The sequence below is a fragment of the Euphorbia lathyris genome, chromosome 2, assembly GCF_963576675.1.
Source record: "Euphorbia lathyris chromosome 2, ddEupLath1.1, whole genome shotgun sequence".
Lineage (NCBI taxonomy): Eukaryota > Viridiplantae > Streptophyta > Magnoliopsida > Malpighiales > Euphorbiaceae > Euphorbia > Euphorbia lathyris.
This window is the reverse complement of record NC_088911.1, coordinates 137,645,253-137,789,431: the sequence shown is the minus strand read 5'-3', so window position 1 is coordinate 137,789,431 and position 144,179 is coordinate 137,645,253. Positions and strand designations below refer to the sequence as shown.

Sequence of the window (144,179 nt, the reverse complement as noted above, 5' to 3'; positions counted from 1 at the left end):
ATTCAACAATTTATCATTATTTATTATAATGATAATTATTTATTTATTATTGTTATTAGAACCCTTATTATTATTATAAGTTTATTTATTTTAATTATTGTTATTTTTAAAGTCTTATATTATCATTTCAGTTTATTTAATTTCAGTAAAAAAAAACAGAACTTTAGTTATCTTCAACTGTATAAAATCATTATGTATTGTTATTTTTTACAAATAGTAAGGAACACACAATTAATAAAGAATTAAAAAAACAAATGAAGCTGGCAAAATCATAAGAAACAGACACCCAAACTTGAAATAAAGTAGGCAGAATCAAAATCAAACAAAAACCAAATTCTCATTATTCACTAAAAGCCACACAAAATGAAATCATTCATTTATCATTTATATAAGGGTTATGACGTAAAAAATACCCCTAATGTTTTGGATCACGAGAAATTTTACCTATAAAATCTAAAATTGTGCAATTTTATCCGTAACATTGGTAGCCAAGAGCAATTTTACCCGCAATCAGGGGCGGATGCAGGGTCAAAGGGGCTTCATCCCATTAAAAAAAAAATTTAAATCCAAAAATAAGGGTTAAAGTGCAAAAATACCCCTAATGTTTTGGAGCAAGAGCAATTTTATCCCTAACGTCTAAAATGGTATAATTTTATCCCTAATGTTGGAAGCCAAGAGCAATTTTACCCCTAACGTTGATAAATTGGGCCAATTTGAGAAATAATTCATCAAACTGTCTTCTCAGTCATGAATAATAGTGTCTGAAATTGATCCAATTTTATCAACGTTAGAGGTAAAATTGGTGCAAAATTACAAAATTGATATGCAATTGGTGCAAAATAAAGAAAAAATGACTGTATTTTATAATAGTGTCTGAAATTGATCCAATTTATCAACGTTAGGGATAAAATTGCTCTTGGCTACAAACATTAGGGGTAAAATTGCACCATTTTAGATGTTAGGGGTAAAATTGCACCTGATCCTGTCGGAAACGTTATAATTTACGTTTTTTATAAAAAAAAATCATGAAAATAATGCATGACAATTGAACAATTTTGCATTTTTCGTCACCAAAAATTGAACAATTTTGCATTTTTTGTCATAAAAAATTATACAATTTTACCTTTTTTGTCTAAATTTTTTTTACGTAGAATTTTTCCCCCCACTCCCTCAAATCCTGGATTCGCCACTGCCCGCAATGTTGATAATTTGGGTCAATTTTACCCCTATTATAAAACACAAATATTTTTGTTTCTTATTTTGCACTAATTACATATCAATTCGTTCTAAAAAAATGATTTAATAATAGAATTGATTTCATGTTTTTAAAAAAATGATTTCATGTTTTTTATAATTTAATAATAGAATTAAAGATTAATATGTATAAATTCGATGAATTTCTATGTCTAATTTATACAAAAGATAGTATATTTTTATTTATATTTATAATTTTTTTCACATCCCAACATATATTTGTGATTTGTTACTGATAAAATGACGCACGTGTGAAGTATAAATGACAAGATTCATGACCGAGAAAACAGTTTGATGAATTATTTCTCAAATTGATCCAACTTATCAACGTTATGGGTAAAATTGCTCTTGGCTTCCAATATTAGGGGTAAAATTGCATAATTTTAAACGTTAAAAGTAAAATTGCTCCTTACTCAAATCGTTAGGGGTATTTTTACACTTAAACCTTTAGTGAAATTAAAAATCACAACCCCTCTCCGCTGTTGCCTTCCACAATAGGATTTCAAAATCAAGATTCAAGGAACAAAATCCTAAGCAAATCAGTTAGATGTTTCTAATACTTTCTTGCACAGTAACCTATTTAAACCCCAAAGTTTTCTTGATTACGACAAACCTGGCCGTGTGTGTTTACTTAAAAAAGTCTCTATGGACACAAGTAAGCTCACTCACATCTGTGAGTGGTTCATTAGACTTCGAAATTTTTTGATTCATCTTTTCTATAACTACACACATTTGTTAAGCCCAAAATATACCTAAAATATCATACATAAATACGTTAAAATTACATTAAAATCATGTTAATTATGTTCATTTGGAATACTTTTACTTCTTTGATGCAAGGTACTTAATTATTTGGTTAAATCCAAATAGGAGCGAAAACGGAGCTAAAATTGAGGAAAAACCTAAAAAAACGTACCGAGAACGCATAGCGGCCAGAAGAACGCTCAAGAAGGACGAAAAGCAGTCGAGAGACAGGGAAAATTCTCTCTGTCGCGACTGAGATTTTGAGAATCTCAGTCGCGACCTACGGAAGCCAGCTCGGGAGAAAAACGAAGTTTGTCAGAAATCGAGGTTGGAAAAAGTTAGAGAAATTAGAGAAGAAAATTATTATGTTGAGTTTCTGATTCAGAAAAGAATCAGAAAGTTAGATTTCATTTCTGTGTAAACAATCGTGCTGTACACGAATTGTTATTAGATTAGTTATAAAAACAGTATTAGTTTAGTTTTCATTCTGGTAGTAGACGAAATCAGTCTCTATTCCGAAGATCCAGCGAGAAGAATTGACGGCTGAAACGCATGAGGTTTGACGCACCTACGGAGTTTGAGAGAAAGATTGACAACCCGGATCTCAAAGTTTTCGTTGCAATGCTATCCAAGTTTCTACTTCTCTGTTAACTTGTGAAAATTCACATTTCATTAATGATATACTTATTTATTCAATAAATTCTTACTGTTGTTATTTTGATATTGTTCTGACAAAATGATTTTCAAAATGATAAATTGGTGTTTTTATTAAAACGTTCTATTCCATCTTATTCATATAAGAACTTTGTTGAACACTTGACAAATTTAGTTTTTATGGATGATACGATCGCTGATCGCGGCTTATCAGACATAAAATACTAGTTTGATTAAGGTAGAAATCAACTCAACATCAGGGGGATTTCTACGGTTCAAAGCCATTTAATTGAATAAATCGCTATATTGTTACATGTCCATAATCTTTACAAAGTTAAAGTTGCTTTCTTTGCTTTATGAAAATAAGTTTTATACCTTCTATTTATTCCAATTACGGAAGTATCTGTTTTGTAATCAAAATTCCAAAACAGAACTGTTCTCTAAACTCAATATAATATTCTTATCTAATCCTAATTTACCCAAACCAATTCCATCAATTAAACGCATTTCTTTTATTAAACCTAAACACGTGAATAAAACTGAATTAAATAAAGTTTTAGTTAAAAAGTGTTCCCTGTGGGTTCGATATCTTTTATTACTACAAGCGTATACCGTGCACTTGCGGAAATCGCTCAACAAGTTTTTGGCGCCGTTGCCGGGGAACGCCAAAATTTTTGACAAAATTTTAAATTTTTCGTGTTTTATTTCGAATCTAGGTTTAAACATACTTATTTTAACTTTTATAATTTAATAATTTTCATTTACTAATTTATTTATTTTTCAAATTCTGTTTTGTAGGTAGTTTCGGTTCGTGCAAGATTTCAGGTTCATGCGCAGTTCTCGAAGTTCAGGCATTGTACCAGACCTTATAGACCCAGAAATTGAGAAAATCATTAGGAAGAACAAGAAAAATAAGAAAAACAAAAATAAGACCCCAGTAAAAACATATACCGAGCCAGAAAAAATGGCAGACCCACCAACACTTATGGATTACGCTAGGCCAGGTGTGGCCGGTGTGACCAATAGTATCGTTAGATCCAGAATCACCGCAAATCAATTTGAAATTAAGCCAGCTTTGCTTAATATGTTGCAAAATAATGTAACATTTTACGGGTTACCTAACGAAAATCCTAACACCCACTTAACAAATTTCCTTGAAATTTGTGATACTTTTAAAATTCCAGATGTGACTGCAGAAGCAATCAAACTTCGCCTCTTTCCTTTCACTTTGAAGGATAGAGCCAAAGAATGGTTAACTTCTATGTCAGCCGCAACTTTTGCCACTTGGGAACAATTAGCCCAAGCGTCTTTATCTAAATATTTTCCTTTAGCAAAAACCACAAGAGTCATAAAGGAGTTAACATCTTTTTCTCAAAATGACAATGAGACTCTTTATGAAACTTGGGAACGTTTTAAAGAACTTCAACGTTTATGCCCACACCACCAATTACCCGCTGAACTTTTAATACAAACATTTTATAATGGACTAAATCCTACAACTAGGGGTTCATTAGATGCTATGTCGGGAGGGCTATTTATGAAGAAAACATCAGCCCAAGCGAGAGAACTTTTGGAGGAAATGGCAATCAACAGCAGTATGTGGCCCGCGGAACATGGACATATGCCGGTGGCAAAACCATCATCCTCAACCACACCATCAGTTAAAGGTATAGTTGAACTTGATCCAGTCGCGATGCTACAAGCCCAATTTTCTGCTTTATCGCACAAAATTGATAAATTTATGGCACCACGCGATACCAATGGTAATCTATTCCAAACGGATGTGGACTACAAAAATATGAGTGAGATCGAACAGGTAAATTTTGTCTAAGGGCAAAACCAAACTAATAATCCTTATTCTAATACCTATAATGCTGGATGGAGGAATCATCCTAACTTTAACTGGAAAGATAACAGTAACAATAATACAAGTGCTAATCAAAATCGTATCACTAATTATCAAAATCAGTCAAGAGATACGATTAGCACTTTATCTTCTAAAATCGACAAGTTTATAGATGCTATCAGTGGAAAAATAAGTAATCACGACGATGGTTTTAAACGGATCGAAAGTAAATTCGATCAGCTTATTAAAAACCACTCATCTAGCATCCATAATTTGGAGGTTCAAATTGGTCAACTTGCTAAATCAATTCCATCCCGAAAAGAGGTAAGTCTTCCCAGCCATACGGAAGAAAATCCGAAAGAGCAGGTGAAGGCTATTACTCTTCGTTTAGGGAAAAATTATCAAGGGCCTGAAATACCCAAAGATGCAACATTACCAGGAACTGATTTACCAAAGTCCAAAGAAGATATCTTAAACACAAATAGTTCACCATTTGACGCAGGTACCAAAGCTTTTGTACCCAAGCCACCTTTTCCGCACAAAGTCCGAAATAAGGACTATGATAAACAACTTCTAACGTTTTTGGATAAACTCAAAAATTTGCACATCAATTTGACATTTATGGATGCAATCACACAAATTCCTAACTATGGTAAGTTTTTAAAGGATTTGATTTCGAAGAAAATCAGTTGGGAAGGAATTTCATCCATTTCGTTAACTGAAGACTGTAGTTCAATAGTATCAAGTAATTTGCCCACAAAACTCAAGGATCCCGGATGTTTTACCATTCCGTGTAAATTGGGAGATATTGAATTCCCAAGTTGTCTTTGTGATTTAGGAGCAAGTATAAACTTAATGCCGTTGTCTATCTTTAACAAGTTAGGTTTAGAAGAAGATATCAAACGTACCAATATGGTTTTGCAATTAGCGGATCAAACCACTAAAAGGCCATATGGTATAATTGAAGATGTTTTAGTCAAAGTCGATAAATTTATTTTTCCTACCGATTTTGTTATATTAGACTTTGCATATGATGTAAACTGCCCTTTAATTTTTGGTAGACCGTTTATGAACACGGGACGCGCTCTAGTAGATGTGTCGGAAGGGAAAGTAGTTTTAAGGATAGGAGAAGATAAGGTCGAGTTTAATATGAACAAAGCGATGAAATACCCTATGGAGGAATTCGCTTGTATGAAACTTGATTTAGTCGAGGAATGTGTCAATGATGTAATTCAAAGTGAAGAAATAATTGAACCTATAATAGGCGAGGAATTAGATGATAAGGACCCAGAGCCTTTGATTAGAGAAGATGGACCAGTTCCGCCTTCAATTGTAACACCCCCTAAATTAGAACTTAAAGAGTTACCCAGTCATTTGAGGTACGCTTTCTTAGGCGAAGGCGATTCTCTACCTATAATTATTTCTAACAAATTAACAAACGATCAAGAAGAAAAATTGAAAGAAGTTGTTAGAAATAGGATAGGAAGTATGGGATGGCAAATTTCAGACTTAAAAGGAATTAATCCTAGTATAGTAATGCACAGAATTCACTTAGAAGAGGATAAGCCACCTAAAGCGGATAGGCAGAGACGCTTAAATCCGAACATGAAAGAAGTAGTCAAAAATGAGATTACTAAACTTTTAGACAATGGAATCATTTATCCGATCTCGGATAGTGAGTGGGTTAGTCCAATCCATTGTGTACCTAAAAAGGGAGGCATAACTGTTGTAAGAAATGATGAAGGTGAAATGATACCCACATGAACCACCACCGGTTGGAGGGTTTGTATAGACTATAGGAACCTAAATAAAGCTACTAGGAAAGATCATTTTTCTCTATCTTTCATTGATCAAATGATCGAAAGGATAGCCGGGCATGCATTTTATTGTTTCTTAGACGGTTATTCCGGATTCTTTCAAATTTACATTTACCCGGATGACCAAGATAAAACAACCTTCACATGTCCTTACGGAACATTTGCATATAGGAGAATGCCTTTTGGTCTATGTAATGCACCAGCAACATTTCAACGATGTATGACAACAATTTTTAATGACTTCATTGAAGATATAATGGAAGTTTTCATGGATGATTTTTCAGTTTATGGAGATTCTTTCGATGCATGTTTACAGAATTTAGATAAAGTATTGTCTAGATGTGAGGAAACGAATTTAGTATTAAATTAGGAAAAATGTCATTTCATGGTAGACGAAGGAATTGTTTTAGGTCATAAGATATCTGAAAAAGGTTTAGAGGTGGACAGAGCAAAGACTTCAGTTATAGAAAAATTACCCCCACCAACCACTGTTAAGGGAGTAAGATCATTTTTAGGTCATGCAGGTTTTTACAGACGGTTTATAAAGAACTTTTCTGTAATCTCCAAACCACTTACTAATTTGCTTATGAAGGATTCAACTTTTGGTTTTAATAAAGATTGTTTACAAGCCTTCAATACCTTGAAAACGGCTTTAGTCAGTACACCTATAATATCGAAACCCGATTGGAATCTACATTTCGAAATTATGTGTGATGCGAGTGACTTAGCTGTAGGATGTGTATTAGGTCAAAGGAAGGATAAGAAACTTCATGTTATATATTATGCGAGTCACACTTTGTCCGGTGCACAGCTAAATTACACCACAACTGAAAAAGAAATGTTAGCAGTAGTTTTTGCATGTGATAAATTCCGACCTTATTTGTTAGGATCTAAAGTCATCATTTATACTGATCATGCAGCTTTACGATATTTATTTGCTAAGAAAGATGTGAAACCACGTCTTATTAGATGGGTTTTACTATTGCAAGAATTTGACATTGAGATTAAAGACAAAAAGGGAGTTGAAAACCTGGTCGCCGATCATCTATCAAGACTTGAGGATGAAAACGGTCCCATCGGTGAAACATCAGGCATTCGAGATGATTTCCCCGATGAACATCTCATGCAAGTACAAAGTGTCATAGCTCCATGGTATGCGGATATAGCCAATTACTTAGCCGCACATGTTGTGCCAGATGGATTGACTTCTCAGCAAAAGAAGAAATTCTTTTCAGAAGTTAAGAAATATTTTTGGGAAGATCCATTCTTGTTCAAAACATACGGCGATGGAATACTTAGGAGATGTGTTAGTGAGTTTGAACATGACTCTATAATGTTAGAATGTCATGCTAGCGCTTACGGTGGTCATAATAGCGTAAGCAAAACAGCAGCTAGAATACTTGAATGCAGATTCTTTTGGCCTACTCTGTTTAAAGATGTCCGTTCATTTATTATCCGTTGTGATAAATGTCAAAGAACAGGGAATATAAGAAGGAAAGATGAGATGCCTCTTATGAACATATTGGAAGTTGAAATCTTCGACGTATGGGGAATTGATTTCATGGGTCCTTTTCCTCCTTCTTTTGGCAAAAATTATATATTAGTAGCCGTAGATTATGTTTCAAAGTGGGTTGAAGCAATTGCAACCCCGACAAATGATTCTAAAGTAGTTGTTAAGTTTTTAAATTCAATATTCTGTCGATTTGGCGTTCCTAGAGTTATGGTAAGCGACGGTGGTACTCATTTCGTAAATAGAGCTTTTGAGTCACTTATGAGAAAATACGGAGTACACCACCGTATCTCTACACCGTACCATCCTCAAACGAATGGTCAAGCAGAAATTTCAAATAGAGAACTCAAATGGATACTTGAGAAAACAGTTTCGTCTTCTAGAAGAGACTGATGCATTATGGGCATACCGTACTGCATTTAAAACACCTATCGGAATGACACCTTATAGATTAGTCTATGGTAAAGCTTGTCATTTGCCGGTTGAATTAGAACATAAAGCATATTGGGCTATAAAAACCCTTAATTATGATTTGCAAAGCGTAGGGAAAAAGCGTTTGTTCGACTTAAACGAGTTGGATGAATTACGCTATTTGTCCTACGAAAATGCAAGAATTTATAAGGAAAAAATTAAAAAGTGGCATGATGCCAAAATCAAAATTAAAAACTTTAATGTTGGGGATAAAGTCTTACTTTTTAATTCGAGATTAAAATTATTTCCAGGTAAGCTAAAATCTAGATGGGCTGGACCATTTTTGGTTGTTAAAACATTTGATTACGGAACATTGGAGCTAGAAAAGTCTAATGGCGAACGATTTAAGGTCAATGGTAATCGTTGCAAGATTTATTTCGACGGAGCTCCAATTCAAGAAATTGAATCCGTGGATAAATTTTATGAAAATTAATTTCTTTAGTTTTCATGTTTTAATTTATAGTTTTTTTTTATTATTTTATGTTCGTAATTTTAATTTATTTATTTTAATTTTTATTTTTATTTACTTTAATTTTAATTTTTATTTATTTTTATATATTTATTTTTGTGTACAAATTAGTTTTGTTAACATTAAAATTTTAATTTAGTCATGTTTTGAAAATTTCATTAAGTGTTAAGTGTTATTGAGAAATTAAATATGCAGAAATCTCAGTTGAGATTTTCCATGTTTCAGGATTTGAAAATCTCAGTTGAGATTCCGAAAATCTCAGTTGAGATTTTCTGTCTTTTTGCAATTGAAATAACTGTAAGGGATTACAGTCTTCCTTCTTTAAAATTTTTCTGTCAGTTGAATCAAAGAGGTATCACTTTGGCACCTTTTTCTTTCTGACAGACACAACCTTTCACTTATAGGATTTATATATTCCTGTAGGATCAGACTTCTTCCATTTCATTTCATCTTTCTGAATTTCTTTCTCAAATTCTCAAATCCTACAGACTTCATTTTCTTTTCTCTTACAGACATGACTAAATCTTTGAAAAATGTTCAAAAACACACTTCTGCTCAAAAAGGGAAAGTTGATATCTCCGATCGATATGGTGCATGGTTTCCCATTTATAACCATGATGAGGGGAAACGCTTTCAGCAATTTAGATATGCTCAATTCTTTGGCATGATGTATCTGGACGAGTTTCTGAACGAGGAACTCGGGATAAGCGAAGACATTGATCGCTATCTGACTAATTTGGGTTGGACCAATTTTGTTTCTATGAAATTTCCTATTATTGGAAATTGGGTTTTGGAATTTTTCTCCACCGTTAGGTTCGTCAACAAGAGACGTGTTCGTCTCAGTTTTCGTTGTGAGGGGGAGGTATTCACTTTTGGATATCCAGAACTACATAATTGGTTTGGTTTTCCACCCCGAGACACAACTCAACACCATCCTGGAAGGGATATGACTTCTAGAGATATATGGAGGATGTTAACAGGATTTTGGCAATTCAATCCACGTCTTGCCTTCAACAAATCCATCAATTCTAATTCCATGCTGTATCTGCATAAATTCCTCTGTCACAGCCTTTTTGGTCGAGTCAGTAGCAATATTGTGAAAGATACTGATCTCTATGTGTTGGACGACATTTTCCAAGGCAACTCAGTGAACTCCTCAAAGATTCTAATGGAGGGGTTAGTTGCTGCTTCCCGTTCGAAGAAACGGAAGATTGGGTTCGCCAACATCATTTGTGGAATCATATTAGGAGCCAATGGAACCATTTCTGTCCCTTGGACTGATACAGAACCATTCCCTATTCTAGACTACGAGTTCTTGGAGAACGAGGGACTTGTCAAACGAGTTTTTCGTTCTGGTCCAACATTCCTTTCTGCACCAGAAAGGCAAGTCTTCATTCAAACGAAGATTAACAGGGCCAATGCACGTCGTCTGTCATCTGCTTAGGGATATAATTTGCGTTTCTGTTGTTTTAATATATATGAGTGTTTGTTTGTAATTTATGTTTTTTTTAATGTTTCTATGTAAATATATATATTAAGGTATTGTTTATATTTTTGCTCATAATAAATAAAAGTGCATTAATTCTTTAGTTTATTTCTTTTATTTAAGGAACAACCTTTGGTTTTTCTTTAATTTAATATTTCAGTTTTGTTTATCTCAGTTTCAGGGATTAATATTCACATTAATGTCACTTACTTCTACGAGGAATTGGTTTAGAAGTGTTAAAATCACCAAAAACAGTCTCAATTTTACCCAGATTTTTCAAATTCTCAGTTGAGATTGCGAATTCTCAGTTGAGACAGCAGAGGAAACAATTTTCAGCAAAATTTCGTCCCTCTCCCTACTTGCTGTCGCGACTGTGATTTTGAAAATCTCAGTCGCGACTTGCGACTTACAGGGACGGATTTGGGGTCGAATTCTCACTCTCTTTCCTATTCCTACTCTATTCACCTATCCTAATCAATACCTATTACTTACACCTATTTAAATCACCTCTTTTTACACCAATCAATCATCTTTTCTCTTCCCAATACCAAGATTCACTCATCTTCCCCATAAATATTTACCCTATTCATCTTCTTCTTCCCCAATTCACCACCATTATCTTTTATTCTAACTTTCATCCTTTCATATTTTCTTCTTTCCATTCACCACCTTTCACTACAAAATATGCCAAGACAAAAGACCGTTGCAAACAAAGCTAAGGCCACCGAGATCACTAGATTACGGGTTCAATATGGAGCACCGTTCGATATTACGACAGAAGCCGAAGGACGCAAATATCGCCGTTTTTCTAATAGCGAAGTGGTGTTCGTCGACATGCTTTTTCTTGACACCGACATGGTAAACACACTTTCTTTTACCGAGCGTATTGATGAATTTCTTTCCGTTCTTGGTTGGAAACGCTTTGCTAGTATGCGTTTTCCTAGTCTTAAATCGCATATTATTGAGTTTTTGGTTACTCTAACCTATGACAAGAAGAAAGGAGTTATCTCTTTTCGGAGTAATGGAGTCCGTTATGATGTTGGGTATGCGGCCATGAACCGTTGGTTTGGTTTTCCTACTCGGAATTTTTATTCAAAGCCAAAGCCTTTTGATTCACACACGGTTTGGAATACTTTAACCGGTTTAGATGTTTTTAGTCCAAAGAATACATCTAGTAAGCTACTTAAGGATGATTGTATCTTCTTCTTTCACAAGTTTTTATCATTCTCCTTATTTGGTCGGGTTGAAAGTTCAAAAGTGCAAGTTCGTGATTTGGTTGTGTTAGATGCTATTTTTAAGGGTTTGACAATTGATAGTATTGAGATGATATTTACTAATTTAGTTCAAGCTTCCAAGTCCCGCAATAAGCAAGTGCCTATGGGTAATTTAATTACCGGCATTGTTTTGGGCGCTCGAGGTGAATTAGCGGATTATCAAAATATGCCTCATGTTGGTTTACCTTTTTTGGATCTCACGGCACTTCAAAGGGCCAATTTATTGAAGAAAATGGGACCACCCGCCTTTATATCTTATGCGGATCGCACAAGACGTGTTTTTGCTACCATGGGTAGTGAAGCCTCGTGTTCTCAAGGTTTAGGTGCCCAAGATGATGATAAGGATGATGAAGAGGAATTTGATGAAGAGGAAGCGGAGGAGGAGAATGTTGATGGCAATGCACAAGAGCAAGCAAATGTGGAACCCAATGAAGAAGAACAAGTTGGATGGCAACATGTTTTGACACAAATGAACGAGCATAACCGTCACATGAATTTGCGGTTAGATGAAGTCGTTGCCAACAATGCCGAAATGAGTTCAAGGATCACTACGTTGAGTCGTGAGCACAAATCTACTCGTCGCCGGTTGCTCTCTTTCTTCCGAGGCCAAGGAGTTGAGACTACGCCTTCTCCACCACCTTCGCCTTGATAGGTTTTTATCCTTTCTATCTTTAACTCATTTCCATTCTTTTTATTATGTCTTGTTCAATTTGGTACAATATTTACAATTATGTTTGGTACAATTCTCTTTATTATTATGTTTGAATGTTATCGTATTATTATTTTCAATTCTAATTCGTATGGTTTATTTCGTACTATTTTTCGTGTTTTATCAATTTTTGCACCAATGAGGACATGGTCCAAATTAAGTGTGGGAGGAGATATTTCATATTCATTTTAATTTTAAGTACGAATGAATGCAACGAACAAAAATGAATGCTATTTATTTTGCATATTGTTATTCAATTTTAAGTAAAGTATAATATGCAACATTTTTAAAAACAAATGCAACATTTTTATAAAGTGCGACACTTTTTCAAAAATAATAGCAATTTTATAATAGCTATTTTTCATAAACATATATTTTTGTTAAAGTATCTATTTTTCATATGTTTTCAAACAATTTAACTTTCAAAATAATGTTAAGAATATTTTAAGGTTATCATTATTGTTAGAAATAATATTTCTATACGGGCTATATTTTTACAAATATTTTTACAAATCTCCGATACGATTTTATCAAAAACGTCTCGAGTAAATGTATATAAGTAAAATTTCTTTAGTTTCAAATCTCTACTTTATATCATGAATTCATGATAAATATAAATCTTATTTTCAATTTTCAATTAGGTTTATAGGCATAAATCAAACTAACAACTTTAGCTTTTTCGCTCGATATGATTTTTCGTCTTACATTAAAAACCAATTGAAGTTTTTAAGGAAACTTTAGCCATAATACATGTTGAATTTCAAGTCAATATAGGATGAATGTGCTATTTTTCTTTCCCAATTTTATTTTCGTGTTAATTTAATCAAGTAGTCGTATTCTTAACTTTTGGCCACGATTGAGACCAACCTTATCACAATCGAGGTATGAAAGGGAAGAACATTAAGTACCGTTTACTTTTGGCCACGATTGCGACCACCCTTATCACGGTCGAGGTATGAAAGGAACGTTAAAAAATTAAAGTAAAATTAAACGTGTTTAAAGTTTTAAGTAACGATTGCGTCCACCCATGGCATGGTCGGTTCCTCTTAAACGAACACAAAAGCAAATTAATGCGTATAAAGTTACGATCGAGACCACCCTTATCTTGGGCGTAACTAAGCAAATATATTAAACCTAAGTCCTTAAATCTACAATTGTAATAGTTTAGGTTTGGGAAAGGAAATTTTGTGCTTAGAAATGCCTTGAGACAAAAGATTCGGAAACATGCGTGCTTACACAGTCCCGAATACTTCAATATAAAAATTGAAATACAAGTCGAGTAATATATCTCTTTTACACTAGCTAGTTTGATGCTTTGCGTATAAATTTACCATGAAAAGTTTATCTTTTGGTTTAACTAATTCAAAGAGGAATATATGGATATATGTTCTATTTATAAAGAGATTGATTAAAGGATAAATTCAGTGAAATTTTGCTCGGGACTAGCAAAAGCTTAAGTGTGGGAGTTTGTTAAGGCCAAAATATACCTAAAATATCATACATAAATACGTTAAAATTACATTAAAATCATGTTAATTATGTTCATTTGGAATACTTTTACGTCTTTATTTACTTCTTTGATGCAAGGTACTTAATTATTTGGTTAAATCCAAATAGGAGCGAAAACGGAGCTAAAATGGAGGAAAAACCTAAAAAAATGTACCGAGAACGCATAGCGGCCAGAAGAACGCTCAAGAAGGACGAAAAGCAGTCGAGAGACATGGAAAATTCTCTCTGTCGCGACTGAGATTTTGAGAATCTCAGTCGCGACCTACGGAAGCCAGCTCGGGAGAAAAACGAAGTTTTCACTCGTCCCTATACCCCCTGTCGCGACTGAGATTTTTAGAATCTCAGTCGCGACAGCGAACCATTCTGCACACAAAACACATGTTTTAAATCGGAAAAACACGTCTGTTCGTTCGGATAAAAGCAACCCTTCACCAGCGGACACGACCCGCCATTTACAACCCTTCAACAACTATAAATAAGTGATCCATTTCAGAAATCGAGGTTGGAAAAAGTTAGAAAAGAATCAGAAAGTTAGATTTCATTTCTATGTAAACAATCGTGTTGTACACGAATTGTTATTAGATTAGTTATAAAAACAGTATTAGTTTAGTTTTCATTCTGGTAGTAGATGAGATCAGTCTCTATTCCGAAGATCCAGCGAGAAGAATTGACGGCTGAAGCGCATGAGGTTTGACGCACCTACGGAGTTTGAGAGAAAGATTGACAACCCGGATCTCAAAGTTTTCGTTGCAATGCTATCCAAGTTTCTACTTCTCTGTTAACTTGTAAAAATTCACATTTCATTAATGATATACTTATTTATTCAATAAATTCTTACTGTTGTTATTTTGATATTGTTCTGACAAAATGATTTTCAAAATGATAAATTGGTGTTTTTATTAAAACGTTCTATTCCATCTTATTCATATAAGAACTTTGTTGAACACTTGACAGATTTAGTTTTTATGGATGATATGATCGCTGATCGCGGCTTATCAGACATAAAATACTAGTTTGATTAAGGTAGAAATCAACTCAACATCAGGGGGATTTCTACGGTTCAAAGCCATTTAATTGAATAAATCGCTATATTGTTATATGTCCATAATCTTTACAAAGTTAAAGTTGCTTTCTTTGCTTTATGAAAATAAGTTTTATACCTTCTATTTATTCCAATTACGGAAGTATCTGTTTTGTAATCAAAATTCCAAAACAGAACTGTTCTCTAAACTCAATATAATATTCTTATCTAATCCTAATTTACCCAAACCAATTCCATCAATTAAACGTATTTCTTTTATTAAACCTAAACACGTAAATAAAACTGAATTAAATAAAGTTTTAGTTAAAAAGTGTTCCCTGTGGGTTCGATATCTTTTATTACTACAAGCGTATATCGTGCACTTGCGGAAATCGCTCAACAACATTGAATCTGAATTCCCAATAAGAAACTTGAGACATACTAATTACTTTTTGGGCATAAAAATTAGATGCATGCAAAGGTATATATCCACTTGTGTCGGACTAAAAATATGTCAATGATATTCTTAATCAAGTCAAAATGGTTGGAAGAAAATCTGTTGTTCCAGTTTCATGTCACATTCCATATCCTTCTCACAAAAAGTGATTCTCATTTAATTAAAATAATATATTTTTTGAGCCAAGGGGATAGATACAATAAAAATGGACCATTTATTATAAGGATATGAAATGGGGACAATAGATTTCCTTGCAAAATGGTTGATTCTAAGCCTACTCCCACGCTTATGGCTACCACACCCACATTATCAACGGAACTTGGCAAGCGTCTTGTGTCTGGTGATGAATATAAAAGTGTTGTCGGTGCTTTCCAGTATCTTACACTAACGAATCCTCATATTGCCTTTGGTGGACTACCACATCGGGAAGAGGTGGCTAATGACTTTCTAGTTGTTCGCTCCATCCCAAACCTCTGGCAAGTGCACGTTTTGAGGTTCTATGGTCTCGTGTCCCGGTTTGCTCTCGGCATCGGTTTGCGGGGATGTTAGTTTTACTTTCAATTGTAACTAGTATTTATTTGTATTTTATATCTTGATCTTATATCAATTTCCTTTTTGAAAGTTTGTCCAATTTTTCGTTTTATCAGGCACTCTTCGAGTAAATCCCTCCCAATTAAAACTTTTTAAGTCCGCTAAAACCAATGAAAATCTCTAACTTAAAAGACTTGAAATCCTTAACCACTCAAATAATCTTAATTGGTTTATCTATATCAATTCTAATCAACTGAATTTCATTTAATACTTTCTAATATCATAATCTCTAAGAGCAACTTTAATGGTTGGATACACCAACCATTGACACCTCACCAAAATACACTATTATAAAACACTCTCCATATTAAAACACACTTCTTAAAAACTATCTCTAGTGATTGGATACTTTTATTTTAATCTAATTTTTCTATTACTAATATTTATTAATGTTAAATTATTCAATAATATTCAATTGTATTGAATAATTATTATTAATTCAAAATAATTTTTACTATTTATTATTTTTTATAAATATTATTAATTTAGTTAATGAGTTTTTTTATAAAATAATTTAACTAATGAGTTAAATTTCGATTTTCAGATTAAATAAAGGTGAGTGTAACAAAAAAAAATAAAAAAAATTGTCCAATTTAGTGTAATAAATAATAATTTTTGGTTTAATTTTTTCATCAAAAAAATAAAATGGAGCCAATTGAAAAAAATGACAATTTTTTTTAATACTTTTTCTTATTTGGACCCATGAGAAATCAGTATCCAAATTTGGACACCCACCAAATTTAGACACAATACTCTCTACCCTATTTAATGGTTGGACACTCATTTTATAGTTTTTGTATTTGCTAGTTAATCCTTTTTGAAGACCACTAGAATTACTTTTTGAAGACCCTCTAACCACTAGAGACTCTCTTTGCCAAGTCTCCAAATTCTGGCGAGCCTCCCATTCTAGCGACTTGCTAGAAAAAATTATGTGGGCCACATTCTTGTATTATATGTTTTTAAATTCATTTCAACAGTACATGGTTTTTATTCTTTTTATTTTATTGCTTCATGCTTAACCAAATGAAAATTTCTTTGTTTAAAACCACAATAGATATTATGACTTTAATGATATTCTAACTATAATTTTTATAATCTAATAACATTCGGATTTTAAATTTTTTAATCTAATTGTTATTAAAGCCAAAATCATTTTTCGATTTTAAATTTTTAATATAGTTAAATTAAAAATACTTATTTAATTAAAAATAAATATTCATAAATATTTTTTATTTAATTAATATTAATTAATTATCAATTTTATATTATTATGAAATAAGTTAATTGATTTAAAGTAAAAGAAATAAAATATTATATTACATGTGGGGTCCATTAAATAGTATTTATTGTAGCTAACCACTAGAGATTGTTTTGGAGTGAGAGTTGTTAAAAGTGGGTGATGTGGAATGGTTGGAGGGTGTGCAACCCTCCGTGCAACCAAATTGGTTGTTACTTTCTACCAATTGGTTGTAACCAAGCACTAAAGAGCTTGTTAACGAATATAGTTTGTTACTAAGTTTGGTTACAAACTTTTACTCTCTAGATCCCACTTATAAAGCACAAAAAGTAACAAATGCTATCTAATGAATTGTAACTTTTCGATGTAAATTATCCCATGTGGCACCCCAAATTACAACCTCACACTAGAGTCTAAGGTGATAACTCTAAGGTTGTTATAAATGCGAGTTATTCGATGTATATATCTTTTATGGTGCCATTGCCGACCCTAGACCAAATGAAAGGCTATAAATAAACAACAGCTTTTATATATATACATATATATATTTTTTAAATAAAGCAGCATTATTCTAACCAAAAACCCTCCATGAATAGAGGACGAACAAGAAACAAACAAGCATGGAAACAGCAAGAACACACAATTAATAAAGAAGAAAAATACAAACAAAGCTGGCAAAATCGTCATAATCAAAAACCAAATTATCATTATTCACTAAACGCCATACTAATCTAAACACAATTAACATCATATCATTCATCATTTCGTTAATCATTTATAATTATGAAGAACATTACAAAAAATGGAAAAGTGAAATTAAAAATCACAATTCCACTACGATCACAAAATCAAGAATCAAGAGACAAAATCCTAAGCAAACCATGGAATGAAACGGTACCGTTTATATCATCTCCACCGCCGCCTAATTTAATCATAGCTCTAATATCATCATCATTAGCATCAAATCCAGCCGACTGCATATAATTCTTCAAATCCTCATGATTCAATTTTCCATCTCCATCTTTATCCATTACCTTAAATACATCCTCCATAACTCCTCCTCCTCCTCCATTCTTCATCTTCTTCTTCTTCATCCCGTTATTCACATCCAAAACGCGTTCGAACTCATCGTACTCAACGAACCCGTCGTTGTTGAAATCGGCGACGGACATCATCGTCGCTATAAAATCTCCCTCGTCCGAAACGGCGCCGTTCGGGAACCCCGCGTAGAATGTCTTGAGGTCGTCTCTGCTGATCTTTCCGTCGCGGTCTGCGTCGAGAACGTCGAAAGCGGTGCGGAAATCAGGCTTGGACGACGCCGTTCTGGTGGCTAAAGTTCTGCCGGAGGGACACATTGTTTTGAATTGAATCGGTGTTTGGAACGGTGGAGAGGTTTTGGAGAATGGTAGATGGAGAAGGAAATGAGAGAGAGCGTGTGATTTATATATATAGTTGGGGAAAGTGGGGTCCATTTCCATACGAATAAAAAGGGTCCACTTATAGTGGAAAGGGGGGAGGAAGGAAGAAGGGGCTTGTTTGACAAGTTTTGAGAGGTGCCACGTAGGATTTGTGAAATTAGGTGACGTGTGTGGTGATGTATGGGATTTTTTGGCTGGCTGTGAGGTTTCGGTCCTTGAATTGAACACGTGATGAGGTACTACTGACTAGTAGGTTTGTAGTTTTGTGTTGTAATTACGGATACACCCTTGGAAGTTTCTGGAATACCCAAGGAAATGGGAACAAATGGTTGCAATTTGAAACTATAATTGTGAGAAAATCCAGCTAATCACAATTAAGGCTATATTAATAGGGTAAGTTACAAGTTACAACCATGGTCATTGAATTTTTCCAATTTTGACGGTACGACGACTAAATTTCAAAATATAACATACGTAAAATCACTGAACTTTATAATTTGTTACGTTCATGACGACTAAACTTCAATAAATGCTTCAAAATGACTTTTGATGGCTTCAAAATAACAAAATAAATTAGAGAATTATTGATATTTTAAGCAACTTTAATCCTTTAAATTTTTTGTTTTTAGGTCAAATAGGGGTGTTTTGGTTAAGAGAGAAAGTAGGGTTTTAGAGAGAAAAACTCTAAAAATAGTGATTTTGAAAAATAAAAAATACAATTTCATGATAAATGTTATTTTGAACAATTTTAATTCTCGAATATTTTTATTTTGAGATCATTAATGATAATTTTTGAGAAGTAAATTAAAGTTTAGTGATCAACAGATGTAAAAGTATAAAGTTTAATGACTTTTTATGTTATATTTTGAAGTTCAATAGTTATATGTGAAATTTCTAAACATAATAAAATATTATATTTTCTTATTTATATTTTTCAAGACATGGTAAAAATTCACATAAGATGGAGACCCACATAATACCCATTGTGTGCATACGTCTTTGATATTTTAGTGATGAATGATAACATGATAAATAAGTATAGTAAAAATAAATGAACTCATAATTGAAGGAAGAGTTTCCGTTAATATTGTCAAAAAATAATATAACTTATCAACATTAAACATATACAATTGTACATAAATATTTATGTCATTAAGCATAAAGTTGTTTTTAACTGACGAAGATCCAGTTTTGAAGAGTCAATGTCAGAGTGAAAAATCTGTGTATGGAGCTCTTTAAAAAATGGCGGTAGAAATATAAATGAACTAAATCTCACACTAAAAATGAAAAAAAGATTTAATAATTGAGTTTTTGATATACATATAAAGAGAAAACCGTTTTAAAATTATGAGATTTAATAAATTAAATTTAGATTAAACCAGATAATATTTAGTTATTGTAAACAAAAACCTAATTTACTCTAAAAAAGTATTTCAAAAGAAATTCACGTATATATAAAATTTTAATTGAGTAATATGAGATATTTAAAAATTATTTCCATATCCTTTGTAATAGTAAAATTAATAAAGTAATTTTGCCTATATATTTTTTTAGCGTGCTTGGAAATTATATCATGCTATCATTGTTCCAAGTTGACATCCTACTTGAACAAAGAATCAATAAACATGCTTTATTTGAATAGAGACCGTAATAAAATAAGTGATATCTACATATTATTTTTAAAATGCGTTGTGGAGTCCACTCAAATAGAGCATTCTTATTGGTTGTTTGTTTCAAATAGGATGTCCACGAGAGTCAATCATGACATTTTATAAACTCTAAACAAAATAATAGATAAAGGTAATGTTTGACAAATAGTTGTTAGTCATTAGCTGTTAGCTGATTAACTTTTTAGTTTAACTGATTTGATTAATTCATTGTGTAAACTTGTTTAGTAAAATTTAACTGATTGATAATAGTTGTTTGTGTAAAATGACAAATAAAGTAAGGTTATATTTTATTTAGGGTTAAAAGATAATAATTTACCAAACATGGCCAAAAGCACTCTTAATAAAATAAAATGCATTTCAAAATTTAAAATACAAATTTGGATTTATTTTAAGATTAAAATATCATATTATTTGATCCATTGAACGAGTGTTTTTACTATATATTTATAATAAAAATTATTACATATATACGAAGTAAAATAAAAACGTGGGCTCTTTTAGTTCGGGCTTTAGGCGGTTGTACTCCTGATTCGTACTCAAGACTACGTTGTAATGCCCAATTGTAACTATGATAGTATAGTACATATACAATTCTCAAGTTGTATAAATTGACTTTAAATTAATAGGCCAATAATATCACTATCCAAGTGGGTGGACAAAGGATCTAATTTTCCATTCCTTGACTATATTCTTAAATCTAATTATGCTTATTTCCATAATGTTACCAGGAAATAACTCAACACTTGCTTATTGGAGTGTGATTATTTTTATTTTCATGAAATATAGGAAAAAAACATTTTCAAGGTTCTGACTTTAATTTATCTGTTCCCAATCTGTGAATTTTATATATTAAACGCTCTATCAATTATAATTTTTTTTTTAAAGAAATTATACTTATACATTAACGGGGTGTTTGTTAAAAGGATATAGGAGGTGAGATAGGGATAAAAAACACGAGATAAGTTATCCCGTGTTTGTTTGGAAGATAGAAGAGTGAGACGGATGAGGGATAAGCTTCTTATCCCTCAAATCCTATACCCAGGAGGGTGGTATATGGAGGTGAGATAAGCTCCTGCGATTTTAATAGGATGAAAAAGTTCATCTTATCCCTCAAATTAATGTTATATAGTTTAAATAAGGTTAAAAATTAAAATAGTAAAATGTATTATTTTATCCACATCCATATGCCACATACCAAACATTGAATAATAATTCTCGACTATCATATTTTTTTATCCTTATCCCAACCATTTATCCTTATCTCTATCCCAACTTTTATCCCTATCTCTATCCCAATAGAATACCAAACGCCCCGTAAACTTTTGATTAACAAATAAATATCAAACTCAATTATATATAAATTAAGTAATAAGTCAATTGTGCTTTTGGAATTCACCCCATATGATTTGAAGTCATCAAATGAGTTCAATTTTACCAAAACCTATTACAACGTTATTCTTAACCGAAGTCACGGTTTCGGCCACCTTATATCTAAAAGTTGTCCTTGGGAGCTGTTTAGAAAAACACGTGGACCAATGAACACGCTCATCACATTCAGATATATTGTGACACGAAAAGATAGGGTACGAAAAGCTATCAGGTGCTACCACATGTCCAGGTACATTCTATTTTATCTATAAATAACAGAGACATCTACAAGCTCAAGTATCTTACTTTAACTATATTCAATACTTCACGCTTTGTTACTTGTTGGCTATATATTATTTCTAATATCTTCTAACTTTAGCATCAGAGAGGGTTCACCAGAACTCCGACATTCTTTTCTGACATCTTTTGTGATCTTAGGTCATCAGAGTGTCATCAAAATTAACGTTTACAATAAGTACGATATCACCAATTTTTATCAATTTTTTTTAAGGAAATCCATTTTTTTAGAGAAATAAATTATATTTTCTCTATAATTATTAAATATGTTAAAATCTTTTTTCCAACTATAAACAATATCGTATTACTTTATCCGTGATTAATAAATAAAAAAGATCGTCACATTACCTCTGGTTGCATTAATGAAATATAAAGATGCGATGGTTTCTAATCTTTTTATACGAGGAACTTACATTTGGAACTAGAGTAGATTGGTTGAATGGTTATTCCCTCGGGAAGTCGACGCTATTTCTAACATGGCGGTGTCTGCGACAATTAGAGATGATAAGCTCATTTGACATTTGTCATGAAAAGGTTTGTATTCGTCTAAATCCGATTATCCGCTAGCTGAGGCGTTGGCTCTCCGTGACACGAACTCTGGGTAATTTCACTTCAATTTCAGAATGTTCAGTTCGAAACTGATGCTAACAGGGTGATCGCATATCAATAAAGGTCCATGATACTATAGAGTTCGGGATTGTTTTAGAAGAAATTCAAGATATGTTACTTATCTGTCCATGTTATTTTGTGGCTTTTATCCTTAGATTAGCGAACCGAGTGACCCATGGCTCATCATTCCTGTTCCAGTGCTAATTGTTTTTAGTGATGTTGTTCCTAATTACTTAGACGAGACTCCTTGTATTGACAATATTTATGTTTTTTTTAACAATAGTCGGTTTACAATATCATGTTACTCGCAATTGAAACAGACAAAATACTTTTAATCGAGTTTAACGTTTATTCTACTAATTAGGAGTTATGAGAAAAATGCTTATAATTTCATTAGATGAAAAAAGAAGAAGTACAACAATCAAAATGTAAGGAATAAAACCTCACACAAGTATAGGCTAAAGTCAATACAATATCCACGAATAGATGAAAATGACTAAAAAGAGTAAAAAAAAACCCATAAAAGGCATAAAAAATACAAGACAACAATAAAACATATATTTCTCGTAAATCCAAATCTGTAAAAAGACATCTGCAATCTCAACTTCACACTTTAGACCATTCTGAATATTAGAATCTGGGTTTTTTGTTGTTGCAAAGTGTGAATATAATCAATCAAAACATAAAAACTTAATCAATAAAAACAAATTAAGGTTTTAGATGCTTAAATGTTTTCTCCTAAAATATAAATTTAATCATAGAGTTTTTTTTCCGCTTTATTTTACATTTTAGTGTACAACTTTCAATTTTGTATATAAAACTGTACAACATTTTGGTGATCTCCAACTAAAATGTACAACCAATAATTATGACCGGTCAACCTGAAGTCAACACATCACGTCAACATTTTTCATCATACCCATCTAAAAAAATAGGGCTCACTCTTTGTGTGATTACTAAAATACCTTTATCCCTTATGCAATTACTAAAATACCAATATGTTCTTCCTTTATTTTCTACAACTCTTCTCTCAATCTTTCCCATTCTCTAAGATAGCTAAAAACTGAAAATGTGGAACTGAGATTGCTTCTGCCATGATTTTTTTATTCGACAGAAAACACACAACAAAAAGAAATCCCAAAAGGTACAGAGAGAGGCTCCTCCTTCTCTCTAGTTTTCTTCTCATTTTTCCTTTTCTTCTTTATTCTGCCATTGCCGCCATCGCCATCGCCACCATCACTTTCTTTGTTCTAGCTTTCTAAACAGGTCTAGTTACATTTATGTTTTAATCTTCGTTTTTAGCTTTAGATTTACCTTTTTCTGTTAGTTTGAAGTCTATATACCTTCTTGAACTTCTTTTTCCGTCAAATCTATAGCTGTTCGCTATACTTCTTTCTTTTATTTCGGTCTTAGTAAGAGGGGAAAATGTTCATCTTGTGCGTAGATCTATAGATCTGCGTGGTTGCAATAACAGAAAGGACTCAGATCGGAATGTCCGGAAAAGCCTAAATGATGAAGCATGGATTACAACAGTTTTTCAACGGGATTTGACTTACGATAAGAATATGATTTCTTTATTTGTCGTATTTGTACCTGTTATGGTTTTTATTGCCATTTGTAGTCATTTTATTGCTCTTTATAGTCTATTTTTCTTCCATTTGTGAATCTTGTACTGGCTGTTGCTTGTATGGGTGGAAGGTTTCATTACTCTTTATTTTCGTATTGTATTTGTACTTTTAAATTTAATGAAATGAAATATGATATTTTTATCAAAAAAAAAATCCAAAGAATATAATGTGAACGTTAAATACTATGATTTTCAACAATAGTATCTACAAACGCAACAAAAGGAAAACGAAAAACAAACAACCTTGAAATAAAGTGGAAAAACACACACAAAAGGAGTTAGAAAATACCTGCTAAATAAAGAATGGTTCATCTATGGAGATTTTCAAGGAAGAACACACTTGTAAAAGAAACTCATAAGTTCAAAGACCACACTTAATTCTCAAATTGATGTGAGTTGAATAAAAAAGGTTTGCCAAAATCCTTGTTACTAATTACTGTTTGAAAATGAAAAATCAACTTGCTAAATAAAAAATGCTTCGGCCATGATAAAATTCTAGAAAGGATACACTTGTAAAAGAAACCTAGAAATTCGAAGAATACATTTGATTCTAAAATTCATACGAGTTAATGGAACAATAAAACAAAAATCTACATCAACTATCATTGTCTAAAAATAGAATATCAACAAGCTAGAAAAAAAAAACAATGTTTTCGACTATTGAAACTTTTGAAGATGAACACATTTGCAAAAGAAACCTAAAAAAGCTAACAACACAATTGCTTCTAAAATTCATAAACAGAAAATCGAAAAACGCAAAAAAGAAGAAAGGAAACGTTAATAGGATTTGTGAATATGGGATTGAATTATAAATTAAAATAAATAATTAATAATTAACTAAATATTTTAATATTTTTCTTGAAAGAGAGAACTTGGAATTAAGGAGGACAATTGTCCAAATCAATTACACACTAACTAGGAATTGAAAAAGTAACAAATAGATTAGCATTGGAAAGGGCCCTCCTAGCTAAAGTATGAGCAGTCCTGTTCACTAACCGTGGACAAAAAACAACCCGAGAATTGGGAAGGATAGAAAGTAAGTACCGACATTCTTGGAGCAGAGCTCCGAATTTTGAGATATCTTGACAGTTCTTGTAGATGTAATTTGCTACTATTTTGGAGTCCGTTTCAAACATGATATTAGATAGTTGGAGCTCCGTTACCAAATGCAAGCCGTGTAAGAGAGCAAGTGCCTCGAGGAAACGAACCGTATGTGTGCCTGTGTCATACCCGCTTCGGCAGCCCACAAAATTACCTGAGGCATCCTGGATCACCGCTCCCCAACTAAACTGCGAGGATGCTGCGAAGACAACTACGTCCAAGTTGCACGAAATCGAACCCGCAATAGGTCTATGCCATCAGACATCAAGTTGAATTCCACGAGTCGACCGGACTAGCAGTCGTTTTTGGTTGCTTTCCAGGACTGCACAAACGTCTCGCCATGCCTTACTATTGGAAATTTTATGGATTACGAAGCGGAAGCAATAAATCTCAAAGCACAAGCAATATATTGCTAAGAAAAATAATAGCTTAAAACTTGAAGATAATTTTACTGAATTTATGAGATAGAGGTGTACAAGAGGGTGTTCTCTAGAAACTTTCTAGAGTTACAATAATATGAGATAAAATCAAAATAGTAGCACTCATGTGTTTCCCGAAAATACACCGAAATAATTATCTTACTATGTTGTGTCTCCCAAAAAAATTGGATTACCCTCTCTCAATTAAAAAGCAAACATACAATACATGATCTATTATATAATTTGCCCATCTCTTTCAATGCTCTCAACTCCCCTAACATCCTGAAATTGAGCATCTTTGGCTTTTATATTCTAAAGTATGCACCCAATTAATTGTGACAGCAAGTTGCTGACACAATTAATTGATATATTGACCACCGAATTCAGTGGTCAATTTTCAACCATTTGATTATTATTATTTTTTTAATAATTACAAATTATAAAAACAATCCATCGATAATACAAATTATAAAAACAGTCCTTCATCAATTGGAAGTTCACAATAATTATTATTTTATTTAAATATTTATTTTATTTAATTTTTTAAAATTAATAGTTAATTTTCTCAACACTTACCACTACAACTCATGGCAGTATGTTTCATTTCAAACACGGGCGTTCCGTTGACCCCAAATAATTTAATGTTTGATAACTACAATTTGGTAAAATTAAAACTAATTGTATCAGAATCTGATATTTAAAATTTAAATACATTCCTATGATAATAGGAAAAGAAAGAAGAGAGTTAACTGTAAATAAATTCTAAAATGATTAATTTCCTCAACATTTTACCCAACTAAGGACATTGTCCATTTTTCAGAAGTAGACATACGGGCCTCATTGGGCTTTTTTTTAATGAAGGCATTATTGCGCTTTTGCTGGGTCAGAAATGGGCCCAAATTAAACGGAATTCGGTTACTATAGAAAATAAATTTTCACGAGGAGGAGTATCTTGTAATTTCAAAGAAAATGAAAACCCTACTAACACCTGAGTTTCAGTATAAATAGCTCGCTATTCTCAGCAAAATCAAAATGCTATCTGTACGAAGTCCCTTGCCTTCATCGTCTTCTCCTCAATTTCGTTTACCTGTGTTTTCATTCGTCGATCTGACTGCGTTTTCTTCGTTTTCCAATTCGGTTTTGTTTCAATTTACTGTTTGCGATGCCTCTTTTAATGGAGGACCTTTAATCGGAACTTTTTCCGATGTTTTTAGGGTTTCTTCAACACTTCTAATGGAGTGAACGGAGGCTTAGATTATTCTGCAGATGTTGAGTCACTTCGCTTTTTGTAAGGTGCAGTGAATTATACTCTGCAACATAAATATTTACAGATCTATTCTCTAATTTGATTTGATTCTGTTTTTTTTCAATCGATTTTTGAAATTCTCTGTAGAAATTGAGAAATCAATGGGGATTCCGATGATGTCTAATCTTTGAGACCTGATTTTATCTAATTTGATGAAACTTACAAGCATAACTTCTGAGGATCCCTTATTTTTACTTTTGTGAGTATTTTTTATACTTTGGATTGTTTTTTAAAATGTTATTATGATGTTATAATTGTTTATAGGAAATGTGAGTAGATGATGAACATGCACTGGGCTCTGAGCTAGCTATTTATAGCTTAGCTTAATGAAGCATAATGCTGCCTAGAAAGCTGTATCTGATCTCAATACAGTTTTAATCTGTATAGAAAATTGTGTTTTCTTAAATGTGTATTAATTCAGTAGCATAATGTTAGAAATCAATTGTATAACTGAAAAGTTCAGTGGTCATATTGTTACAAACAAGTGTAAAATTGAAAAATAATTGCGTTACGTTTGCGTACTTCTAGTTAAAGGGAAGTTGAGTAGTGAAGGATGTAATTTGCTCTAACCATCAAAGTGATTTCAAAATTGTATGTAGAGTAATAATGAATGTATTTTACCTTCTAAGGCCATCTGTTCTATTTTATCCACGTTTTTTAAATTTTTATTATTATTATATTTATTTTTTACATAATAGTTTTTTTTAATAAATATAACATTTATATTTTTATAATATTTAAATGTTTTTATAATTTATGTAGTATTTAGTGTTTTTATAATTATAATTTAATATTTAAATGTATAATACAATAAAAAAATCAAATAACACTATAATTAAAAATTAAATAACATGAATATTTCTAAAAAAATAATATGTAAATATGTATATTTATTATTTACATATTATTTTTTTAAAAATATTGATGTTATTTAATTTTTAATTATAGTGTAATTTGATTTTTTTTATTGTGTTATACATTTAAATATTAAATTATAATTATAAAAACATTAAATACTATATAAATTATAAAAATATTTAAATATTACATGAATATAAGTATTATGTTTATTCAAAAAATTATTATGTGAAAAATAAATATAATAATAATAAAAGTTTTAAAGATTAGATAAAATAAAGTATATTATTGGAGAATTTTTACTATAGTAACTTTATATTTAAAGATAGAGTAGAGAAAAATGAAGATAGAGATTACGGTACTAATAGAGTGATTTAAAGCTAGAATATGTGATAAAAGTTTATGTGCCATTTTTAATGATCTTAACTTGAGATGCTGTAATGGTAGTTTGGTACTGATAAATGGGGTGTTTTAGTATTTGCGGGTGGTTTGGTATGAGAGATGAATAGGGTGGTATAGGGATAAATAACGTAAGGTTCATTTATTTCAAATTTGTTTGTTTTATATATATGGTAGGTAAATAATATATAGAAAAAATTGAGTATAGGGATAAAGAACGCAAGGTTCATTTATTTCAAATTTGTTTGTTTTATATATATGGTAGGTAAATAATATATAGAAAAAATTGAGTAAGTTAACCTAAAATTGAAACCCTCAATCGATTTATGTTGTGTTCAAGATTGACGAAAATAAAGTAATTTGAGTCCTGGTTGAATAGAATAGACTAGCATATTTTGATCCATGGTTGAAGGAAATTTTTTTTTAATAATATGCTACATATCATTTTATTAACTTAATAATATAAATACAACACGAAATAAAGATGAATAAAACCTCCATTCCATATAGACAAAAACCAACAAAGGGATTTATAAAAAAAAAAACTCACAAAGGGATGAAATAGACTATATAGAATAATACATAGACTACAAAGAGTAATAAAAACTAGAAAAGATACAAATACAACATATATAGAAATCATATTCTTCTCGTAAATCAAATCTCGTTGAAAAACCGTTGTAATCCATACTTTATCCTTTAGGTTCTTTCGGACGTTCGGATTTAAATCCTTTCTGTTTGTGTATTCACGTAGATCTATAGATCTACGGACAAGATAAACCTTTACCGCTCTTGCTAAGACCGAAAAAAGAATAAAAGAAAAAAGTATAGTTCACAAATGTAGATCTGATGAAAAAAAAGTTCAAGAAGGAGTATGGACTTCAAACGCTAAAAACGCTAAAAACGAAAACTAAAATATAAATTGGAGGAGGAAGAAGAAAGACTAGCTTCCTTCTTCCTCCTCGAGTAAATCTGCAAGGTGGCGGTGGTAGTTGCGGAAAAAGTTGATAAAAAGGGAAGAAGAAGCTTAGGTGAGGAGATGGAGATGAAGAGGTTGAGAGGCGGTGAAAAGAAAGGCTAGCAAGAAGAGAGAGGAGTATGGCCGAAGGAATTTGAATTAGATAAAGTATGGTGATAGATGAGAAGGGAATGGAGATAAGGTGATGCAAAGCAGAGAAAGTCATTGTTTTTTTAATTAATCTATAACTAAATATAATGACTTTTTAAAAATCCCATTATACTGATTTGATTTTTCAAATTAAAGTTTGAAAGTTAATTAATCGAAGTAAAAACTACAAATTGAGTTCTCACTTTAAGTAGAATTCCTCAACTGTTTTTCTCAGTATAGTTTATATCGAATAGTTGCATAATTTTAGGATTGGATGAGGATTTTAGTAATGATTTTGATTCTAATTTACTTTGCTACTAAATGAGTGTAATGCTTTTAAAAGTTAACTCTAGATTTTATTATATTATTTTAATTATAAATGGAAAAATTATAAAATTGGATCAAATGGGAGAACCATTTACATATTTAACTCATCTACTACATATTTAGATTATTTTTGTGTAACTTTCCTAAAATACCCGTAACATGTTTGTAATTTTATAGTGTGGCCGTCTGACTTTGCGAAACGATACTTTCGCGACGTATGCAAAGCTAATGTTTGATTTAGTTGGCGATTTTAATCTGTATATGCGAAATTTGGATGTGTTTTTAAGAGTATTTGCAAAGTGGTATATAATAATAATAAAAAAAGGTTAAACAACAAGAGATTATAACATTAAAATAATAACATTTCAAAATTTACAAAAAGATTGACATAATAACAAAATTAAAATCATAAAATTATCAAAATTTACAACAAGATTGTCACAATAAACTCCAAAAAAATCATTTCAAAGTGAATCTGACAAATCTGGACGGAAATTTCTCCTTGGATTGGAAGTTCAGATATTTTGGGACGATGAATGGAAGTCCAGACTATTTGGGATGAACGTTTCCCATGGTGCACATCAAGATTGGTACAATCTCTCATAACGAATCGTTTTAAAGTGAATGTGCCAATTTTGAGGGAAATGTCTCCCTATATAAGAAGGAAAATCATATCCCTTGCACTCTAGTACGCCGTCTTCCAGAAAGGGATGTTATGTATTCAACCACCTTTAAAAAAATGTGACGATCTGGCTTTGCGAAATGAGGATTAACGAAACATGCGAATATAAATGTCCAGGAAAGAGGATGATTTTACTTAGCGAATCTATGATTTCACGAAGTCTGCGAGGTTTGAAATGTGACGATCTACGTCACATATTGATGCTTTCGCGAAGTCTTTAAGTGAAATCATGAACTTTGTTACTCGCAGATCTTTGTGAAGTGATTTTCTGAAAAAACACAGAGAAAACAGTAGATACTTACATTTTTCGCGTCTTTTACCCTTAAAATCAACAATAACAATATGATAAACTGAGAAATATGATGAAAATTAACCATTTCTTTTATGGTCACGAGAAGAAAGAAATCAAGAAACAAGTAGAAATAGGAAGATGAAGAATAATGGCTTCGTTTTCTAGGATTAGGAAGATGAAGACTCAAGAGATGAAGAGATGAAGAAGAGAAATACATTCTAATATGGAGAAATGATGCAGATTTTGCGCAATTTAAAAAAAGAGAGAAAGATCAAAGGTCTGGAAATCATTTGAGGAAAGGCAGCGGGTTCGCGTAACCGGAAAGGAGAAGGGGGTATTTTGTGAAAGTCACATAAAAGTAGTCTAAATATGTAGTAGGTTGAGTAAATGGGTTAAATATGCAAATGTGCCTTCCATTTGATCCAATTTTGTAATTTTCCCATTATAAATTAGATGCAATTAATAAAATAAGAAATTAAATCACAAAAGTAATGTTTACTGGAAAATGTGATAAACTGGGAAATACGATGAAAATCAACCATTTCTTTTATGGTAAAAAAAAGAAAGAAATCAAGAAACAAGTAAACTGGGAAATATGATGAAAATCAAACCATTTCTTTTAAATCACAAAAGTAATGCTTACTTACGTAGATCTACAGATCTACGGGATTGCACTAGTAGAAATGACTCAGATCCGATTGGCCGGAAGAAACAAAATGATGACGATTGGTTTGCAGTTGCTTTCATATAGAGTTGGATTCGTGGAAAGTATGAGAGTTGTTGTTCTGTTGTTTTAGTTGTACCTTTTATAGTTTTTTTTTTTTGCTTTTTGTAGTTTTTTTTATTGCTTTTATGGATTTTATTGCCTTTATAAACTTTGTATTATACATTTGCATGTACTTATGTAAGGTTTATCTCTTAATATTTTCATGATATATTTGTCTTTCTTTATTTAATGAAATGATTAAGCATTATTATTAAAAAAATTAATGTTTTAAAAATTGTGGATATAACGTGAAAACCACTAAAGTAAGTACCCATGGTGCTTCTTAGAAATTACCTTTAGATTTTATTTCAATATGTTGATAAAATTAATAAGATAAGAAATTAAAGGTCATGGTAATGAATATTGATTAAGGGGATAAGATGTAAAAGTATATCTAATCTTGATGGTGAAAAGCAATTTTACTATATTGATAATTGGATCAATTTGAGAAATAATTTATAAAATTCTCTTTTCGGTCATGAATATTATTATATGTGTCATTTTATCATTTATTAGTAATAAATAGGAGTGCACATAAAAATCCGGAAAACCGAAAAACCAAACCGAAATTGAACTGAAAATAAGGTTAGCCGAAACCAATGGACTAGTATATGGTTTTTAATTTTAAAAATAATGGTTAATGGTTACGGTTTTTGCATTTCAAAAACTGCGGTTAATCGAAACCGAACGGATGTTAATTAAATATTAAAAAATTTGAAAATATATTTATTTATATTTATATATATATAATTATATATTAATCAACTATACTAAGAGAATTTAACGGTTAATCAGTCCATTAAAAAATGAAAAAAACAAATTAAAAAATATACTATATTTTGTATGAATTGAAAAAAAAAAACTTTAAATATTTCGTTGAATTTAAAAATATTAATCTTTAATTCTATTATTAAATTATAAAAAATATGAAACTTTTTTTTAGAATATAATAGTGTCTTGCTTTTGGCTTCCAATTCCAATATTAGAAATAAAATGGTAAAATTGCTTGTTAAGGATATTTTTACCCAAAGATTAAGAGTTGTAATGAATTTTTTTTTTAATCAAAGGGTTGTAATGACTTTTATGTAAAAAAATGTAAAATTTACACTTTATACTAAGTTTTAAAGCTTTTATACTACGTTTTAAGGTTTTGCGGATGTAATGTCAAAACGAGTAAAGTTAGTGGCCATGGTATAATTTATTGAGATTAAGTCTTCGATAAATATTATTATTAGTGCCATGATAGGGACGTTTTGTCCCTATCTTTTAGCGTGATTTACGGTTTAATTTTGGACTAAATAAGTAAGTTTAATTACAAAAATAATGTGTTTTTAATAAAATAACAAAATAAAAATAAATTTTATGCTTTTGGTTAATTTCCTTTGTTTTTGATTAATTTCAGAAAAATAAACGTCAAGCTAACTCGGCTCTCGAGAATTGTACTTCACAGGTACGAGTTAAGGAGTAAAACTCACCGACACACGCGGGGCGCAGAAGCAACCACGCGGAGCGTAGAACAATGCCCTCTCAATCACGACAGTCAGACTGCATGGTCCCACTAAGTCAACAGATATCACGCGGGGCGTCTCCACTTATACGCGGGGCGTACAGGAGCAATTCTTCAATCTAAAATCTCAGGAGCTCAGGTACGCGGGGCGTTTTTCAAGCCACGCGGGGCGTCAAAGACATGATTCAAGCTATTAAACTCCAAAGGCTCAACCACGCGGGGCGTACTCCAACCTACGCGGGGGGTGGTTGAGACAACAAGTCTGAATCTGATCCACACGCAGGCAATTATCAACGGAATGGGCAAACACGTGGGGCGTCTTCATGTCCACGCGGGGCGTGGTTGAGACAACAGGTCTGAATCTGATCCACATGCAGGAAATTATCAACAGAATGGGCAAACACGCGGGGTTGTCTTCCTGTCCACGCGGGGCATGTCATGGGAAAACTGCAGAAATAATGTAACTTGTGTATTTATGATTCTACCCCCGAGCTTGATGTATAAATAGGAGTGATTAGCACTCATTTCCTCATTCAATTTTCTATGTACTAAAGTTCCTCACATCTTGAGAGCTTGTATAATCCTCCCGTTACTCCGCCGAAGTTCTGTTCCATCCGCATTCACCAAGCTCGAAAGTTCCACCTCTAAGTCCTAAGAGACGACTTTGAGTCCGGTTAGCTAGTCCTAAGAGCCGATTCTTCTTCCCTTTCTACTTGTTAATTAGCTTGTACTCTTTCTATGTACTAGGCTTGGTTGTATTCCGTATTATCGCATTTCATAATTATAATATATGATTTACAATTCCGTTTTCACTATACGTGTTATTACATATTGCTTTCTTTGATACTTATAATTGATTATTGTGTAGGTCGTTTACGAGCTCCGAAATCTGTTAGGAACCACATAGGTGTTGCCTTATCGAAATTGACAATCCGGAAACCGTAGAAATTGAAGAGCCACGGAACTTACGGGCCCTAGTTTCTGGTCCTAAGAATTAGAGTCGCCTTAAGGTGAAACCACGACTCTAGAACCTCACGGAGTTGTTCGGTCTATAGATAGTCGTCTTTGCAAGAGTAAATTGTTAATCGTATATGTTCCGTATTGTTTGCCATATGTTATAACTTATCATTATCCGTATCACTCTAAGAGGACTTGAAATACATGAAAATTGTCTCACCCATAGTTTAGGAGTAGTTTATAGTTGTCACCCAAACCAACCTAAGGTATTCACCGCCTAGATAATGAGTAGAATCGAGTAGTTTAATACTTGTAGATATAAATCCCGTGAATTCGATACCCGGTCTTAACCGGATTATTACTTGATACGACGGGGTACACTTGCCTCTACGTAGTAGCGTCTGGTAGAGTTAGAGCGCCTAGAAAGATCCTAACCATAACCGTAACATTCATAATGTATATATTTTACCGCTCTACCGGACACTCATCAAGTTTTTGGCGCCGTTGCCGGGGATTTATATTTTCTTACAATATTAGACCAAAACGTTTTATTGTTAGTCTAGGCATTCTTTTTGTATAAATTGTTTATACTTTGTTTATATACTAACAAACATTCTTTCTTGTTCATATTTTTCTTTAATTTCGTTAAGAGTTTATGCACACCCGATCTCGGAGTGATACTCTCGTTCCTATTGATCTTGAAATTAAACGAACTCTTTGTAGGATTCGGAGAGAAAAGATGGCCAACGTCAACAATGAAGCCAACCCACCGGTGAACAACGTCCCGAATGGAGGGGGAAACGACACCCGAACAATGATGGAGATCCTACCTCCGTATCGACCACAAAATCGCAATGGAATCGTTGCTCCCGCCATCCCGACCAACACATATGAAATAAAGACTAGCATGATCTAATTGATCCAACAACTCGGTCAATTCGGAGGAGAACTTCATGAGAACCCTAACGAACATCTTGATAAATTTCTTATGTGTGCCGATACTTCTCGGCAAAATGGTGTCCCGGTTGAGGCCGCACGTCTAAAACTTTTTCTTTTTCTTTGACAGCCCAAGCGTGGGAATGGTTGCACTCATTGGAAGCCGGAACTATCACGTCATGGGTCGAGCTCGAAAAGGAGTTCCTCTCCTATTACTTCCCACCTTCCAAGACGATGAAGTTGCACAATGATATCACTTCCTTTCGGCAAATCGAGTACGAAGCCCTTCATGCGGCTTGGGCAAGGTTCCGAAAATTGCTTCGAAGTTGCCCACACCACGACATCCCCAAGCACGATCTTGTAAGTACTTTTTATCATGGTTTAATGCCTACTAATCGTGCTACCGTGGATTCCGCAGCAGGTGGGGACCTGTTCAGGAAATCGGCGAGTGAAGCATATGAGCTCATCAATGAGCTCGCAAGAAAAAGCGTTCAATGGCAACAAGATCGGCTTGCCGGACCCCCAAGACATCAAGCGTTCGCCATGGAAAAGGAGGCTCCAAAGAGTTCCATGGTTGAGATGAACAAGAAACTAGACGCTTTAATAGCACAATTGAGCCTCAACAAAGATGCACATGTCCTGATGTGCAACCATTGTGGTGGTGATCACGATGGAAGAAATTGCAACACCGGCACCCCTTTTATTGGTGACACCGAAAACGTAAGTTACGTAGGAGGTAAACAAAGGTACAACTCTAACTCAAACTCTTATCCTAACCACCACAATAATAATGATAACGGGTGGAGACCTCGATACCAACATCCTAATTTGTCATACGGTAATAACAATAACATATTGAGGCCCCCACCCGATTTCCACCAAGAATATAGGGAGCACGGGCTAGGGCAATCCCAAAACGCCCCCGGTGGTCGGAATGCCCAACCTCCCAACAACGTGCAAGGCCAATCGGTAACTTCCTTGTTAAAGAACATTCTAACCTATCTTGCCAATAATGAAGTGTTTTGCAGGGATTTGAGTCACCAAGTGACTCATTTAAACCGACAACAGCAGGAGAGACAACTAGGAACTCTCCCGACCAATACCGAGCAAAACCCGCAGGCTAAGAATAGGGAATCTGGGCAAGCAATAACTCTTCTTAATAGTCACAGCTTGGATCCATCGGGCTCCGGTTCGGATATCTTGCAATAAACACACCCGCCGAGAAAGTCGAGCTACTCCGACTATAAACGTAGCCCCGGTTTGCATTTTCCAAACCTTTTGTCTCTATGTATCATATACGTTTTTCAAATTAATTTCATTTTTCTTCATGTGTATTTTCATCTTCTTTTAAAAAAAATTTGTTCATATTTTCGTTTTCTTTCGGTTTTTAAACGCACTTCCCGCATTCCTTTCTTTCGAGATCGTTTCGTCCATTTTTAATACAACCCCAAAACAGAAAAAAATCACAAAACCCACAATACGAAAAACAAATCCCATTTTTTCCAAATATCTGCGCGGCGTGTACACACCGGTTCGCCCCGCGTAGATGAGCTTCTGCTCAGTTTTTGGTGCTAAAAAGCACAAGCTCGAGCTTTTTGCCCTTTATTGTTGCGAGAATGGCCTTACTTTCGACCTCTCCCACCTTGTTGCCACCATGCTCCATCACATGCCCTCACGGAAGCGTGCCAAACTCGGGTTGGGGCACTTAATCACCATCTATGCCTCCTCCGCTCTTGGCACTACCGCCCTTGATCGCCTTCCCCACTATGACCCCCGCCCATTGGATAAAAATGCCTTCCAAACCCTCAAAAGCCATCCCTCCGATCCGGGTGAAAGTTCGGGGGCGGGACAACAACAAGCGGATGACGAATGGGATTCGAACTTTGGCCTCAACTTTAGCCCACCCCCCAACAAAGACTTCCAATCGATCTATGCCCGGTTGGACGTCTTGGAAGGGAATCAATGGCAAGATCGAGCTCATTTCAACGCCCAATTTGACACCCTCGAAGCCACTCTCAACACTTGCTTCGACACCTTTGAGGCTAATCGCCTCATGGACCACGCCGCCTTGCCACCCCTTTTGACACACTCGAGGCCCAAAGGCGAGAGGACCGGGCAAACTTCGACGCCTTCACCAACACCTTCTTCACATATTTCAACATCCATGGCCATCCTCCTCCGCCTCCGCCATAGTTTCTTTAAGTTTTTGTTTTCGATTTTTATGTTCTTTTATTTTCTGTCCTTGTGTTTTCCTTTTTTGTCATTTCTGTGTTTTTATGTGGTTCGTCTTAATACACTTCCGTTTTTATGTTTTCAGTTACATTTTTCTTTATATTTGGTGTTTTTATTATCTTCATCTATATATCTCTTTCCTTCGGTCTCTATTTGTGTTTTGTTCGTTTATTTTTTGCCTTTCTGTTTTATTTTGCACTAACTCGTTATTTACGTGTTCGTTTTCCCTGTTTTTGTATGCGTTAATAAGGTTTACGTGGAGCGTACCCCTGTCTACGCCCCACGTGAACCACCTTCTACAATAAATAACAGCTTCACACTTGGTCTACGCGGAGCGTCTCTTTGGGAACGCCCCGCGTATCCACGTCTCTGCCCAAAAATCATACAAAATACCCTTCTTACGCGGAGCATCCCCTTGGGTACACCTCGCGCAACAACAGACCTGTAAGGTCCTTGTTTCTCTTTCATTCCATCTTTATTTTTCATTTTGTTTTTGTTTTCGTTTCTTTTTCGAAGTCTTTGGAATACACGTCATTTTAATTACGCGGAGGGACGTGCAACCCCGCAATTACAATTTGTTCTGCACTAACAAAAATAAAAAATAAAAATAAAATAAACAAAAATAATTGAACTAATTTATTGGCCCATAAATTACCCGACACACTACCTTCTACGGACAATAATTAAAAGTTCTGTTATTTGTCGTCAAAGGTAAATACGTCGAAACACAAAAGATCGGTTTACTTAAGAAATTTAAGTCTTGATTTCGAAGTTATGGAATTTATGCAAAGCCAAGATTCATACTAAACAAAAGCATTGAGTCCTAACCCACAAGTTATCTCTATAATGAAATTTAAAAAGGCAATAAAAAACGGGATTTTTGAAAATTTTACGAGAACTTGAAAGTACACAATTTAACCCGAAATTCATGTGAGATATTTTTGAGCCTAAAAGAGTTCGTGCAAGAACTCTACTTCTTTCACAACATTTCGAAAGCTTTGACTTTACTCAACTCATAGAGTTTGCAACTAATACCAGGCCAAGTATACTTATTTTGGTAAGAAGGGCAATAGATGATAAAACGGACCCACTTAGGCTAATTCCCTTCTTAAATTCTTTTTTCTCGTTTCATAAACCTTTGGGAAGCCCATCGAGCCTATTAACCGACTTCTTTGCTAACACCTTTTTAATATTTAACCCTTTTTCCTCTTGTTCAAATACCAATGAAATCAACCGCATCGGAATTACCCGAAACGGCCTTAACAAGTAAGCACAATAAATCTTTGAAATCATTTTTGTGCCGCTCTCAAATAAAAAGAAAAAGAAAAAAACAGATGAAGCAGAAATAAAGAGCAAAAAGGCATTCTCAAGCTCCACCCGAGCAATTTCAAGTTATATTTTACAAGCTTGCTAAGGCCAAAATGAAAATGCGATGCGATCATCAAAATGGTATTTGGACTCGAGTTTCTAAAAATTAACCGCTAAAAAAGCCACCCACATTACAACCCCCCTCTAGGTTCATTTTTAATATTGCCTAAACCATAATATAGGAGGAAAAACCCGGATGAAAATGCAAACTCAAAGTGACTTCGAGTAACTATAAAGAAGAGCGCAAAAACACCGACCCACCAAAGTTTGAGCGTAAGAGTGAAATTCCTTGGTGAGGTACAATCGAGTTCTCATAAGATAATAAATCCCTGTTAATATTGCCTATTAGGTTTGATCATGGAGGTTTCAAATAAGTTTTGGTCATTCATTCGCTTGCGTAAGTACTCGTCGAAAACTTTTTGTAAAACCGTCGTTTCGAAATCACGCACTTGGTAAAACCAACCGGAGGTTTGTTTCTCAATTGTCTCAATCCCTTGTCTTTCAATTTTATTTACTTGAGGACAAGTAAAACTTTAAAGTCCGAGGAGGTTGATAGGGACGTTTTGTCCCTATCTTTTAGCGTGATTTACAGTTTAATTTTGGACTAAATAAGTAAGTTTAATTAAAAAATAATGTGTTTATAATCAAATAACAAAATAAAAATAAATTTTATGCTTTTGGTTAATTTCCTTTGTTTTTGATTAATTTCAGAAAAATAAACGTCAAGCTAACTCGCCTCTCGAGAATTGTACTTCGTAGGTACGAGTTAAGGAATAAAACTCACCGACACACGCGGGGCGCAAAAGCAACCACGCGGGGCATAGAACAATGCCCTCTCAATCAAGGCAGTCAGACTGCATGGTCCCACTAAGGTAACAGATATCACGCGGGGCGTCTCCACTTATACGGGGGGCGTACAGGAGCAATTCTTCAATCTAAAGTCTTAGGAGCTCAGGTACACGGGACGTTTTCCAAGCCACGCGGGGCGTCAAAGACATGATTCAAGCTATTAAACTCCAAAGGCTCAACCACGCGGGGCGTACTCCAACCTACGCGGGGCGTGGTTGAGACAACAAGTCTGGATCTGATCCACACGCAGGCAATTATCAACGGAATGGGCAGACACGTGGGGCGTCTTCCTTTCCACGCGGGGCGTGGTTGAGACAACAGGTCTGAATCTGATCCACATGCAGGAAATTATCAACGGAATGGGCAAACACGCGGGGTGTCTTCCTGTTCACGCGGGGCGTGTCATGGGGAAACTGCAGAAATAATATAACTTATGTATTTACGATTCTACCCCCGAGCTTGATGTATAAATAAGAGTGATTAGCACTCATTTCCTCATTTAATTTTCTATGTACTAAAGTTCCTCACACCTTGAGAGCTTGTATAATCCTCCCGTTACTCCACCGAAGTTCTGTTCCATCCGCATTCACCAAGCTCGAAAGTTCCACCTCCAAGTCCTAAGAGACGACTTTGAGTCCGATTAGCTAGTCCTAAAGGCCGATTCTTCTTCCCTTTCTACTTGTTAATTAGCTTGTACTCTTTCTATGTACTAGGCTTGGTTGTATTCCGTATTATCGCATTTCATAATTATAATATATGATTTACAATTCCGTTTTCACTATACGTGTTATTACTTATTGCTTGCTTTGATACTTATAATTGATTATTGCGTAGGTCGTTTATGAGCTCCGAAATCTTTTAGGAACCACATAGGTGTTGCCTTACCGGAATTGACAATCTGGAAACCGTAGGAATTGACGAGCCACGGAACTTACGGGCCCTAGTTTCTGGTCCTAAGAATTAGAGTCGCCTTAAGGGGAAACCACGACTCTAGAACCTCACGGAGTTGTTCGATCTATAGATAGTCGTCTTTGCAAGAGTAAATTGTTAATCGTATATGTTCCGTATTGTTTGCCATATGTTATAACTTATCATTATCCGTATCACTCTAAGAGGACTTGAAATACATGAAAATTGTCTCACCCATAGTTTAGGAGTAGTTTATAGTTGTCACCCAAACCAACCTAAAGTATTCACCGCCTAGATAACGAGTAGAACCGAGTAGTTTAATACTTGTAGATATAAATCCCGTGGCTTCGATACCCGGTCTTAACCGGATTATTACTTGATACGACGGGGTACACTTGCCTCTACGTAGTAGCGTCTAGTAGAGTTAGAGCGCCTAGAAAGATCCTAACCATAACCGTAACATTCATAACGTATATATTTTACCGCTCTACCGGACACTCATCATGTCATGTAAAATATCTCAGTGAATTATTTTAACGACCCGGTCCGGAGTGGGTGGCACCGGGGTAGAAGATCTGAGCAAGGAGCGGCCCTAAGGGATGGCGACGGGGGCAGGAATGAACTGAATCCCACATCGAAAATGGAGAGGGAGTGATTGGGGCTTATTAGTAATATGAGAATCCAATACATGCAGACGCGTTTTAAAGCCGTGAGACCCAATGTGTTGGAATTGGGACAGAGCGAACAATATCTACATAGTATTGGACCAGGGTGTTACAATTATACCATGGCCAGAAATATTTATAAAGAATATTTTTTTTAATAGGAATGCTAATATTTTATTGAATTATAAAATTGCAAGCACAAGATGAAACCAGTAAGGAATAAAACCTTACACACATATAAGTTAAGTCTAATACATAGTCCACTAGGGCAAGAAAATGACTATTAAAAGCAAAAAAAAAAACACATTAAAGGTACATTAAACATAAACAACATTTGAAACATATATAGATCGTAACTCCAAATTCGCCTCAAAGCAATTGTAGTCCAATCTTCAGCATTTGAACCATTCTGAACCTTCGGATCTAAGTCTTTTCTTTTACAACCCCGTAGATCCAATGATCTACGGATAAGATCTAACGTTTCTGTTCTTACTAACACAGAAAAGGTTACAAAAACAGAGAGTTTAACCAACAGACGCAGTTCAAACGGATTCAGAGGTACGATGAAATATATATGATCAAACTAAAGAACTGACACAAACAAAAAGGAAAATAACTACGAAAACCGAAAAATGGTGGGAGGATTCCTTTTTCCTTTTCAACTAGACAACAGCAAAAAGGAAGGTAGACAAGAGGAGAGTCGATGGTTTAGAAGGGGTGGGGAAGAGGAAAAAACGGAAAAACAGAGGAGGTGGTGGGAGGCGGTGGTTGAAGGAGAGGTGGAGATCTAGGCCTTGAAATTTATAAAGAATATCTTATTAAATAACAAAGAAATATTAAACATAGGGGTTGGCAAAAAAAAAACCCAGTAAAACCGATAACGGAACCGAAAACCGATAATTCGAACCGGAAAAGTGGTTAATCGAACCGGTGGTTTTCTTAATGGTTAAAAAAATAAATAAGTACCGGTTTCGGTTTCGATTTCGGTCTCGAGTGTTCAAAAACCGCGGTTAACGGTTAACCGAACCGTTTAATAAATACAATTTTTTTTTAAAAATATTTAGGCCATAAATTATACTGCTTTATGTTGTAATGTAGATTAATATAAATACATAAATTATACTGCTTAATATAAATACATAGATTACAACGTAGATTAATATAAATATATAACATAAATTATACTGCTTTATGTTGTAATGAGTACTTTGACGAAATATTATTTACATTTCTTTATGTTTTAAATGTAAACTTGATGGGTTGTTTTTTAGTTCGGTACTTATCTTTGAATTCTGAACTTTTATATGAATTCATTTCGTTTGAATTTTTGAAATTATGTATATTTTAATATTGTTTAAAAATTTAGATTTGGGTAAAAATTATGGTTAACCGTTGATTTTTGGTTAACTATTGAGAATTGGTTAAAAACCGTTAACCAAAAAACCTAACCGAAATTAATGGTTAACCGGTTGTATGGTTAACCGATTGATATGGACCGGTTTCGGTTTGGATGGTTAAAAAACCGTTGATAACGGTTCAGTTAATTTTTTTTACCTAATGAACTGGTTAACCGAACCGTGCCCACCCCTAATTAAACATGTGGTTTGTAAAATAAATGGGGAAATAGGCAATTCAATGAACTTTTTGTGTATGGAAGCAATTCAATGAATTTGAATGCAAGATGAAAACCTTAGAAATAATCTGTTTGAAACAAAAAGTTGTATAGATAGTAATTGTTTTTAAGGAGAACCTTTAAGGATACACAAATAATGTTATTTCAATATTTCTTTTTACCAAGTTTCATTAATAAATTATTAGGGTTTTAAGTTTTGTTTTACTTAATAGTGTAGTCTCTCCATAAACTTAAACGATATTTTTTTTATAATTTATCCGATTTCTGGTTCGAAGTTCGTCAAACACTATCCTTTCCCAATTTATTAATTTAAACAATTATTTTCCTTTATTAATTAGATTAATTTAATACTTAAAAATACTATTATTTTAAATAGAGTATTATTAAATACCGCAACCAAATTCCTTATCACCGCATCCATTGGACAATTTTGCCCTTGGCATAAAAAAAATTCGAAATTGGGAAAAAAAATTTTGAGAGAAAATTCAAAATTTAACCTAAACGGATGCGGCATACCGTTCGACCCATGGCGGGAACGGATGTCGCATCCGTTCCCACCATGGGTCGAACGGTATGCCGCATCCGTTCCCACCATGGGTTGAGCGGTACGCGGCATCCGTTCCCGCCATAGGTCGAACGATATGCCGCATCCGTTCCCACCATGTGTCGAACGGTATGCCGCATCCGTTTAGGCCAAATTTTGAAATATGCATAATCGTAAAATTTTTAGTGATGAAAAATACTAAATCATTCAATTTTTTATGACGAAAAATGAAAATTCTCCTATTTTTTGTGACGAAAAATGTAAAATCGTCATGAAAAATATGTATTATTTTCATGAGTTCTTTGATAAAAAGATGTAAATTTTAATGTTTCCGACTCGTAATCATCCATTTTCGGGGTTCAGATTGTCACACATCAATTATTTTCATAATTTCAATTGTTCAGGTTTATGATTTTGGAGAAAGAATTTTCAGTTTTTTATCAAAATTATGAGAAGGGCAAAAAAGTCCAAAAGAGACGGTTATAAAGAATTTGGTTGCGGTATTTAGCAGTTGACTTTAAATATTAGACACATTTTTATATATTTTATGTTTTTTCGAATTCTTTTTCTCTCTCTACTATCTAAATTTAATAAATATCAATGTGAATGTTATACATGATATCAGTAATAAAATCTGAATACGAGTTAATAAAAATACAGTAAAGCCTCTATATAGAAATACTTTATATAAGAATAACCTCTATTTTGTTATAAGAAAAAGCTCAGTTCCAATTTGGTAATAACCTCTATGATCAAACTCTATTTAGTAATAAACTCTCAACTGTTATATAAATACTCCGGTCCCAAATGTATTCTTATATAGAGGTTTTATTGTAGTGAGCTTTGCTTAAAATCTCTTATTACTACGTTGTCCATTAAAAAACTTATATTTCAACTTTTCATTTAGAAATTAAAAAATCTTTTGAGGCGTGGTATTGAAAATAAATGACCGTAAGAAATGAAGTGCAAATTATTAACGACTACATTTAGTAAGAGAATTTAAACAAAATCTAATATTTCTATTTAATATTGAATTTTAACGGCTCGTCTATGAATATTATTATTAGTGTCGTGTAAAATATCTATATTAATATTGATAGTTGTTGGAAATTTGGTATCGACCAAATAAGTTATTAGGTCAAATTTGGCATCGGTCGTCAAATATAGAATGAGTCGCATAAAAGTTATTAAGTTATTAGGTTAACTCTAATTACCTAGCTATACAAGTTTGGCTAAGAAGGCTTAAGAAAAACTAGAGAGAAAAATGAATACCTCTCCCTTTTCTTAAGCTGTCGACCGACGTTCCCTCTCTCTTTCGAACGATCATTCTTAGTTTGTGAATCGTTGCGTCTTCTTCTAGTGCGCTTCAATGTAGTAGATTCGTGACTAATGATATGCAATCGTAGTTTGTTCTTCTACTGCAATCAACCTAAATAGGTTTTGCATTATAAGAGGTAACCCGTGAAGTCTTTATCATATTCAGATTATTTATTGATTATTCCTGACATTGTCATTAGAGTCATTTGATCATGTTTGTTGTTTGTGATGATTCATTCTTATGAGTAAAACATTTATTGGATGCATGAAATTAATTAAACAATTTGTTTTTTTAATGTTTTTTCAAGACTGTTTTTCGGTTAAAATGACGCTCGAATCGCAATAGTGACTATGCTTCTGCAATTTGGGTGTTCTGATTAGGAAATTAGTGAATTCCACTATCGGTAGAGAGCACGTGACTATCAAACTCTAATTTATGTTCGTCGTCTAGATAAATGGACGGATCCCACAAACCTTACATCGAATTTGTTTAGACCAACATAGATAGGGAAGGCAGTGCATGGTCTACGCTTAACCAAAAATATTAGTTGGACTAAAGTGATCCTCCGAGATTTGCCCTTTCATCCAAACATTTCCATAAAATATAAGTGTTTTAGTCATAATGGAGTTTTAGTCACTTGGTGAAATAGTATATTATAATTCTCACTCTTACACTTCATCTCCAACAACTGCTCATCAAGTCTAATACTTCTTTTAGTTCTAATACTTTTTTCTCTAGATTTTTGATCTCCGCTTCCTCACTATTTCTTGTAGTTTTCCTCGTACTTCCACACTTATAAATGTTGCTACCAAGTTGAGAAAGTACGAGGAAGTTAAAACCCCAAGAAATAATGATGAGGCGGAGATGAAAAATCTAGAGAAAAATGTATTGGAACTAAAAGAAGTAAATAATAGACTTGATGAGCAGTTATTGGAGATGAAGTGTGAGAGTGAGGATTATATAATATACTATTTGAACTAGTGGCTAAAGCTCCATGGTGACTAGAACACTTCTGTTTTTTGGTTTTTCTTTTAGGAAACATTTGGATGAATGAGAAATTCTCAGAAGATCAATTTAGTCCAACTAATATTTTTGGTTAAGTTAGTTAGACATAAGTTGTGTATAGAACTTGTGTGTATTGTTAAGTAACTTCTAGTTAGGTCGTCAAATATAGTTAAGGACAATATTGATAATTGTGTAAACTTTCTTGATCAGAATCCCTTCTTTGTGAGTTGCCGTTGGGTTTGGCCGAGGATACTCCGATGTCAAAGTGAGTATGAAAATTAACTAACATACTTGAAGTATACCTGAGCTAGGGTATTTATATAGATTTTTGGAACCTTTTAGCATTAATGACGCTTCATTTTGAACAATCGGGTCATTACTCCTCTTTAATGGGCCACTTGTCTCATGTTGATAGGAGGAAGTGTGCTCAAATATCAGTGTCTGACATCCCTCAATCCTACTAGGCTCACGATTCTCGGGATCGGACGTGATTATGATAACGACCGGATCTAGTTAGACTTCTCGAGTCAAAATTTCTGATACGCAGTTGTATTGCTTTATTTTGCTGAGGAGATATGTTAAACCCAAAATATACCCAAAATATCATTAATATTTACATCAGTTTTACTACGAATTTATGCTGTTTATATCTATTTAGAGTACTTTTACGTCCGAATATGTTTCTTTCATGCAAGGTACCTAAATATTTGGTAAAATCCAAATAGGAAAGAAAAGAGGTCAGAAACGAAGGAAAAACCCTACGAAAAGAGTCAAAGGCGAAGAAAATCAAACGCACCGAAACGAGGATGGGAAACAAAGTCGACGCCGGGAATAATCACCCGTGTCGCGATCGAGATTTCCTAATCTCGGTCGCGACACGCGTCATCCAGACACCTCTCTCTTCCGTTTTTGAAGACCAAAACTTGCCCCCCAATCTCAGTAGAGATTCACCATTCTCGGTAACATCAGATTTTCTGTCAGCATAGATTTCACATGTTGAAATGCAAAGAAACACGTCCGTTCGGGTGGATAGAAACGTCTCTTCGCAGCGGACACGACCCTTCAACACAACTCTTCAACATCTATAAATAAAGAGTTGATTTCAGAGTTCAAAGAGAGTTAGATTAATGAAGAAAAGTGCAGAATTTATGCAGAAACTCTGACTCAGAAATGAGTCAGAGATTAGATTTCATTTCTATAAAAGCAATCTTGCCGTACACAAGTTGTTCTTAAATTAATTACAAACACAGTAGCAATTAGATTTAGATTAAGATCTGTTCAAGACTAGTTTACATTTTGGTAGTAGAAGAACCATCTCTATTTCGAAGATTCAGCGAGAAGATTAAGTAGCGGATTCAACCCCGGAGCCTGACAAACTCTAACGAGCTTTGAGGAAAGTATTGACGACCTGGAACTCCAATATCGTTTTGAATGCTTCCATACTTTTTGTTCTCTGTAAACTTGTATCAATTCACACTTCATCTAATAAAATTCATGCAATTCAATATATTTTTATGTAGCACTTTGGTAAATGATCCGAAGTGAGTTCTGGTGTTTTCATTAAAACGTAGTTAAATTCAATATCTTTACAAGGAAACTTTGTTGAACCCTTAGGTAAATTCATTCTTAAGGACGATATGATCGTTAAATCGGCTTATCGGAAATAAGTATTAATTTGGTTAAGGTAGCAATCTAACCCGACCTTATGAGGATTGTCTGCGGTTCAAAGCCTTTTAATTGAAGGAGTTTACGTTTATTACACATTTATAATTTTTACAAAGTTTAAAGTTGTTTTCTTTGCTTAATGCAAACGAGTACAATTATTCTCTTGTTTTAAACACTAAATGCAACTGTTTTGTAATTCAACCTCAAAACAGAATTGATTTCTAACATTCTACATATGTTCTAATCTGATTCTTATTAATTCAATCTCAAAACCAATTCCATTAAACGATTTTCCATATTATAAACCTAAAACGTGAATCAAACTGAATTAAAATAAGTTTTCGTTAAAAAGCATTCCCTGTGGGATTGGTATCTTTTTTATTACTACAAGCGAAACCGTGCACTTGCGGAAATCGCTCAACAAGATACCACATACTCTTTGTGAGAGTTGGTTTGAGCTTCTGCGATGCCACATGACGAAGTTATATTTGTCTGACATCAGTCAATTAAAGTTGTAGGATTTAGCCCATAAAATAAATTTTATTTTTAGAACCATATTGTAGATTTTATTGTAAAGTGTGGAAAATAAAAATAAAAATAAAAAAATAAACGTCCCTCCGGGACTCACTGACCTCCATCTCGACGACCTGGAGCTCAAATAATCCACAGAGGATATTCTGATGGGCATCTCGATGAGCTGGCTCCAACTCAAAGAAAAGAGAGAGAAAAAAAGAGAAAGCCACAAAGTCCATTTTTCTAGCAGCACCAATATCACTTCAACTGACCATTCAGGATATCAAACTGATGAATTTTTTCACGAGGTCAAAAATTTCAGAAACTAGACATTTCGAAGAATTTGAGATATATTCGTCGGTCTAATTCGGATCCATATAAAGGGAGAAATAAATTTCGTAAATTAGAGTACTTCTGACATGGCATCGTCATTTCAACTTATCATTCAGAGTGTCAAGTAGACGAATGATTGGTGCCGTTACAGATGCTTAAAGTGGTAGATCATGTTGCCAATATTTCTCAACTTATAGTATAATTAACTTGTTTTTTGTTAGTTCAATTTGTTCATTGGGTATATGAACTTGAACCTGATGTGGATTTTTATATATACTAAGGGCTTGTTTGGATGGGGATTAATTAAAGTAAGGTAAGGTAAGGTAAGTGAGATTTATAAAGTAACTTGTTGTGTTTGGATGAAAGGTAAAGTAAGTGATGGTTAAATAATATAACTGTGTTTGGTTTGAAGGTAAAGTAAGATAATATTATATACAAAATTACTCTTATATCCTTATTCTTTTAAACTAAATAAAATAAATTACAGACTTTATTATATATATATATATATATATATATATATATATATATATAGGGGTGAGATCTAGTGTGAGAAGGAGCTTATTGTGTATATAACAAAACTACGTAGTTTTGATGATAATTAAAAAGGGCAATGTGACAAATTTGTAAATAAAATGAAAGAAAGGATAGAGAAAATTGTTTTATTTCTTTTCTTTAAAATATATTTTCCCGACATCTCTAACATCGTTTTTCAAAAAAAATTTATACTATTAGACTCGTCTAAATTAGACGTCATTTTAATATCGCTGAAGCTCAAGTAAAAAAAATTCCGGTGAACGGAATCCGGGTGGACGTTTTCTGGCGAGAAAAAAAGTGCCCAGAAAATTCTCAAACAAATTCAGAAAATGTAAAACATTATTCTAAGAAAATTTAATTCTTGGGTCGAAATGGGATTTCTTATGGTTTAGTCTCAATAAAACTTTTTCCTTAATTTTATCCATTTTACATGCTTCAACAATTTGTTGGGTCAAAACTGTAAGGAATCTCGCTTTGAGCCAAAAATTAAAGTTTCTTAAAATGATGTTTTAAATGTTTTGGAATTTTTTGATAATTTTCTGGGTACATTTTTTGTCCTACTTACATTGTTCCAAATCAGTGTATCATTTGTTCCAACATAATACTTATATTGTTCCAATAGAAAATTATTTTATTTCTTTTCTTTAAAATACATTTTTCCGACATTTCTAACCTCGTTTTTCGAAAATTTTTATACTATTAGACTCGTCTAAATTAAACGGTCATTTTAAGATCCCTGAAGTTCAAGTAAAAAAAATTTCAGTGAACGGAATCCGGGTGGGCGTTTTCTGGCGAGAATAAAAGTGTCCAGAAAATTCTCAAAAAATTCCAGAAAATGTAAAACATTATTCTAAGAAATTTTAATTCTTGGGTCGAAGTGGGATTTCTTACGGTTTAATCCCAATAAAACTTGTTCGTTAATTTTATCCATTTTACATGCTTCAACAATTTATTGGGTAAAAACTATAAGGAATCTCGCTTTGAGCCAAGAATTAAAGTTTCTTAAAAATGATGTTTTACATGTTTTGAAATTTTTTGATAATTTTTTGGGCACGTTTTTTGTCCTACTTACATTGTTCCAAATCAGTTTATCATTTGTTCCAACATAATACTTATATTGTTCCAACAGAAAAATGTTTTATTTCTTTTCTTTAAAATACATTTTTCCGACATTTCTAATCTCGTTTTTCGAAAAATTTTATGCTATTAGACTCGTCTAAATTAGACGGTCATTTTAAGATCCCTGAAGCTCGAGTAAAAAAAATTCCGGTGAACGGAATCCGGGTGGGCGTTTTCTGGCGAGAAAAAAAGTGCCTAGAAAATTCTCAAAATATTTCAGAAAATGTAAAACATTATTCGAAGAAACTTTAATTCTTGGGCCGAAGCGGGATTTCTTACGGTTTTGACCCAATAAATTGTTGAAGGATGTAAAATGGACAAAATTAAGGAAAAAGTTTTATTGGGACTAAACCTTAAGAAATACTACTTCGACTCAAGAATTAAAGTTTCTCCAAATAATGTTTTACATTTTCTGGAATTGTTTGAGAATTTTCTGGGTACTTTCGGGTTTTTTTATCGGAAAACCCATATCTAACCGCCGGATTCCGTTGATTTGGGACTAAACCGTAAGGAATCTCATTTTGAGTCAAGAATTAAAGTTTCTAGAATAATGTTTTACATTTTCTGGAATTTTTTGAGAATTTTCTGGACATTTTTTTCTCACAGAAAAACAGATCGCCGGATTCCATTTACCGGAAATTTTTTTACCCGAGCTTCTGGGATCTTAAAATGACCGTCTAATTAAGACGAGTCCAACGGTATAAAATTTTTTGAAAAACAAGATTGGAAAAGTTGGAAAAATACATTTTAAAGAAAAAAAATAAAATAATTTTCTCCTTAATTTTATTTACAAATTTGCCACCTCTTTTTAATTAATTACAAAATTGGTCATTGTCACACAATAAGACTTGTCACAGCATAAGAAATGTGTCACACCTGATCTTATCTATATATAGGGGTGAGATCCAGCGTGACAATGGCTTAAGTTGTGACAAGAACTTATTGTGTGACATAACAAAACTATGTAGTTTTGATGATAATTAAAAAGGCGAAGGTGGCAAATTGGTAAATAAAATAAAAGAGATGATAGAGAAAATTGTTTTATTTCTTTTCTTTAAAATACATTTTCCCGACATCTCTAACATCGTTTTTCGAAAATTTGTATACTATTAGACTCGTCTAAATTAGACGGTCATTTTAAGATCCCTGAAGCTCAAGTAAAAAAATTTCCGGTGAACGAATCCGGGTGGGCGTGTTCCGGCGAGAAACAATGTGCACAGAAAATTCTCAAAAAATTCCAGAAAATGTAAAACATTATTTTAAGAAACTTTAATTCTTGGGTGGAAACAGGATTTCTTACGGTTTAGTCCCAATAAAATTTTTCCTTAATTTTATCCATTTTACATGCTTCAGCAATTTTTTGGGACTATACCGTAAGAAATACCGCTTCGACCCAAGAATTAAAGTTTCTTAGAATAATGTTTTACATTTTTTGGAATTTTTTAAGAATTTCCTGAGCATTTTGTTTCTCGCCAGAAAACGCCTACCCGGATTCCGTACACCGGAATTTTTTTTTACTTGAGCTTCAAGGATCTTAAAATGACCGTCTAATTTAGACGAGTCGAATAGTATAAAATTTTTCAAAAAACAAGGTTAGAAATGTCGGGAAAATGTATTTTAAAGAAAAGAAATAAAACATTTTTCTGTTGGAACAATGCAAGTATTATGTTGGAACAAATGGTACACTGATTTGGAACAATATAAGTAGGACAAAAAACGTGCCCAGAAAATTATCAAAAAAATTCGAAAACATGTAAAACATCATTTTAAGAAACTTTAATTCTTGGCTCAAAGCGAAATTCCTTACAGTTTTGACCCAATAAATTGTTGAAGCATGTAAAATGGATAAAATTAAGGAACAAGTTTTATTGGGACTAAACCGTAAGAAATCCCGCTTCGACCCAAGAATGAGAATTCAAGTCATTTTTCTATGGGTAAATAATTTAGGAAAAAATACAAAAATAAATCTTATGGTTACACCTATTTTCGAACAACACCTATGTGGTTTAAAAGTTTGCAAAATGGTACCTTGAGGTTCATTCCGTTAGCAAACACATATCAAATTGACTAACGGTATTAAAAGTCAAAGGGAAAAGAATTAATTTGATCCTTATATTTATTTATTTTATAAATTAACTCCCCTTATTATCTAATTATTACAAACAAACCCCAAAATAAAAAATAAAAATCAATTACACCATCTTCCCTATTTCTTTTTAATTTCTTATTTTTCTTCCACTTTCTCTCTCTAAAATTCTCTCTCTAAATTAACCTTATTAAAAAAATATTCATGTAAGTATTTCGGAATGTCAAATAAATATTACCACTAGCTATGATGCTGTGATGTATTAAGCATAATTCTTTTCTTATCATTTTAATTCAATTCAAATATTCTCCTATTTAAGCACAATTTTTAGCTTCCCTCTCAATTTTTACAAACAACATGAAGCTTCTTTCTCCCTTTTATCGTTATTGAACCCTCACCTCGCTCTATCTCTCTGCCGCCGCTGTTGCACCGCCAGTCTCCTTCATTGCTATTTGCTTTTTGCTTTTGCCACCGTATGGACATAACGTTAACTTTGTTCTTCTCCTCTCTCCTTTGCTCCAAACACTGAAATCGATTAGCAGCGCCAACTGCAATTTTGGGGGACTTCTAATTAGAAAAGCTTCAGTCCAAAAAAATAAATACCAAATCGGATTCTCCTCAGTTGTGTCTCGGTTTGGATTACTTCCCCCTAAATTGATTTTGATTAACTGATGTTAATTGATTTATACAGGTTTTTATCGTTTTGCGTGCAATTAGGAATTGAATTTTCGGTTCAAACATTTCTGGGATTTTAGTTCTAATCACTTGAAAAAAATGGCTGGTTTGATGGAGAAAAAAAAATCTTGTTCATTATTCTTTCTCATAACAATGTTTGATCATTATAAATTGTTTGTACAGTTTATTTTTTTGTGTGTTTTGATTTTCATTTTCATTTCTTCTTTCTGGTGAAATTAATTGTTGCTAAATATTTGGCAAATGTTGAAGGTATAATTGTAAATGGTGAGTAAGAAAGAGTGAACAAGCAACGAATATCTCTGTAGATTTGCATGACAGGGAAGGTAGTAGTATAGTAGAACTTTGATTCGAATTGATTAGAATCTAAAATCGATTAGGTTTAATGCATCAAGTAGGGAGGGTAGAGAGAGAAAGAGAGAGTGAAAGAAAAATAAGAAATTAAAAAAAATAGAAAAGATGGTATAATTGATTTTTATTTTTTTATTTTGGAGTTTGTGTGGGATAATTAGATAATAAGGGGGTTTAATTTATAAAATAAATAAATATAAGGACCAAATTAACTCTTTTTCCTTTGACTTTTAACACCGTTAGTCAATTTGGTATGTGTTTGCTAACGGAATGAATCTCAATGTACCATTTTGTAAACTTTTAAACCACATGGCTGCAATCGAAAATGGGTGTAACCACAAGTTTTATTTCTGTACTTTTCCCACTAATTTATTAGTCCATGAGTTTGTACCTATTATAATAGTTAGTCCTTATGTTTTAAAAAACACACTACAAAATCCCTCAGTTTTGACAAAACTAACTGTTTGGTCTCTCCATCCATAAATTTTATATAAATGACCTTTATCCTTCTACCATTAATTCATTTATATAGATGTTTTAAATTATTTTTATATAAAAGTTATTATATTAATACAAATTTAAAAGTTCTTACCAAAAAAAATACAAATTTAAAAGTAATATTATTTATAATATTATATTATTATTTAGTGTATTTTTAATTAAAATAGGCAATCAAATTTCTAATAATATAATATTTTAATTTAAATAATAGTGAATTTATTTTTCTATAATATTTATTTTATTTGATGCTTGTAACTGATATACCATTATATATATAATCAAATAATATAACAAATTTTTTTTAATATATAATTATAAATAAAATGATAAATTTACCACAATAGCTTAATGTTTCATAATGCTCGACAAATCAATATATTAAAAAACCAATAATGTAATATTTACTATTTTTTACTAAATCAGTTAATGTTGATTTGGATGTTGAGAACCTCAAGTCACTTAAATTAGAAATCTCAACTTCGAATTCTAGTTTACATGAAAAAGACTTTAATTGGAAGAATAACCGCTAAAAAGGTGTTTAATGAATCTCAAACTGACAAAATACCAAATACCACATAAAATAGATATTATATGGAAGATATATTTATATTAAAATACTAAATTATTATAAATTTGATTATCTATTTTAATTAAATAATATGATTTTATTATTAATATTACTTTTCGTTATTGTATTAATATAATAAATAAATGTATATAACCTTAATTAAATGTATAAGAAAACTAATTAGTGATAGAAGGGTAAACTTGTCATTTTATATAAGTTTTATAGATAAAGAGACTAAATAGTTAGTTTTGTCATGTCAAAACTCAATGACAATATAATGTGTTTTTAAAAAGAAAGAGACTAACTTTTATCAAAAAAAAAAGAAAAAGAGAGAGACTAACTAGTGTGTAATATGCACAAACTCAATGACTAATAAATTCTTTGCCCTTTTTCTGTATAATGGCAAAATCTAATTTGAAAGTGTATAGTTTAGTAAGAACCAGTGTAATGAATCTAAATATGTAAACGAGTCTATCAATTAAGTCGGTTTTGTAATTTACCCATTACATAGTGACAGAAATTAATGATAGAATTCCTTGATGAAGGCTAAAATCTCTACCAAGTAAGCATGAACCATTATGTACAATGATAATCTGAGCTTCCTCAATAACTTTAGAAAAAAAATGAAGTCAAAATTTGATCTTTAACATTATGACAATACATTTGTGCTATAAGAATTTGGGCATCTATCTATCTATCAACGGACAGGATTGGCAAAGAAAATAACAACAAAGTATACAAAAAAACCGGCGAGAAATATTCCTCCATAGATATAAGTTTGTGAAGAGTGTACTGGATATTTGTACTCAATGTCACAGCATCTCATTTTCTCTCTTTCATTTGCCAATATATGATCTACGTACCTAATTTCAACACCATCAATTTAATAAAAAATGGGATTAATAGGGAGAGTTATTAGAAATACCCGGTTCTCCATGTCAAATAGATGACCTTTCATACATATCTTGACATGTGTAATATAGACCCACACATATTATAAGAGGTCCCACTATTTAAATTATTAAGCAGGATCACAATACACGTGTCCAAATGTGAATTGGGGTTCTCTAAGTGACATGGAAGACCGGATGCTTAATATAAGAACTCGATTAATAGAGTAACTAGAAACAATTATAAAAGAGGTAAATTACATTCATAGCCACTGAACGTCAAAACCGAACACTATGGCTCTGAACTTTACACTTTAATAACGGGTAAATTACGCCCATGTCCCTTTAATTTTGCTTCTACTTTCATGATGGCCCCTGAACTTCAAAACTTGAAGTTATGATCTCTGTTGGCACTTTACTAACATAATTGCCCCTCTTAGGGTTGACCAAGTAAAAATGATAGATAACGACCTCAAAATGAAAAAGTCTAAGAATTAAAGTTGTTTAGAGCCACATTTCTCATGGAACCATAATTTTCGACTTTCCAAATCACCATTTTAAGAAATTTCTCCCTCTAAACAACCATTTTCTCTTGCCAAACCAAAAAACATCTAAATGACCTCAAAACCAAAAAGTTTAAAAATTAAACTTTCTTAGAATATATTTCCAAAAACTCTGCATTGAAGGATCACCTACTATTGGAACGATCATTTTGATCAATATTAAAAAGGAATCATTATGTTGGTAAAGTGTAAAGTTCAAGTGTCATAATGTCAAGTTTCAAAGTTCAGGGGCCATGGGTGTAATTTACCCCTTTACTAGCAGGAAATGATCTCTTTTTAAAGTTGATCAATATGATCATTTCAGTAGCAGATAACTCTCCATTATAGAAATGGTACAAATGATATTCTCACCATCTTTAATCTTTGAAATTTTGAAGTCATTCAGGTGTAGTTTTGTTAGGAGAGAATAAATGGTTGTTTAGAGAGAGAAAGTGGTTGTAGAGAGAGAGAGAAATATCCAAAAATTATGATTTGGAAAATTAAAAATAGTGGTTACATGGGAAATATGGTTCTAAACAACTTTAATTCTTTGATTTTTTCATTTTGAGATTTTCATTTATATTAGTAAAGTGTAAAGTTCAAGAGTCATAATATTCGATTTTGAAATGCAGGAGCCATAATGAAAATAAGTTCAAACTTCAAGGGTCATGGGTGTAATTTACTCTTTATAAAAGTGATAAGGGTCAAAATTATCCATAATGTTTGACAAAAGAAAAAGTTGAATTTTACCCCTAACGTACAAAAGTCAATGGGAGGCCCAACGTTACAAAAGAGTAGCAATTATGCCTTTCACTAACGGATAATATGGACAATTTTAAAATCACAATTACTCTTGATCCTCAAACTCTCTCCCAACTTGTTATAAATTTTGGTTGTTACGATTTTATTTTGATAATGACCTGTTAGTGAAGGGTACAATTGACTCTGCTTGGTAATGTTCGGCACTCGATTGACCCATTTTGTATGCTAGGGGTAAAATTCAACTTCTCTACCAAGCGTTAGGAGGAAAAAAGAAAAGGAGACGGAAAAAAACTTACTGCTGAGTGAACATGGAGCTCTGAAGAATTTCAGAACTATTCAAATGTGCTTCTTCTAGGCGGTGATCATATAACAAAGAAGACAGATCAACAAGCTGTTCCTCAAGGCCCTGCCATGTAATTGAATGAAAAAAAATGTGACTGAATGAGAATGAGAAAGGAAAACTCTGAGAAATTGAGCCCTCGGTTAACAACACATTTTTGTAAACATCAAACTTGGAAAAAATAAAAGTGCGTGACCTATTCATCTACATTTGAAAATGTATATTTTACGGTCGCATAACTGAGTTTGATGTTCACATCTAACTTTTCTTGTTATCAGGGACATAACGTGTACAATTATAATTAATCGAGTGGTAATGTATCAAATTGAAAGATCATAGGACTAATCAGCAAAAATCGAAAAGATAAGGTTCTTTTTTCCACAGAGAAAACTGTTGTTATCTTTTCTATGTTTGAATAACTTAAGCAGTTGCCTAATAGTGAGTGACTTACATCAAGATATTTCTCCAATCTGTCAACTAATTCATGAGGAAACGGCTCAGGCAAATTGGTTGTTTTCTTGTAGAACTTCTCTATCCACAGTTCTGTTTTTGTCTTGTTCTTTTTGCCTTTCACGGGTTCACCCAGAGGGGTTTTCAGATATTCTGCAGCAAAAACTTGGACAGCCTGAAAAATATGAGGTTTTAAGGTATCAAGCTATAAATACCTTAAATATTTGACTACTGGTACTGGGTGATAAAATGAAACTGACTTACTTCTGATGTCTCACGAATCTTATGAAGTGCGGAATCTACGCGTGCGTATATTGTGTTCCTCTGCGGACAAGAATATAAAAATGATGATGAGTTATGCAGATAGAACCTAACCAAGGAAATACTAACAAGTTAATGACTAACAGATGCATTAAAGGATAAATTTCTCAATACAAAATGATGGATGTACATATTCAGTCACAAGAAGATGGATATACATATCCCGTAGGATTGTTCAGTTCTTGAAATGCCTGCTGGGCTTGAAGCATGCACAACACAGGCTCATATTACCATGTCCTGCAATTAAATCAACAAATGGGGCTGCCAGGAATCGAATCCTATACCACTTGGTCACGTGGCTCAGATACCATGTCATGGAACCAATTGAACTAAAAGCTCAAGCTAATAGTTAATGGTCCACTTCAAATTAATATCTGACAGTTGTCAATCAAGGGTAACTTTAGTCCTAATGTTATAAATGGTATAGCTGAGGGTCTAGCGTTGGCAAGCTGAGCCAATTTCAGAAATTATTAATGGAACTCTATCCTTAATCATGAATCTCGCTATCTCTACTCCATTTGTGCTTGATGTGCAATGTTGTTACTTAAGTAACAGATTAAGTGTTGGACAACCAATTGAACTAAAAGCTTAACTCTAATAATTAAAGAACCAATTCATATTAATATCTGACATTCTGAAATCGCCAAAAAAAAAAAAAAAAAAAAAAAAAAAAAAAAACAGCAAAAAATCCCTGCTTTCCGAACCAACTGATATTATGATATATAAGAGGTACATAACACGTGAACATAATATTTGGATTTTTAATTATGTCTAAATTGGTGCAGCTTGCCAATTAGGCCTTCAATTATACCATTTATGACGTTAGGGTATAATTACTCTTGGCTGTCAACCAAATATATTTTTGCACCTTATCCTTATGTCAAGAATTTAGACAATGAAATCAGCCTTACCAATGCAACATCCTGTAGCAATTTACTGACTTCGGAAGTATTAGAGAATGGTCCAAATGGATGACATCCAGCAGCCCAGAGCCAATTTACGACTGGCCTTTCATGTACATGAGATGCCTTCTCGTATGGCGCACTCAACCCACCAACAGTAGAAACAAGTCCTGCCAATATATGCCGCTGTGCAAGAGATGGAAAGCCATACCTTCTCTCTGTTTCTGAAACATAGCTGTCACAACAAGCAATTGTTAAAAAAATGTAATGGTACTGGAAGAATCGTAGAAGAAATAATGCAACCTCTCTGCTTCTCTAACAGATTTGCAGATATATTATGGACAATCAAACTATGGAAGAAATATGGAGCTGCAGCTGCTTCTTCAAGAGCAGAGTCACAAAGGTTTAAACCTGTGTTGTACGGAAACGGAAACTAATACGGAAATGGACACCGGAAAACTATATTTGTTAAATATATAAGAACGAAAATGTGGAGAAATCTTAAAAATATTTGTAATTCATATATATAGAATAAGATAAATTACATGTAACTTTACATAATAGGGAAGAAAAATCGAAGGTTTTTTAATTTTGAAAGTTTGAAGGAGATGATCTATAAAAAATTATGGATTTAATGCATGTGATTGACACGTGATGAATTAATTAGGATATTTGATGATGTGGTCTCTTTCTAGAAATGCATTTAGGTAACGAGTTTCGAAATCGTAAGAAAAGAGCTCTCAATTTTCTGAAATTATGGGAACGTGATAAAGTTTCAGTTCCGAAACGTGGAAACTCCTCAAATCAAAATCAAGGTTTCCATGCAACATAGGTTTAATCTTGGAAAAACATCTACATGCTCCTTAGTCCTTGCATAATTTCAGGATTCAAGTTGAGTTTGGTCGAGAAATCTATAGTAGTGGCGTCATAGCTCATTTAGAAAAAAACATCTTGTTCATATGCCATAGGACACTGAGGATCAATATGCACAATTGAAGCCATATTTTGCAAGATTTTCTATGCAAAATTGAGGCTCAGGGAAGCAAGATGGATATTAACATGTTTCTGATAAATGCTCTCAATACATACATATGATTAATAATTCTACTAATTGAATTAAAAGTTGTCAAGAGGAATAAAAATGTGGGAGAAGAGCATAAGCCAAACCACACTTTAAGGGAGATCAAGAAGTTGAAATAAGAAAAACCAAATACACAGGTTTTATGTCAGTCAGTAGTTGATATGTGTTGTGAAGCCAAATGGTTTTTAGAAGTGAAGAGAAGACCAGTTACACAACTAAGTAATAAAGTATGCTTACTGTCACTCACCTTAGAGGTATCTTTTCATGTTGATGCTCAAGTACAATGACAACATCATTACTTGTCCAAACAAAACTTTCGTCGTCCATCATAAGGTATGGGTCCACATCAGCCAATGATAGGACAAAGCTGCAACAAAAACCACAAAGCACAATGTTACGTTAAGAATGATCAGCAATAAGACTGAATGGCAATAATTTTGTCAAAATTGCAGTGTGATATCATTTTGAAATTCAAGGATCATAAAATGCAACTTGTCTATGACAACAATCACAATATAAGGTGCATGCTTACACTGGTATAACTCTTGTTCCATAAGTGCGGTACAGATCCCCGTGTTTCTTAGGTTCTTCCTTCTTCTTATTCTTTTTCTCCTTGCCATGTCTAGAATCGTAACTAGCCCAAAGAGGTTTATGTTTAAGGATGGAGTCACTTTGACCATCAGATTCATCCATCCAGTTCTGAGGAAAACAACTCACTTTATTACATATATAGAACAAGAATAAAATAAATGACTATTTTTCTCCCATATCAAGTGCAATTCTAAAAGACAGATATTAAATGACAAAGGTCCCCTTTAGACAACCTCGTCATCTATAACAGTAGTATATTGTAAGATTATAAACAAACCTGGCGAAGAAAATATTTACTTGAAAGAGATGGATCAGCCATCTCAACTAAACCTGCAGCAAGCACATCAGCAGACCGTTCCATTTCCTGCAGTGAGCAATTCCAAGAACATTGAATCAAGGACAAGTGAGAGTGAGTACATAAAACTGCATGAGAAGTTGGAAGTCTTCAAGCAGAAGCATATTTACAGACTTCCTAACAAGACATTAGCAAGTAGAAGAAAACAAGGAAAAGTAACAAAGTCAAGATGACATTATGACCCGACAGGATTGGAGCCAGAACTCAAATGAGAGGCCATCTGGAGAGCATCATAAATTAGCTCTTTTGGCATTAAAATTACTTGTGCAATAGTGGTGCCTCGAAAACCATGCATACCAATAATAAAGCCAAGAGTACCCCATATCTCCAATTGCTAAAAAAGGATATGCAATTTGCAAACAATTAGGTTTTTTACAACAAAAAATGCATCATAAGTTCATAACACGTGGATTTTACAACTAAAAAGTAATAGCATATACAAGAAAAACCTACTTCTTTAAGTATAGCACCATCTAGATATGTCTTGGTATGAACATGGAAACGTCCATCTTTTCTAGTTTCTTGCAGGGAGTGCCCACGCATTGCTTTTAAAACTGCAATAGCCAACTTCTCGTGGCGATGTAATGCATGTGAACCACCTACAATTACAACGTCTTGCCCATTATGAACCATCTTCTTCACCTGAAAAGCTCAAAAACAGACGATGTTAAAATGTAAAGGTGTTTCCAGGACCAAATTTTTAAGAGACAGCGAGATTAGAATGTTGACATCCTTAATGTGCTGCATTACCAAGTCGTATCAGGGTCTTTTATAGATAGACTAAAGGAGCCGATTTGGAAACTGACCTGCTCAGTCTCTACCTTCACACCAATTCGTTATATACAAATTGTTAAGGGTATATGTGTAGGTCCTTTATGATATGCAAATAAAACACATAGCAATCAGTAGCACAGTGGGTAACTGCATGCCTCAGACTGCAGGAAGTCAGGGTTCAAAAACTGAAAGCACTGATCTCCTTTAAAAGTTTACAGGGTAACAAAAAAATGTGCAACTTTCCTACAATTTGACAGCGTGCTGCCTTTTTACTATACTATTATCAACAGACTCAGACTTAATTCCTAAATCAAATCATTGAGCATCATCAGGGTATCAAAGTTTTGATGCAACAATCATGCGTGTTTGGTTCAGCCTTTTCCTTTTCATTTTTTTTATTGTTATTCAGAAAAAAGTTTAAAAACAATAATGACACTATGCACTGAAAACAAATAATCCTTTCTTCACATTAGCACAAATTAATTAAATAAAGAGAAAATTGTTTTTAATATTTTTTTCTTCATCAGAAACCAGTTCTCATCCAATACTGCCTTTTGCTTTTAAATGAAGAAAGCAGAAAAGGCAGCATTAGCAAGCTAACTAAATACAGCCTAATTTTTTTAAAATTATACTAAAAAACAGAAACAGACACGTTGTTTTGGGATTAACATTATGAATTCAAACATACAACAATTTCCTCATAAAACAGCTCACCTCTGATTCAATTTCTTCCACGTTTATGCTGTAGTTATGACCCTTGTCCATAATATTATATCTATTATGGTTCTGGAGCACAATGATTGGTATTAGTAATCTAGTTGCCAGATCAACAGTCTCAAACCTAAAATTTTCAGAGTGCGTAAGACAAATTAGCTGCAAGATAAACAGAATCAAGGACTAATATGTGGCAACAAGATACTCAAATCCAGAACATACTTCACGATCATTGAGTAAAGGTGATGCCATAGAAGTACCTAACATCTGGAGCTATGACATGCTCAACTGTTGTTGCTATCAAATTAGCAACTTGCCCAACAAAAACATCAGGAGAAGCATGATCACTAAGTGCTCCTGTACCTCTTGGAAACAACATGTTACGTATCCGTGGCAATGTTCTAGAGCTGACACTACCCTCTTCAGTTTCAATCTTTCCATAAGTGCAGGGACCAGCTGACAGGTCAATCACAACAAACCTGAATATTACAGTAAGAAAGTTAGATCCTCAAGAGAAGGAGGGCGTGAGGTAGGTGGAGAAGGAGGGTGGGAGGATTTTCAAAAGTCGAACTACAAACTTTCACAGAAAATGCATGCAGAAACTGTAATGCAATGAACAAAATAAGAGTGTAGTTCTCAGTTGCCAGTTATTCTCACAAATATCTCTCCACCCTAGCATTTATTTCGAGAAAATGCATACCATCACGATAACTTTCATTAGGTTCTATTTAAACACCAAATTCTCTGACAACCATAAATACTCAAATTGAAAATAAGTATTTGAATTGTGAAAAGCATTGTGTGGAGTATTTTAAACTGACATTAAGTAGAAAATACAATTTGCCATTCTCATTAGAGATCAAAGGTTAAGCAAAGCTGGAGTTATGTTTATCACAACACACACTAAGCAAGTAATACTGTCACTTGCAATAGAAGGTAAACCTGACCAAGTAACTTTCCACCAAAACAGATACATATACTTTCTCTTCCTAATGGCACATTTCACTTCCTATGGTTACCAATTAATATCTTTAGCGATTCAAACATGCTGTAAGAAAAACCCAGAACTGTAATCCATCTGCATACTTCATATGTTTGGATTGCAATATTTCTCAATCTACAGGATGGTCAAAAAACCTAAGTGAGCCTAGAAGCCAGTAAGGCTGATCAAGTTTAACCTAGAGGTTATGAGTTGGAAAAACATATACAAGATCTTCACCATGCAAGTAGAGGTGTGCATCCAGTTAGTGCTTCCTAGACTCTCTAATGATTCGGAGAGTTTGATGGATTCATAAAATTTCAAAAGCATCAATGAACCTACTCAAAGGAATTGCTTAGTATCTAGGAGATAGAATAGAATGCCTTTTACCATAAAATAATAGGAAAATTCAAGCAGAAGGTCAGAACCATTTCAAAATGACATGATTCTCATATATAACAAATTTCAGTCTCGAGATACACACCTGTCTGAGCTCAGCCAAACTTGAGATGCTCCTCCTCCATTATATCGATATCGATAAATGTAATCTGCCTCTTGATTACCCATCTCTTCATCTGTTAACTTCTTGATTTCACCATATATCAAACTGTCAATATCAATTTCCTTATTTTTAGGATCCATCCTTACCTGTAAAAGAGATGATTGAGGGATTTGGAAAAATATCATATCATTTTAGTTCCAACCAGAATACATGTCATTCAGATCAAAATTGGAATTATTGAACTCTACATTTCTTCGAAAAAATGTAAGCTGGTCAATTACAATATTGCAAACCATAGTACAATACCTTATCAAAATTGACGATAAAGATTGCACTAGGAGCAGGTCTATCATTCTCCTTGACATTGTACCCGACAGTCTCCAGATCAAATATGTAAGAATACAACCTTTTAAACACAGGCTCCACAACTGTCGCCTCCACCTCAAACAGAGGCACCTCCCTTCCAAAATCAGTCTAATAGCATTACAAAAGCTAATAATTATATAAATCCTTGTGAACACTTCCAACCGGTATAGCTAATACAAGAAATTCTCCTCACCTCTCTCGCAGTCCCAGAAGCAACCATAGCCTCTTTCAGTGACTTCTCGAGTGCAATCAATTCCGGTTGCCCAGCCTATAGCAAGAGAAAATTCCGATACACAGTAACTATTCAGAGTTAATTACGAAGGTTAAATTGGAAGAGAACTTAGAAAGAAGTGATTAATTGCCAATTGAAGATAGCTTACAGGAAATGCATTGAAGACAACATGATGCTCAATATCCAGGGGCTCGCCAGTCTCTTGGCATGAAGGTCTGTGAGATATAAAGCTGGTTCGAAGAAACTCTTCCAATTTATGTGTATCTAAGGTGTATCTATAACCTCCATCCCCGCTGAATCCAATAAGCACAACATTTACCTCCAACGGAACCTGAAACGGAACCTGCAGCAACAGACAGCATTGATCAAATTCACAGCTATGGCTAACCAAATCCAATTCTAATACGTAGTAGAGGAAAAAACCTCGGCGCGAGTGTGGAGCATCCGGCGGACATCTGATCGGACGCTTTCTCGAACATCGTGAAAAGCGCCATGGTGCCACTGAGGGTGGCCAGGATCTCTCCTGAAGGCCTGAGGAGCTGACTCGGACTGAGTCAGGAGCAGACTCAATGCGACGATCAAAACGGAGGATAGAAATGAGAAGCTCCGACTTGATACGCCGGACATGATCAAAGAAGGATTAAGCAGAAATTCTGAACCCTGAAGAAGAAAAGCAATTCATGAGTAAATTTGACCCAACGTAGAGCAAGAAGTCCGATGCTCTAGTAGGTCACCGCAGCGAGAGAACTGAGAACTCCATTGAACTGATTTAGAATCATAATCCCCGATATGCCCCTACGCTTTCGGATAATTTACCTATCATTGTCTATCAAAGGGCTGTGCATCGGTACAAAACCGAACCGAAATGTTTGAAATAATTCACACTGATACCGAACCGAATAATAGGTAGAAATATACAGTTCGGTTCGGTTTAAACTAAACAAACCGAATTAACATAACAAATAAAAACCATTATATTTTCTCATTAAATTTACTTCAACAACAACAAAAAATTGAAGTATTTTCAAAATATATCTATATTGGGTTATTATCTCAACAATAATAATAAAAAAATTAAACTTATAAAATCAAATATATATATATATATATATATATATAAGAATGTAAAATACGAATTTGCGGTGCGATGCGGTGCGGTGCGGTGCGGTTCGGTTTTTTATATTTTTTATCAAACCAAATAGCGAAATACACTTAAAATTAAGATCGATGCCGAACCAAAATGTTAAAAAAACCGAATTCAATCGGTTCGGTTCGGCATGCTGAACCGACGCACACCCTTATATCACATTAGGATGAATTTAGGTTTAATACCTCCCCGGTGTTTAACTTGTCCACTTCTTTTCACTAAGCCACCTGAATTTAATGGTTGACTTTTCAGCCTCCTGAATTCGACATTTGTAACACTTGTAGTCCCTTTTAAAAAAAAACAAGCTGTATGAATAACACGTGCGAAAACACTATGTCATATGTCGAAAAGTTTGGACATGTCAGAAATTGGAACGAAAAGACCAAAATACCCTTAATTCATAACAAACTAAAGATTTCTCTTCCCTCATCTCTTCCATCTTCTTCAGTGCGATTCGCATTCCTCCTGTATACCGTATACCGGATTTTTGAGTATCAAACCTCAAAAACTTCATTATCTTCTCTTCGTTCATTCCTCATGCTTGTTTAATCATCGTTGTTTAATCATCGTTCGATGGTTCGTATTCAGCCGAAATTGAAGGGAAATGACCAATGCAAGATTGGAGATTCTAGGGTTTGAACATTGCAATTAACAAAAAAAAAGGGTTTTAAAGGATATATGCAAGCTCAATTTCCACACACTTATAGTTAAGATTACTGTTCATCACGTACTTGGTTGTTAAATATTGTTAGCCCCTCTAATGTGGTACTTATGGATTTTGGTTATATTTAGTGAACTAAATGATAAATGATTTATATGCATTGATTTATCACTTTTTCTATATTTGATTGATTCCTTTTGGGGTGAAGTGTCATTTATGTTCAAAATCTTATTGATTCAGGTGTTTCTTTCTACAGTATTTGATCACATGCACCTTAATGAGTATGTAGAATTTGCTTATTCATCGTTAGATCTAGACTTATTAGAATCCTAAAGTGGAGATTGAAAGCATCCTGAGGCTTAGATTTAATAAGCATATATCTAACGGTGAATGAGCAAATTCACTTGCTCATTAAGGTGCATGTGAAAATTTCTAGTTTCTTTCTATTATCATCATTGGATTTCATCATGGTGATAGGGTTGTAAGTGAAGGGAATTCTCTTAGGTATGTTGGTGGCAGTGTTAAAGAACATGGCCGATCTTGAGATTTTAGACGCCTAGAGGCGAAGTATCATATAAGGATCCTAATAAATAAATGCAAGTAAAAAATAAAGTAGCAAAGTCAGTTGTATAAAAAAAAATTGCTTTCAGTACCCAATTTAGTTTTTCAATAATTTTAACTTTGAAAAACTTTTTTCAACAGATGCAACTGTCACGGACATAGTTAAGAGGATTCGAAAAGCAATTAAATATTTAGATAACAATTTGATACTTTCACAAACTCAAAATTTTTAAATGCTAACATCAACTCATTTGACAAAGTCATTTATAACCCTTTCAATTCTGAAAAAAAGATCATATGCATCAACATCCGAAAATTTAGGCAGGATTTTCTTAATTCATCATTATTAAGGACTTCACCATTTTTTAATCAAATAAGAATCCAACAATACCTTCAATTATCTCTAATTGCTCAAATCTATCTTACAAAGATTTTATTCCCATATCAACAACAATCAAAAAATAATTAATTATAAATGATTCCTCGACTGAGTGTACTATTTCATCACTACCATTCTCGTCAAATTATTTTTTTCTAAAACCACGACGCTTTGTTGAAAGTGTTGGCTCTATATTCATATCAAGTGCAAGGGATTTAACTATCTTCATACCAGATTCAAACCCTTCATTTACAAATAAATCTTTTATGATTCAAACCCTTCATTTACAAATAAATCTTTTATGGGCCAAGAGGCCAAGAGGACTCTCAAATTTCATGCAATTTAACTCAAATCAAAATTTAGATGTCAATTAAGGTCTTAAGTTTGACAAATTATATCAAATTGACCCAAATTTTTTAAAATTTGCCAACTTAAGGGTTGAGTGAGTCGATGCTTAAAACCTGGATTTGGACTAAATTGATCATGATTATCCAGGTTGTCAACTTTAAGGACCATTTCAACCCTTAGTTCAATAAGAATGTCATTATTGAACCTTTGTATCTACAATAGAAGTTTAGGAGCCAAACGGTAAATCGTGTTGTTGCGTCAAAAATTGACATACCTTGTCCCCAAAAGTTATGGACAACAAGACTGTTTGACATCCAGCAAAAGCTCAAGACAAAATTCAAGTAGGTATACATGAACTTTGCAGCAATAAAACTGATTTCTAAAAAACATTATACAAATTTAACCTCTGATCATAATAAATGGGTTTCAAAATTAGTATCTGACTAATACAACTGTTTCGTCAGTACATCTCTATATCCATATAGATCATAGTATATATTTTGCCAGTGGAAGTGAAAATAAGCAACTAAACTGAGAAACAACAAATCAGTGTTCCAGACTACTTCTAATGGAGACTGGAGGATCTTGGACACTGCCTCTGGATATAAGATCATGATTTAAGAATAAAACAATAACAGTTATATCATCGTGGAAATGGCGTCGAACCTTCTTATCGATTTTTCGTAGATCTGAATATCGCATCTCTCGCTTTTTTGCTGCTTCTTGGAGGGCCGCCTTCACAAGCCTTTTCGCGCTTCCCTGCATTAACATAAGTTCATGAAGGCAGAAAGAAGAAAGAGAAAACAAGCAAAAAGATTAATGCACTGCACCAATATGCACATTCACAACACAAGTTTGGAGGTATATGACCTGAACAAGTTTTACCCTCTTTTTTCCATTTCACAGTAAAATGGTCTATTTTCAGATGATCATTTCGTTAATTTTTCAACGGATTTTCTTTAATTTGGACTCCAATGTTAACTAATATGAAGTTGAAGGATTTTTATGTCAAGAAACGAAGTCTAGGGGCCATAATGTTGGTACCACTATAGTTCAGAGACCATTGATGTATATTTTCCCCAAAAGTTCTTCCGAAATGCAACAGAGTTTTGAACGGTTAAATTTTCCCTACTGTACCGTTAAAGGAGAAGATTAATTTTACACCTCTCTAAATAAATGTCGACGAAAATTGCGATAAAATTGAATGGAAAAGGGAAAAATTGAGCTAACATTTGTACCATGGAGGCAAAAATTGAACCCCTTTGTGCGGTGGAGCAAAATTGAGTTTTCAAATAATCAGGGGGGAATCGACATTTATCCTTTGAACAATAAGACCAGAATTTTCGGGTAAATGAGGTTCTAAAGAAAAGAAGCTCATTGTGCTTTATAATTTTAGGCATTTGATACCAAAACAAAAAGTGGCACGAGAACATATATGTATTTATGATGTAGATAAGCCATTAACTGTAAACAGAAGTCTAACTCACTCCACAAGTATAATCTATGTTGCACGGGAACACTTCTTCACTAGCGTTTCCGTGTTTCGTTTTCGTTTCCATTTTCTAAATTTTCTTAAAAGTAACGTTTCTCGGTGTCCATTTCCATTTCCGTGCAACATACAGTATAATAACAAAAGCCTAACCCACTCCAACAGTAACCTCATAATAGGAGGATTGTCGCACATACATAAGGAGCTATATAACTCCCTAACGCCCAAAACCATATAGAGCGTGAAACAAATATCCATAGGCAACCCCAACATTGAATACAAGACTCTGACACAATGTAAATAAAAGCCTAACTCCCCCCAAAAGGTACCTCAAAGGGAAGGATTTTCTCACATATATAAGGAGCTATATAGCTCCCTAATTAAGGGATGTGAGATATCTAACGCATTCCCATCATGCCCAGAACCATAAGGAGCGTGAAACTAATATTCACCGCAAAAGGTACTTTCTCACACAAATAAGTAGCTTTATAGCTCTCCAATAAAGCAATGCTGGACATCTAACACACCCCTCATGCCCAGAACCATATGGAGTTAAATATCCATCGCTAACCCAACATTGGATAAACGCTATGATACCATGTAAACAAAAGGTCTAACTAACCCCAAAACCAAAAATTACTTCAAAGGAGAATATTAAAGGAGCTATATACTCCCGAATTAAGCAATGTGAGATATCTAAGACATTCCCCTCACGTCCAGAACCATATGGAGCGTGAAACTAATATTCACCGCAAAAGGTATTTTCTCACACAAATAAGTAGCTATATAGCTCTCTAATAAAACAATGTGGGACATCTAACACATCCCTCATGCCCAGAACCATATGGCTAGCCAAACATTGAATAAACGCTCCGATACTATGTAAACGAAGGTCTAAGTAGGTACTTCAAAGGAGAAGAATCGTCTCACGTATATAAGGAGCTATGCAGGTTACTAATTAAGCAATGTGGGATATCTAAGAATATAAAATGAAAAATCTTACTGCACGTGGATGACTTTGGACAATATCCACAGCCTTTTCATTACTCAGGTGTTCCCAAAGACCATCAGATGCAAATATAAGGAAGGAATCACTTGGTTGGAGGGGATGGGAAAGGATAGTTGGATTTGCGCTCAGGAGAGGCATGTCTATTGGGTGAGGAAGTCTGAATTTTGCATTTATCGGTTCCCTGTTAAACTGTGCATGTTTCATATATACATCGCCTATAGATCTCGAAACCTGCATCAAAATATACAATCTCCATAATTATCAGATTGGGGCAGTGCATAAATATAGCAGAAAATAGAAGATATGGGGAAAATATCCACATTTATATAATCAATATACTTGTTTTTTGGGTTTAATACATCCGTTGCCCCTTGTACTTGGCCCAAAACTTCAACTGCCCCCTGAACTTTTAAAAGTTCCAAAATAGGGGGTTATTTGGAACTTCTGAAAGTTCAGGGGGTAGTTGAAGTTTTGGGCCAATACAGGGGGCAATAGAAAGGGTATAATACATCCACTGCCTCTGAACTATAGCTTTACTAACATTGTAACCCCTAAACTTCATTTCTTGACATAAAAATCCTTCAACTTTACATTCTGTAACATTGAAGTCCAAATCAACAAAAATCCATAATTATCTTAATGAGTTTGATTATATCATTGACTTTTTTTAATCCATGTCACCAAAAATTATGGGCAAATACTTATTTTACCCTCATTATTTTGTTAATTTTCTAACTGACTTTTGTTGATTTGGATTTTAATGTTTCAAAATGTAAAATTCAAGGATTTTTATGTCAAGAAATGAAGTTTAGGGGGTCATAATGTTAGTAACTCTATAATTCTGGGGCCATGAATGTAATTTACCCCAAAACAATATGATTTTAACTTTGGTTCAGAACCCAATGCCTACAAATAGCAGTTGCAACATTCTCAGCTCCAGCAAAAACATCTAAATAATATTGGGTAAAATACACCCACGGTCCCTCAATTTTGGCATTACTAACATTATAAACCCCTGAACTTCAAAACCGGACATAAAAGTCCTTGAACTTTGACACATACTAACATAAAGTCCAATTACCATTGACTAGTATAAATACCAGTTGACCAAGTGAATTTCCGGTAAATCACACGGATAAAATACACCCGTAGCTCCTCAAGTTTGGCATTATTAACATGATGGCCCTGAACAATGGAGTGTGATTTACCAACAATTCACGTGGTCAACCGGTATTTGCGCTGGTCAAAGGTCATTTCACTGCAATGTTAGTATATGTCAAAGTTCAGAGACTTTAAAGTCCGTTTTTGAAGTTCAAGGGTAACCATGTTAGTAACACCAAAGTGGATGGACGGGGGGGGGGGTATTTTAGGAAAATAATATTTCAAACAGGGAAACGTGAGAATACAAGAATGCACAATGAAATTTCACAACTATCCATGACATATGGCTCAATTTGACTCTTATCGGAAGGATAAAATTGAGAATACGAACTAACCTGAATAATCCCTTTTACTCTCCAAACTCCGTGCTTGAGAACAACAATCTCAGGATCATTTGGATGTGATTCCTTAAGTTCCTGCCTGATAGCCTCAAGATTTGCATTATGTTCAGTTGATAATTGAATAGCAGCAATGCCTCCAGTATTGCCAACTTTCTTTCCCAAAACGACACGAGAATCTCCCAAATTTGCCACAAATAGGGTTTGCTGGAATATGACTCCAACTAAACAGCAAGTGCCAGCAGTTGCAATTTGGGGATAAGTAGTCCATGAATTGGACACGACTGAAGTAAACCCTTCTTCTGTTGCGCGAAAAGCTCTTTGAATAGTCTCTGATGACACAACTCCCCGAGCCTCAGCTGATATTGCTGCATAACCACAAAACCTAATAATGCCAACATAAGACGGAATCCTCCTCAAAATTAACAAAAGAAACATATTGATCTTCCCTAAGATAGCAAATGATGGAATAATCTCGAAAACAAAACAATGATTGAATCTATTTTCCCCAAGCTTTGACACAAATTCCTTAAGCAGAATCCATTTTCCATGGTATTTCAGTTCACAATTGGCTAAGAGAAGTTTCTGAGAGAGAAACCCGTAATTAAATACTAAGCCACGGTTCCAAAAAAATCTTGCTACTAAAAGCAAAACCACTTAGATTTAAAAGCAAAACCCAAATAAAATTCAGATAATTTACAGGGGCTCGCCCAAATAAAAGCAAAACCACTTAGATTTCAACAACTTAGATTTAAAAGCAAAACCCAAATAAAATTCTTCTGAACAGTTATGAAAAAAACTGGTGAGTAAAGAGGATGATGAAAACAGATATAGCCACTTCAGATGTTGAAAGCAAGAAAGCTACTGCTAACAGTTTCCACACCATAAAAAGAACATCCAATATCCTATCAATTGCAATCCAAACAAACAGAATTTCAATAATTTAATCACTTTTTCCCCTAACAATAACTCAAATCATCTGCAATCATGGAATAAAGGCCAACCAAAAGCAGAAGCTTTCAAATTCAACGATAATAATCACTACTAACAGTTCCAAAACAAGACGTGGCTGATTAAAAACCACAAAAGAAGCCAACTAAAAAAGGTAAAAGCAAGAGCTGAAAAATCCATCCATCCATCCATCCATAATATATAAAGAGAATTCATCAAAATTAACGGACCTTTGAAGTGCTTAAACAAGTGATCACAGACATAGCGAGAAGCTTCAGGGCCACCGTGTCCATCATAAACACCAACAAAAGTCCCAAAAGATCCAGACTCGATCTGGCTCTGATCTTCAAGCACTTGATTAGCTTGCATAACCGCCATTGAAAATTCACCAGACCCATATTTCCCAAAATCCCTAAACCAAAGCAACCCGTCTTTACCTTCTCTACCGAAAGACTCGAATTGGCTATCGCGCCGCCGCCTAAATGGGCGAAAGCATAAGGAAAGCAGATTCATCAATGCCTGAAGCATCCCACATCTCTCAATTACACTAACCCCAATAATCTCTTCGGTGAATCCTGAAATTTCCCCAATCTGGGTCTCGGGTGATGATATAGTGATCCAATTTTTGGCTTTAATGGTCGCGGAGGCAGATGTGTATGTTAGAGAAGGGTGGTGGAGGAGGTGTCTGCTCGGTGGTAGAGGAACAGAGAAAGGGTCATTCTTGTTGTTGAGATGGAGAAGATGAAAATGGTGTGGGGAAGAGCTGCTGTTTTTGTTGGGTGTTGTTTTCAATGTCTTCCGTTTGTTTCATTTTCTGTATATAATTTAATGGAATAAGTTAAAAAATATTCCTGACCTTGATAGATTTTTTTTTTTATTTTTTTTATGGACTAACCTTCGTAGAAAAGTTGAATTTGAGAGATGGCTGTGAAAAAAAATTAAATAAAAAAATTACACACGATCCGATCGACTGGGGACAATTATCGGTAAACGGTGAATAGAACATATAACATATGAACAATTATCGATAAGTGGTGGATAGAACATATGAATATCTACTGGTTGTGGGTTTGTACTCGGTATAAAAAACACTATAGGGGGATAGGGTCTTTGGCGTCGGATCTCCACCGACCCCTGGGCCAGTTGTCGGGAATGGTTTAAGTGATGCATCCTAGTCCGCTAGAGACTAGGAGAGTCGGACATCTGATCTTCGGAAAGGAAGACGAATGTTTTCATCGGATGGAATCCCGACGGACACTTTACATGGGCCCATAATGCGATTTCTTTCTATAACGAGGTTTAACTACGGTAAACTCATTCGGAACGGATTACGGATATATGAATTAACGGGATGCCTAATGTTAAAAGGGAATAGAGCCCTTCGGATGTTGTAGGTTGGCCGAGATTCGGAGAATCCTCGGCGCCACACGGGCCTTTTGATACAATATACTAAGGGCTCGTTTGGTTCAGCTGTTAGCTAATAACTGTTGCGGTTGTTGTTAGCTGTTTGCAGTTGCATTAAGCAGTTAGCTGTTTGTAGTTGTAGTAAGCTGTTAGCTGTTTAATTACTAGTGTTTGGTAAAATTATATTGAACCGTTGCTGTTCGGATTTAAAATGTCTAAAATGGATATGTTTTAAATTAATCAACGATGAAATTATAAAAGGGAAAATATGAAAAATGCTCATAATGTTTACAACTAGGAATAATTTTACGCTTAATGTCTAAAATTGTGTAATTTTACTCATAACGCTGGCAGTTAAGAATAATTTTACCCCTAAAATTGGTAAGTTTGGTCGATTTCAGATATTATTAGAAAACTTAGATATTTTATTCACATCAGTAGTTTTAAAAATGAGATTTCATTTTTTTTGTAATTTAAAAAATTGAAAATTAATATCTATAAATTCGGCAAAATATTTGAATTTTTTTGTCCAACTCGTACAAAAGACAATATATATTTTTTTATTTTCTTAAAAAAATCATGTCTAATCATATGTTTGTGATCTGTTACTAACGATGATAAAATGGTACACATGTGAAGTGTAGATGACAATATTCATGACGAATAAGACAGTTTGATAAATTATTTCTCAAATTGACACAACTTGTCAATGTTAGGGGTAAAATTGATTTTGGCTGCAAACATTAGGAGTATAATTGCACAATTTTAGATGTTAAAGGTAAAAATTTTCCTAGCTATAAATGTTAGGGGTATTTTTGCACCTTATCCTATTATAAAAAATTTTATTAAACGCAACAAAACCTTGTCCTTCCGGTAATTATGTTGTAGAAGTATAAATAATGTTAAAGAATAAACATATTTTGTGGAAATAAGAATGATAATTTTGTCAATAACAAATAACTACAAACAACTATTCATGAAAAGCTCCAAATAGGAGCTTTTCGTGAAATGCTGCAGATTCTAGAAAAAATGCTAAGCACTGCGGTTATATAAATCTAACCAAACGCTATATTTCTTGCGGTTTGTAGTGAAACGCTAAACCCTCCTCCGAAAAGCTAAAACAAACGCCCTCTAAAGTTTAGTTTAGTACGCTAATATGTTATTTTTGGATTGATAGCTAAAATTTTTGAGTTGTGAAAAATTGATCAATAACTCAAAACCGAATCGAACTGAATCAAAATTTAGTTTGGTTCGGTTATTTATTCATCAATTCAGTTTGTTTTAAAATGAAGTAGTTTAGTTATTGATTATCGGTTCGGCTATTTTTAAAAAAAATTGATAAAATTGAAAACTGTAGGGCCCACAAGCTCACCAACAGCTCCATCATTAATATGATATTGTCCGCTTTGGATCAAGCCCGCACGGATTTGTTTTTGGGCTCCTTCCCAAAAGACCTCATACTAATGTAGTTGGTGAACTTCTTTATAAACTATGCAACTCCTTGGTATCTTTCCAATGTGGGACTTGGAATGTATATCCAACAATCCTTCCCTCAGACCAAGGACCACAAGCCTCCCCTTCAGGGGTAATCTGTCTAATCATCTTGTAGGGTCCACAAGTTCACCAACAGCTCCAACATTAGTATGATATTGTCCGCTTTGGGAAACCCACACGGATTTGTTTTTGGGCTCCTTCCCAAAAGGCCTCATACTAATGTAGTTGGTGAACTTCTTTATAAACTATGCAACTCTCTTGTATCTTTCCAATGTGGGACTTTGGATGTATATCCAACAAAAAAACTGAACATAATTATGTATATATTATAAAAATATTTTGATTTTTTTTTTTAAAAATATTTTTATTTACTTAGTTATTTGATGCAATGAACATAAGAATGGTATTAGGAAATATGGTCTCGATAGTAGTTCTATGAACAATTCTTCGTGGGATTGGATTTTTTCTGATAAAATTGGGCTGATCGTTCACTGTCTGTTCTTATGGAGGATGAGATGATTGGATTCGCCTGGTGAATGAGTTGCTGAAAGCGCGAGTCTTACTAATATCAACGGCTTTTCCCACGAGATCATATGATAAAATCATGCCCCGGCCCGGAGACTATAGCTCCGACTCTGTTCAAAGACAAGAAAGGTAAAGGAAGGGCAATGTGATTTGAAATATGATTTGAAATCGACACTAACCCGATTAGATGATACAAATACGATTATGGTCCAAATTTTGTTGGGATTGGGTTACAATTGAATTATTTGACATTGACCCGGTTATCGACATGATACACCTAATAAGTCCCACTCCTATTTCTAACTTCATAAACGGTATAATTGAGAGCGTGACTTTGATAAACTAGGTCAAATTTAGATTTTACAATACATTCTACCAATAAAAAAAAAGGAGAAATGTATACCACTTCATGAGAGAGGATTGATGGTAAATATGTACAAATTCGAATGTATTATAGAATTTCTCAGCAAACACGTAATTCAGATGATAAACATCATGTAATTCTATGTCTTTAGCCATGAATTGGTTATTCCACACCACTTGTATCACGTGGCATTGCTACTACTAATTAGTCAGAAATCAAAACACGTATACACATGTAGCATCATATGAGTTTCATTATCTAGATTTTTATCACGTGTTTTGTACATGTTGAAAAAATAAATTAAATAACAATTTAAATACTATATCGAGTTTAAAGCAATTTCAGCATCAAATCTATTTTGAGATCGAAAACTGTTTTCTAAAACAATTGTTATGCACCTAGCACTACAAGAAAATTGATTTTTAGCAACGAAGCATGTTGTTGCAAAAAATATTTTTAGCAACGAAATTGTATTTTTCGCAACAACATTTGCTTGTTATGGTATCTTAAATTAATGTAGGCTTAATATATTAAATTAATGTAGGCTTAATATATTGTTGCTTCATATATTTGTTCTGAAACTTCAATTGTCCCTGTGAACTTTCAATTGTCCCTGTGAACTTTCAAAAGTTCGAAATGACTCTTTATTAGTATCTAATTGCATTCAATAATCCATATTTTTGTCTAGTTACATTCAATAACATCATATTCTTGTGTAATTTTATTTAAGAACTCTCTTATTCTTGTCCAATTATATTCAATAACCCCAAAACTTTAGCAGTCTCGTGAACTTTCAAAAGTTCTTAATTATTTGTCCATTTGGCATTCTCTTTTTGACATGTGACGAAAATGATACGAATTAATGTTGAACGAGTTGAGTTTAATCTTAAATCAACAAAGATGTTTCTTCTTTAGCTAAACTAGAAGGAGTTAATTCCAGTATTCACGGACTAAACTCGTAGGAAATCATGAATCCCCTATTGTTGAAGGGATAAACCCATAACAAGCTATTTGAAAGAGAAGATATAATTTGATTAATGAAAAGTTAGTTCATCCTTACAAACAAGAGACTTTAAATAGCTCTCCCAGATAAATAACAAAGACTAGAATAACCTAATTATGGTTACAACTCAATAAAGGAGGATAGAGATAGGATGGGAATGGAATACCAAAATGGCATTTAGGGAAATAAGGCTATATGGTAAAACAGTAAATTAAGGAGTGACATAAACAGTAAATATCAGAAATGAGCAAAAAACTGAAACCTTGTCTCTTGGTTCGGATATGCAACACAACCATGCCACACAACGTGTGGGGGTGCCACACGACGTGTGGCCTTCAATTTGTCAATGTCACTCGGTATGTGGGCAGGGCACACGCCGAGTGAATTAACTCAGACGATGTTCAAGTTTTCACTCGAGCTCCACACAGTGTGGGGTGTGTGACACGCTGTATGGGGCAGTTTTCCCCATACGTTCGCCCTTGCTTGATATCTCATCTGACTTCCTTTACCGTAACTCATATCCTTGAAGAAGATGTCCATATCATAAAACGTTGATACGTGGCGGAGCGCATCTCTCGATTTTCTCCTTTAGTAAACTATATTGAAAAATATAGAATTATTGAATATAATTGAATAAAAATATAGGTAATTTCAAACATTTAAAAATGTATAGCTAGTTGAAGTTTTGGGGTAATTACTATTATTAGGCCTAGCTTAACAATAACAACATTAATGATAAAATAAAACCGTGAAATAATTCATACAAGTTGTTAGAGAATTTGAGATGAAATTTAATATAATAAATCAGAAAAAATCAGGCTAAGTGCATAAAAATCCTTAGGATGAAAGGGGTTAGGATATTTTACTGTTTTTTATTTTTATTTTTTGGTCGGTGAAAGTGATTTGTGAAAATACTTTAAAAAGAGTGTCACTTTCTGCTAATCTTTATTTTTTAGGGTAACATTTTCTTCTTCTATTATAGGTAAAGGTAGTGGTTGATTTATGCACGAAATATAAAACTTTGAAAACAAATACAATTAGCTAATTTTAACTAAATTACTTTTAATTTCTTTTAAACCTTTTTGGAAATATGGAACTTGGGTAACATTGACAAATTAAGTTAGTTTCAAACATCGTTCGGGTCTGTGACGAATATAGGATTGAGAGTTTTGGGGGGCCGATTTTACACATGTACATGTAAAAAAAGAAATTTGCTAAATCGAATATGTTCAAAAAAAATTCGTATATATACGTGTTATAATCTGAGTGGTCAAGAACCAATTTTTAAGTATCAATGCAACAGTGGTGTTCACATAGACCCTGATGACCAAATGAATTTTGGTCATTCACCACTAGATCCAGGTCAAATGAAATCATAGGGTAGAGATTAAAAACATCATAAGGCTTATATTTGACCAGTCTAGATCTAACGGTGAATAGCCAAAACTTTTCAAAAATTAAGCTACATTGTGTTTAAGATTCTTAACATATAAAAAAATTGTGTCTAATAGAAAAAATCGGATTTAAGGAGACCCTAATATGCCCAAAAAAATACAAATTTTGAATTAGGATGGGCCTAACTGACCAAAAAAATAGAATGTTGTATTTCGAGGGCTTAACATACAAAAAAAAAATCAGAATTTTAGATTTAGAGTGACCTAACAGGACCTGGGCCGATTTTGGAGGTGTTAATTCAGCATCCTATCATAATTTCTTGGGGACATGGGGGCCGGAACCACCACAGCTTTAAATTCTATGGAGATGTCATAGAGGGGCCGAAACTACTTGTGGTCATGGTGGTTCTGATGGCCGAAGGGACCCGAACCCCCTGTATACGCCACTGAATGGGGTTATCTTCTCATCGTGTTAGCATTATTAATAACAAATTAAAAGCACTCCTACATACATGAAAAACATTTCGTATTCTGCCTGAGTTAGACCAAAAAAAATAAAAATTTAAATATTTTATCAAGTTTAAAAGCATATTCTTACTTTTTTTTTTTTTTGAATCAACTAATATGTAACTGGTGCTAAACATGTGAAAAAAATATTTACAGTAATCAAATTATACATGATCTTTTTTTTTATGGGTAATTAATTTATTAGTCCCTATATTTTGACAAAACACACTGTTTAGTCTCTGTATTTTCAAAAACACACTATTTAGTCCCTAACGTTTTTCTCGGTGAACTGTTTAGTCCCTAACGTTTTTCTCAGTGAACTGTTTAGTCCCTGCCATTAGACTTTCATGAAGATTCTGTTAGTCAATTTGGATTTGTGTTCTTCTTTTCCTTTATTTTCCTTTCCTTTAAACTCTAATGCATCTGAAATCAACTTTGAGTGTTCTTCTTCTTCTTAATCGTTCAAATTCGTAAGCATTGAGTCTGTTCTTTTTCTTGTTCTCCAAACAAATAGCTTCTTCTTCTAAATTGGATTTCCTCTTCTGAAGTTTGAAGGTAAATAGTAAAGGGTAATTTAGTCATTTTCGAAGTGATAAACGGTAAAAAATCTAACAAACAGATGGAAGGACTAAATAGTTCACTGAAAAAAAGGTTAGGGACCTTACCATGTGTTTTTGAAAATACAGGAACTAAACAATGTGTTTTGTCAAAATATAGGGCCTAATAAATTAATTACCCTTTTTTATTTACAAAAAGCACTTATACTTGTTTTATTGCCCGCCTTGATTGTTTATGTTGATGACATAATCCTATCTAGCAACGATAAACCAGCAATTCAACAAATAAACGATTATTTACACGAGTGTTTTAGTATCACAGACCTTGGGAAATTAAAGGCTTAATACATTAGTTGACTTCCGAACTTATCTAAAAAGATGGATTGACCTTTTGAATTTAGATGGTACCTCTAACTTGCTTAAAGTATCATGATTAAGTTTTGATAACTTGCTGGATCCGCTTTGATATCCTTTGCCGGAGTTACCTGCAAAACAAAACCGGAGACAGGATCTCCGGGAAAACTCTCCGACGATCAAGTCAGTTTTTGTCAGAATGAGTCTATAATTTAGCAATAGCTTTGTGGGAAAAAATGTGAACGTACCTCCTCCCTTATTCTTAGGGCCTTTTATAGGTGTTTTTTGGGTAACCGCCGAGGGCGGTTACTCCTTAGTGGGCCACGTTCTGAGGGCGGTTACCCCTTTTTAGGCCCTGTCCCTTTCGTGGTTTTCATGGCAACGAACGTGGTTCTGAGTGGGAGTCTTGGCGCTCCGTTTAGGAATTCGGGACGGTTTACTCGCTGCGCCCGCTTCCTTCATTCGGGTCCCGTCCAATCTTAGACCATGGGGCTTTAATATGGGCTGGGCTTACGAAATGAATATAACCCGTTTTGGACTTCGCGGGTTATCACATGCCTCCCTCTTGGTCTAGTAAGAGCCCTTTTAGGGTCTTTTTATAGGGGACGCTTCGTCTTTGTCCGATTATTTCAAAGTTTTGAACTTGTGCATTTCCCCTCTTTCGTTTTCTCCGGCGTCGACCTTTTAATTCCGTTACTTCTTTTCCGGCGTTGACCTCTTAATCCCGTCACTTCACTGTGTTGTCGTTTTCATGTAAGTTTTTCTTTTCACATTTGTTCCTTGTTCAGCTTTTTGCTTCTGTTTTCCTTTTATCGATCATGTCAGACCTCGACTTCGCGCCGTTTGACGACGATTATGTCTGCGAGGTCTCTAACGAGGTCGAAGAGATGGTTGAGGAAGCTTCGACCAGCTCTCCTGGATGTAATTCTCATCCCGCCGACTTCCTTCATCTGGCGAATACAACCGACGAGGGTTTAGGTTTTGACCCTAAAAAGTTGATTCCGCCACCTGTCCCAACCCCTCGTTTGTTACCAAAGAAGGACAGGTCGGGAAGTCTGGTTTGTTAAGAGACAATCGATGATTTGCGGGAGCATTATCCCTGGCTCCGAGGTCTCGAGATTATCATTCCTGGGGAGGATAGGGGACCGGGCGATTACCCAAAGGGGTACTTCACTATTTTCGTGGCCCAGATTATCTGCGGCTTCACTTATCCGCTGGCGGATGAGATTGCTTCCGTCCTAGGCGGTTAAGGAATCGCGCCCGGGCAATTGCATCCTAACGGCTGGGCCGATTTGACTCTGGACAAATTCTTGGCGGATTGTTTGGAGGTTCCCTTTTCGCCCAAAATCTTCTCCAAGCTCCACCATTTCAAAAGCTCGGCGGGGTATTTCACTTTCATCCGCCAGAGCGGATACTATGGTTTTGACGAGAAGCTGAACAAGATCCGCGAGTGGGATCGATCCTACTTTTTCATCAAGTTTAATGAGGAGAACCTGAACTTCCTTCGTTGCTGGAGCCGACCCAACGTAAAGAGTTTGAACTTCGGGTATCCCAGCCAGGAAGAATCCGCCGTTATCAAGTTCCTGAAGAGCACTCCACCTTTTGTATGGACATACGATCAGGCCTTTCATATGCTAAGGAGCCGAGTAGCGATTGCATACCACAAGGGGGATCGTGTTGTCTATATTCCTTATCGCGTTTTTGTGCAAGGTACTTTTTATTTCCAAGTTGATGGTTTCTTTTAACCCTTTGCAGGGGTGATCCTTTATCTCAAATCGCTGCAGATCGGGAGGCCAAAGCCCTGGCGAGAAGAAAGAAGCGGATGACGGAAACCGCTTCCGTTGTAGGGGCGGATCCTTCTGGAGGGACGATTCCTTCTATTGGGGCGGATTCCCCGGTTAGGGCTCCCGCTTCACAAGGTCCCGCTTCTGCCTCTGAGGATCTTCCTTTAACCAGGAAGCGGAAGATAAGTGCGGATACAGAGTCTTCTCGTTCTAAAAAGAAGAACACTTCTGTGTCCCTTACTGTTGGCGGCGCACCTGTATCTGCCTCATCTAAAGGAAAGAGCAGTACCCCCATTCACGAGGTATCTTGATCTACTCCCTCTCGTATTGCTACTTTTTCCTCATGAGCTATCTGCCATTCTCTTGATATTTTTCTTTATGCTTTTGCAGCCAATCCCCGATATTAGCGGATGGTGGACTAGGACTTTCGGCCTGGCCGTGAATTTCTCTTGCAAGGATATTGTATCTTCCATATGCAATGTCCTCGGGCGACTTCCCTCTGCCTCCCGCGTGCGCGAGCAAGTATCGCTCCCTACTGCTGTGGAAGGGATCGAGAAGCGTTCTGTAGAAGTATATTATTGCTTTGTCCTTTCGCTTTCAAATATCTTGTGTTCATTGTAACCGCATATTTCTATTCGCCCATTTTTATTTGTGAGACGTGTTATATGCAGATTATCAATTTCGCTGAGGGAATTCTCCGAAGGGATGCAGAGCGAGCCAAGGAGTTGGAAAGTCTTGGTACGGAATTGGCGACTCAGAAGTCGCTTTATGATGATGTCCAAGGGAAGGTGAAGGTCCTAGAGGGCACCTGTCAGAAGGTCGTGGGCGAGAAGGAGGAGGCCCTTAAATTCCTTCAGGCCAAGTCCGATGAACTGCAAAAAGCCCTCGACGACCTAGCTGCTTTTAAGGAGGCCCAAAAGAAGAGGGTTGAGGAGATTTTGGCTGAAGATGGCGCCCGCATCTACTGGTATGGGGAGCGGATTCATGCGGCTTATGAGCACGGGCATCAGGGTCTAGTACTTAACCGCCCCAAAGTTCCCATCCCTGAAAAGGATTTAACTGGGGAGTGGGATAAGCTGGAAGCCGAGGATGCTGATATGGATGAGGTACTCTTCTTAGATTGGAAGAGTCTTCAGGATCCTCCGATTGGCTGCGAGATCCCTATTCAGCCCGCGGAAGGAGAGGCACCCCAAGCCGTTTCTCAGCCTGTGCAAGAGGTACCTCTCGCCGAAGAGGTTACTGAAGCGGTTACCGATTCAAGGGTTGAGGATTCGCTTGAAGTAGATCCTCCTATCGGAGGAGATGAGGGAGTCGCCGCAGTCCAGGAGGGCATTAGGGGCGAAGGAGAGGAAGCTGTAGCATAGCTTAACTTATATTTGGACTTTTGTATGTAAAAACCATGTAATAAACCGTTCTGATATATATATTTTCTTTCGGTTGTTGCTTTTCATATGTGTGTGATTGTCACTTTTTTGCCCTTTATATGTGCCCTTTGTCTTTTTGCCGACTCCATATTTGTGTTTCTTCATAGCTAGGGTGGCCAGACCCTTTTTGCGATTTTGAGTACTCGTTTATTCGCTTAATTTTATGCCTTAACTTATAATTCTTCTTTCGAAAATAGTCATAAGTTTTGATCATAAGGTTTTGCGAGTGATGCGTAATCATGCATCCGCCTTTCTTTAACAGGCAACACATTTATGTGTTTTTGATTTTAACCCTAAGGTTTTTGCGAGTGATGCGTAATCATGCATCCGCCTTTCTTTAAGAGGCAACACATTTATGTGTTTTTGTAAAGAATCCGCATTTTGTTGTAACATACTGAGTGAATGTAATAACTTTTATTGATGACGAGAAAAAGTTTATTACATATGTACACCAATTGTGCGGGATCGAAGCCTCATTAAAACCTTTTATCAGAAAACCCAGTGGGAAAAACTCATAAAAGGAAAAAAGAGTACTCGTCATTTCCTCGAACTACTCGGCCTTTCTATATAGGCGTAGATTCTCTAGATTCCAGGTGCGCGGGAGCTTCTTTCCGCTCATTTTTTCTATTTCAAAAGTGGCTGGTCCCAGCTTCTTGGATACTTTGTATGGTCCGATCCAGTTAACGCCCAGCTTGCCTTTGCCATCTCTGGATTGTATTTTATCCGTTTTTTTCAAGACCAAGTCGTTTTCGTTGATTATTACTTTTCGTATTCTTCTGTCATGGTATTTCTTGATTCTATTGTGGTACATTGCCATTCGCATGTAAGCTTTCTCTCTTCGTTCCTCCACAGAATCCAAAGCATCTCTGATGTTGATAGGATTTTGTGTGTCGCAATAATAAATTGTCCGATCTGTGGGCGACTTGATTTCAACAGGTAGGACTGCTTTGGCTCCATAAACTAGCGAGAAAGGTGTTTCGCCTGTCGCTGCCTTTACAGAGGTTCTGTATGCCCACAACATATGGGGTATCTCATCCGCCCAACCTGTTTTTTTTATCACCTAGCCGCTTCTTGATGCCTTGAACCATGGCCCTGTTGGTAACTTCTGTCATACCATTTGATTGGGGATGGTTTACAGAAGAAAAATGATTCTTGATTCCCATGCTTTCGCAGTATGTTTTGAACTTGGCACAGTTGAACTGGGTGCCATTGTCGGTTATAAGCTTCTGCGGGATCCCAAATCGCATGATAATGTTCTCTCGTAAGAACTCGATCATTCGCTCAGGTGTTTGTGCGGTTACTGCCTCCGCTTCTACCCATTTGCTGAAGTGGTCCACTGCGACTATCAAATACTTCCTTTTCTTTGTTGTTTCTGGGAATGGACCCACTATATCAATTCTCCATGTTGCGAATGGCCACGTCGTCATTATAGTGATTTGTTCAGCTCCGGGAACATGCTTTTCATTCGCATGGATTTGACAGTTGTGACATTCCGCAACCATCTCCTGGGAATCTTCCACCACCTTGGGCCAGTAGTATCCCAGCAGTTTGACCTTTCTTGCCAATGCCGCCGAAGCTTCATGCGCGCCACAAATTCCTTCATGTAGTTCTCGCAGCACATAGTCTCCTTCATTGCGACTAACGCATTTCAACCATGGACATGTGTACGATTTCCGATACAAAGTTCCATCCCGCATTGAGTATCGTGCCGACTGCCCAATTATTTTTCTGGCCAAGCTCTTATCAACCGGCAAATCTCCCTGCTCCAGATATTGACGGATTGGCATCCGCCAATCTTCATCGTCTTCCAGTTCCTCGATGATCATAATCTGATCAACCTCGAATGCTGGTGCCGATTTTATTTCCAAGCTGCATGCTTTTTGACTCCATGGTTCTCTACTTGCCGCTGCCTTTGCCAATTCGTCAGCTTTTGTATTTTGGCCTCGCGGAACATGCACCATCTCCCAAACGACTCCCTTGTGTGTTAACTCTTGTGTCAATCGGCCGACTACCTGATGGTATTTTACGAGCTCCTCCTGTTTCACTAGATAATTTTTTGTGATCTGGTTTATCATGAGTTTGGAATCGCTGTAGATTACCACTCTTTCTGGGGTGAGTTCATTGAGCAACTTCAATCCGCATATCATTGCTTCATACTCTGCGGCATTATTGGTAGTTTTGAAAGTTAATTTTGCTGCATAGCACAGGCGAATAACCTCCGGGCCCTTGATGACGACTCCTAGCCCAGCTCCGTCTGCAGATAAGGCCCCATCTGTGTACATGCTCCACTCTTCTTTTTGTGCCTTTGGACATTCATCATCATCCCAGGTGAATTCGTTCACGAAGTCGGCGAGCACTTGGCTCTTTAGCGCTGGTCTTCCTTCATAGCGGATATCGAATTCGCCCAGGCGAATTGACCACTCCATCAACCGGCCGGATGCATCAGGTTTCTGCAGTACCTTTCGTATTGGGATGCCAGTTCTCACAATGATAGTATGCGCCTGAAAGTATGGTTTCAATCTAGCCGCCGTGGTTATCACTGCGAGGGCCATTTTGTCCAACTTCGAATACCGGAGTTCTGCATCCTTCAGGACTTTGCTCACGTAGTACACTGGATATTGTTGCCCTTTTTCTTCTCGCACCATCACAGTGCATATCGCCATGCTGGTGACGGATACATAAAGAAACAAATCTTCTCCGTCTTCCGGCCTGCTCATTAAGGGCGGATAACATAGTAATCGCTTTATCCCCTCAAATGCTTCTTGACAATCCGGCGTCCATTCAAAGGACTTGGATTTTTTGATGGCATTGTAGAAAGGTAGACATCGCCTAGCTGAGCATGATATGAATCGCCCTAATGCCACCAACCGCCCGTTCAGTCTCTGTACTTCCCTTATGTTCCTTGGCGTCTTCATCTCCATTACTGCTTTAACCTTCTCAGGATTCGCCTCAACCCCTTTGCCGCTAACAATGAAACCCAGGAACTTTCCCGCTCTTGCTCCGAATGTGCATTTCTCTGGGTTCAATTTGAGGCCATATTTGATCAACACTTCTAGGATTTCTTTGATATCCCGCGGGTGGTCTTGCATTTTCTTGCTTTTGATGATCATGTCATCAACATAGATCGAGAAGTTCTCGCCGGATTTGTCTGAAAATATCTTATTCATCATCCTCTGGTATGTTGCTCCCACGTTTTTCAATCCGAAGGGCATCACCTTGAAGCAATAAGTCGCCTGGTGAGTTATGAACGATGTTTTGATTTCATCCGCCTTCTCCATGGGTATCTGATGGTAACTGGATTTCACGTCGGTGAATGATAAGGCTTCATATCCTGCAGTTCCATCTACCAATATATCAATGTTAGGAAGCGGATACATATCCTTCGGACATGCCATGTTCAGATCTTTGAAGTCGACGCACATTCTGTACGTTCCATTTGGCTTTTTGACTAGCACCACATTGGCTAGCCATTCCGGATAGGTGACTTCTCGAATCGCATCTGACCTTAGCAAGTCCACCACTGCTTTTTCAATCGCCTTTTGCCGCTCAGGAGCATGTCCCCTCTTCTTTTGCCGCACTGGGGTTGCCCCTTTGTCTACATTCAACCGATGGGTTACTATGTCTGGGCTTATTCCTTTTAGCACTTCATTTGGGGCGGAAAATGCCGACTCACATTGGGTCAATACCTCGGTAATGGCTTTCTTTGTTTCTTCTGAGAGTCCAGCCGCTATTCGCACGTTCTTGTCATTCGAGATGGCGAATAGTTCCGTTTCTCCCAATGCTTCCGCCGGCAGCTTCTCTTCGACTTTATCCCCCTCTTCCGGTTTTGGTTCAAGTGATAATGTATAGGCCTGTTGAGATACAAGTTGATCACCTTCAACCATGACTCGCCCTTGGTGTGTTGGCAAATGTAACGTCAAATGCTTCATTGAGATGAGCGACTCCATCTCCGACAGGAATGGCCGTCCCAGAATTATGTTGTAGGCCAGTGGGAGATCAACAATTGCGAATTCTAAATCACCTCGCCATTTTAGATTCTTATCGCCCATTTCTGCCTCCAACACCACCTGCCCACTTGTTTGGGAGGATTGACCCCCAAAACCAGTTACATCCATGAAGGTGTGTTCCACCCGCTCGTCGTTGATTCCCAACTTGTTGAATGCTGTCCGGGTAATGACGTTGCAAGAACTGCCTGTGTCGATAAGGACCCGCTTGACGTCCCATCCTTCAACGGCCATCGTGATCACCAGGGCATCCGCATGTGGCTCCGTGATTCTCGCAAAGGAGTAATTGAGGGCATCCCCCCTATGTGTGTTGCTCTTTCGCCGTTCACGGCGAGTTCTTTTTGTTGGAGGCTCGTAGATTCCGCCTGCTATCACGTTTATCACCCCTTTCTTCTGCTTCTTTTCTGGCCGTGTTTCTCCCTCATGCGGGAGCGTTGTTTTCTCATCAGCTGTTTCTTTTCTTACAAATTGACTCAGCTTGCCTCTCTCGATCAGTTTTTCTATTTCCTTCTTCAGTTCGTAGCAATCATCTGTGTCATGGCCATTCAACCTGTGGAACCTGCAATACTTACTGGGATAGCGCCCCAAACTGGTTCGGCCTTTCACCTCGGGGAACCGCACATCCTTCTTCAAGGGGCTCTTTTCGATCCAAAGTAACACCTCTTGGCGAGTCGTGTTTAGTGGTGTGTGATGTCCTCCACCTTGAAAGGGACGATCACCTCTTCGAACAAAATTACTTTTGGACTGGGTCTGACGCCGACTGTCCGAAGTGGTTCTTGCGGCATCTCTTTCTCGCCGAGTTTGGGCCCTATGTTCCATGTTGACATCATCCACTTCCATGAATTCCTTTGCTATCTTCATGAGCTCGGCTACAGTGCGTGGTTTGTTACGGATGATTTCTTCCCGCATGCTCCAATCTGTGGCTCCATCCGCCATGATGTTGCGAATACTCACGATATCCGGGTTCTGCAATCGCACCAGGATATCGTTAAAGGCGATAACAAATTCCCTTAGGGAATTATAGTTTCTCTGTTTGATCTCCTTCAGCCGCCTATCTGTCACATCTGCCGCTTTACAGCCCACGAACTTCGCACAGAAATCCCGACTATATTGTTGCCAATTGTGAATAGATTCTGCCGGTAAAGATCGAAACCAATCAGATGCCGCACCGCCCAAAGTTGTCGAGAATAACCTGCAAATTATGCTTTCGCTTGCCCCTGCAACATCCATTAACTCTCGGTAGTTCCTGACATGAGCCTCAGGGTCAGAATTTGGATCCCCATAGTATTTTGGTATGGCAGGTGCTTTGATTCTGTGATCTGGAATGAATTCCCGCAACGAAGGGGCAAAAGGTGAATCGCTCTGGACCTCTGCTCTCGGCCTAGGCGAGTACCCCATTCACTCCATCATGCTTCGTAATTGATCTTCTAAGTCAATATCGGGTATTCGCCGGACTTCTTCCATCCGCTGCTGGTGAATTCTGGGTGGCATCCACCCGCCCATCGGTGTTGAGACGTGTGCCTGTTGGGGGACTAACCGTTGTCCCATTATAGGATCAAAGTTCCATGTGTGCTCCCGCCCAGGAGTCATCAACTCTGAATGTCTGTGAGGAAAAGGTTCCACTTGCTGTTGCGGAAGAGTGCCTTGTACTCCTGGCAACGGTTGGGATGGCTGCCAGGTCGGATGTATCGTCGTAATGAGATCTGGGTGCGAGTAGTTGCTCGGGTGGCTGTGTGGGTTTGTACGACTACTCTGGCCCACTTGATTGGGCTCCTGAGATGGCTGCGGAAGGACAGGTATGACAGGAATAGTCGGTGATTGCATTGAGATAACCACAGGTTCTTGAGGAGCAGCCGCCATGGCGGTATTGTGTTCGGCGAGGGCCGTTAGTAAATTAATCATTCGATCTCCAGCCGCCTGGCTCATGTTCGAAGCCAAGACTTGTCCGGCCATCTGCACAAAATCACTATTGGACATTTCCATCTCAGCTTGCACTTGGACTTCCAATAAGGGACTCAATTGTCCCGAAGGACCCGATGAGCTAGGCACCATAGGCTGTGCACTTGCAGGTTGCGAATTCACAATCCGTGGTCCCCTGGAGTTCATACTGGTTGATCTAGTGGTAACGCCGGTCGTTCATGATGGTTCTGACATGTTCTTCGTGTACCTTTAACCAAATGTTGGTAAAAAAGGTCCACGTTCACCGCACCAATGATAACTTGCTGGATCCGCTTTGATATCCTTTGCCGGAGTTACCTCCAAAACAAAACCGGAGACAGGATCTCCGGGAAAACTCTCCGACGATCAAGTCAGTTTTTGTCAGAATGAGTCTATAATTTAGCAATAGCTTTGTGGGAAAAAATGTGAACGTACCTCCTCCCTTATTCTTAGGGCCTTTTATAGGTGTTTTTTGGGTAACCGCCGAGGGCGGTTACTCCTTAGTGGGCCACGTTCTGAGGGCGGTTACCCCTTTTTAGGCCCTGTCCCTTTCGTGGCTTTCATGGCAACGAACGTGGTTCTGAGTGGGAGTCTTGGCGCTCCGTTTAGGAATTTGGGGCGGTTTACTCGCTGCGCCCGCTTCCTTCATTCGGGTCCCGTCCAATCTTAGACCATGGGGCTTTAATATGGGCTGGGCTTGCGAAATGAATATAACCCGTTTTGGGCTTCGCGGGTTATCAAGTTTTTATACATGTACGTCATAAAGATGTCTAAAATAGAAAGTTAATTTGTTTTAAAGATTTAGAATCACGAGTAAGACCTTTATTTTTTAAGTTTTCATTTTTATATAGATTTAAACAAATTGAAATGCACTTTAAACAAGTTCAGAGGGCGAATGGATCAATGTAAGCAAGTTCAAGACGCCAATATGTCAATTTAAACAAATTCATGTGGCTAAATAGGTTATTTTAAGCAAGTTGATGATGCTAATGAGACACCATGTAAATTCAGAGGGTCAATCAACATTTTTGAACAAATAATGTGAAATGGAGTGGCTATTATATCTTTTAAAAGATCCTTCTATTCCACATCCACAAGAAGCCATGTTATACTATGATAATCCGTCGGTATTGCATATTGCAAAGAATGTCGTTTTTTACGAGCGCACAAAACACATAGAGATTGAATTCCATCTCGTGCAAAACAAAGTGCAAGCTGGAATTTTTCATCTCATGCGAGTACATTCAACAAACCAGCTAGCAGATTGCTTTACTGAACCATTGCATAAGCATGCTTTTCACTATTTTCTTAACAGATTAGGCATCTTAGATATTCACAATTCGCAGCTTGAGGGAGTTGTTGAACAAATTTAATATCAGTTTTTCTAATAAGTCGTGACAACTATTTTCTCTAAAAGCTACAAATTGTAGTTTTTCCCGAAATCAATTTCCCAATTTTTTTAAGGAAAACATTTTTACATTTACCAAACGTTGTTTTTAATTGTGAAACCTACTTTTAGACTATGGAAAGCAATGTCAAGGCATGGATACATGTCCGTCTCGTCCAATAGACCGTGTTTGGACAAGAAAAGTTTACATCAAACCCAACTCGGTTCAAACATGATAAAAGAATTCATTTATTTTTAGGACGAGTTTGAAATTTAAAGTATAGAATAGGGCGAGTCAATTCATGTTATTAATATTAATTATTAAATTAATATTTTTATATATTAAATATTTAATTTTTAGTATATTTTATTATTATTATTATATATAGGGTATTTTTTAAATTGCGCGTGGAATTTGATTTTTAAATCAGAGCTGAATCCGAATTCGCCTAAATTAACAAATGACTGGGTCTGCTTTGAGTCCAATCCAACCCGACCTATGAACATGTCCAATTCTAGATAGTCCTTCGCCTAAGAAGAACCCGAACTGCTAAAATTGTAAACTAGAACGAAAGTCTCGGTTCTGACTCCGCCACTGAATAAACTCAATCACAAAACGTTATATCATGGAAAAATTTCCTAGGAGAATTTATATTGAATTTGTTATTTGATTTAAGGTCAAATAGAAATATTCTTTTAGAAGTGGTTTATTTCTAAATAAGTAAGAATTCCAACCGTGTGAAAGCAACCCCCTTTGGTTTATAGTCAATCTATGGAGACAATTTCAAATACTATGATTGTGATGGTGTCTATCCACTTGGTTGCTTAACTTATTGCCAACATTTTGGGGCATATGATGGCAACTAGACACTATGAAATTCTATCTCAAATCAAACATTCACATGAGATTATCCTATTTCATTTATTGTGATATATAATAGATGTAAATGTGATTAATCAAACATCATTTAGGCCCCGTTTGATTTATCTACTGTTTACTGTTGTTGTTTGCTGTTTGCGGTTATAGTTTGATGTTGCTGTTGGAAAAACTGTTTTTCCAAAAAGTAGGGAATCTCTACTTTTATAAAAAAAAAGTAGCTATGAAAGGCAAAAAAAACCGGAGCAGGAAAAGTTTGATGCAAGTCTCATGGTATCACTTTGGCTCGGTGAACATGTAGTGTCTTACTTGTCTGTCCTCCTTCCTCGGATTCAATATCCACCGCGAATCCTTGGATAGGTTTGGAAGTGGAAAAAGACTAGTAGCGAATTCCACAACGGGTTCTCTCAACAGATGAATTCAACCCAGATCCAACCTTGCCCTTTGATCAATTCTCCTTCTCGGACCCACGACCACAGAAAGATGTGTCTGACCAAACACTTGAAAGTCTCAATTTTGGAATGAAAAGATAAACATGGTGAGAAAATGGAGTAACCAAACACCCTCTTAATCAGATGAATACTGCTACATGATTAAATTGACCCATCAAAATTATTATTATTTTTTAAAAATTTATATATATTATTAGGTCTGGTCCAAGAGCTCGATCACTGACTTGTTCTTCAAAGGTTGACCTATGCTAAAATGGATCTCTTGGGTACACTCTGATCCCAAAATCAGTAAGATTATACTAAAAAGGAACATACCTTACGTCTGTGAGATTACATTATTACCTTTAAATGAGGCGGTCATGTGTACATCAGTGTGGACATTGGTGAGGCTACTGGGTCCATTGTTGGATAGACCTTTTGATAGTTACACATAGGGTTGTAAATGAGCCGAACCGCTCATAAGCAGCTCGGTGGTCGGCTCGATAAAAGCTCGGCTCGATTTGTAAACGAGCCGCTCATGAGCACGATTTACTGGCTCAGTTTGTGAACGAGCCGATCTTGAGCAGGCCAAAGCTCGCTTCGAAAGCTCACGAGCAGACTCGATTAGAGCATATATGAACATATTATAGTTTTGTTGAAAACTATATAGTTTTGTGTTAGTTCATAGATATCCAAACTTAATATTATTTCATTTGCTATTAGATGAGTTCGTCCACAAACATAATAAATGAGCAATAAACAAACTATTTCTAAGCATCTTGTTTATTTATTCACAAACTTTGCTTGTGAGCTTATTTGTATACACAATTAAAGAGCTATTTGCGAGCAAACTTCATAAATATAATTAAAGATTTACTCACAAACAATTCATGGTTAGATAATTTTCTTAATGAACCAAGTTGAGGATTTTAGGCTTGAAGCTCTCGAGCTCGATTATTTTCTAATGAACTAAGCCGAGCTTGAGCAAGACAAATCTCGGCTCGGGTTCGAGCTCGTTAATTTTATAGCGAGCCGAGCTTGAGTAGGCCAAAGCTTGTCTCGGCTCGGCTCAGCTCGGTTACATGCTGGAGGACCTGTTGATAAATTGAGCCTATAAAAAACTTATAAAATTTAAATATTTACATTCACTCATTTAAAATTTTAGCTCCGTCCGTAGGGTACTGGAAAACTTCAAAATTTATATTTAAATACGAGTTTAGGTCATTTATATATTGAAGAGTGAAATAAACATTAATATCCAAATCGATAAAATTTGATGATGTATCAAATTGACATGTTATTAATAAATGGATTATCATAAATATAATTTGAATACAAAACAAATTTTCGGGTTACCTTTTATTTTGCAGAATCTATTGAAATTGATTATTGCGGAAGAAACCATGAATGTATATTAACAGTCACAAATCAACTACATCAAAACAAACCGAACACGAATTAAGAGCGATGAACCGAGAGACAAAAAGCAGGGGAGCAGTGGTGGCCATAATTTTGAGAGAGAAAGAGAGCCACTTTTCTATTTCCATAATCTCACATTATATTTAATTAGGGTAAGTCTTAGATGTACTTATATAGTAAGCTTTACAAAAATGGAAATTATATGATAGTGTATGTAACACTGGAATTGTAAACAGATGAACAAAATTAAACCGTAAAACCTGAAACAATGTACATAAGAATAGAAATCTGAAGCATGTATTAACAGTCACCTGAAAATAAATTTCGTCACTATGGATGATTGTCTCACATAATACAACAGAAGATATGGAATTTCCGACCAAGCAATTCTGATTGAAATACGGGAATTGAGTATATAAGTGAACTCTTACATCCATTTTTTATCAAAAGAAACTCCTAATTTTTAACTTCATCTGGGGAAATTTCTACAATGGGACGAGTTTTATAATAATGTCTGAAATTGATCCAACTTGCCAACGTTATGGATGAAATTGCTCTTAGCTACCAATATTAGGGGTAAAATTACATCATTTTGGACGTTATGGGTAAAATTGTTTCTAGCTATAAACGTTATAGGTATTTTTGCACTTTATCCCTAGTTACAATTTATCCATATTTTTAATGGTTAACCGGTTGTAGCAGGTCAATAAATACTATATTATCAATAATCATAAGTTTATGTATTTTTTTGTGATAAAATGAAATCTAGATATCAAAATGTGAAAATTGATAAAGTTAAAGTGCTATAATTGTAATTTACACCAATTTTCACCGAATTAATTTGACATGAATTGATGTTCCATTTGCTAGTGCAAATCAATATGTCTTGTAAGCAATAACATGGACAAGAAATTGCCTTCTAAATTAAAATACTCTTTTATTTATTTATTTACAAGTGCCAATAATTAAACACTTTGTGCCCATATGGCTACGCTCCAAGAACATCAATTTTTGCCATGTTTTTTTTTTATTATTATTATTGGGATGGTTAAAGCTCTCAAGTCGGTTAATTTAGAGATTAAATTCAAGTTTTAGTATATACATGAAACTTTAATTGAAATAATTTATAAGAAAGATATCTGACGAGTTTCAAACCGAACAATCGGATAAATTAATAAGAATAACAAAAGAACATCAATTTTGGTCATGAGCAATGTTATCTGATTTAGGTCTATTAGGTACTCTCTAAATCAAAATCCCTAATTTTTTTTGACCTGTTAAGCCTCCTTAAATCCAAATTTCTAATTTTTTTTGCATATTAGGCCCCCCTTAAACCTAAATTATTGATTTTTTTAGCCTGTTAGGCTTCCCTAAATCCAAATTTCTAATTTGTTTGGCTTGTTAGACCTTCTTTAAATCCGAATTATTAAATTTTTTGCCTGGTAGGCCCTCTCAAATCAAATTTTTAATTTTTTTTAATCTGGTAGGAATCTTAAACAAAATCTAGCTTAATTTTGAGAAATCGTACATTAATACTTAAAATTGGTTCTTGAACACCCAAACTATAACATGCATATATACAAAAAAAAATGAGCAAGTTCGATTTAGTAATTTTTTTTTTTTGCGAACGTACGTGTAAAATCATCTCCCCACCAACTGAGTAATCTTGTATTCGCCACTGAATTTATATATATATATATATAAATTTAAAATTATAAACAACTATACATTACTTTAAAATTGAAATTATTATTTTCAACTGTAATTTAATATGCTTTATGTGTTCATCATCACCATATTTCAGTTTAATTACAACAATTTACGCATCAAACTATTAGTCTTTCAAAATTAGGCTTTCATTATTTAGGTAGGAAGAACAAAATCAGCGAATTATGAAAGTAACGGTTTTTATTTTATTTTTTACCTTTTTTATTTAATTTATAAAAAGTCAGGGTCACCTCGAGTCTCGGTTGGATCGAAGAGGCTCGGGTTATTAAAAATCAACATGACTCAGAACTAAAAAGCTGGTCAATTTCTATCCAACTGACCGATCTGATCCGAGCTGGGCATGGTTTTTTTTTTTTTCCTTTCTCTAATTGGGAATATATGTGGCACACTAGGGAGACATTGCGCCCATGTATTAGTGTTGTTAAAAATCAACCAAGATGGGCATGAATGAAATGGGTCCTCAATGGTGGCAATTCACCTAGCAAACTTACAAAACTAATTTGGAATTTGGGGACCGTTTGACATCTTAAGTGCTAATTTGCATCTCATTGTTGGATGGTCCATCCTTCGTTTTGACCAATTAATAATGGTAATAAGTAACGGTGAGTACCGTTGGGTATAATTTTGGAATTTGAAAATCTTCATAATTATATGGGGTAAATTACACCATGACTACTGAACCTTACCTATTTTCACATTATAATCACTGAACTTTATTTTTTTCTAGTATGACTACTGAACTTTACAATTTTTAACACCGGTGGTCACTCAATTTTAACTAACTTCTCAAAATGACCGTTAATGATCTTAAAATGAAAATATTCAAGGATTAAAGTTGTTCAGAACGACATTTACCATGAAACCACATTTTTTATTTTCGAAAATCACATTTTTTAGAGCTTTCTCTCTCTAAAAATTCATTTTCTCTCTTCTCACCAAACAACACCTAAATGACCTCAAAACGAAAATTTTCAAGAATTAAAGTTCTTTAGAATATTATTAATGTTTTGGATTTTTTATTTTTAGCCGTCAACGGTCGCTTTGAGGTGTTGAGTGGCCACCGGTGTTAAAAAAATGTAAAGTTCAATGACCTTACCGGAAAGAAATGAAGTTCAGTGGCCATAATGTGAAAATAGGTAAAGTTCAGTGGACATAGATGTACGTGTAATTTACCCTAATTATATGTACTAAAAATCGGTAGTACAATTCAGTTCGGTTTTACAGTTCAATCCAAATTGAGCTTTATGCCTATAATTATTTAATGATTTTTTTTTATCATATTCATGTGCTCATAATGGAGAAAATTACATGTATGGCCACTAAACTTTAATTTAATTAATATTATGGCTACTAAACTTTATAAGATGACATGAAATTTGCTCGATTTTACCATTTCTAACATCATGGTTACTAAACTTTAATAAGTTATTCAAAATTACCGTTGATGACTTCAAAATATAATATTTCAAGAATTGATGATATTTTAAGCAATTTTAATTTTTAATTTTTTCATTTTGAAGTTATTTAGGTGTAATTTGATTACGAGAGAAAAAGTGAATGTTTAGAAAGCTTCAAAAATAGTGAGTTGAAAATAAAAAACGTAATTCTAAACAATATTAATTTTTGGATGTTTTCATTTTAAGGCTGTAAACAGTTATATTGAAAAGTTAATTGAAGATTAATGATTATTATAAAGCATAAAATTGAATGATTTTTATATTACGTTTTAAATTTTAGTGATGATGGAAGTAATTTACCCAATACTCGTAAAGTGCATTCTATTTCTTACATTAAAAATAATTATTTTAAAATATAATCCAAATTATTAGTGATATATTTTAATAATTTGTTGCTGCCTAAATGATAGATGGAAATCATTTTCTGAAATTAGTAAGACTTATAAGGTGGCTATTGGTATTTTAGGCTTAAATTGTCATTTAGCACTTAATCTATTAAAAAAATTAACATTTGACACCTGATTTATTATTCATCCACATTTAGTATTTCAATTGGTTAAATTTTATTCGATTTGGATGGAAACTTGACAAAACCGTTATCTCTTTAATATATAATAATATTTTGACATATGGACTTGACATATTATATATCTTAAAATTTAATTGCCATATAGATTCTTTTATGTAAAAATAATTAATTAGATTAAAAATAAAAAGAAATCTCTAAAACTAAAATTTATCAAATGTCAAAATATCCTCAAGTGTTAATAAGATAATAATTTCATTAAGTCTCTATTCAAAATGGATGAAATTATACCAATTGGGATGGTTTAGAAATCAAATTTGACCAAATAATATATCAAGAGTCAAAATGATAAAATTTTAGATAGATAAAGGACACATACTAATTTAAACCGATATTTAATTTGATTGTGTTAGATTATTAAGCAAGTGCCGATTCATTTAGGTAATTCGACCTCCTTTCAGGCCTGGGCCTAGGCGGTGGTACTCCCACTTAGGCTCAGGGCGATCTTGCTTAGAAAAAAAGAAGGTCAAATTACATAAATATTATAATTAAATATAAAATTACAATTAAATCATATTAATAAATTTAATTCTTAATATGTCATTCATTTAGGTAATTCAACCTCCTTTCAGGCCTGGGTCTAGGCGGTGGTACTCCCACTTAGGCTCAGGGTGATCCTGCTTAGAAAAAAAGGATCAAATTACATGAATATCATAATTAAATACAAAATTACAATTAAGTCATATTAACAAATTTAATTCTTAATATATCATTATTTTCTATATATTATGATTTTACATCATAATTTAAAAAATCTTGATTCCAATTTATAAATCATAAACCGTAGAAAATATATTCTAACCTTCTAATTTATAAATTCTAATCCTCAAAATATATTAAAAGTACTGATTTTACTAGTTTGATATAATCTAAAATTATGACTTGACATAGTTGTAAATAGTTTTTGAAAGATGAAATTCTGTGTAATTTTCTCGAAAAAATTGGAGTAAAGATTAATTAAGATTTTTTTTTTTTATGTATTACATAACATCATTTTGAATACAAATACATAAAATCATTTTGAATACAAAAAGAAACAGAAAAAGAAAAATCTTTTATAAAAATTTCTATATGAGAGAGTCCGTATCTAAACAGCTAAATTATGAACGACAATATTCACTTGACGCTACTATACGAACTTGATTGAAAAAAATAATTATAGTTTAATTAGATCAGAGCCCTAATGGAATAGGATATGGACTGCTTATATGAAATCATGCCACGTGTCTTGTGTGTATATATTTTCGTATCCCCAACTGAAAAAATTTAGCGAAAAATCAGAACTATAAAAAAAAATAAGGGAGATAATTATTTTATTTTCATTTAAGTTTTAAACAAAGTACTCTCAGTATATTATTCATTGCGAAAATGCTAGCATCGGAGGAAGCATATATTTATATATAAACATTATCGATATTGTGCACGAAGCACCAGTGGTCTAGTGGTAGAATAGTACCCTGCCACGGTACAGACCCGGGTTCGATTCCCGGCTGGTGCATTTCATTGAGCAGTGAAGACATATACACCTACGCTGATGGATGGGGTCCATCTCTATCATCTATTGTCAGGTGACAATCAGGTGTTTCTGAGCTCATTATTTTTCATGTATTTAATTTTGTTTTTTAATTCTAATTTTGAATATAATTTTCTTTTTTTTTTCTTTTTGTCTTTTCTTATCCTGCAACAATGAGCCAAATGTTTTTTAGATAGTCAACTAATTAAAATTTTCTTAAATTAATTTTTCAACATTTGACAAATAAAATTAACTTTTTGGTAATATTTAATGAAATATATAATTGCTTTTTTAACCTCAAAATATATAATTGTTGAAAATATAAATATCCACAGTAGTAATTAAAATTAAGTCTAATTACGCACTATAAATAGATAGATTTATATCCACCCGCGGTAATTAAAATTTAATCTAATTTTACTCTATAAAGAGATAGCTACATATAATCTTTAACCCTAACGGAATAAATTAAAGAGAAACCATATGAAGAACCTTAGCCGTCACCTTAATTAAATAAATATCTGTATAAAATGACTTGTTTTAATTAAGTAATCTATTGGTGGCTTTATTTTGGTTTAAAAATGGCGTGGAACCGGGAATACCAGAAAGTTGTTGTTGAATTAGACTCAAGCTCCGCTCTTATGCTTATGACCAGTAGTTCGAGTGCTCATCATCCTTTAGGATGGTTAATCCGCGGTTGTCAGGAGATTCGGGATCGTAATTGGCTAGTTCGTTTCACTCATATTTATAGGGAAGAAAATAAAGCAGCTGACTGGATGGCAAATTTCGCAGGCTCTTTCGCCTTAGGACATCACGAGTGTGGTGCGCCTCCTGCAGGCCTCCAGGATATTCTTTATGCGGATCGGACTGGCCGAGCTTCGGCTAGAATGATCAGTATCTAGCTCAGTTTTCTCTCCTCGTTTTCTTGCTTTCACTTTTGTTTTTTGTTTTTTTTTGTCTGCTTGTCCGGGCTTGTAAGCCTTCCATTCTTACCAAAAAAACAAATAAAATTAAAAATATTGTAATATTTTATGAAATGTATAATTGGTGAAATATATAAATAAATATCAACCCATAACTTAAATCGGTCGGATTAAGTTATGTGGGTAGTTAAAATTTAACCTAATTGCACGCTATAAATAGATAGTTACATTTAAATCTTTAACTCTAACTTAGCAAGTTAAAGAGTACCATTCGAAGAACCTTAACGGCCGCCTTAATTGAATAAATGTCTCCATAAAATGACTTGTTTTAATTAAAAAAAAATGGATAATTGAATAATTCCTCTTAAAAATATCATTTCTGTGACATATGTTTTTTTGGTTCAACTTAATATCATTTATTAATCTATATTTGGCATTGTGACTTAATATGTTCTTATCATAACTAGTCATATAAATTTATTGCAATTCAACTGAATTAGATAATAATTTAACTCTTAGATAATAATTTAACTCTTAAATTTCTATCTATTAATTCGTATAAATTAATTCAATGTATAACGGAATGAGTACACCAACTTAAGAAAGAAGTGTCTCATCCCCTAGAGCCATAAAAAGTTAAGTTGATATTTGACCATTACCTATTACTGCATAGATGCAATTTAATCATTCATCAGCTATATCCAAACGAATTGCGACTATGGAAACTGTTAAGTCTCATATATAAAGACGTTTGTTTACTTATTCAGGTCGAATTGCTCAAACTAGATAGATTACATGAAAACCCCAGTTCAACCTATAACTCATCTCCTTGCAATGATTTAGAATAATTCTTCCATGAAGTGGCATTTGATATATCTCTCATATACCGATGAATGCTTAATCTATTATTCAATTACCCTGCAATTACGTTATGTGATATCCAACCACTACCGAGGCACACCCGAAGTGTTGGGTCATGCTAGATAACAACGTCAAAACATCACTCCACAATCCAGAATCATAATGGTGATTATTAAAGTATAAGAATTATTTATATCTACTCTCACATATGCGATAAACTAGCTAACATCAGAAACATTTATCCAATGTATTTGAGATACGCTTCCAATATATTTTATTACTTTTTTTTTGAAACAAAATATAGTTCTTTTATAAATCAAGCATCATTACATCAGCAGCTAAAGACTGGTTTAGAAACACATGCTCTAAATGCCAATAACAAGGCGTAACCAAAGATAAGGCCTCCCTTGCAATTACATGGGCGACATTATTGGCTGACCTACGGTTAAAGCGAAGAGAAAAATCCGAATTGACCGATAGTATGTGACGACATGCTTCCACGATAATCCCATATTCCGAAACATCCGGTGTAACAGATTGGATAGCAAAAAACAGACCTTCAGCGTCGGTTTCGAACACTATATGTGACCAGTTCCTGCTGCAAGCGAGTTGGAGGGCTCTTCATAAGCCAACCGCTTCAACAATTTTGGGATTCAGCAGCACCGTTCGACATTCTGCAAAGCCAAAAACAAATTGCCCCTCGCAGTTTCGAAGCACTCCACCAAACCCCGTCTTATTCCGGACCTTGCAGCATGCCGCATCAACATTGAACTTCAAATATCCATTAATCGGTGGCTTCCAGTGTACTGTTTGACCCTCTCTCACTGCTGTGTCCGCGGAACTGCAAGAAGCTTTGCTGAACTGGTCATAGTAATCACGGCATAAAGTAGCAGAAGTCCGTGCCGAGAGCAGTTTACCTTCCCAAAAACTAGTGTTTCGTTGGCACCAGATTTTCCAGAGTCCCATACAGAGTTTCTGACCCTCCTCAATCGGTCTATTCGAGATAAAAGCATCTATCCATTCCTCAAAGAAATCTGTCCCCGGTATCCTATGATCCACCCCCAAGATGGAGCCACAGATTGTTAGTGGTTTTAAGTTTATAATATATTTTATTTTTTAAAAGTGTAATATAGTTTATTTTAGGGATAAGGTACCAAAATAGGCCTAACTTTTTTGGAGAAGTACCAATTTAGATTCAACGTTCAAAATAGCACTAATGTAGGCTTAACATTTACAACATAATATCAATATAGGCTTAACGTTTACAATATAGCATCAATTTAGGCTTCACGTACAAAATAGCACAAATATAGGCTTAACGTTTACAAAATAATACGAATTTAAACTTAACGTTTTACAAAATATATACAATTTAAGCTAAACGTCACAATTAAATTAACCATATTATATTCAATAACGTATCAAAGTTTAGTAAACATGATATTAAAAATTGTAAAATCGAGCAAATTTCATGTCACATTGTAACGTTTGGTAGTTATAATATTAATTAAGTTAAAGTTCAATGGCATAAATGTAATTTATTCCGTTATTTTATGAGCACATGAATATAATAAAAAAATCAAATAAATAATTATATCACGTAACTAAAAATAAATAACTTCAACCAATCGTTGGTTGGCGTAGTGGTAGCATGGGACTGCGTTTGGTAGGGAGGTCTCAGGATCAATCTCCCACAACAGCGATTGGGAGGGGTCTAGCAACAGCTCCTTGGCAGTTGGTTTTTCCATTGTCCTCTATTTTGAACGTATGACCGCTGTAACTTTAATTCTTAACGGTATTGGCATTAAATTTTACACTTTTTAATATCGATGGTCATTTAACATGTACAATCTTCAATTTGTCTCACTAATATGTACGAACTTAGGGGTGACCTCCCACTATGGTGTACGCGACACCTCAGCTTTGACCGGTCAAAAAAAAAGCCAACCACTTAATATAAATTTACTTTTATACCCCTATCTCTCCATCCATTCATCTTCTTCCCTCTCAACTCCTCTCTCCACTCCTTCTCTCTCTAACTATGGAAGAAGGACCTCTAAAAACACAATGGCATCATTCGATCTAGCACCTCTTGGCGATGCGAAGGTTGGAGAGAAGATCTTTCAAATAAAGATGGATTAAGATGTAGATGATATTCAAATACTTTGGGAATTGAGATTAGGAGAAAACTGCTGTTGTAAATGCTTTTTCATGAATGATTTCATGAACCCTTTATTAATTTACTTTCCCATCTGTTCCAGCAATTTCCCCTTCTCTTCCTGATTCGCTTCTCAATTTTCCAATTCAAACTTTCTTTCGTATTCAGGTGAGTTGTTGTGCAGTTTTTAATCATTTCATCTTCTGTGTTTTCGATCTTTGAATCAATTTCTCCTTCTCTTCCTCAATTGCTTTTCAGATTTCATTGATAAAATCTAAAACAGAAAGAGATTTTTTTATGAAAATAATGTTGAAAATGGCAACGAATTAGAGAGAGAATGAGTTAGAGAGAGAAAGGAATTAGGGTAGGATAAGAGTTAGAGAGAGAAAGAAGCCATGAAAAGAGAGAGATTGTATTTTTATTTTTTTATAAAGGGCATTTTGGTAATTGCATATCAGTGTGTTTAATTAAAGTTAAAAAATGGTGAGGTGGCGCGTTGACTTGCGTTGACCGGTCATTTTCACCGGCTATACACCACAGTGTGAGGTCACCCCTAAGTTCGTACATATTAATGAGACAAATTGAAGGTTGTACACCAAAGTGTGAAATATGGTAAAGGTTGTACACCATAGATGAAATTTACCCTCATTTGATGCCTCAAAACGATAGTTAACGGCATCAAAATAAACAGCTCAAAGAGAATGATATTTTAAGGAACTCTAATTCTTGAAAATTTTAATTTTGAGATCATTTAGGTGTTGTTTGGTTAGGAGAGAGAAAGTGATTTTTTAGAGAGAGAAAGCTCCAAAAAATATAATAAAATGTGGTTTTATGATAAATTCCGTTACGAAAACTTTAATTCTTAAATATTTTTATTTTGAGGTCGCTAAACGGTCATGTTTAGTAGTTAGTTAAATTTGAATAACCACTAATATTAAAAAGTGTAAAGTTCAGTGACCATCATATTAAGAATTGAAGTTGATGTTACATCATGTTAAAATGGATAAAATTCTATAACCATACATAATAATTTCAATAAATATAGTTCAGTTTCTTATATAAGTTTTTTTTTTTTTCTTGGGAAGAGTTCTTATATAAGTTACTAATAGGCTCAAAGCATTATTTGGCCCTAATATACCTAAAATTGTGTCATAAAATCATAAAATAACAACTTTTTGACTATTTTACCCTACTCCAAGTATATCACTCTTACGACCCCGTTTCCGTCGTCGTCTTCTTCTTCTTCGCACTCAACAATCCAAAAGCCTTCTTCACTTTGCCAAAAAGCCTCTTTACAACCCCACCATTACTTTTCTTTTCACTCTTACACGGCGTCGTTTTCGTCTCCGTCTCCACCTCCACCTGTAACTCTCCGATCAAAGTCCCCAATGAAGCTCCATTTTTAGCAAAAGCTGCAACCAGTTGTGGATACAATTGCCGCATTGATATCTTAAATTCAACCGATACAGAGGCTGAAGAAGAGCTTGATTTTGAATCATAATGCCCAATTCTAGCTCCACCATTTACATACGCAATACAAGCTGTTAAAATCGCACTACCTCGCTCTTTAAAATGACCGGCGACGAGAGATTCGAAGTGCATCGGCGGCTTCCGTTGATGAAACAGCATCGTTTTACAACATACAACAAACACATCGGCATTGTACGAGTTCGCCCTCTTCTCCCACTTAGACCAGCCGCGAAACCCGCCGAAAAACGGTTCGTTAAAATAGGGCTTCTCGTTGAGAACAAGAGCCTGGATCGAGAGTAAAATCTGAAGCACCGATGACTGCTCCGAATTCCACATCTCTTTCTTCTTTCCACTCCATGTGTTCAACAAGCTTAAACACACCTTACCGCTTGCGTAGAGGTTCGGGTTAATCCGAAACCCGAACGATCTGTACGAAACCAGCGGCGGCCGTGCTGGATAATCTGACGGGAAAGCAATGTCGAAGAAGTATAGACCGTCGTGGTAAGGTGTACCGGCGGATCCGATTATCGCAGCTCTCATTAAATCGATGCGATCTTCGTAAACTCGAACGAAGATTGAATCGGGAAGGTTTTTCTCAAGACTTTTCCACTCTTTCATTATCTTCTTCTGGAATTGTCCACCGGTAGTGGTATTGGAATGATACTTGTGATCGGTGGAACCTGATACGATGTCGAATTGAGGGAAAACGGCGCCGTCATGGTTTTTAGAGGACACAGAGAGCGCCATTGTTAGTGCGAAATGGAGGTTCAGGGCTGATGAGAGGATGCTTTTTAAAGGTGAAAGAACTGTCACCGTGTGGGTCCTACATGATCAATGCAGATTCTATTATCAGGGGAGAGTATTATGTGGGGTCAGATATTAGTTGACACGTGGAACCTTTTTGATGCGTGTCTTAAGTATAAAAATACCCAATAAATAACACACCATCTTTGCTACTTCAAAATTAAATAGTACTACAATTTATCTTAAAATAATTATATCATTACTTAATTAATAATAATTAATTAATTTATTACTTATTATTAGTAAATAATTTAATGGGATAAGGTACCAAAATAGGTCTAACGTTTTTGGAGAAGTACCAATTTAGATTCAACGGTCAAAATAGCACTAATGTAAGCTTAACATTTACAACATAATATCAATATAGGCTAACGTTTACACTATAGCATCAATTTAGGCTTCACGTACAAAATAGCACAAATATAGGCTTAACGTTTACAAAATAATACGAATTTAAACTTAACGTTTTACAAAATATATACAATTTAAGCTAAACGTCACAATTAAATTAACCATATTATATTCAAAATATCCATGACTCCTAAATTCAATAGCTCATGTAATATATGCAAACTAAAAGGAATTTAAAATTGTGAGGTTTATCTTAAATTGTATATATTTTGTAAAACGTTAAGCTTAAATTTGTATTATTTTGTAAACGTTAAGCCTAAATTGGTACTTCTCCAAAAACCTTAGGCCTATTTTGATACCTTATCTCTAATTTAATTAAAAACAAAGAAGTTTTCAAAAATAATATCAATATAACTCTTAAGTGGCTTTTCTAGTGAGAGAAGCTCTAGCTTCTCTCTAACTCCTCGTACATTTCTATCCTTTTTTCTCTTCTAAATCTCCCATTCTTGTAACTTTCTACCATCATCATTGTGGTTTAACGTTTCCGATCTTGCTTCTTATCAGATTTACTCTTAGAGGAGGAAGAAGGAAGCTTGTCTTCCTTCTTCCTCCTCCCATTTTGGTTTAGATCTACTTTTTCTTGTTAGTTTGAAATCCATATTCCTTATTGAACTTCTTTTTACGTCGGATCTGCACTTGTTAGCTATATTTCTTTCATTTATTCTTTTTTCGGTCTTTGCAAGAGCGGAAAAGGTTCATCTTGTCCGTAGATCTATAGATCTACGTGGTTGCAAAAAAAGAAAGGACTCAGATCCGAACATCCGGAAGAGCCTAAATGATGAAGTATGGGTTACAATGTTTTTTCAACGGGAATCGATTTACGAGAAGGATATGATTTCTATTTTTATTGTATTTTTTACTTTTTGTTGTATTGCTCTTTGTAGTCTTTGTATTGCTCTTTGTAGTCTTTTTATTGCTCTTTGTAGTCTCTTTTCTTCCATTTGTGGAACTTTTACTGACTTTAGCCTGTATGGATAGGAAGTCTTATCTGTTGTATCTGTACGTTTTAATCTAATGGAATGAAATATGGTATTTTTATCAAAAAAAAAAAAAAAAAAGAAGAAGTTTTTTAAAAAAAATTGACTTAAAAGGAATTAATTTTTTAGAAATTAAGTTTAAGCATGATTGTTGCTTTCAAAAAAAATATAAGCATGGTGGAGAAAAAAAAAGCTGAATTAATTTTGACTATTTTCTTTTTCTTAATAGATAAGTTTTAAAAAATAAAAGATAAATTTATTTTATTAATCTGTAAAGCAAAGGATAGGAGAGTGGCCGCATTCATGTAAGAGATACTAATCGATGCATGTGGATTGTTGATTTCAAAAAACATGTATCATACCGAAACAAAGGTCTTTTATACCCGTAATGACCATGATATGGTTCTTTTATTACAAGGATACCAGAAACTATGATTATTATTTAAGATCTAATCAGTAAAGCAGGGCACAGGAGAGTGACCGCATTCATGCAAGAGCTACCAATTAGGGATGACAACAGGTAGGCTACCCGCAGATAGTGTTAATCTCAAACTCTTACCCGTTTATTTTTTAATTATCCGTACATGTCTCATTACTCTAACAGGTATATGTTTTGCATCTCATATCCGATCCATTTAATTCATTTTTTGTTTTATTTATTAATTTAACAAAGTATAAGTTAATAAATCATCCATCTAAAAATTGAACAACTTGAACCTTAATCAATAAAAATAAAGTAGCTTAGTGGTATTAGTTAACGGTCAAAGAACAAAAGGTTGGTGTGCAAATCTCACATCTTACATCTAAAATACAATAATATTTTTTAATATATAAAATAGTTATGAAGGGTAACGGGTACCGCATACCCTGGGGGTATTCCCATACCCTTACCATTACCCTAACGAGTATTTGTTTTGATCTCATACTCGTCCCGAATCCTTTTATAGAGGGTATGAATAGTTCCATTAAGATTTAGTAGTGTCAGATATCCGCAGGTAGAGTATCTGTTGTCATCCCTAATACCAATCGCTGCCTATGAGTTGCTGCTTTCAAAAAACATTTAACCATGGTTGAAAAAAAAGTAGCTGATAAAGAATTAATTGGCTAAAAAAAGTTTTTCTTAATAGTTGAGTTTTAAAAAATAAAAATAAATTTATTTTATTAATCAACAAAGCAGAAGACTGAAAAGTGGCTGCTTTCATGTAAAAGATACCAATCGCTGGATATGGATTGTTACTTTCAAAAAAACATTTAAGCATGATTGAGAAAAAAAATTAGCTGATAAAGAATTAATTTTGATTAAAAAAATTTCCTTAATAGTTAAGTTTTGAAAAATAAAAAATAAGTTTATTTTATTAATCAGTAAAGCAGAGGGCGTGAGAGTGGCTACATTCATACAAAAGATACCAATCGTTACATGTGGGTTGATAGTTGAAAAAAAAAATAGTTGATAAGAAATTAATTTTGCTTAAAAAATGTTTTCCTTAATAGTAATAATTAAGTTTTGAAAGATAAAAAATAAATTTATTTTATTAATCGGTAAAGTAGAGGGCGAGGGTGGCTGCACTCATGCAAGAGATACCAATCATTACATTTGGGTTGATGGTTGAGAAAAAAATTAGCTGATAAAGAATTAATTTTAGCTCAAATAGTTAAGTTTTGATCTACAAAAAAAATAGTTAAGTTTTGAAAATAAAAAATAAATTTATTTTATTAATTATTAAAGTAGAGGGTAGGAGAGTGGCCGTATTCATACAAGAGATACCAATCGTTGCATGTGAGTTGTTGTTTTCAAAAAAACATTTAAGTAAGGTTGAGAAAAATTTAATCGATAAAAAATTAATTTTGGCTATTTTTTTACTTTAATAGTTAACTTTTGAAAAATAAAAAATAAATTTATTTTATTAATCAGTAAAGCTTAGGGTAGGAGAGTGACCACATTCATGTAAGTGACCACATCAGTAAAGATTTTAGATGCCTTAGCAACATCCAATTAAAAGAGAGTTGTTATTTAAAATTTTGTGATGTAAAACAATTATTAATTACAAATAGGGACATAACTATATTTTATACAGACAAAAATTGGTTTTACTCTACTCTAAAAAGCATATTATGATAGAAAGTGAGGGCGCCTAAATCGTCGGATCTTGGGCATGTGAGCCACGCGCCAGATCTGACGTCTATGGTGCCCTCCGCGAGTTACAAAAAACATGATTTTGGATTTTAAGGATAGTTTTACTATTTGTTACTAGAATAGAATAGGTAACAAACTACTTTTTTGTAAAAAGTTCCCTAATGGTTTATTGTTACTCCATATATGGGTAAGTAACAATAAAATCTATACAACTTGAGATGGTGTAAAAGGCAGTTGAGCTTGTAGGCTGATACTGGCATTATCCAACCCTTTTTGTTGTTTAGAAAAGGCAGATGCAGCCTTATTTTCAGTTTATTTTTTGTATTATATCGTGTAATCCAGTCCAACAAAACTTAGGAATCCATTATGTTGAACATATGTGTGTAGCTTCTATTCTAAGAGGCGTTTGATGCTTTCATGATTAAAGGAGAGTTCTCTAGGTAGTTCCTCCATAGAAAACAAGCTTATAAGATTGCCAAGAGTTCTTTCGCATAAGTAGGGAGTTGTTGATTTATAGGACTAAGATCCTGAGTTAGATAGCATATGGATTTCCTTTCCTACATAAGAACTGCACCTATCCTCGTACTATTAGCATGACGGTAAAATATGAATGGTTGCTCAAAATCAGGTGAATAAAGATTGGGACTTGAGTCATAATCACTTTGAGTTTGTCAAAGGCAAATTAACCTTGAAAAGACTACTTAAAACAATTCTTTTTGAAAAGAATAGTAATGGTTTGCTTATGACATTGTATAACAAAAATCTTTTCTAAGTCACCTATCACTCCAGCACTACAAGAAAATTGCTTTTTGGCAACGAGTTTTGGTAATAATAGAAGAAGTCGTTGCTAAAAATGGATTTTAGCAACGACAATTTTCGTGTCGTTACTAAAGGTTGTTGCCATAAATTTCTTACATTTGTGGGAAAAAGGTGACAACTTTAGCAACAATAGCTTCGTTGATGTAAATGAAAGTTTTTAAGTAAACAATTGTATGTTATTGTTGTAAATGAAAATATTTACAGCAACAATGACATGTCGTTGGTGTAAATGAAAGCATTTATAACAACGATTGCATATGGTTGCTATAAATGAAAAAATTTAACGCAACGATTGCATGTGGTTGCATATGTCCCAAATAGGCTATTGATAGCATTCCAAACTCACGTTTTGATGCCTTAGCAAATAATTGATTACAAGACACTAATTGAAATACTAATTTTAGATGAACCAGATGCTCATCATGAGGGACATGTATATTAGTATGTCATCAATGAAAACCGAAACAGATTTCCTTAAATAAGGCTCAAACATACTATTCACTAGTGATTGAAAGTGTTGGTCCCAAAGAGGTATTATTTAACTGAAGGTCGGTACTGGACCGAAGTAAGGTTCGTTCATGAGTTTTATTAAGACAAGACTCGAACGTTGATTTCGGCATAACGCTAGAAACCTTTTGACTAACAGCCCAATTAAACGATACCGTATCAAATAATCTAAACAATTGACTCTTAGTAATTTAATAATAGAGTAATACATATTACTTCTAAGAATATTATTCATATTTATTCATATTTATTATTTTATATATTAATTATTATTATATTTATCAATAATAAAAAAATTCAATAATAAATTATTAATAAAAAAATAGACTATATATCAATAGAGATAATATAAATGCTTTTTAGGATTAATTTAAGAAGTCCCTAGAGACCGTTAGAGTTGATTTTTAACTCTATTACTTCTAAAACCTATTTTATAAATCATAAAATAAAGCTTTTGACTATTTTACCCTAATTTATCAAAAATATTCCAACTATGTCCCTCTCAAGTGGCCCTTTCCGTCTTCATCTTCTTCACACTCAAGAATCCAAAAACCTTGTTTACTTTGCCAAAAAGCCTCTTTGCAACCCCTCCATTACTTCGCTTTGGGCTCTTGCACGGCGTCGTTTTCATCTCCGTCTCCGTCTCCTTCTCAATCTCTCCGATCAAAGTGCCCAATGAAGCTCCATTTTTATCAAAAGCTGCAACCAATTGTGGATACAATTGCTGTATCGATATCTTAAATGAAACCGATACAGACGAGGAAGACGAAGTAGAAGAAGAGCTTGATTTTGAATTATAATGCCCAATTCTAGCTTCACCATTTACGTACGCATTACAAGCTGTTAAAATCGCATCTCCTCGCTCTCTAAAATGACCGGCGACGAGAGCTTCAAAGTGCTTCGGCGGATTTCGTAGATGAAACAGCGTCGTTTTACAACATAAAACAAATATATCGGCATTGTACGCATTCGACGCCTTCTCCCACATAGACACGCCGCGAAACCCGACGATACCCAGTTCGTTGAAATAGGGTTTCTCGTTAAGAACAAGAGCTTGGATTGAGACTAATACCTGAAGTACCGTCGACTGCTCTGAATTCCACATCTCCTCTTTCTTCTTCCCGCTCCATGTGTTCAACAAGCTTAACAGACCTTGCCGCTTTCATAGAGGTTCGGATTAATCCGAAACCCGAAAGATTTGTACGAAACCAGCGGCGGCCGTGATGGATAATCTGACGGGAAAGCAATGTCGAAGAAGTAGAGACCGTCGTGATATGGTGTACCGACGGCTCCGATGATTGCAACTCTCATTAAATCGATGCGATCCTCGTATACTCGAACGAAGATTGAATCGGGGAGGTTTTTCTCGAGGATTTTCCACTCTTTCATTATCTTCTTCTGGAATTTTCTACCGCTAGCAGTATTGGAATGGTACTTGTGATTGGTTGAACCTGATACGACGTCGAATTGAGGGAAAACGGCGCCGGAGGACACAGAGAGCGCCATTGTTAGAGCAAATCGGAGCTTCAGGGATGATGAGGGAAGGCTTTTAAAGGTGAAGAGATGAGAGATTCTATTTTAGTTCTGATAGGACTGTTACTGTGTGGGTCCCATAGAATTTCTCAGGGGAGAGTATTATGTGGGGTCAGAAGTTACTTGACACGTGGAACTATGTGTGTCTGTAGTAGGAAAGAGACCAGTGGACCCACTGTATTTTTTAATCCAACGGTGATAAGAGCAGTTAACAGAAGATTGTTGTGGTATATAACACAAGCTTCTCCAACTCATGCTTTATTTTGAAAAATAACAATTTTATCTTGATCAATAAATCTACGTGGCTGTAACAAAAAAAAAAAAAAAGGATTCAGATCCGAATGTTCGGAATGGTCTAAAGGATGAAGTTTGGATTGTAAATGTCTTTCTGCAGATTTGAATTTACGAGAAATATATTGTTGTTTTATGTTTTTTATGCCTTTTATGGATTCTTTTTTTCTCTTTGTAGTCATTTTCATCCCTTCATGTAAGGTTTTATTAGGTTTTATTCCTTACATTTTGCTTGTTGTACTTCTTTTTTCATCTAACGAAATTACATGCAATTCTCAAAAAAAAATATTTTGTTGTGAATTCTTTTTAATACAAAAATACATAAATTTTAAATTTACAAAACTAAAATTTACATATAAAATTACGTTATTTTATTTTCTATAAAAATATAATTATTAAAAATTAAGTTGGATTCTTCGTCAATTTTATAATCGAGTTTGTTCATGAATCAATTTCCAAATTTTCGAACCAATTTTGTCGTATTCACAATTTTTATTGAATCAAACATATAATTGCTCATAAGCGGTTCAGATTATTTACTAATTAATATAACAAAAATCATCTTAAAAAAAGACATAATGAAGTTTTAGTATGATATGATAAAAAAAAGCTAGAGAGATACAAATTAGAGCAGTAAAATATACCTCCTAACACAAAGGTGATATTTTTCACCAGATGTTGCGGATGCAATTTTGAAAATTCCTTTAAGTCAAAGGCTTTCTACTGATTCTTTATTTTGGGTACATTCTAAAAATGGAGAATATTTAGTGAAGTATGGGTATAGAGTTGCTTTTGATGCGTCAAGAGTCTTATCAAGGGTTGCAACTTCATCTATGGGTCCTGATCTGTTTTGAGGGAATTTATGGAAGATTAATTCTCCTTCAAAATTCATTCATACTATATGGAATGTGTTGCCGTGTTATGACAATCTGTTGAGGAAAAGGATTGAGGTATGGGACATTGTTATTTTTGTGGTTTTCATTCCGAGTCTTTAATTCATATCTTTAAGGAATGTTCAGGTACGAGATCCTATTGGAGACAGGCAAATTTGGTTTATCCCGTGTATAAAGTTGCAGGTTTGTATTGTCTGGAGTGGTTTTCTGCTGTTTTAAAGTTGCTGCCGATGAGAGAGTTTGTAATTTTTTGTGGGTTAATTCACTATATTTGGTTCGAAAGGAATCAATTAACTCATGGAAAGAAGCCGCTTAGTGAAATTAGATGTTTGGCGGCTATAATGGATTCTGTTAATTTTTTTAGAGCTGGTATGATTAAGATTGGTGGAGGTTTAAATGGTACTTATCCTGGGGAATTTGGAGTTTTGGTTGGTGGCTTGACGTATGATAGGCGGAGGCTTAATGAGGAATTGGGTTTAAATTGCAATTTGGCTATTTTTGGTGCTGGTGAGGAGAATATAGATGCTGCTTATTTTCCTAATGTAGTTGATGTGGTGTGATCAAGGCAAATTGATGATGTTGGTGTTGGTGTTGGTGTGCATGGAGCAGATAATTTTAATTTTTTTTTTGTGGATGCAGGTGTGGTAGAATTTGGAACAATGAGTAATTTGGCATGTTTGAATGGTGGTAGGCGAGTTGCTGTTGATGATGGATGGCCTTCTACATGGATTCCTCCAAATGCAAATTTGTTTAAATTAAATTGTGATGCTGCCTTTTCAATACGTTCTTGTTATGCTTCTTTGGCATGGTTGTGAGAGACTGTTATGGAAATGTAATGCTATCTGGTGGTGGGCCTATTGGATCCACAATTTCGGTGTTGCATGTTGAGCTCTTAGCGATTCTCAATTCATTACGTGTGGTTCGTGATTGTGGATTTCCGAATATTTTGGTGGCATCTCAATTTCAGCTATTAATTTGCTTAAAGGAGATCAAAGATTGGCAAATTGGTTGGGTGTTATTCTAGTAGACATTCTCGATCTTATTCATTCTTTTTTTTTCAATCGAGTTTGTGTTTGAGAGAAGACAAGCGAATTCTGTTGCACATGGTTTAGCTGCTTGGGCTCGATCTCTGTCTGATTTGGAAATTCTTATTGAAGATTTCCCTAATTGTGTTGCTTTTTGTATTCAGAACGATTTGATTGTTTAATATAAGTTTGTATTATCAAAAAAAAACACAAAGGAGATATAAATTGCTGATAAGGTAACCAAATTTATATATATATATATATATATATATATATATATATATATATATATATATATATATATATATATAAAGTTTTGATAGATATGTTTATAGTCCCGAATACTTGATAGGCCTGCTAGACTCGTGTTTTGACGGATGAACACGGTTTAACCCAACTTTTTTTTGATAGTTGGTTTAACCCAACTGTTAATATTAATTCATATATTGATATATATTAAATATTATTTTTAATTATAAATTTTATTTATTATAATATAATCTTTTTTAGATGAACTTATATAATTTGGACTTGAGTTTAATTTTTAAACCCGAACCCACTTTGATTTGAACCACCTAAATTAACAACGAGTTGGGTTTGAGCTAAGAATTTTTAGACAAAAACTCGTTGGATCCCCCCGAGCCCACTTAACCCGACCCATGGGGATGTGTCAATATTGGTAATAAAGAACAAATGTATCCATAATATCATAAATGACATAATTATACTCCTAACATTTTCAAGTTGGCGAATTTTACCTCCAAAATTTGAAAGTTCAATTATTGCTAACGGAGCACTGTACATGGCAATAAATCTCATTACGACAGGGTAGAGTGGTCTTTTCTCAAGGAGATGATGACGGTCATGCGATTCCCAACACTATGGATTAACGTGATTCAGAACTGTTTAACTTCAGTATCCTTTTCTTTCCTAGTAAATGGGGCTCAAAAAGGCTATGTCAAGCCAACCAGGGGACTTCGCCAAGGAGATCCTCTGTCACCCTATTTGTTTCTTATTTGCGCAGAAGGGCTTTCAGCATTGATAAGGAGATCTGAGGTTAACCGATCAATTCACGGGATCAGAGTAAGCAGGAATAGCATGTCCATTTCACACTTATTCTTTACAGATGATTCCATTATTTTCTGCCGAGCCTCATTGACGGAGTGTGAAAACCTCAAGAGACTTCTAGAACAATATGAGCAAGCTTCGGGTCAACGAATCAACTTTGACAAAACAGAGATGTGCTTTAGTTCCAATATTGATGCTGACAGACGAAGGATCCTAACTGCATGTCTTGGGGTCAGGGCAGTTCGGCAATTCTCCAAATACCTAGGCATCTCGGCTATCGTGGGAAAATCCAAAAAATCCATTTTCAGTTTCCTCAAGGAAAGGATATGGAAGCGGGTCTGCGGGTGGCAAGAGAAATGGTTATCAAGAGGGGGAAAAGAGGTCCTTATTAAATCAGTAGCTCAAGCCATTCCACAATACATCATGAGTTGCATGTTGCTACCAAAGTCATTCTGTAGTGAGATACAACAAATTATGGCTAGATTTTGGTGGAACAATACTTCAGAAAAATGGAAGATCCATTGGGTTTGATGGGACCATCTATGTTTATCCAAAAGGGAGGGAGGACTGGGTTTCGAAATATATATGCCTTCAACTTGGCACTATTGGCAAAACAACTATGGCGTATCATCCAAAATCTGAAGTCCCTATGTGCCCGAGTGTTCAAATACAAATACTTCCCCCGGTCCGAGGTACTTTCAGCCAAAATTGGTTTCTCCCCTAGTTTTGTGTGGAGGAGTCTTCTTCAGGCACGTCACATCATTGAGGAGGGCAGTTGTTGGAGGGTAGGGAATGGTCAATCAATTGAAATCCTCACTCACAAATGGATCCCTAACGTACCATGCAACCGTCCTCTTCAGACACTTCATGATCCACCTACCAAATGGGTCTCAAGCCTAATCAATAATGACACATTCAAATGGAAGACGGAGCTAATCTCTCACTATTTTGATAAAGACATTGCCTCTGCTATCCCATGCCTTCCTCTAAGCCCAATGAGCTTGACAGATTCGATCTTTTGGAAGCATTCTAAGAGGGGAGATTATACGGTGAAAACAGGCTACGAAGTGGCAACGACGTTCTGTCCGAAATTAGGAGGGAGAGCATCATCTTCCAACAATGCTGATTCAATATGGAAATATTTATGGCAACTCAAGCTACCACCAAAAGTCCTCCACAACACATGGTGTATGTTGAACAACATACTCCCATGTGTAGAGACATTATGCAAAAAGAAAGTTCCAGTGACTCTAGAGTGTAGGTTGTGTGGAAGATCCCCTGAGTCTTTACTCCATCTGTTTAGGAATTGTCACATATCTAAAGGTTATTGGAAAAGCTCTAACCTCCATTTCAAACCTTACAAAGTTGCTGGCTCCTCAACTCTAGAGTGGTTTTCCAACTTATCACTACAGGTAACTAGGGAAGACATGACGGAAGTCTGCTGTGTCATATGGGTTCTTTGGTACGAACGAAACCGTATAGCTCACGGGGACAAGCTACTGGGGGTAGGAAAAGCAATGAACTGTGTTTTAGATATCAGGTTTGGGATGGAAAGACAACAAAACAGTAAGGACACAGTCACCGTCGAAGCCCAATCACTACAACCGTTAAAAGTTCCATGGCAACCACCTCCACCTGGGGTCTTTAAAGTCAATTGTGATGCAGCTTTTGATCCAATCACCAATCAAAGTGCCTTGGGATTCCTTATTCGGGATACTAGGGGTAGTGTTCTTTTGGCTGGTGGTGGATCACTGGGTCTTTGTCTAAGTGCTCTTCATGCAGAACTCCAAGCTATAGCAAATAGTATCTCCGATGTTCAAAGTGCAGGTCCAAAGGGCGTAACGGTGGCATCAGATTCTCTAGAAGCTGTGAACCTCTTCAATGGTTGGTCTGTTTGTACTAATTGGTTAGGAACTATTCTAGATGATCTTCGGGATCGTTCAAATGGCCTGGACATATTCAGCTTGACTCACGAAAGAAGGCAAGCCAACACACCAGCCCACATTCTTGCTCTTAAAGCCCAATATTGTAGTCTTAAGGAACTTCACTATGAAGATCTTCCTAGTGCTTTCTTTTCTGCTGTTTTAAATGATGTATCTGATCTACTTATTTAATGAATTTGTATTTCTTATCAAAAAAAAAAAAGAAAGAAACATTAAAGATAAAAGTGTAGTTAGGTTCCACTTTTGTTAATAATTACGAATGGGTATCAAAATGTTATCTTTGAATCAGATACAAAACACATGATGGACGTAATTCATACTCGCAAGGATGATGAGAGTGAGTTCGAAGATATTATTTATCTTTCCTACATCCTTTTGCTTCAAAATGACTCTTTTAAGGTCTCTTTTATTAGGCAGCAAACTAAGGAGGTCGATCTCGACCTTTGGCAATGAGTTCTCGTTTGTAGACTACCACTTCTTTTTTTGAAGAAAATATAGAGACGGTCAGAGCTGTAAATGAGTCGAACCATTTATGAGTGATTCGATGTTTGGTTCGATTAAAACCGATCATGTTTGGTTTGATTTATAAAAGAGTCGAACTGGAACACAACAAAGTTCACGAGCAAGCTCGATTATAGGTTCATAAACAAGTAATTGAGAAAATTCGATTATAATATTTATAAAAATGCTCGTAAGCAAGTTTTGTTTGATTGTTTCAATAAAATGGAAAATGTAAAACAACGTAGTTTTGTGTATAATGTAGATTTCAAAAGAAAACTATGTAGTTTTGTGTTAAAGAATTTTCAAATCGATATAATTAATGAGTTGTTCGTGAGCGAAGTTCATGAACTGAATTACCGACCTTATCGTGGACAAAGTTCGTGATCAAGCTCGCGACAGCTCACTAAAATAGTATTGAGCTCGTCAATTTTCTGATGAACCAAATTTGCACCGATCAAAGCTCAACTCGGCTCGATTCGATTACAACCTTAGATGCGCAGTTTGTTTGATCTGTTCGAAGAAGTTTTTAATGTTTCACTCCAAACTACAGAAAATATAGTGTTTAGTTAGATTTATAAACAACATGAGAGTTTTGGAGTTTTTTTTTATGAAAAACTAATTTTTGGAATTTATCATGAAAAACTATTTGTAGTTATTTAATTTTGATAAAATTGTGCTTCTTATTTTCACAAAACACGTTTCTTTCTTAACGTCATTTCTATCAATATAATGTTATTACCAAAACAACAAAGTTTGCTCTTTTCTATAAATTTTTATTTAGTTATTTAAGTTGTTTTTATTAATTTGTTTATTACATTTTTTATTTTTATAATTTTTTTTGAAGCTATAATTTATTTCTTGTTAATTTAAAACACGTTCATATTAGACATTTTACATACTAACAACAATAGTTAATCATAATTTTATCAAGTACTAATAATTCATCGGTTTATAACCAAAAAAAAAAAAGCTAACATGTAACTTCAACAAATTAACATTTTAACCAAACAAACTCATAGTGTCCTAAAAACATGATCATTAGACAAGAAGGGAAAAATAATCATTAAACACCTGATCTTTCATTTTTTTTAGTTCATTAAGTCATTGATATTTTATTTGAAAAAAATTAAACTCTTGTTCATTTATTTTTAGTCTCATTAAACCCTTGATGACCAAATTAGTAAGTTGTGAACATCTAATTCGATTAACAGACTGTTATTCATTGCACATGCATTCGAAATTTATATTTTTTCACAGTTTGAAAACGGTTTTGGATGTGTAATGTCTATAAAAAACTGTAAAAACTTTAATTCAAACTATAAAAAAATATATTTTTTAATAATTTCAAATATAGATTAATTTAGTCAGGGACGAATCTACAGTGGGGGCAATGGGGGCACTTGCCCCCACTGAGATCTATAAATAAATAAAAACCCATGTAATTTTTTTTTTCAGTTTTGGATGTTGCCCACATTAATGCTGTGAAATCGAGCTCCTGGTTTGAGCGGAAAGTAGACGATGATAGATTAGGTCAAACTCAATTTTTTTTATTTCAATTTCACTATACAAAACGACGTCGTTCCACTTAGACGATGATAGATTAAGTCTAACTCAATTTTTTTAATTTCAATTTCACTATACAAAACAACGTCGTTCCACTTAAGTGGAACGTCGTCGTTTTGTATAATGAAATGAAATATAAAAACATTGAACTTATCCCCCGATCTCTCCCTCTCTCACTTAGTCGCATAAAACTAAAATCCCCAAATCTTAACTGAAGTCACCAATACCAAATCCCTAACCTCTCGAATTGTCTCTCTCCAGAACCTAATTTGCTCTTCTCTCCGTCATCGTCGGCTATCGTCGTCCTGTTCGTCTTCCTTCAAAAACAACTTCTTCTCTCTCACTTCGAACAAGGAGGAACGAACAAAGGTTGAATTGAAGTCTACTTCTTCTCTCGTTCGTTTCGTTGCTTTCTTTGTTTGTTTGCTGCTAATTCTTTCTTTAATCCTTAATTGCTTTGATTTGCTTTCTCAAAGTCATCTTGTTTCTATCTGTTCCTATTCTTATTTGCTTTCCGTCTATTCTTTTTAGGGATAAGGTATCAAAATAGGCGTAAGGTTTTTTGGGAAGTACCAATTTAGGCTCAACGTTCAAAATAGCACCAATATAGGCTAACGTTTACAACATAATATCAATTTAGGCTCAACGTTTATAATATAACATCAATTTAGACATCACGTACAAAATATCACCAATATAAGCTTAACGTTTACAAAATAATACGAATTTAAGCTTAACGTTTACAAATAAACGTCACAATTAAATTAACTATATTATATTCTTTTTCTATTGTTATTTTTTTATTTAGTTTTATTTTTTTATTTATTATAATACAATTAATTAGTATTCTTGCCAATTAAAACCTTATATTGTTTTTCATCAACTATTCCATAACTCCTAAATTTCATGGCTCATATAATATATGCAAACTAAAAGTAACTGAATATCCACAATATTTCGAACACTTAATTTTAGTTTGCATATATTATATGAGTCATGGAATTTAAGAGTCATGTAATGGTTGATGAAAAATAAATATAAGGTTTTAATGGGCAAGAATACTAATTAATTGTATTGTAATAAATAAGAAAATAGAACTAAATAAAAAGATAGCATATAAAGTTAATAGGAAAAAGATATAATATGGTTAATTTAATTGTGACGTTTATTTGTAAACGTTAAGCTTAAATTCGTATTATTTTGTAAACGTTAAGCCTATATTGGTACTATTTTGTACGTGAGACCTAAATTGATGCTGTATTGTAAACGTTGAGACTAGATTGATATTATGTTGTAAACGTTAAGCCTATATTGATGCTATTTTGAACGTTGAACCTATATTGATACTTCCCCAAAAACCTTAGACCTATTTTGATACCTTATCCATTGTTTTTATGTTTCTATCTATTCTGTTATTCTTCTTATTTGCTTGCTTTCAATTTTTTGTTCTGTAATTAATTATAGTCTAGTTATTTAGTATTTTTATATAGTTTAGTTATGTATCATTTTTAATGTAGCAATTTTTAATACAATTCAGTTTAGTTATTTAGTATTTTTAAGCAATTTAACTAAACTCGTCAACTTATTATATTGAAAAAAAAAAATTATTTGATAGCATTAACATAGAAAATAAATATGGAGTATATCCTAATTGAAATTAGGATAAATAATTTAACATTTTGCTGTTTTTAACGCATTGTTTAGTCCATTTATTTTGAAAAACAATTTTTAATGTCTTTATTCTTTGTTATTGTTAACATTTTAGTTATTTTTTCTCTTCCTTTTTTAGATTCTGAACCGTTATATTGGATATAAACAGACAGACATAAAATAATAAAGTAACATAACCATTTTAAAGATAAAATATATTTGGTTAAAAATCTAAAAAATAAAAAAATTGATCAAATGGTTAACGGTAATAAATATATGACCTTATAATGTATTTTTCAAAATATAAGAACTATTACATAAAAATGTGGAGACTAATAAATTATTTACCTTAAAACTATAGTTTTTGTAATTTTATTTTACACCGCATACCCCATTACCTATAAATCCTGGATTCGTCCCTGAATTTAGTAACGCATTTTTAACAGAATTAGATGTTCACAACATACTAATTTGATCATCAAGGGTTTAATGAGACAAAAAATAAAAGACAATGAACTTGATGTATCTAAATAAAAGATCATGAACTTTATGAAGCAAAAAATAAACATATTAAAATTAAAAAAAAACTTTGTTTTCATATAATTCTTAAAATTTTATATTATTTAGTCTCTGTATTCGGTAAAGTCTCTAACGTTTTTTTCGGTGAACTGTTTAGTCCCTGTCGTTAGACTCTCATGAAGATTCTGTTAGTCAATATGAATTTACGTTTTTCTTTTCCTTTATTTTCCTTTCCTTTAAACTCTAATGTATCTGAAATAAACTTTGAGTGTTCTTCTTCTTGATTTTCTTCTAAATCATTCAAATTCGTAAGCATTGAGTCTGTTCTTTTTCTTGTTCTCCATACAAATAGCTTCTTCTTCTAAATTGGATTTCCTCTTCTGAAGTTTGAAGGTAAATAGTAAATGGTAATTTAGTCATTTTCAAAGTCATAAATGGTAAAGAAATCTAACAAACAGACGGAAGGACTAAACGGTTCACTGAGAAAAATGTTAGGGACCTTACCATATGTTTTTGAAAATATAAGGACTAAACAGTGCGTTTTGTCAAAATATAAGGACTAATAAATTAATTGCCCTTTTTTTTTGGCTTTTTATATGAATATCATAATTGACTACAAAGATGTGTGGTCATACGAGAAAGGATCGGGTGCGTAATGAAATAATTAGGACAAAAGTAGGGGTCACATCTATTGAGAATAAAATGAGAGAAAATCGACTAAGGTGGTTTGGCCATGTGAGACGTAGAGCGTTTGATGCGCCGGTTAGGAGAACCGAAGAGTGGCAAAGGGATGTAGTGGTGAGGGGTAGGGGAAGACCTAAGCAAACTTGGAGGAGGGTGATCGAGAGTGATATGAGTTTACTGGGAATTGAGGAAAATATGGTAGTGGATAGGACGGAGTGGAGGGAGCGAATTTGTGTCGCTGACACGACTTGATTTCACGGTTTTTATATGATGGTTCATGTTAGCCGACCCCGAATCATTTCGGGACTAAGGCTCTGTTGTTGTTGTTGTTGTTGTAATTGACTACAAAATTACTAAATCATATTATCAAATTTAATTTTAATATGTCATTTTTTTCTATATATACCAAATAAAATATACTTTTACACCTAATTTAAAAAGTTTAAACTCCAATTCATAAATCCTAAATTCTTGACAATATATTCTAGACCCATAATTTACAAACTTTAATCTTTAAAATAATTTTATTAGTTTGACATAATTCAAAATTATAACATGATATAATTGTAAATAGTTTTTCAAAAGTTTAAATTTGATGTTTCCTTTATTAGAAAGCTAAAATTAGAGAATAAAATGCTAAATCAGGTACCATGAATTAGTTAAAATTGAACCGTTTGTGAGCTTTTCAGAGTCGAGCCTATCTCGAGCTCAAACCGAGCATAAAATTGCAGGCTCGTCGAGCTCGAACCGAACTTATCTCGAGCTCGAACTGAGCTTAAAAAATCCAAGCTAACAAGCTTCGAGTTCGAGCTGAGCCCGATCTCTTCGAGTCTCGAGCTGAGCCCAATCTCTTCGATTCTCGAGTTGAGTCTAGCCTGCCTAGGTTCGGTGTCAATTCGGCTCGTTGACATCCCTACATGTAACACATATCTTTCACATGCAGCTTATTTCTTTACCACTGAATGTTTAATTGATTTCATTTTAAACAAGTTGATGAGGATATTTTGAGCAAGTTAAAAAATCTATCGAAATACTTAAAAAAAGTTCAGGGACAATCAAGGGGTAAATTACATACGTGGTGTACAACCTTTACCTGTTATCACACTTTGGTGTACAACCTTTAATTTTGCACACTAAAGTGTACAACCTTCTGGTGACCTCCCACTAAAGTGTACAACCAGTATTTATGACCGGTCAACGCAAGTCAACGTTGCCACGTCAGCATTTTGACTACTTTAAAAGTAAAAAATTCACCTCCCTAACATTGATTTACTAAAATACCCTCATCCCTTCCAAATTGAAAAATAAAAGTATAACCCACTCTCTCTCTCTCCCTTCCATTTCTCTCTCTAAAAGATTTCAATCTCTCTATCTTTCCCTTTCTCTCTCTAACTGTTTTCTCTCTCTAAAAGCTTTCAATCTCTCTCCCTTTCCATTTCTCTCTCTAATTTTTCTCTCTATCTATCTGATTCTTACAACAAGTTAGAGCCCTTAACCTCATTCTGAAAATTAATACAACCAAAACGAAATGAAGATGCTTCATAGAAATTAATATGATCATTCTCCCCACCATATTATCTGTTCATATCATATTAATCTTCTCTTAATCAACACGCATTTACCTCAACATAATCGTTATTATTTAATTGCTAATTATTTCTTACGAGGGTGAAAATTGTTTGTTGCATTTGCAATCTCTTCATAGCTGAAACAGTTCATCAAAGGCTGCTGCTGCTGATTTTCTTTGCTAGAAAAACTTTCTTTTCTTCTTTGTAGAGGCGAAGCGAGGATTTTCATATTTCCCAATTGAAACCACTATACAGCTTTCAGGTGTATATTTAAGACAGTAGCTAATAGCTCCATTCCAATTTCTAAAAAAAGAAAAAAAAAAGTTATAAATGACAATATTGGAAATAACAAATAAATATATATGTATTGAAATTTTTCATACCTGATTGATGTTTTTCTAAGGCCACGGAGAATAAGATAATTAGCAGAAATGGAATTAGCTTCCTGAACGAGACCTTTAGCAAAAGTAGAGCTAAAACCTACTCGAGCCTCCAAATTGATGTGCTTAATTTGGGAAATGGTAGAAAATTCAGCAAGAACAGAAATAACATGAGCTTTAGCAAGACGAATATTCACTTCGTGCTTAAATTGATGTAAGAATAAGATAGATACAGAGAAAAATTAGAGAGAGAAATGGAATGGAAGAGAGATTGAAAGCTTTTAGAGAGAGAAAACAGTTAGAGAGCGAGATTGAAAGCTTCTAGAGAGAGAGAAGAGTTAGAGAGAGAAATGGAAGGGAGAGAGAGTGTGTGGGTTATACTTTTTTTTTCAATTTGGAAGGGATGAAGGTATTTTAGTAAATCCATGTTAAAGAGGTGAATTTTTTACTTTTAAAGTGGTCAAAATGCTGACGTGGCAATGTTGACTTGCGTTGACCGGTCATAAATACCGGCTGTACACTTTAGTGAGAGGTCACCAAAAGGTTGTACACTTTAGTGTGATAACAGGTAAAGGTTGTACACCAAAGTGTGATAACTGGTAAATGTTATACACCATGTATGTAATTTACCCAATAATCAAGCTTTGTAAACAACGTTTATTATTTTTTTTTTTTTTGTATGCAAATGTGTTAAATTTAGTAACGGGCTCTGAAATTGTAGATGATTCTGCTCGTAGCCTATTTCATCCAATTTGAACTTATTGCCATTTTGATAGTCAACTCTGAGCAGTTTTTCAATTCCAGTGGTCATTAAATTAGTTTTCTTTACAATAAAACTATTAAATAACACATTTGTGTTAATAAAATCCAACCATTTCTACTCAATTAATCATACAAATTTATTAATATAAGTAGATAATGGAAGAACTTGAACCATAAGTTTGTATTACCGTTACGTTGTTCATGTAGATATCCATTTTGTCACCTCCTTTTCCATTAAAATTCGAACATTTCGGTGTCCAATCATACCTTAATTTTGATTGGTGGCGTCTCTAAAAAAATAGTTTTAATTAGGAAAAACTATTAACCGATTTAGCTTCCGGCGTTCGTGCCCGAAAAATCCGGTAGCGACAGTTCCTACGCTAAAGTCGTTCAAGAGAAAAAATAATTAATCCACAATCTAAGAACGAAGTCGCCTTATAAAGAGAGGGGCGTGGATTTTAGAGAGAGTTTGAGAGAAAATTTGTTCTCTTAATTTCTATCATGTATTATGTCTAACCTAGACACTTTATATAGATCAAGGCTTCCATGTTCCGTAAGGATTAGATAATATCAATTCTAGATCAACTAGTATTCTAAATTCCCTGCTAGACTAATATTCCTAATATGGTTGAATCTTGAAAGTCTACTTATCGACCTGCGATTGGTCAGAAACAAGGTTGAAGGAGGCCGTTGTTCGGGTAACCCGCTCCTGAACTTACTCTATTTATACTGTTGTCGAGTTGTAGAAGACGGTTATGAGTTGACGAGCGGGATGTGTCATGTGTCTCTTATTGATAGGAGGACGTTCGCCCAGATATCGGGGTCTAGCACTCCTCAAGTTCACTCTAGATATTGTGTTGGTTGATAAGACGAAAGAAGGAGTGGAGATGAAGTTGGAACTATGGAGACAAACTTTAGAATCTAGAGGCTTTAAGTTGAGCCGAAGTAAGACAAAATATATAGAGTGTAAGTTTAGTGGCAATAGGAGTAGGGAGGCAGGGACAATCACCCTAGATGGGAGAGTTATTCAGGCCTCGGATTGCTTCCGGTATTTAGGATCTATTATCCAAACGGATGAAGAAGTAGATGAAGATGTTGCTCATAGGATTAAAATTGGTTGGTCGAAGTGGAAGAGTGCTACGGGTTTCCTTTGTGACCCCGACATGCCTAATAGATTGACGGGAAAATTCTACTGGACGGCAATTAGACCAGCATTGTTATATGGTACGGAGTGTTGGGCAGTGAAACACTGCCACATCCATGAGATGTCGGTGGCGGAGATGCGTACGTTGAGATGGATGTGTGGTCATACGAGAAAGGATCGGGTGAGTAATGAAATAATTAGGACAAAAGTAGGGGTCATATCTATTGAGAATAAAATGAGAGAAAATCGATTAAGGTGGTTTGGCTATATGAGACGTAGAGCGCTTGATGCGCCGGTTAGGAGAACCGAAGAGTGGCAAAGGGATGTAGTGGTTAGGGGTAGGAGAAGACCTAAGCAAACTTGGAGGAGGGTGATCGAGAGTGGCATGAGTTTACTGGGAATTGAGGAAAATATGGTAGTGGATAGGAGGGAGTGGAGGGAGCGAATTTGTTTCGCTGACACGACTTGATTTCACGGTTCTATATGATGGTTCATGTTAGCCGACCCCGAATCATTTCGGGACTAAGGCTTTGTTGTTGTTGTTGTGACGTGTCAAGTCCATGTATCAAAATATTACCATATATTAAAGGGATAATAGTTTTGTCTTGTCTTCATCTAAATTGGATGAAATTTCACCAATTGAAATAGTTTAGAGGCTAAATGTGGCAGAATAATAGATCGGATGTCAAATGATAAACATTTTAAATAAATTAAGGGTTAAATGACACTTTAAGCCTAAAATATCAATAGCCACCTTCAGCATCAAATGATTTCTATCTATCATTTAAGCAGCAACAAATTATTAAAATATATTACTAATAATTTGGATTATATTTTAAGATAATTATTTTTAATGTAAGAAATAGAATGCACATTATGAGTATTGGGTAAATTACCTCCATGATCACTTTACTCATTTTAACAATGTCACTATTAAATTTTAAATCGTAACATAAAAATCATTCAATTTTACGCTTTTTGATATTATGATTATTGAATTTCAATTAATTTCTCAAAATAACCATTGAGAGCCGTAAAATGGAAACATCAAAAAATTAATAATCACTCTTTATGGAGCTTTCTAAACATTCATTTTTGCTCTCATAATCAAACTATAGCTAAATAATTTCAAAACGAAAAAAATTGAAAATGAAATTGTTTAAAATACCATCAATTCTTAAAATGTTATATTTTAAAGTCATCAACTATCATTTTCAAGAACGTATCAAAGTTTAGTAAACATGATATTAAAAATTGTAAAATCGAGCAAATTTCATGTCACATTGTAACGTTTAGTAGTTATAATATTAATTAAGTTAAAGTTCAATGGCCATAAATGTAATTTATTCCGTTATTTTATGAGCACATGAATATAATAAAAAAAATCAAATAAATAATTATATCACGTAACTAAAAATAAATAACCTCAACCAATCGTTGGTTGGCGTAGTGGTAGCATGAGATTGCGCTTGGTAGGGAGGTCTCAGGATCAATCTCCCACAACAGCGATTGGGAGGGGTCTTGGCAGTTGGTTTTTCCATTGTCCTCTATTTTGAACGTATGACCGCTGTAACTTTAATTCTTAACGGTATTGACATTAAATTTTACACTTTTTAATATCGGTGGTCATTTAATAGGTACAATCTTCAATTTGTCTCACTAATATGTACGAACTTAGGGGTGACCTCCCACTATGGTGTACAGCAGGTAAAAATAACCGGTCAATACTTAGTCAACGCGACACCTCAGCTTTGACCGGTCAAAAAAAAAGTCAACCACTTAATATAAATTTACTTCTATACCCCTATCTCTCCATCCATTCATCTTCTTCCCTCTCAACTCCTCTCTCCACTCCTTCTCTCTCTAACTATGGAAGAAGGAGCTCTAAAAACACAATGGCATCATTCGATCTAGCACTCTTGGCGATGCGAAGGTTGGAGAGAAGATCTTTCAAATAAAGATGGATTAAGATGTAGATGATATTCAAATACTTTGGGAATTGAGATTAGGAGAAAACTGCTGTTGTAAATGCTTTTTCATGAATGATTTCATGAACCCTTTATTAATTTTCAGGAGGAATTATTATTAGGGTGGGATAAGAGTTAGAGAGAGAAAGAAGCCGTGAAAAGAGAGAGATTGTATTTTTATTTTTTTTATAAAGGGCATTTTGGTAATTGCATATCAGTGTGTTTAATTAAAGTTTAAAAATGGTGAGGTGGCGCGTTGACTTGCGTTGACCGATCATTTTCACCGGCTATACACCACAGTGTGAGGTCACCCCTAAGTTCGTACATATTAGTGAGACAAATTGAAAGTTGTACACCAAAGTGTGAAATAGGGTAAAGGTTGTACACCATAGATGAAATTTACCCTCATTTAATGCCTCAAAATGATAGTTAACGGCATCAAAATAAACAGCTCAAAGAGAATGATATTTTAAGGAACTCTAATTCTTGAAAATTTTAATTTTGAGATCATTTAGGTGTTGTTTGGTTAGGAGAGAGAAAGTGATTTTTTAGAGAGAGAAAGCTCCAAAAAATATAATAAAATGTGGTTTTATGATAAATTCCGTTACGAAAACTTTAATTCTTAAATATTTTCATTTTGAGGTCGTTAACGGTCATGTTTAGTAGTTAGTTAAATTTGAGTGACCACCAATATTAAAAAGTGTAAAGTTCAGTGACCATCATGTTAAGAATTGAAGTTGATGTTACATAATGTTAAAATGGATAAAATTCTATAACCATACATAATAATTTCAATAAATATAGTTCAGTTTCTTATATAAGTTTTTTTTTTCTTGGGAAGAGTTCTTATATAAGTTACTAATAGGCTCAAAGCATTATTTGGCCCCTAATATATCTAAAATTGTGTCATTTGGCCCCTAACCTATTATTTGGTCACATTTGACCCTTCACCTATCCCGTTTGGTGAAATTTCATCTAATTTTTATGAATACTTAACAGAATCGTTATCTCATTGATAAGTAACGATATTTTGACACTTAAACCTGAAACGTGATATTTCTTAAAATTCTTTTTTCCACATTACATGAAAATAATTAATTAGATTAAAAAAAGAAAAAGAAAACAAAAAACAAATCCTATACTAAAATCTATTAAATTCAAGTGTCAAAATATCGTTACTTATCAATGAGATAATGATTCGGTTAAGTTTGAATCCAAATTGGGTGAAATTTTACCAATTTGGTATAGATCAGGGGCCAAATGGTAAAATGTTAGATAGATCAGAGGCCAAATAGTGCTTTAAACCTTACTAATAGGTAGATGCTATGTTTACTTTGTTTTGGACAAAGTAAGGTCCTGTTTTTTTTTACTTAATTCCAGCATAAGTAAGTTCAGTTCAGTTCAGTTCAGTTCAGCATCATGCAGTTCAGTTTAGTTAAGTTAAATTCAATTAATTATTTAGTGTAGTTAAGTTAAGTTCAGTAGCATTCAGTTCAGTTAAGTTAATTTAATTTCAGTCAAAAAGAACAGGGTTTAAGTCTTACTTTGTATGTTTTCATCATTGGTTGATGTTTATTATTTGGATGCTACAGTATTTATTTTATAGATTCAGTTTAATTTTGAATTGACCTAGATGTTTTTACCATGATCATCTAATATTAATACTAATTTCAACCATAATGATAATATCATTTTAAAATTATAATATAAATAATAAAATTATTGTCTAACTATAATATATCAAAAAAAAAATATACTTGATAACTAAATTAAAATCTCTACTAGTAGTGAAGCTTTTAACCTGTTGGTTGAGAGCTTACCTATGACTCTAGAGGTCATGGGTTCGAATCACATCCGGATGGGGTTGGTTAAGGGTTTTTTTTCATCTTTGATGTAATTTTCCTTTGTTTAATGTAACCAAATTACATAAAATAAAAATTCAAAAATAAATCTTATAGTTTAATAAAATACTGTCTAACTATAATATATCAAAAAAAAAAAAAAAGAAATATACTTGATAACTAAATTAAAATCTCTAATAGAAATGATGAATTTAATTTAGTTCAGTTTTAATTGGCTTAAAATCAAACCGAAGAACCAAACTACATAAACTAACATACAAAGATAAACCTTACAGTTTGAGTGATTTGCAAAACCAATCAATATGGTTTAAAAACTTACAAATAGAGATCTGTACTTTTTGGAGTTTACAAACTCAGTCATTCTTTCAAAAATTGTTGTCGTGACTTAACTATCCTAAAAGGGACGACTTGAAACAATTAAAACGACTGACTTTGCAAATTATTCAAAATCTAATTTTGCAAATTAACTAAATTACAACCTAAAAATTGACTCATAAACTTATAAACTTTTACACGACGAGAACTGGTTTTGCAACCGATCAAACCACAACGTTCATTTTTGTAATTTTTCCAGGAAAAAAGATACAAACTGACATTAAATTGGATCAATGTGAACTCTTACATTGAAGAAGATACATTAAACAAACAAATATACAAAAAATTTGCTGCTTGAACATAGTTAGCTTGACAACTCCTTGTGAGAACTCTTCAAGTTCTAAGAACCAAGATTCTGAAAAGGCTCTGGAAGCTGAGATATGTCAGCTTAGTCCTCTTGCTAATCTCATGCTTCTTCTTATTGATCATGGGCTTGGTGGAAATGCCATACCCGAGCTGCAGCCGTTCTCTTTCCGCTGTTTGGAACAGATTTCATGCCATTCTTCTGTAAATCTTTCTTGATATCGACCATGTCCAGAGGCAGTTCTATGCCCCGGAAGAGCTGCTTAACTTCATTATCTACACAAGGGTAATCTACTTTGGTGGAACTACCCGGCACCTGAGCTGCTGCCCTTCTCTTTGCAGTGTTTGTGGCAGGTTTCACACCATTCTTCTGTAAATCCTTCTCGATATCAAGCATGTCCCGAGGCAGAGAACTGCGTCGAAAGAGCTGCTTAAGTTCATCATCTACCTTGGTGGAACAGCCCTGTACCTGAGCTGCTGCCCCTCTCTTTGCGGTGTTTGTAGCAGGTTCCATACCATTCTTCTGTAAATCCTTCTTGATACCGAGCATATCCTGAGGCAGTTCTATGCCCCGAAAGAGCTGCTTAACTTCATCATCCACCTTAATTACTGCCCTAGTGTCATTTCGGTAGGCAATGTCCTGCGAATCAAACTTTGACAGCAACAGAATCTGCCCTGCACTTTTTTAAGGCCTGCAAACATAATAGTAATTTTACAATCCTAGTGCCTTATAGTGTGCTAGTGTGATACAAGCAATACAAACGGACAAGATTAAAAGCAAGATATCAAAAAATTCTAGCCGAATGGATTTTGAAGACCAAGAAGGAGAAACAAGTGTAGAATGTCAAGATCAATTTTCACTCATCCTGGATATGTTGATGCACCCGAAGAAAAGTTTCAACTTAGTAATAGACACAATATTTCCCATTTGCAAAGATTTTGTTTGCATAATTGAGGCAACATAACTTTATTCCCGCATAGATTCATTCATAGAGAATGAAACGAAACAGTAATATCAACATGTCGACATAAACATGAAAACAGTTTTTTAATCATACCTGCAAATCCTCCATCCCAGTTGGTTATGCATCCTTGAGATCAATGACAGCAATGCCCTCAGGAAATTTCCTTATCAAGATTCTTGTCTTTCAAATCATGCTTGGACTGCGAAAAATCGAACAACATAGAATATCATCTTATAGGAAGATAGAAAAAAATAAGGTAGTAAACTAGTAACTAAACCTGAACAATGCTTAATTAAGGACCAAGTATCTAGCAAACCTATCAGCTCTTCAAGCACATGATCTTGAGACTCGCCTTATAAGCAAAATATCATACTTTACTTACATGAACGTGACCTACTTACATGAAATGCCACTGCCTAGATACAAAATATAGGAACTTTTGTGCATATTGTGCATCATTTCGTATTGAATAACTTTAATAATTTCATCCAATCTATCTCCCAAAAATAAAACTTAAATTCTTATCACTAGACCATATTAAATATGTTGCAGTCATGCTTACCTCATTATCAGCATCTCGCCATGATTTCTGTGCCACTTAGCCACCAGGATTACTTGATGGGAAATTGCTAAAAATATCTGATACGTTCATCCCCTTCGCACTAAAATAACTTAACAACCATAATACTGCAGAATGGTTAATTGTAAGCCCAGCTAAATCAATGGCATTACACTTCTTGTCATTAATTTGCTCTGAAAATTTAGCCAAACTGTCAATCAACATAGCAGGATTAGACACAACCCAGGTAGCCAAAGTTGTAGCAGCAAAGTCCTGGAACACATTATTCGGCAGTAACATGATTGCGCTAACAAGCTCAGCTGATGGTGCACAACTACTGCACAATGTAAGAAGACCTCCAACTGCAATGGCACTAATATTTGGATCAAGATCATCACAGTACAAAAACTGTAAGATGATCTTCTCCACCTCGACTTCGGACACTGCAAGCTCCGATCTCATCAAGGCCCAGAATTTATGCTGCTCCAAAGAATCCCAAGTCATTGATCTTTTTATCAAAGGGAAAATGATTTCAGTGCTCTCCCCGAACATAGAGAACTTTTTCAACCCAATCTCAAACTGTAAATTAACAAAATCAGTATGATCCAACTGATTAATAAGAAACCTGATAATGTTTTCATCACCCATACATACATCAGAAAGATAACGAAACACGCTGCTGAAGATTTTTTTTGCCTTTTCACTTTCCCATTGCAAACATAAAACAATGTCACTGAGAATAAGTTTTGACAGGGATTTGCCATCTTTGTGCACGATTGTTTTAGAACACTTGAGAAAACATTTGTAAGCAGCAAAAGCATCTTCTACCAACTTAATAATCAACTTCTTGTCCATGTTAGCTGTTAGGACAACTTCTTCATGAGAAGGTTCTGTTGTACCATTAAGAAAAGAAAAATAACCATTGACATGAAAGATCAAGAAAGGCATGCCAGACTCGCACAATTTAGCAGTACTGTTGTCAACCATGCGATCGCCTGAGTAACCTGCTACATGTGCTTCATAAGCTAGCTGTGATGCATAATATAATAAATAAGCTCCTACAGAAAACCCCCTTCTGGACCAGAATAAAAGCATTCCTTGTATTATCTCATGCTGGGAAAATATAAAGGTACGAGCAATTAAGGATGTGGCTGACCTAATCTGAAAGCAAGAAGCACTAGGATCGCAATCTGGAGGAGCAAACAACTGCCAACCAAGTGATTTAAATTGATCTTCCATTCTTGAGCATAAATTTTCAGGAGAAAATGAAACATTTAACGGTGATTGATTATCTAGATTCACAAATGACAAAAGTATTGCTTCCAAAATCTGGAGACTCATTGTATTTGACTTCATTGTAGCATTACCCAAATTTTGCATCAAACTCTCTACTACACCAACTTGACTTTCACAGGAGGTAAGTAATGGACATTTAGTAACCAAGCCACCTGAAACAGTAACAGAAGTACTAAGAGGCTCAGCACTCAGCCTAACATCCACTTTGCCTGCAGTAGGTTGTTCTACAGATGGTGCTTGAGTTTCAGGAAAGGATAGATTTTCCGAATTAAAATGTGGTGCAGCACAAAGAGGAAGGACTGGCAGTGATTTGTTAATTGTTCCAGCTTTCGAACTTGACAATAATCTCCCAAGTCTCTCTTTTAGAAAGGGAGAAAGTGCATTACAAGATGTCAAAACATCCAGGGAGCGAACAACTCCTTTCTGGACAAGTACATTGAAAGCTGAGGACAGACCCCTTATACTTACATGAGAATGATCAAGATCATAATTTTCTCCAACTAGCAACAAAAATTCAAGAAGAGAGTGGGTCATGTCAATATATTTGTGAATTGAGCATATCATCAATAGCATACCTGGCTCAATATTCATTAGATTATCAGTTGCTTCATCAAAAAAAAGCCAGTCATAAAATAAAGCCAACTTCGCATTGGCTTGGACATGATTCTTTCTGCATGTTTTCAGTAGCCAGCCTATAACAGCCCATCTTGGTATGATGTCTGACTGAATAATTTCATTAGATGGGTGGTGTGCACAACATATAAATCGAACAATATCAACTATGAGAGTCTCTCTCTCTGGAGCAAAAAGAAACTTCTTAGCAAACCATGACTGATGCCGCCTTTGACTCCCAAACTTAATATGTGTCAGTAAAAACCTCAATTGAGTTTCCATTTCTGGAGTTATCCGAAGCAAAAAGTATCGACTTGAAGTTCTGCAGCTATATAGTTGAGAAATATCTGAAAAACCAGGAGTCTTAAACTCACCTGGGTTCAGTACCAAGTCTTTCCATATGGGTCGAAATGCAGGGACATGAACCAAATCTTGCAGTAATCTAATAAGGTCCCTCCCAATCTTCATAGACAATAGAAATTGCTCTCTCAACATCTTAATACAAAACTCAATTTCCAACAGTTTCAACGACTCTAGTTTTGCATTGTTCAATATCCTACAATGATCCGCTAGCAATCTCAGATAGACGTAAAGTGCATTAGTCAAAAAGAGTGGCGCTTCTTCTAGTAAACAATGCCATTCGCTAAGGAAAAGGCTCACCAGCTCAAAACACAAATACAAATTCCCATCACTAAAATCCCCACCAATAATTTGCCTCAACAAGGACACTAACAATCCATCAAAACCCACTCCTAAAACACCAAACATTTCTTTAACAACCCAGATTAACTGAAACTTTGCCGACTCAACAAGCTTAACATAAAAATCATTGATGAGATTGACAATCAGGCCAACAAAAAAGGCATACCCATCAGTAACAATAGCATGTAGATGCTTAATATGGGTTTTGGCCAACTGCGGTTCAGTTAAAACCCCATAAAGAATGGCACGATTGAGCTGTAAGTATTCTTGTGGGCTTGGAATAGCCAGGGAAAATGGAGGTCTTAGTTTGGGTTCAAGCTCCTCAAAGGCTTGTCTCAAACATACTTCTAGCTGAATTTTAGCTTCATAAGTACCAATTTTAAATAGCTTTGAGGCCATAATACATTCACCTAATGCAATAATAAGAAAGAAAAGAATTAAAATAGGAATTCATAATTTTATATAAATAAGATGTGACAAGAGCAAGGAAGAGATGCACATTTGAAGTTCACCTGTTAGGCAGTGAAAAGTGTCTCAAGTGATTAATAACCTTCCACCAAACTTGAATTGGCTGGCAACTGAATTTCAGCTGCAATGGTTTTTCCCCTTCTTCCTTGCTTGATAACCTTTGATTCTTTACAGCTATATCATGTTCAAAGCACTGGTAAAAAGCACTTCCAACAAATAAGATAACAAGTTACTGCCTCTTAATGGCACTAAAAGTTGGCTATTTTCTAACATGATGTTTCAATATTAAAGCACCAGAGTTAGTAAGATAAGTAGTTATATGTTATTAATTTTTTGTTTATTTTATCTATTACATAAATAAATCAACACATGTGTAGCTTAAACTAATAAATTCAATACTAGTCATAAAAATCAGATTTACAAGATTTATTTAAAATATAAAAACTTACAGCACAAGGGAAATATACCATTGACAAGTAAATTCATGCAATATGGGTTCATTCTTGTTCATTGCAATGGCGAATCCAGGATTTGAGGGAGGGGGGGGGGGGGGGGGGCAAACCTCTACGTAAAATTTTTTTTTAGACTAATTTTTGTAGCCAAGAGCAAACATACCCTTAACGTTTTGGGTTAGGAGCAATTTTACCCCTAACTATCAATCAAATTACTCCATGAATAAACATTTTATCAATTTGATTAAACTTATAAAAAACACAGCAAACAATAGTTTAGTGGCTAACATGAATGTTAAATCAGTTTAATGGCTAACAATAGTTTCTAACATGAGTGTTAAATCAGTTTGTGTGGGTTTGAACATTAATTTTGTGTTGAATATCAGAGGAATTTCTGTAAAGAGCAAGATGACAACAATTGAAGTCCTGTCAACAGTAACTTGAAAGTAGAAGTTAGTCTTGATAAAATTTAGTATTCGAAACATATGTCTAATGATAAAAGCACTTCACTGCATAACTCACCTAAACTCATGGAAATGTGGTTATAAGCAACTTGAACCAATATCCTCCTTTAATTTGTTGTTTTTTCTTCTTCATGGTTTGCTATTTGTTTCATTCATTTCTCCAACTAACTAATTTCTAGACAGGCCTTGTTTTTTTTTTTGCCAGTTCTTTGCTCTAAATTCTAATGAACACCCAGGTCTTTTAACATTAACCAGGCGCCTCAAATTCAAATCACGTGGTCTACAGGTTTGAACTTAGTTACCAACCTAAATATCCAAAATACAATATCCTGTTCCCGATGCAAGTCTACATGTTCGAACTTAGTTACCAACCTAAATATCCAAAATACAGACACTGTTCCTAATTCTATAAACATATCCTGTTCCCGATCCAAGACAAAACACTATAACAAGAAAAATCACAAGGATAAATGAAATTTTGTACCAATTATCAGGTTAGTTTAACTTGAAGTTCATATCAATCCTGTTCTAGAAGTTCATGTCAAAAATTAACCTAAAATTAAAATTGAAGGACAAAAAGTTAAACTAACCTGAAATGTGTGGCCGGCCGGAGGAGGAGAGGCGTCGTCGACTCGTTTGCTGGAGGAGGAGAGGAGGGGCGTCGGCGTCGGCGTTGCGTTCGCTGGAGAGGAGGGGCGTCACACGTTTGCGTTGTATGTTCTCTCTCGAGCGAGAGAAGCAAAAATCCGTCCCTCCCTACCTCTGCTGTTCTTCTGTTTTCTAAATTAAAAAGCTTAAACCAAAACCACGTCGTTTTGGGGAAAAAAAACATTTTTTTGGGCAAATGCCCCTTTTGACCCAGTGGGAAACCTCAGTCCTCGTTTTGACAAAAAGTAAACCACAGTCCTTTATCTGAAAATTAGTGAAACCACAGGGATTTTATTTGAACTTTCCCCTATAACATATGCAGTTCAGACAGAAAAAAAGGAAATTTAAGGAGAAATTCACTTTTGAAAAACTATTTACAAATTATATCATGTTATAATTTTGAATTATGTCAAACTAATAAAATTATTTTAAAGATTAAAGTTTGTAAATTATGGGTCTAGAATATATTGTCAAGAATTTAGGATTTATGAATTGGAGTTTAAACTTTTTAAATTAGGTGTAAAAGTATATTTTATTTGGTATATATAGAAAAAAAATGACATATTAAAATTAAATTTGATAATATGATTTAATAATTTTGTAGTGAATTATGATATTCATATAAAAAGCCAAAAAAAGGGCAATTAATTTATTAGTCCTTATATTTTGACAAAACGCACTGTTTAGTCCTTATATTTTCAAAAACATATGGTAAAGTCCCTAACATTTTTCTCAGTGAACCGTTTAGTCCTTCCGTCTGTTTGTTAGATTTCTTTACCATTTATGACTTTGAAAATGACTAAATTACCATTTACTATTTACCTTCAAACTTCAGAAGAGGAAATCCAATTTAGAAGAAGAAGCTATTTGTATGGAGAACAAGAAAAAGAACAGACTCAATGCTTACGAATTTGAATGATTTAGAAGAAAATCAAGAAGAAGAACACTCAAAGTTTATTTCAGATACATTAGAGTTTAAAGGAAAGAAAAATAAAGGAAAAGAAAAACGTAAATCCATATTGACTAACAGAATCTTCATGAGAGTCTAACGGCAGGGACTAAACAGTTCACCGAAAAAAACGTTAGAGACTTTACCGAATACAGAGACTAAATAATATAAAATTTTAAGAATTATATGAAAACAAAGTTTTTTTTTAATTTTAATATGTTTATTTTTTGCTTCATAAAGTTCATGATCTTTTATTTAGATACATCAAGTTCATTGTCTTTTATTTTTTGTCTCATTAAACCCTTGATGATCAAATTAGTATGTTGTGAACATCTAATTCTGTTAAAAATGCGTTACTAAATTCAGGGACGAATCCAGGATTTATAGGTAATGGGGTATGCGGTGTAAAATAAAATTACAAAAACTATAGTTTTAAGGTAAATAATTTATTAGTCTCCACGTTTTTATGTAATAGTCCTTATATTTTGAAAAATACATTATAAGGTCATATATTTATTACCGTTAACCATTTGATCAATTTTTTTATTTTTTAGATTTTTAACCAAATATATTTTATCTTTAAAATGGTTATGTTATTATTTTATGTCTGTCTGTTTATATCCAATATAACGGTTCAGAATCTAAAAAAGGAAGAGAAAAAATAACTAAAATGTTAACAATGACAAAAAATAAAGACATTAAAAATTGTTTTTCAAAATAAATGAACTAAACAATGCGTTAAAAACAGCAAAATGTTAAATTATTTATCCTAATTTCAATTAGGATATACTCCATATTTATTTTCTATGTTAATGCTATCAAATAATTTTTTTTTTCAATATAATAAGTTGACGAGTTTAGTTAAATTGCTTAAAAATACTAAATAACTAAACTGAATTGTATTAAAAATTGCTACATTAAAAATGATACATAACTAAACTATATAAAAATACTAAATAACTAGACTATAATTAATTACAGAACAAAAAATTGAAAGCAAGCAAATAAGAAGAATAACAGAATAGATAGAAACATAAAAACAATGGATAAGGTATCAAAATAGGTCTAAGGTTTTTGGGGAAGTATCAATATAGGTTCAACGTTCAAAATAGTATCAATATAGGCTTAACGTTTACAACATAATATCAATTTAGTCTCAACGTTTACAATACAACATCAATTTAGGTCTCACGTACAAAATAGTACCAATATAGGCTTAACGTTTACAAAATAATACGAATTTAAGCTTAACGTTTACAAATAAACGTCACAATTAAATTAACCATATTATATCTTTTTCCTATTAACTTTATATGCTATCTTTTTATTTAGTTCTATTTTCTTATTTATTACAATACAATTAATTAGTATTCTTGCCCATTAAAACCTTATATTTATTTTTCATCAACCATTACACGACTCTTAAATTCCATGACTCATATAATATATGCAAACTAAAATTAAGTGTTCGAAATATTGTGGATATTCAGTTACTTTTAGTTTGCATATATTATATGAGCCATGAAATTTAGGAGTTATGGAATAGTTGATGAAAAACAATATAAGGTTTTAATTGGCAAGAATACTAATTAATTGTATTATAATAAATAAAAAAATAAAACTAAATAAAAAAATAACAATAGAAAAAGAATATAATATAGTTAATTTAATTGTGACGTTTATTTGTAAACGTTAAGCTTAAATTCGTATTATTTTGTAAACGTTAAGCCTATATTGGTGATATTTTGTACGTGATGTCTAAATTGATGCTATATTATAAACGTTGACCCTAAATTGATATTATGTTGTAAACGTTAGCCTATATTGGTGCTATTTTGAACGTTGAGCCTAAATTGGTACTTCCCAAAAAACCTTAGGCCTATTTTGATACCTTATCCCTAAAAAGAATAGACGGAAAGCAAATAAGAATAGGAACAGATAGAAACAAGATGACTTTGAGAAAGCAAATCAAAGCAATTAAGGATTAAAGAAAGAATTAGCAGCAAACAAACAAAGAAAGCAACGAAACGAACGAGAGAAGAAGTAGACTTCAATTCAACCTTTGTTCGTTCCTCCTTGTTCGAAGTGAGAGAGAAGAAGTTGTTTTTGAAGGAAGACGAACGGGACGACGATGAAGAGTGATAGACGACGATGACGGAGAGAAGAGCAAATTAGGTTCTAGAGAGAGACAATTCGAGAGGTTAGGGATTTGGTATTGGTGACTTCAGTTAAGATTTGGGGATTTTAGTTTTATGCGACTAAGTGAGAGAGGGAGAGATCGAGGGATAATTTCAATGTTTTTATATTTCATTTCATTATACAAAACGACGACGTTCCACTTAAGTGGAACGACGTTGTTTTGTATAGTGAAATTGAAATAAAAAAAATTGAGTTAGACCTAATCTATCATCGTCTAAGTGGAACGACGTCGTTTTGTATAGTGAAATTGAAATAAAAAAAATTGAGTTTGACCTAATCTATCATCGTCTACTTTCCGCTCAAACCAGGAGCTCGATTTCACAGCATTAATGTGGGCAACATCCAAAACTGAAAAAAAAAAATTACATGGGTTTTTATTTATTTATAGATCTCAGTGGGGGCAAGTGCCCCCATTGCCCCCACTGTAGATTCGTCCCTGACTAAATTAATCTATATTTGAAATTATTAAAAAATATATTTTTTTATAGTTTGAATTAAAGTTTTTACAGTTTTTTATAGACATTACACATCCAAACCGTTTTCAAACTGTGAAAAAATATAAATTTCGAATGCATGTGCAATGAATAACAGTCTGTTAATCGAATTAGATGTTCACAACTTACTAATTTGGTCATCAAGGGTTTAATGAGACTAAAAATAAATGAACAAGAGTTTAATTTTTTTCAAATAAAATATCAATGACTTAATGAACTAAAAGAATGAAAGATCAGGTGTTTAATGATTATTTTTCCCTTCTTGTCTAATGATCATGTTTTTAGGACACTATGAGTTTGTTTGGTTAAAATGTTAATTTGTTGAAGTTACATGTTAGCTTTTTTTTTTTTGGTTATAAGCCGATGAATTATTAGTACTTGATAAAATTATGATTAACTATTGTTGTTAGTACGTAAAATGTCTAATATGAACGTGTTTTAAATTAACAAGAAATAAATTATAGCTTCAAAAAAAATTATAAAAACATTAAAAACTATATTTTCTGTAGTTTGGAGTGAAACATTAAAAACTTCTTCGAACAGATCAAACAAACTGCGCATCTAAGGTTGTAATCGAATCGAGCCGAGTTGAGCTTTGATCTGTGCAAATTTGGTTCATCAGAAAATTGACGAGCTCAATACTATTTTAGTGAGCTGTCGCGAGCTTGATCACGAACTTTGTCCACGATAAGGTCGGTAATTCAGTTCATGAACTTCGCTCACGAACAACTCATTAATTATATCGATTTGAAAATTCTTTAACACAAAACTACATAGTTTTCTTTTGAAATCTACATTATACACAAAACTACGTTGTTTTACATTTTCCATTTTATTGAAACAATCAAACAAAACTTGCTTACGAGCATTTTTATAAATATTATAATCGAATTTTCTCAATTACTTGTTTATGAACCTATAATCGAGCTTGCTCGTGAACTTTGTTGTGTTCCAGTTCGACTCTTTTATAAATCAAACCAAACATGATCGGTTTTAATCGAACCAAACATCGAATCACTCATAAATGGTTCGACTCATTTACAACTCTGACCGTCTCTATATTTTCTTCAAAAAAAGAAGTGGTAGTCTACAAACGAGAACTCATTGCCAAAGGTCGAGATCGACCTCCTTAGTTTGCTGCCTAATAAAAGAGACCTTAAAAGAGTCATTTTGAAGCAAAAGGATGTAGGAAAGATAAATAATATCTTCGAACTCACTCTCATCATCCTTGCGAGTATGAATTACGTCCATCATGTGTTTTGTATCTGATTCAAAGATAACATTTTGATACCCATTCGTAATTATTAACAAAAGTGGAACCTAACTACACTTTTATCTTTAATGTTTCTTTTTTTTTTTTTTTTTGATAAGAAATACAAATTCATTAAATAAGTAGATCAGATACATCATTTAAAACAGCAGAAAAGAAAGCACTAGGAAGATCTTCATAGTGAAGTTCCTTAAGACTACAATATTGGGCTTTAAGAGCAAGAATGTGGGCTGGTGTGTTGGCTTGCCTTCTTTCGTGAGTCAAGCTGAATATGTCCAGGCCATTTGAACGATCCCGAAGATCATCTAGAATAGTTCCTGACCAATTAGTACAAACAGACCAACCATTGAAGAGGTTCACAGCTTCTAGAGAATCTGATGCCACCGTTACGCCCTTTGGACCTGCACTTTGAACATCGGAGATACTATTTGCTATAGCTTGGAGTTCTGCATGAAGAGCACTTAGACAAAGACCCAGTGATCCACCACCAGCCAAAAGAACACTACCCCTAGTATCCCGAATAAGGAATCCCAAGGCACTTTGATTGGTGACTAGATCAAAAGCTGCATCACAATTGACTTTAAAGACCCCAGGTGGAGGTGGTTGCCATGGAACTTTTAACGGTTGTAGTGATTGGGCTTCGACGGTGATTGTGTCCTTGCTGTTTTGTTGTCTTTCCATCCCAAACCTGATATCTGAAACACAGTTCATTGCTTTTCCTACCCCCAGTAGCTTGTCCCCGTGAGCTATACGGTTTCGTTCGTACCAAAGAACCCATATGACACAGCAGACTTCCGTCATGTCTTCCCTAGTTACCTGTAGTGATAAGTTGGAAAACCACTCTAGAGTTGAGGAGCCAGCAACTTTGTAAGGTTTGAAATGGAGGTTAGAGCTTTTCCAATAACCTTTAGATATGTGACAATTCCTAAACAGATGGAGTAAAGACTCAGGGGATCTTCCACACAACCTACACTCTAGAGTCACTGGAACTTTCTTTTTGCATAATGTCTCTGCACATGGGAGTATGTTGTTCAACATACACCATGTGTTGTGGAGGACTTTTGGTGGTAGCTTGAGTTGCCATAAATATTTCCATATTGAATCAGCATTGTTGGAAGATGATGCTCTCCCTTCTAATTTCGGACAGAACGTCGTTGCCACTTCGTAGCCTGTTTTCACCGTATAATCTCCCCTCTTAGAATGCTTCCAAAAGATCGAATCTGTCAAGCTCCTTGGGCTTAGAGGAAGGCATGGGATAGCAGAGGCAATGTCTTTATCAAAATAGTGAGAGATTAGCTCCGTCTTCCATTTGAATGTGTCATTATTGATTAGGCTTGAGACCCATTTGGTAGGTGGATCATGAAGTGTCTGAAGAGGACGGTTGCATGGTACGTTAGGGATCCATTTGTGAGTGAGGATTTCAATTGATTGACCATTCCCTACCCTCCAACAACTGCCCTCCTCAATGATGTGACGTGCCTGAAGAAGACTCCTCCACACAAAACTAGGGGAGAAACCAATTTTGGCTGAAAGTACCTCGGACCGGGGAAAGTATTTGTATTTGAACACTCGGGCACATAGGGACTTCAGATTTTGGATGATACGCCATAGTTGTTTTGCCAATAGTGCCAAGTTGAAGGCATATATATTTTGAAACCCAGTCCTCCCTCCCTTTTGGATAAACATAGGTGGTCCCATCAAACCCAATGGATCTTCCATTTTTCTGAAGTATTGTTCCACCAAAATCTAGCCATAATTTGTTGTATCTCACTACAGAATGACTTTGGTAGCAACATGCAACTCATGATGTATTGTGGAATGGCTTGAGCTACTGATTTAATAAGGACCTCTTTTCCCCCTCTTGATAACCATTTCTCCTGCCACCCCGCAGACCCGCTTCCATATCCTTTCCTTGAGGAAACTGAAAATGGATTTTTTGGATTTTCCCACGATAGCCGAGATGCCTAGGTATTTGGAGAATTGCCGAACTGCCCTGACCCCAAGACATGCAGTTAGGATCCTTCGTCTGTCAGCATCAACATTGGAACTAAAGCACATCTCTGTTTTGTCAAAGTTGATTCGTTGACTCGAAGCTTGCTCATATTGTTCTAGAAGTCTCTTGAGACTCCGTCAATGAGGCTCGGCAGAAAATAATGGAATCATCTGCAAAGAATAAGTGTGAAATGGACATGCTATTCCTGCTTACTCTGATCCCGTGAATTGATCGGTTAACCTCAGATCTCCTTATCAATACTGAAAGCCCTTCTGCGCAAATAAGAAACAAATAGGGTGACAGAGGATCTCCTTGGCGAAGTCCCCTGGTTGGTTGACATAGCCTTTCTGAGCCCCATTTACTAGGAAAGAAAAGGATACTGAAGTTAAACAGTTCTGAATCACGTTAATCCATAGTGTTGGAAATCGCATGACCGTCATCATCTCCTTGAGAAAAGACCACTCTACCCTGTCGTAATGAGATTTATTGCCATGTACAGTGCTCCGTTAGCAATAATTGAACTTTTAAATTTTGGAGGTAAAATTCGCCAACTTGAAAATGTTAGGAGTATAATTATGTCATTTATGATATTATGGATACATTTGTTCTTTATTACCAATATTGACACATCCCCATGGGTCGGGTTAAGTGGGCTCGGGGGGATCCAACGAGTTTTTGTCTAAAAATTCTTAGCTCAAACCCAACTCGTTGTTAATTTAGGTGGTTCAAATCAAAGTGGGTTCGGGTTTAAAAATTAAACTCAAGTCCAAATTATATAAGTTCATCTAAAAAAGATTATATTATAATAAATAAAATTTATAATTAAAAATAATATTTAATATATATCAATATATGAATTAATATTAACAGTTGGGTTAAACCAACTATCAAAAAAAAAGTTGGGTTAAACCGTGTTCATCCGTCAAAACACGAGTCTAGCAGGCCTAGCAAGTATTCGAGACTATAAACATATCTATCAAAACTTTATATATATATATATATATATATATATATATATATATATATAAATTTGGTTACCTTATTAGCAATTTATATCTCCTTTGTGTTTTTTTTTTATAATACAAACTTATATTAAACAATCGAATCGTTCTGAATACAAAAAGCAACACAATTAGGGAAATCTTCAATAAGAATTTCCAAATCAGACAGAGATCGAGCCCAAACAGCTAAACCATGTGCAACAGAATTCGCTTGTCATCTCTCAAACACAAACTCGATTGAAAAAAAAGAATGAATAAGCTCGAGAATGTCTACTAGAATAACACCCAACCAATTTGCCAATCTTTGATCTCCTTTAAGCAAATTAATAGCTGAAATTGAGATGCCACCAAAATATTCGGAAATCCACAATCACGAACCACACGTAATGAATTGAGAATCGCTAAGAGCTCAACATGCAACACCGAAATTGTGGATCCAATAGGCCCACCACCAGATAGCATTACATTTCCATAACAGTCTCTCACAACCATGCCAAAGAAGCATAACAAGAACGTATTGAAAAGGCAGCATCGCAATTTAATTTAAACAAATTTGCATTTGGAGGAATCCATGTAGAAGGCCATCCATCATCAACAGCAACTCGCCTACCACCATTCAAACATGCCAAATTACTCATTGTTCCAAATTCTACCACACCTGCATCCACAAAAAAAATTAAAATTATCTGCTCCATGCACACCAACACCAACATCATCAATTTGCCTTGATCACACCACATCAACTACATCAGGAAAATAAGCAGCAGCTATATTCTCCTCACCAGCACCAAAAATAGCCAAATTGCAATTTAAACCCAATTCCTCATTAAGCCTCCGCCTATCATACGTCAAGCCACCAACCAAAACTCCAAATTCCCCAGGATAAGTACCATTTAAACCTCCACCAATCTTAATCATACCAGCTCTAAAAAAAATTAACAGAATCCATTATAGCCGCCAAACATCTAATTTCACTAAGCGGCTTCTTTCCATGAGTTAATTGATTCCTTTCGAACCAAATATAGTGAATTAACCCACAAAAAATTACAAACTCTCTCATCGGCAGCAACTTTAAAACAGCAGAAAACTACTCCAGACAAGACAAACCTGCAACTTTATACACGGGATAAACCAAATTTGCCTGTCTCCAATAGGATCTCGTACCTGAACATTCCTTAAAGATATGAATTAAAGACTCGGAATGAAAACCACAAAAATAACAATGTCCCATACCTCAATCCTTTTCCTCAACAGATTGTCATAATACGGCAACACATTCCATACAGTATGAATGAATTTTGAAGGAGAATTAATCTTCCATAAATTTCCTCGAAACAGATCAGGACCCATAGATGAAGTTGCAACCCTTGATAAGACTCTTGACGCATCAAAAGCAACTCTATACCCATACTTCACTAAATATTCTCCATTT

At 34.4% G+C, this 144,179-nt stretch overlaps 5 protein-coding genes, 5 non-coding genes and 1 pseudogene across 11 annotated transcripts; 4 read left to right on the top strand and 7 right to left on the bottom strand.

The window, feature by feature from the left end:
• Window positions 1-3,994: 3,994 nt before the first annotated feature.
• LOC136221258 (small nucleolar RNA R71) lies at window positions 3,995-4,101 on the bottom strand. Its single transcript, XR_010685034.1, has one exon. It is a non-coding gene; the product is annotated as a small nucleolar RNA R71 (small nucleolar RNA).
• Window positions 4,102-17,735: 13,634 nt separating this feature from the next.
• Window positions 17,736-18,476, bottom strand: LOC136220081 (calcium-binding protein CP1). The gene has a single exon (XM_066007772.1). The coding sequence runs from the start codon at window positions 18,402-18,404 to the stop codon at window positions 17,898-17,900; it is 507 nt and encodes a 168-aa protein (XP_065863844.1). The 5' UTR covers window positions 18,405-18,476; the 3' UTR covers window positions 17,736-17,897.
• Window positions 18,477-26,973: 8,497 nt separating this feature from the next.
• Window positions 26,974-27,046, top strand: LOC136221363 (small nucleolar RNA R66). Its single transcript, XR_010685130.1, has one exon. It is a non-coding gene; the product is annotated as a small nucleolar RNA R66 (small nucleolar RNA).
• A 91-nt stretch (window positions 27,047-27,137) lies between these two features.
• Window positions 27,138-27,228, top strand: LOC136221383 (small nucleolar RNA snoR118). The gene has a single exon (XR_010685148.1). It is a non-coding gene; the product is annotated as a small nucleolar RNA snoR118 (small nucleolar RNA).
• Window positions 27,229-54,125: 26,897 nt separating this feature from the next.
• On the bottom strand, window positions 54,126-64,163 carry LOC136220080 (uncharacterized). Its single transcript, XM_066007771.1, has 16 exons — window positions 63,810-64,163; window positions 63,535-63,729; window positions 63,348-63,422; window positions 63,095-63,262; window positions 62,771-62,934; window positions 61,568-61,786; window positions 61,308-61,434; window positions 60,273-60,461; window positions 59,742-59,828; window positions 59,406-59,572; window positions 59,121-59,240; window positions 57,802-58,027; window positions 56,834-56,893; window positions 56,571-56,744; window positions 56,076-56,185; window positions 54,126-54,448 (listed from the first exon to the last, which is right to left on the bottom strand). The coding sequence occupies exons 1-16, from the start codon at window positions 64,011-64,013 to the stop codon at window positions 54,283-54,285; spliced, it is 2,451 nt and encodes an 816-aa protein (XP_065863843.1). The 5' UTR covers window positions 64,014-64,163; the 3' UTR covers window positions 54,126-54,282.
• A 2,708-nt stretch (window positions 64,164-66,871) lies between these two features.
• LOC136220079 (probable protein phosphatase 2C 42) lies at window positions 66,872-72,091 on the bottom strand. Its single transcript, XM_066007770.1, has 4 exons — window positions 71,661-72,091; window positions 70,477-70,847; window positions 68,975-69,211; window positions 66,872-67,241 (listed from the first exon to the last, which is right to left on the bottom strand). Exons 1-4 carry the CDS (start codon window positions 71,956-71,958, stop codon window positions 67,029-67,031), a joined length of 1,119 nt encoding a protein of 372 aa, XP_065863842.1. The 5' UTR covers window positions 71,959-72,091; the 3' UTR covers window positions 66,872-67,028.
• A 25,403-nt stretch (window positions 72,092-97,494) lies between these two features.
• Window positions 97,495-97,565, top strand: TRNAG-GCC (transfer RNA glycine (anticodon GCC)). Its single transcript has one exon. It is a non-coding gene; the product is annotated as a tRNA-Gly (tRNA).
• A 7-nt stretch (window positions 97,566-97,572) lies between these two features.
• Window positions 97,573-97,660, top strand: LOC136221380 (small nucleolar RNA snoR114). Its single transcript, XR_010685145.1, has one exon. It is a non-coding gene; the product is annotated as a small nucleolar RNA snoR114 (small nucleolar RNA).
• A 4,809-nt stretch (window positions 97,661-102,469) lies between these two features.
• Window positions 102,470-103,739, bottom strand: LOC136220078 (probable ubiquitin-conjugating enzyme E2 24). The gene has a single exon (XM_066007769.1). The coding sequence runs from the start codon at window positions 103,737-103,739 to the stop codon at window positions 102,732-102,734; it is 1,008 nt and encodes a 335-aa protein (XP_065863841.1). The 3' UTR covers window positions 102,470-102,731.
• A 5,407-nt stretch (window positions 103,740-109,146) lies between these two features.
• On the bottom strand, window positions 109,147-110,150 carry LOC136217529 (probable ubiquitin-conjugating enzyme E2 24; annotated as a pseudogene).
• An 18,319-nt stretch (window positions 110,151-128,469) lies between these two features.
• On the bottom strand, window positions 128,470-134,939 carry LOC136220077 (uncharacterized). Of its 2 annotated transcripts, none has more exons than XM_066007767.1 (5): window positions 134,784-134,939; window positions 133,322-133,470; window positions 130,203-133,219; window positions 129,734-129,839; window positions 128,470-129,367 (listed from the first exon to the last, which is right to left on the bottom strand). In XM_066007767.1, exon 3 carries the CDS (start codon window positions 133,206-133,208, stop codon window positions 130,239-130,241), a length of 2,970 nt encoding a protein of 989 aa, XP_065863839.1. In that variant the 5' UTR covers window positions 133,209-133,219; window positions 133,322-133,470; window positions 134,784-134,939; the 3' UTR covers window positions 128,470-129,367; window positions 129,734-129,839; window positions 130,203-130,238. The 2 variants fall into 2 exon arrangements, with proteins under 2 accessions (XP_065863839.1, XP_065863840.1); XM_066007768.1 differs by having other exon boundaries at window positions 133,322-133,451.
• Between the last annotated feature and the right edge of the window lie 9,240 nt (window positions 134,940-144,179).

What these genes read in the sequence shown, in the direction of transcription:
- LOC136220079 (XM_066007770.1), bottom strand. Translation starts at nt 71,958, where the DNA reads ATGCTTCAGGCATTGATGAATCTGCTTTCCTTATGCTTTCGCCCATTT. An exon ending in CTTGTTTAAGCACTTCAAAG is followed by an intron (nt 70,848 to 71,660) that starts GTCCGTTAATTT and finishes GTGGTTATGCAG; the next exon opens with CAATATCAGCTGAGGCTCGG. An exon ending in TCCAAAGTCATCCACGTGCA is followed by an intron (nt 67,242 to 68,974) that starts GTAAGATTTTTC and finishes ATGTTAATGCAG; the next exon opens with GGAAGCGCGAAAAGGCTTGT.
- LOC136220078 (XM_066007769.1), bottom strand. Translation starts at nt 103,739, where the DNA reads ATGGCGCTCTCTGTGTCCTCTAAAAACCATGACGGCGCCGTTTTCCCT.
- LOC136220081 (XM_066007772.1), bottom strand. Translation starts at nt 18,404, where the DNA reads ATGTGTCCCTCCGGCAGAACTTTAGCCACCAGAACGGCGTCGTCCAAG.
- LOC136220077 (XM_066007767.1), bottom strand. Translation starts at nt 133,208, where the DNA reads ATGGCCTCAAAGCTATTTAAAATTGGTACTTATGAAGCTAAAATTCAG.
- LOC136220080 (XM_066007771.1), bottom strand. Translation starts at nt 64,013, where the DNA reads ATGTCCGGCGTATCAAGTCGGAGCTTCTCATTTCTATCCTCCGTTTTG. An exon ending in TGCTCCACACTCGCGCCGAG is followed by an intron (nt 63,730 to 63,809) that starts GTTTTTTCCTCT and finishes CTGTTGCTGCAG; the next exon opens with GTTCCGTTTCAGGTTCCGTT. An exon ending in AGATTCGTGAGACATCAGAA is followed by an intron (nt 56,745 to 56,833) that starts GTAAGTCAGTTT and finishes CATATTTTTCAG; the next exon opens with GCTGTCCAAGTTTTTGCTGC.